Raw genomic sequence first — 144,179 nt, 5'->3', positions numbered from 1 at the left:
AGGGAGTGACGGACGAACGCCATCTGCCTGCAGCCTGCAGGCAGTGAAGAAAGGATGGATCAGGAATAGGAGGTAAGTGCTCGGGGGGGCTCACAGCTTTATATTATGCTCCATTATATATATGGGGGAGGGCTCACAGTACCCTTAGCCCGGGGCCTCCATTCCCTTATAATCCGGCCCTGATTATAAATTCGAATAAATATTATTAATGCAAGCTAAGAAGTGTTGATAAAAGTGATATAATGTGCAAAACATCACCTACATTTGTGAAGTGAAATGTATCTCATTTTACAGGGAAGTACATGGATTTGTGATAAAATATTGGGTGCAAAAGTTTTGGAAGTCATGGAGTGCACCTATTTTTAGAGTTTATTTTGTGGGAGATATGATATATTAGATATGTAAATGAAATAAAGGGTGCATGTACAGCAGCATACTCTTCTTTGTGGAAGTTATTTTCTCCCCAGTAAAAGTACTTGAATTCTCCACTCCATCTGATCTTGGATCTCATTACTGTACTGTTACAATTGCAGATAAAGCAAATACATCAGTATTTCTTTATATTGGGAGGCACCTTCTATTTGTACATTAAAACTAAAATATCTATTTTCCTTATTAGTTAAATTCTGTGATGACGATCCTATTATCTTATATTGGACAATACGTATTGCAAATGTAGGACTATTGCTTTTTATTGTAATATTTTAATGTTTATTATGATATGTTTTTACAGGACTATTAGACACTGTGCAATTTAAAATAACAATCTGTGTTCTTTAGCAGGTCAACTTGTGTCTCCGCAGCCTACTCCCTCTTGTAGTAGTGAACAAAAAACAGATGTCAGCCGAGAGAACAGTACTCTTGATGTTACCAAGGTGAGTGGTATGGAAGAAAAGAAACTAAATTACAGTAAGAAATTCCTTCATAAAAAGCAAGTCAAGTCACTATTTGATATTGGTGTGTATCCAAGGCTGTGTGTTACTGGGCTGAATAGTATACATAAAATAATGGGAGTGTTAATACTTAATTAAATATGGCCTTGGAAGAACCAGCACATGGACTGACAGCCCTAGACCACCTTCATTTTTTGATGTAAAGCTAATATATAGACACTTTTCTCATGTCAATGAAGGCAGAGTGGAAACACAAATGTGAGCCCAGAAGGAATTGTCTATCTTCTATTTTGGAAGCCGCTTATATTAAGTAATGATGGCTCCTGGAGACCAGACATTTTTCATTGATTCAAATATGTCACACAATCAAAGGAACATTGGAGAGCACGTGCAAACGTAACTTTGCATATTGGGGTGAAAACAGTTCTTGTTCGTTCTCTAGTAAAGTTTTTCAGAAACCAGAGCCCCTTGAATCCATAATGTTTTCTTCCAATGTCCTTGTAGGGTTTGCAGATCCATTTGAACTCTTCTCCTTGGATCAGATTTAGTTCTAAAAACATAATACTGTATTTTAACCATGACAGAGCTGGATACTTGTGACCCAGGTGCAAACTAAAGTAGATGGCACATGGTCCAACAATATCATCACATGTTTATGATGATCAACTCTTAATGGAAGAAATGCAGAGGTAGTAAATCAATATATGCATTGACAGCTATGTTTTTATAGGCTAGTAACACATGCAGTATGAATTTCAATTTCTGTTGAAAATCTGCTGATTGGAATAAAGGTAGTCAAATTCCTAGGAGATACTTTAAAAGATATTATTGCCCACAACATTTCCCACAACCTGTATATTATTTAGCCATATCTGTTGTTGCTTCTGGAATCCAGCTGGCATTTTAATATACATAAACATAACTGTTTGACATAAATACAAACCTCACGGAACCTTAGAAAATGTGGACATATTGGGCCTGATTCATTAAGGAAATTAAATTAAAAAAAAACTTTGCACCTTGGCAAAATCTTGTTGTATTTGGGGGAGGTACATCTAAAATGCAGGGACAGATTTTTAGTAGGGGTAGAGCATGTCCTAGGACAGCTTTAAATTTCAGTGTAAAAATAAAGCTATCAAGTATTTGTGTGCTACATGAAAACAGAGCCAGTATTTATCTTATGTGAAAAATAATAAACTAACTTGCACCCCTTACATTGTAACATGGTTTGTTCAGTACAAAATGTACTCCTTTTTTGCCTTACTTTCCTTAATGAATCAGACGCATTATGTCCCTATTAGATCTACTTTAAATAGTTATGGGTTAACTGTTTTGAGAGAGTTGCAAAAGTGTTTCAACAAAGTTTAAAACAGTAATCTTTGGGTGTCTGCTAAGGTCTCTGGTAGTGAAAAGGATTGATACAAATGTGAAAGCTCAGACAACTACATTTTCAAACTGAATTGATACATGCCAGATGAATTCTCTAGCTGACAAATAGATAAGTTGGAAACAATTTGAATATAGGCTAATGTATCTGTCAGAAGGCAACAGAAATAAATTATTATTTAATGACCATAAATTGCAAATTATATTTTATTAAATATGGGAAGATTTTTTTGTATCTATGTGGGATTTTCTTTTAAGTCCTCAAACCTATATCTATGATCATGTATTTACCTTGTGGAGAATCCATTCCACTGTGTGATGCACTGATTACCAGCAAGATCTAATTAAAGAATACAAATTATTGCCTATCTCAATTGTTAAGTGCGTATTGTCGCTAACCAATAACGATTGTCGTATCTCGATTTGTGTTTCCAACGCACAAAGATTTATTCTCAAAAAGTAGCAGTCGATATTCAAGCGAAAATTATAATATGTACAGCCGTTACTTATCGCAGGCGCTCTGGATCCAGTGTACAGTCATTCAATCCTGAAGTCTGGGGACAAGATGTCTGAACACTAGATGAGGAGCTGCTGCTTATATGCACACAGAAATACAGTAAAACAATGCAGATGGTATAGCTTGCTTCTATTGGTCCAGGTTTCAGGAAGGTCCAAAGGGTTGTCAATCATTGGCTAGTTTAAACTCAGGAATCCAAAGGAGGGGGTCATCTCTCCAGGGGATGAGCTCTGATCTTCCCGCCAAGATTACTCAGTCATAATAGTCCATAATTCCTTAACATTAATAACTTGTGTATGCACTCGGCGATTCCTTCGCAGAGTGAACCGGACAGTCGCAAATAAGAAGAGGAGTATTATGATACCACACATGATTAGATTCCTTCAATGTGTACCATATGTTTTACTGATATGCATATAACTTATAATATTACATATAAATACTACTATATTTTGACATAAATGACTATGTGTTGCAACTACCATTAATGTGTACTATTTTACAAGTGTGCGTGTTTGTGCGAATGTATGTAAAAGACTAAATACTGTTGTTGCCACGTGTTGCAGCTGCGTACGCCCTTCCACGCCGTAGCGTACCGTACGCATCTTTTCAGACAAAGACAACCACGTTTCCTCGATTTTAATTGAAATGACTTTTATCCAATATGCTGACTTTGACAGCTCCACCCTTTGATAGTATAATAAACTATCACCTAATCACCGTTTCAAGTTCAGGGTTATACAACACTTCTTCACAGACCATGATCTCGGTGTCTTGCACCACCCTTTCTGTCTCGTTCTCAGTGTTTGTCCTAGAAGACTGTTTCCCACACTTCAACACAGTAGGAACACATTTGGCAAATAAACCAATTGCTAATATGACACCCAGTATAAGGAGAAGGAGCTTACCTACACTAGCAACCATTTCCTGTACCCACTCCCCCAGACCAGAGAACCATTTCACAGGGTTCAACCATGAGAACCAACCTGCCACCTTTTCCCCGACCTCATATAACGAAGAATTATGGTTCTTTCGAAATTCCCATTTCAGTTGCAAAATTTCATCCATCTTCCGGTCTATAACCTCTTTAGGGTCATCCGTATTATTGGTGATGTACGTACAACATTTGACACCGAACTGGGTGGCCAGTGTTACACAGTACCCACCAGTAATAGAGGTGAGATAATTTAGTACCAGTCTATGTTGCACCAACTCCTTCCTGTACGCTTGTAGCTCCCTTCCAGTATACCTGAAAGTGTCATCATACATCTCGGTGATATTATCTATTAATTTAGCTAGGTCTTGGATATATTTAAAGTTTAATGTTCCCCGAGCGGTCCTGGTGAGATCTAGAGCAACCATAACTTGAAACCCAGCGGTTTCACTAATCAATTTTGTAGCTATGGGCTCCTCACCAGGAATCATATTTCTCTTTCCACGGTGTTCATACTGTGTGTGTATGTATGGTGGTGATGTAGTCTTGTGAATACCAACCATTTCTTCATGAGTAATAGTCATGATTTCAGGAACCAGTTTAGCTAAGAAACACAAGCCCTTGGAACTCGGAGTCACCCAGGAATAAGCTTTTCTTCCACAAACAAAATACACATCATCAGGGAGAACATAAGGAACAGTATGCCCATTAATTATATCACACAGAGTTTTGATAAAACTACCCATGCCCATTGTCTTCATTTGCTCAAGACACGTGTCTGCATGGATGACATTCATGCAATTATCTATAGAGACTTTTCCAATGGATACCTTCTTATGTTTGGTTATACGCCCTAATTTGTGACTTCCATCAACATTCCTGCTTATGGGTGATCTTGTAAGTCTCCCTCCAACATGAGCGTGGTGAGCCATTGTCTGATCTGATAGGTCAGCCTCCCAATTCTCCAGACGCTTTGCATGAGATATATTTAGGCACAGCAAAGATCTGCCTACGGAGTATTGTCGAAGCGTCAGACTAGGTAACCTAGTGTTATTGTACCTCCCGTCTATGGGCCTCCCACCCCTCAATTCGAGTACTTCGGAAATGTTTAGGGGGAATGGCACTAGTCCTATGTTATGCTGCCCCTGCGGCACATGAGAGCACACCCAGCACTCGGTTTGGTTTAGCACCTTACCCACCAGGGAGTGATAATCCTCCAAAGGATGCCTGCCCACATTCAGATTACCGGTGGACTGACATCGCTGGATGCATCTCTCTTCAACGAGGGAGTCACAGAACTTGCAGATGCAATACTCATCAGACAATAGCCCCTCACACTGTCTCCGAGTTCCTGAGCTAGCAGACCTTTTCATAACTCCCGGACCACGCTTGATAATGGGCTGCTCTGAGTATTCTAATAACTTTTCCTCTGCCTCCATCTCATCCGCACCACTACCAGAACCCTCCTCCGTCCTCCATCCTCCTTCACAAAAATTGAATGCCCTAGAAAAAGTAAAAACAAGGAAAATCCTGGAACAAAAGAAAAACAAAAACCGCCACTCCATCGCTGGACAGATAGTTCTGAGGCAACGTCTCTGGTTCAGGTGTCTCGACTGCAGGCTTTAGGTGTCCCGGACCAGACTCACAAGTGACAGATCTATGTCGTCGGTTTCAGTTTTATCTTGCACTTTCTCTGGGTTACGGACTCTCCTGCAGTGGGTGGAATGGACCCAAGTGTCTCTCTCTGCAACTTTCAGTGATGTAGTACTGGTCAGCAGCACTTGGTACGGGCTTTCCCAACGGTCTGTTAAACAACCTGAACGTAAAAAAATTGCGGATCATAACATAGTCAGGTTCAACATCATGACAGTTCGTTTCTGGCATACCAGGTGACAGCATTTTTAACTTTTGTTGTTGTTGCTTTAGCTGTCTACTCATTCTTATAAGATATTGTACAGTCACTTCATTATTACACTTCAAGTCGTCTTGTGGACTCACGATCAAATGAGGCTGTCGTCCGAACAGTATCTCAAGGGGGGACAGATTAAGAGGAGGTCTAGGAGTGGTCCGAATGCTATGGAGGACCAATGGCAAAGCCTTAGGCCATGCCAACCCAGTTTCAGCCATTACCTTACCAAGCTTGTTCTTTATAGTACCATTTACTCTCTCCACCTTACCACTGGCTTGTGGTCGGTAAGGGGTGTGAAGTCTGCTACCGATTCCCATGAGATTACACATATTTTGGAAGATATCACCAGTAAAGTGGGTACCCCTATCACTTTCAATGATTCTAGGGATACCGAACCTACATACAAAATCTTGTGCAATTTTCTTTGCAGTGAACACAGCAGTATTAGTGGCTGCTGGATATGCTTCTACCCAACCTGAAAACACATCGATACACACTAACACATACTTTAGATTCCTGCACGGTGTGTCACGGGCACTAGGAGTCTTTACCCAGGGATCACCAGGTGATAGGCTTACCAGAGCAGTATAGGTGGTAATATGGTACTCTGGTAGCAGGGTGATCACGGAACAGGAAATAGCAGATGATGAGATGCTCAGGAAAGTCTATGACTAGCAGCACTGGCAATATGGAGGTAGTAATACACGAGGAACTGTATGGACAAAGGACACGTGAAGGTAGTCAGTGGTCTGCGGTAGCAAGTTGTACCACTGCTATAGTGAGGAGGAATGTCCAACAGAAACGAGGAGGTGATGAGAGTCAGCGGTCTGCGGATAGCAAGTTGTACCGCTGTCTGAGTGAAGGAATGGAATCCAAGTGGAGGTATCCGGGGAGTCAGTGGTCTGCGTTAGCAAGTTGTACCACTGCTATGTGAGAGGATACTGGAACAGGTGAAACTGTAAACAGGAGTCAGTGGTCTGCCACTAGCAAGTTGTACTACTGAATATATATGTGAGGAGGTGCACGGGGAGAGACTGCAACACAATATATACACGGGCACCTTGACTTTGATCCACAGTAATATGCACAATATAAATGTATAAATGACTGAACAACACTGCCAATATAGAAAGTCTCTTGAAGTAATCCGGCATGAGATAACACAGTCAATGATGGCAGTAGAGTCAGCAGATAGTACACTCCAGAGGAGAACCAACACAGTCAATGATGGCAATAGACTCAGCGGATAGTACACTCCAGAGGAGAACCAACACAGTCCAGCAAGGTATGCAATACACAGCACAGTCAATGGGAAGTATGCATACCGTGGTTCAGGAGAAGGCAGTCAGACAGGAGTGCAGAGATACCTGAAGGGCAGGAGGCCAGCAGGATACAAGTCCCTGGATGGGTGAAGCAGGGGTCTAGCAGGTGCAGCGCACAGGTAGGTAGACCAGCAGGGAACACAGGAAGGCGTGGAGAGCGGATCAGCAGTAGATGGATGAGTAGCGCTGAGAAGTAACAGCAGCGGGTCTCTGCGGGAACACGGAGGTAACCAATAGCAACCAGCAGGTGCAGTAACGATGGGACACCGGAGCAGAGTTGAACTGGAACAGATGATCACGGAGAGTAGCGGGTAGCAATAGTGGCAGCAGACTCAAGGAAACACGGTAGAGTAGACAAGGACTGAAGACTGAAGCGCACAGAGGCAGCGGATAGGAATCAGCTAAACAGTCACGATGAAACACAGACGGGTTGCAGGTTGAAGACTGTAGTGCACGGAGGCAGCGGATAGGAATCAGCTAGCAGTCACGATGATGAAACACAGACGAGTTGCAGGTTGAAGCCTGTAGTGCACGGAGGCAGCGGATAGGAATCAGCTGGCAGTCACAATCATGAACAGGTGAGTGGATGTGGTTGAAGCCTGTAATGCACGGAGGCAGCGGATAGGCATCAGCTAACAGTCCCAATGATACATGGTAGAGTTGAAGTGATTAGAAGACTGTAGTGCACGGAGGCAGCGGATAGGAATCAGCTCACAGTCACGATGATATAGTAGATGGTAGAAGTGGTATGGGAACCACAGTAGCAGAAGTGGTTTGGAAACCACAGAGGTAGAAGTGGTTTGGAAACCACAGGAATCAGCAGGGCTGAATGAACAAGGAAACACAGGAACACCTTCAGAGACTCATGGGGAATGAGACTCCAAGATCAGGCAACGTGGTGTTGACCACAGGTGCTTAATATAGGGAGGTTGCCTGATCTGCCAATTAAGTTAAAGGAACATACACTGAAGGTTTGGAAAGGGCTGCGCATGCGCAGTCCCTCAGGATAGAGGACGTCCACGGTTCCTAATAGTCCGGGAAGAAGCACTCACAGTCCGGTGAGTGACAGTACCCCCCCTTTTAAAGGTGGGCACAGAACGCCTGGAACCGGGCTTGTCCGGATTTTTGGAATAAAACTTCTTCAGAAGGGCAGGAGCATTAAGATCTTCAGCTTTGATCCATGAACGCTCTTCAGGACCAAAGCCCTTCCAATGAACGAGGAAACGGAGGACTCCTCGCGAAATTTTTGCATCCAATACCTCAGTAATCTCGAAATCCTCCTCCTGATGAACTTGAACTGGCTGCGGTGCTGAGGGAGGAGTCGAGAAACGATTGATAATAAGAGGTTTGAGTAAGGACACATGGAAGGCATTGGAAATCCGAAGATTCTTAGGAAGAAGAAGTTTAACACATACTGGATTGATAACTTGAATGATCCTATATGGACCAATAAAACGAGGGGCGAATTTCATAGATGGAACCTTCAAACGAATATTTTTGGTAGATAACCAGACACGATCTCCAATTTTTAGTGGTGGAATAGCCCGCCTCTTCTTATCTGCGAAAGACTTATATTTGTTAGATGTCTTCTTTAAACAGGTTTTGACCTGAGACCAGATATTTTTGAAGGTCTGACAAGCAGTCTCCACAGCAGGAACTTGGGTGGGCGGGAGGGCAGGAAATTCCGGAAAAGACGGATGGTGACCGTAGACCACAAAGAATGGAGTTTTGGATGATGACTCATGGTACATGTTGTTATGGGCGAATTCAGCCCAAGGGAGCAATTCTACCCAGTTGTCTTGGTTGGCTGAAGAGAACATCCTAATAAAAGTCTCAAGATCTTGATTGACTCGTTCCGTTTGTCCGTTAGATTGCGGATGGTAAGACGATGAGAGTGCTAATCGTATGCCCAAGGTTTTACAAAGGGCCCGCCAGAATCTGGAAACGAATTGTACTCCTCTATCTGACACAATCTCAGACGGACATCCATGGATGCGGAAGATTTCTTTAATGAAATGTTCAGCCAGAGTAGACGAGGAAGGTAAACCGGACAGAGGGACGAAATGAGCCATCTTCGAAAATCTGTCTACCACTACCCAAATAGTATTGTGATTCTTACTTGGTGGCAAATCAGTAACGAAATCCATACTAATATGGGTCCAAGGCTTGGACGGAATGGGTAGTGGTCGCAGCAACCCTGCTGGAGTTCTGCGGGAGGATTTGAACTGAGAACATAAATCACAGGAAGCAATAAACTCTTTGACGTCTCTCCTCATTGAAGGCCACCAGTAACTACGAGAGAGAATCTCAAAGGTCTTATGTTCACCGGCGTGTCCAGAAAAACGAGAGGCATGGAACCACGAAAGGATTTTCCTCCTCAGAGTAGGAGGCACGAGGGTCTTCCCAAATGGTAGCATTTTGGTGGATGACGCAGCCAGAGAAATACATTTGGGGTCTAGAATAGCATGGTTGGGAACCTCTTCTACATCAGAGGACGTCACAAAAGCTCGAGATAGAGCGTCAGCTTTCTTGTTCTTAGCAGCTGGTTTGAAGGTTATAATTAATTCAAAACGGGAAAAGAAAAGAGACCATCTTGCTTGACGAGGGTTCAAGCATTGAGCAGATTGCAAATATGACAAGTTCTTATGATCCGTGAAGATCGTCACAGGATGGCGAGCTCCTTCCAACAAGTATCTCCATTCCTCTAATGCAGCTTTGATGGCCAGCAACTCCTTGTCCCCGATAGTATAGTTTTTCTCTGCGGGCAGAAGACCCCGAGAGTAGAAGGCACAAGGATGTAATTTTTGTTGCTCCGAGCGTTGGGAGAGAATAGCTCCTAAGCCCACATTAGAGGCATCTACTTCTAGGAAGAAGGGGAGTGTCACATCAGGTTGTCGCAGAATGGGAGCAGACGAGAAGGACTCTTTGAGGATTTGAAAGGCTTGGAGAGCCTCAGATGACCATTGCTTAGTATTAGCCCCTTTCCGAGTTAAGGCCACAATGGGAGATGCAATGGATGAGAAGTCTTGAATGAAGCGTCTATAGTAATTGGCAAAACCTAAAAAACGCTGGATGGCACGAAGAGTAGTTGGCTGAGGCCAATGTAGTACAGCATTTACTTTGTCTGGATCCATCTTCAGGCCAACTCCGGAAACTATATACCCCAAGAATGGAATCTGGGGTAACTCGAATGAACATTTTTCCAATTTACAGAACAATGAGTTTTTCCGTAGTCTGGAGAGGACCTCTGCCACATGTTGGTGATGAGAAGGCAGGTCCTGTGAGAAGATCAATATGTCGTCCAGGTAGACAACGACACATACATATAATAAGTCCCGAAAGATCTCATTGATGAAACCCTGGAAAACCGCGGGGGCATTACACAGCCCGAAGGGCATTACTAAATATTCGTAATGCCCATCTCTGGTGTTAAACGCGGTCTTCCATTCGTCACCGGAACGGATTCTAATTAAATTGTAGGCACCACGAAGATCCAACTTAGTAAATATCCGAGCTCCCTTGATGCGATCAAATAGCTCAGTGATCAGCGGAATGGGATACCGATTCTTGATAGTAATGGCGTTGAGTCCACGAAAATCTATACAAGGGCGTAATGATCCATCCTTCTTTTTGACGAAGAAGAACCCAGCTCCAGCGGGAGAGGTGGAAGGTCGAATGAACCCACGCTGGAGATTCTCCTGTATGTACTCAGATGTGGCTTGAGTTTCAGGTAACGAGAGAGGATAGACCCGACCCCTGGGAGGAGTCTTGCCAGGTAGAAGGTCGATCGGACAATCCCAAGAACGATGAGGAGGAAGACGTTCAGACTGAGCTTTATCAAACACATCGGCAAATGAAGCATACTGAGGAGGGAGTCCCGGGGAGGACGATGAGATGGAAGATTGCTGTACTTTAAGAGGAATAACTTGAGAGAGACAACGATGGTGACATTCAGGCCCCCAAGACGTAACTTGAGGGGTGCGCCAGTCAATCTGGGGAGAGTGACATTGAAGCCATGGAAGGCCTAAGACAATCGGACTTGTCGTAACAGGAAGAATTAAAAACGAAATTTCTTCATGGTGTAGTACACCAATCTGAAGGGTTACTGGAGACGTACTCTGGGTGATGAGACCATTGATGAGACGTGATCCATCTATAGCCGTCACAGTAATGGGTGTTTTTAAAGTGATCACTGGTAGGGACCATTGATTCACTAGTGATTTAGAAATGAAATTTCCTGCTGCTCCGGAATCAATCAATGCCTGTGACTCAAAGGATTTGGTAGCAAAGGAAATCGTAACATCGAAAGCGCAGACTTTAGATTTCATAGACAATGGAGAGGACTCCAGGGACCCTAACTTCACCTCTCCAGAACTAGTTAGGGCCTGGCATTTCCCGATTTCTTAGGGCAAGAACTGAGCATATGTGTGGAATCAGCACAATAGATACAGAGTCTATTCTTTACTCTTCGTTTCCTCTCTTCTAAAGATAATTTGGAACGTCCTATCTCCATGGGAATCACAGAAGGTGAAACTGGACGAAATTGAGGGTTTAAACGAAGAGGTGCTTTAGCAGAAGTTGTTTTCTCAGATTCTCTTTCACGAAATCTCATGTCTACACGATGGCAAAGAGAGATCAAATCTTCTAGTGACGAAGGAAGCTCTTGGGTAGTCAGTGCATCTTTAATTTTATCGGAGAGCCCCTGCCAGAAGGCGGCAACTAATGCTTCAGTGTTCCACTGAAGTTCAGAGGCTAAGATCCTAAATTGAATGACATACTGTCCTACTGTATGGGAGCCTTGTCGCAAACGAAGAATGCTGGAAGCAGCGGAGGTCACACGACCTGGTTCATCGAACACACTTCGGAACGTGGAAATGAATTTGGCACTATCTTGTAGAATTGGATCGTTTCTTTCCCACAGAGGGGAGGCCCAAGCCAGGGCTTGTCCAGAAAACAATGAGATAAGATAGGCCACTCTGGAACGATGGGTAGAAAAATTTTGAGGTTGGAGTTCAAAATGGACTGAACATTGGTTAAGGAAACCTCTACAAGTTTTGGGGTCCCCGTCATATTTTGACGGAGTAGGCAGGTGAAGCGTAGGAGCTGTAGACACCTGGGATGGCACTGGGGAAACGGAGGAAAGCACAGGAGCTTCAATACTAGCTGTAACAGTCTGTCCAGATGTTCCTTGGGAGGTTAACGATTGGTAACATTGAAGTAACAGCTGTTGGCGAGCATCCTGTTGCTCCACACGGCTGACCAGATGCTGCAGCATCTCTTTAGCAGTAGGTTCCGTATCTGGGTCTGTCATGGCCTGATCTTACTGTCACGGGCACTAGGAGTCTTTACCCAGGGATCACCAGGTGATAGGCTTACCAGAGCAGTATAGGTGGTAATATGGTACTCTGGTAGCAGGGTGATCACGGAACAGGAAATAGCAGATGATGAGATGCTCAGGAAAGTCTATGACTAGCAGCACTGGCAATATGGAGGTAGTAATACACGAGGAACTGTATGGACAAAGGACACGTGAAGGTAGTCAGTGGTCTGCGGTAGCAAGTTGTACCACTGCTATAGTGAGGAGGAATGTCCAACAGAAACGAGGAGGTGATGAGAGTCAGCGGTCTGCGGATAGCAAGTTGTACCGCTGTCTGAGTGAAGGAATGGAATCCAAGTGGAGGTATCCGGGGAGTCAGTGGTCTGCGTTAGCAAGTTGTACCACTGCTATGTGAGAGGATACTGGAACAGGTGAAACTGTAAACAGGAGTCAGTGGTCTGCCACTAGCAAGTTGTACTACTGAATATATATGTGAGGAGGTGCACGGGGAGAGACTGCAACACAATATATACACGGGCACCTTGACTTTGATCCACAGTAATATGCACAATATAAATGTATAAATGACTGAACAACACTGCCAATATAGAAAGTCTCTTGAAGTAATCCGGCATGAGATAACACAGTCAATGATGGCAGTAGAGTCAGCAGATAGTACACTCCAGAGGAGAACCAACACAGTCAATGATGGCAATAGACTCAGCGGATAGTACACTCCAGAGGAGAACCAACACAGTCCAGCAAGGTATGCAATACACAGCACAGTCAATGGGAAGTATGCATACCGTGGTTCAGGAGAAGGCAGTCAGACAGGAGTGCAGAGATACCTGAAGGGCAGGAGGCCAGCAGGATACAAGTCCCTGGATGGGTGAAGCAGGGGTCTAGCAGGTGCAGCGCACAGGTAGGTAGACCAGCAGGGAACACAGGAAGGCGTGGAGAGCGGATCAGCAGTAGATGGATGAGTAGCGCTGAGAAGTAACAGCAGCGGGTCTCTGCGGGAACACGGAGGTAACCAATAGCAACCAGCAGGTGCAGTAACGATGGGACACCGGAGCAGAGTTGAACTGGAACAGATGATCACGGAGAGTAGCGGGTAGCAATAGTGGCAGCAGACTCAAGGAAACACGGTAGAGTAGACAAGGACTGAAGACTGAAGCGCACAGAGGCAGCGGATAGGAATCAGCTAAACAGTCACGATGAAACACAGACGGGTTGCAGGTTGAAGACTGTAGTGCACGGAGGCAGCGGATAGGAATCAGCTAGCAGTCACGATGATGAAACACAGACGAGTTGCAGGTTGAAGCCTGTAGTGCACGGAGGCAGCGGATAGGAATCAGCTGGCAGTCACAATCATGAACAGGTGAGTGGATGTGGTTGAAGCCTGTAATGCACGGAGGCAGCGGATAGGCATCAGCTAACAGTCCCAATGATACATGGTAGAGTTGAAGTGATTAGAAGACTGTAGTGCACGGAGGCAGCGGATAGGAATCAGCTCACAGTCACGATGATATAGTAGATGGTAGAAGTGGTATGGGAACCACAGTAGCAGAAGTGGTTTGGAAACCACAGAGGTAGAAGTGGTTTGGAAACCACAGGAATCAGCAGGGCTGAATGAACAAGGAAACACAGGAACACCTTCAGAGACTCATGGGGAATGAGACTCCAAGATCAGGCAACGTGGTGTTGACCACAGGTGCTTAATATAGGGAGGTTGCCTGATCTGCCAATTAAGTTAAAGGAACATACACTGAAGGTTTGGAAAGGGCTGCGCATGCGCAGTCCCTCAGGATAGAGGACGTCCACGGTTCCTAATAGTCCGGGAAGAAGCACTCACAGTCCGGTGAGTGACACGGTGGTAATTGGATATAGTCAATTTGTATTACCTGAAAAGGTCCGTCTGTAGGAGGGATGTGGGATGGCTCCGTTGGAATAGTTTTCCCAACATTTTTCCTCAAACAAGTAAGACACGACATTGCCTTCTTACCAGCCTGAGAGGAAAATCCGGGAGCACATCAGTATGCTCTCACCAGTTTGCACATACCTTCTTTACCCAGGTGAGTCAGACCGTGTGCTGCTTCAGCCAGGCTTGGATAGTACGTTCGGGGAGCTACAGGCTTACCTTGTCCATCCCTCCAAAGTCCTGAGGACTCTTGACCACATCCCTTCGCCTTCCAGACCGCCTTTTCCTGCAGGGAACACAAATCTTGCATTTCAATTAATTTCTGCATGTCTAATGTCTGAAAAACCATCATAGTCTCGGTTGATACAGTCATAGGTTGCCCTGCTGCCCATTTAGCAGCTTTGTCTGCCCTGTTATTGCCCAGTGACACTGGGTCTTCTTCAAAGGTATGGGCTTTGCACTTTATGACGGCTACTGTTCTGGGCAACTGTATCGCTTTCAGAAGTCCTTTTATGTGTTGTGAGTGTGCCACTGGCGTACCTGCTGCTGTCGTAAAGTTTCTAAGACGCCAAAGGGCCCCAAAATCGTGCACTACCCCGAAGGCGTACTTAGAGTCAGTATATATATTGGCTGATTTACCCTCTGCCAATTCACACGCTCTCCTTAGTGCTACTAGTTCCGCCACCTGGGCTGAGTGAGGTGGGCCAAGGGGTTCAGCTTCTACCACATCCTGATCGTCTACAACAGCGTAACCAGTACATAGCTCTCCCGTCTCTGTCTGTCTATGACAACTCCCGTCTGTATAAAACCTAAAATCTACATTTTCTAAGGGGGTGTCACGTATGTCGGGCCCTGCAGTAAAGGTCTGATTCAGGTGTTCCATACAGTCATGCGTGTCAGTACTCTTGCCTAACTCATCATCGACCAGGGTCTCCTCACCTCCCACCCTTTGTGTCTCTAGAGACACATATGGAAGGTATGTAGCTGGATTTAAGGTGCTACATCGTTTGATGGTGATGTTTGAGGGTGCCATCAGGGCTAGTTCCCACTTTGTGAATCTAGCTGAGGAAACATGTCTGGTTTGGGCTGAATTTAACAGAGCTGATACAGCATGGGGTGTATAGACAGTTGAATTATGTCCTAATACTACGTCCTCGCTCTTACTTACCAGGAGAGCAGTTGCTGCTACACTTCTGAGACATGTTGGGAGTGATCTTGCCACATTGTCCAATTGTGCACTGTAGTATGCTACCGGTCTGCTAGCATCACCATGTTTCTGTGCGAGGACACCTGCTGCACAACCATCAGCTTCCGTACAGTATAGCTCAAAAGGCTTTTCATAATCAGGTATTCCCAATGCAGGTGCTCTAGTCAGACTATCTTTAAGATTAAAGAACGCTTGCTCCGACTCTTCTGTGTGTACGACACGTTCTGGTTTTGACGAAGAGACTAGCTCCTGCAATGGTAATGCCAGAATAGAAAAACCTGGGATCCAGGATCTACAGTATCCACACATCCCCAGGAAGGTACGAATCTGCTTCTGGCTCTGCGGCAGAGTCATGTGTTGTATAGCCTCAATCCTGTCGTTGTCAGGTGTCTTAGCCCCTTAGTGAGGCAGTGTCCTAAGTATTTGACCTTAGTCTGACATGGCTGTAATTTATCCTTTGCCACCTTGTGCCCTGTTTGTGAGAAATGAAGCAACAACAATTTAGTATCATGTAAACATGACATAAAAGAATCAGAGCACAGCAACAAATCATCCACATATTGAATTAGAACAGACCCATTGCAGGTTTGAAAGGATTGCAAACAGTCATGTAAGGCTTAGGAGAAAATACTGGGGCTGTCAATGAACCCCTGGGGCAGTCTGGTCCATGTGTATTGCACTCCCCGGTAGGAGAATGCAAAAAGGTATTGGCAGTCAGGGTGAAGAGGGACTGAGAAGAAAGCAGAACATAGATCAATGACAGTAAAGTGACTAGCAGACGGTGGAATCTGCATGAGGATGATAGCTGGATTCGGCACTACGGGGAATTGGCTCTCAACAACTTTATTAATTCCCCTTAAGTCCTGGACTAATCTATAGTCCCTCCCCCCACTCTTCTTCACAGGGAAAATGGGACTATTTGCTGTACTGGCTGTACGAATTAAAATCCCTTGTTGTAACAGCCTTTCAATAACAGGATATACCCCTAGTTCCACCTCCGGTTTTAATGGATACTGTGGGATTTTTGGAGCTATCCTACCACTTTTTAGATTGACCATGACAGGGGCTACGTTTGCCATCAGTCCTGTGTCCTGTCCATCTCTGGTCCATAGTGAACCTGGTATTTCCAGCAACATCCCCTTTACTTGAGATGGACTTTGTTCTATAACAGGAGAGTGTAAGATTAACCTTTCAGGGGTGTCCAATATATCCTGTACCTCATGTGCGACTTTCTCCGGTATATCTAAGAACACACCATCTGGAGTACAGTATATGACACATCCCATTTTACATAACAAGTCTCTTCCCAGCAAGTTAGTAGGAGCCGCCGCAGCCAAGAGAAATGAATGCTTGGTATGCAGGGGCCCGATAGTAACTTCAGCAGGTTTAGTTAGTTGATAATGCAACACTCTTCCCGTTACCCCCATAGCTGGAACAGTTTTACTGGTCACCTGTAGATTAAAAGGAGAGGTTATCACAGATCTGGCCGCCCCTGTATCTACAAGAAAAGTTTGTTTCCTACCAGCTATATCAACTATCATTGTTGGTTCTTCTCTCTGACTCTCAGTTAACCCCACTGGCTGAAGACTACAGGTATGACCTGACCCCTAGCGCTGACTATTGCTTTCCCGCACAGCATTTGCTGCTATGATATGTGCGGGTAGATGTGAATCTTCTAATCCATGAGAATTCCTCCTTGGAGGATATCTACGTGACCCACCCCTCTGTGCATTGAATCTCCCCTTTTTACAATCTCTCATGTAATGTCCTTCCTCATTACAGTTGAAACACCTGATCACTTTATGTTTCTTGTTATATGGGTTGTATGCGGGTGGTCATGTATGCACCCCCTCTAGAGCCTGTATACTTACCGTCATTAACCTATCACTTTTCTCTTCCTTTTTTCTAAAAAGGTTTTTGTAATGCTCCACAGCAGACTCCCTAAGAGAATCTACTGTGATGCCTCTCCAATTAGGCCATCCATTAATACTCCTACAGCTACCTCTCTGTGATGTGGGTCCTCACCTATGTTGGATATCCCAGTGAACCGTGTTATCGCTGCTATAGCTCTAGCAAAGTAATCTGAGGCCGTTTCACTATCCTTTTGTTTTATGGTGAAAATCTTACTCCAATTTACTACTACTGGAAAATAGATGGATAAGTGTTTGACAATTTGTTCTATATTTTCTTGGTTAATCTCATCAGTCAAGGTGTCATCTTCATCCAAAAAACAATCTTTAATAAATTTTTGTATGTCAGTATGGGAAGGAAGACACGTACTCAACACTACACGCCAATCCTTATTGGTTGGTTCGTGTGCATTTCCTAAGTCTTTAACAAATTTCTGACACTTTGCCAACTCTTTTCTAGGATCTGGGAATTCAGTCATAATGGAACGTAATTCTGATCTAGTCCAGAGACAATGCATTGTAACATTCTTTAAAGGAACTACACCATCCTTATCCGCCTTCCCATTGGGAACTGATATTGTGCGGACTGGGTATGCACCCACTGGTTCACTGTCTTCAGGAGACACTACAGGATTTGCTGTATCAATACTTAGACTGCTATCACTCCTAGTGATCACACTACTCTCACCTATCTCAGCCATTGCTCCTTTCCCATACTTACACTGAACCTCTAGCATATTAACAGCATGAGCAATGGCTGAAATCACAGTGGGTTCATCTTCCTCTTCTGATACACTGGTTTTAAACTGGCTTAAGACAGGATATAACTTGGCAATTTCTCTTTTTTCAGCTTTAATAACGGCTGTACTTACCGCTCCCGCCACATAAGGCTTATTAGGGCAGGAACGGGAGAAGTGGCCCTTAGTGCCACAATAGACATAGGCCTTGTGATCGCCTCCTGTCTCTTTCCTCAGGGGAGAGACTATACGCTCCAAGTTGCATAGGCTCCTCGTCATCCATGACAACAGGAATCAAGGCAGATGGAAGAGAAGATGCCTCCTTCTCAGACTTGCGTTCCTTAATTCTTCTGTCAATTTTAATGGCGAGGTGCATCAGATCCTCCAATGAGGTAGGAGTCGGGTATTGCACCAAAGAGTCATTAATCTGTTCCGACAGGCCTAGACGGAACTGACTACGTAAGGCGGGGTCATTCCATCCGCTATCAGATGATCATCTACGAAATTCAGCGCAGTATTCCTCTGCCGACCGCCGGCCTTGTTTCAAGGCCCGTAGATGACCTTCAATGGAGGCCATACGGTCCGGGTCATCATATAGTAGTTTTTTGGGAGTTGACCACTCCCTACAAAGGTGCTGCAGGCTTTATAAGATGGAGGTTCAGGGGAAGGTTTTAAATGGAACACCCTGAATGTAAATTTGTATCACTAGCTTAGGGACTCACCTACAGGAGATGCCTTGACGTCCGGCAGGTGAGCTCAACCCCAATATAGCTATATTGTGCACAAAATTCTCCTTTATGTTTATGCTGACACAGTGATTTTTAAATTCTGTTTGTTTCTGAGCGCCGGACAACATTTTTCTTTTATTTGCCCTTGCACATTGGTCCTATTTGTCCTTGGCTGCCGTTTCAAATGATTTTATACACTTGTACACATTTCATTAATTTAAAGAAGCGCCCTTTTTTTCTTTCACTGTTTTCTAGTTTTTTGGGAGTTGACCACTCCCTACAAAGGTGCTGCAGGCTTTATAAGATGGAGGTTCAGGGGAAGGTTTTAAATGGAACACCCTGAATGTAAATTTGTATCACTAGCTTAGGGACTCACCTACAGGAAATGCCTTGACGTCCGGCAGGTGAGCTTAACCCCAATATAGCTATATTGTGCACAAAATTCTCCTTTATGTTTATGCTGACACAGTGATTTTTAAATTCTGTTTGTTTCTGAGCGCCGGACAACATTTTTCTTTCATCATATAGTAGACCTAATGCCACAACACAACCCGGAGTCTACTCTGCCAATCAGGTGTTCACTTGAGCCCCTGGTGGTGGGAACAGACTGGGCTGCAGACTGACAGAGGGTCGTGAAGTGTGTACTGGCTGGGGAGAACCCAGGCAAGCGGAGTGAGGTCCACGCAGAGGTCAAGGGCCGGCAGCAGGTTGCAATTTTAGTTAACAAGTCGGGGTCAAGGGTCACAAGCAGACAGAAGAAACGGTAAACAGGCCAGAGGTCAGGGTCACGGGATACACAAGCGAAGTCCAAATCCAAGCCAAGGGTCAAACACGGGAGATCAGCAGAAGTTCAATAGACAGGAACAGGAACAAAGCAGGTCAGCAGACTGGGAAGCAGAAGCTATAACCGGCAATGAGGCAGCAGACCTCATTGCCTTAAATACCAGTGGCCACCAATCAGAGCCTAGCTCTGAATCAGACACAGCCCCCTGCATAATTAATGTACAGCATTAATCAGCCCGCAGGCTAGAGGATCCGGTGAGCGCATGCGCCCGGCTTCCTCTCATTGCCGGGACGCAGCGCTGAGGCGTCCGACCGTTGCCCTGGCCGGCATTGACGTCCCGGTCGCCATAGCGATGGCCGGGACGCAGGTGAGTGAGTCGCGGCGGCTGGGCACCGCCGCGGCTCGTAACATATATATATATATATATATATATATATATATATATAAAAAAAATTCTTTGCACATTTATTGAAAATGTAACATTGCATAGCCAGCAAAAGATATAATAATGTATAGTCATCTTGTGCAGTGGTGTATACCACAATGCCCTACGGCCGATACAGTGCTCCCCAAGCACCATTCAAGGGCTGCCAGACGATGCTCTTGGTGCTTTTTATAAAGATGCTTGGGGAGAAGAGGAGTGCTGGCTTCCTCGATTTTACAAGGGGTGAATCCTACATGACTTATATATTACCTGGCGACCACAATGATGACATGAAGTGTTGAGTGCATTTTTTCTTGAAGTACTTTAAGTGAGAATCCAGTGGTAAAAAATGTGCAGTTAGGGGAGGGTTCCCTTTTTGGTATTTTTCTCCCAATAAAAGTACTTGAGCTGTACACTTTGTCAGAGATGATGGAAACCAGACATCAGTCTATACTTACTCCTTTTGCACCTTCTGGGGACACACATTGGAAATCCCGTTTTTAGGAGCATTTTTGTAGATTACATTTAATGAGTTTTTCTTTAACTTACCTATTGTGGTAAAAATTTGGTGCCACAGCTCATTGAATAAAGGTCAAGCCCGCCGGTGCCCCTTTCTCACATACAACTGTAATCCACAATATTCCCTTACAATGCTTCTTCTCCCAGTTGTGCTCCAGTTGTTGTTGCCTGGATGCTGTGCACTGGAGGGTATGTGATCCACTAGACTTTGGTAATCGGATCGGATCTTTGGCTGCAGTCCCAGCTTGGCCTACTGCCTGTGGGCTTTCTGAGACCAGAGATCGTAAGGACTTATTCGTTACTCATTTTAGGAGGGACCCAGAGTTTTAGCCCCATGAGGAAGATAAACCTTCTCAGGGTCCCTGGTAATTGGTGATGTACGTTTTCCCTGTGTTTGTGTATTGTACCAGTTACACTTGTGTATTGTGTTGTACAGTCTGCCAGGAGCCTTGTTGGCCAAATAAGAAACATTTTTATTTCTCCAGTAACTGTGTTGGTTGTCATTACCGCAGCGGTACCCAATTCCTTTTTTCCCAGTTAAGACTCATATGAGGGGATGTTAGCTGATATAGGACCTTTGTAGAGACTATCGTGACACCTGAATGCAAAGAAAATTATATTACGCTGTAAAGAAGTCAGTGAAATTGGAGGATGAAAAACACAGAGCCCCATCAAGAAATGCAAAACGAACGTAATGTGAATTTATATTTATAAATGCACGTACATCGGGCATACGTACGTCTGTGTTCAACAAGGAGCGTATCTGAAGAAGCGTTTGTTGATGAATTCGAGTCTAGGTCCGCTCTGCTCTAACAGACAAGACACTTCAGCATACGTCCAATATGTGGAACATTAAGTCACAAAAGAACGACAGAGAAAAAGAAATCAATTAATGTCACCTGTTAATAATATAGTCATTCATAAATATTTTCCATTATATACATTTATTAGGATTTATTAGGATATTATTAATGTCTACTGTACATAAAATACATTTTTAAGGATGTTATTGATGCCTGCTGTACATAAAATACATTTGTACAGTTGCTCCTGATTACAAACACATGTTCTAGCATGCATACACAGCCGTCATGATAAATAATCGCCACTTATACCTGACCTGAAGCAGGTGCAAGTGATATGACCGAAAAACACATACCTAAGAGATGCTCAAAGCTTGAATCGAACGCTGGAGCTTGGCATGCCCTTACTGTACATTGACTATGTGCATATGTCCATTCTCCTGCCCGCTCCACCACTGAATCATAGGCTGTAGTAAGAGTCCTTTGCGCTTCAAGATTAATTGGACGTTGCTGTGCTCTCTGGCGTATGGTTTGTTTCTGGGCATACACTGAGAGATTTTACGCAAAATGCAGCACGTTTCGGCAGTTACGTTCCTTAATGTTTCAGGCCCCCACTGAGATGCACAGAAGTGTTTTCTATATATGAGTTTCTGACTGTTTATTTTATGGAAAACTTAAGCCATAATCACGGGATATGTTTGGTATGTATTTTGCTCTATTTATCTAGAGATCAAATCTGAGCATTCTTTAACACTTTGCTATACATGTGGCTACACAATGTTGTTTTTCTGCTCAGGAAAAGATTGAATAAATCACTAATCTTAAAATATATCTTGTTTGAACATACCACAATATGATATAGCTAAGTATGTCTGCAATTCGGTTACGTGACTCAATGAAAACTTTTTTCCACTGTATTTTTTTGGTTCTTCAATGAACTTACAGACATAAAGTGCAGTATACATAGAAATACTCTTTTCTCAGTTATCACAAACGTACTAAAAATATTAATTACTTTTATAGGGTTTTTTTCCCACATACATATTTAGCAATTTCCTGGAAGTGTTGTTTTGTATTATTTTAGCTGAAATAGTTAATGTATATAAAAAGCAACTTATATTTTAAGCTTTGTGTTTCAAAATAATATTTAAGATATAAGGCCTGAGTCATTAAGGACAGTAAGGCAAAAAAAGGAGTAAATATTCTCCGGGACAAACCCTGTTACAATGCAAGGGGTGCAAATTAGTTTATTATTTTGCACATAAGTTTAATACCGGCTGTTTTTTCATGTAGCACACATATACTTGATAGCTTTATTTTTAAACTGAAATTTAAAGTTGATCTAGGACATGCCTTACCCCCAACTCTAAACCTTCCGTCACATTTTAAATTTACCTCCCCCTCCAATGCAACATGGTTTTGCCCAGGTGTAAAGTTACCCTTTTGTATGCTTTGCTCTCCTTAAGGATTTAGGCCCGTAGTGTATTTAATATACAATCCACTACCACCTTGGAATAGGATAAAGTGTGTGTGAATGGCTGCGATAGAATAGACTGTTTGATCTTACAATACAGATAAAGTTACTAGTCTCTGGTCCAGGATTTTATTAGTTTAATTTACCATTTCTACATTTAAATGAAAAAACAAACAAACAATGATGAGTGTATTTCACAAAATATATTACGTGTATGTAAGTAGCAAAAACAAATAGTTTGTTTCTTTATGTTGTCTGTTTTTACTATAGCTTATAAAAATGAATACTGTACATAATGGGCCTGAGCCATTAAGGAGAGCAAAGCATATAAGAGGAGTAACTTTGCACCTTGGCAAAACCATGTTGCATTAGAGGCGGGGAAAAATTTTAAATGTGGGGACAGATTTATAGTTGGGGTAGGGCTTGTTCTAGATTCATTTTAAATTTCAGTGTAAAAATAAAGCTATACAATGAAAAAGCAGCCGGTATTTTCAGCAAAATAATAAACTAATTTGCACCCCTTGCATTGTAACATGGTTTGTCCAGGATCAAATTGACTCCTTTTTTTGCCTTGCTCTCCTTAATGATAAGGCCCCAACATGTTTAAACACAGTATGGTTGCCAATTGTCAGTAAGTTTACTGATGGTCACCAAGTGCGGGCTGTAGGGTCTGTGGGCGCTGTAGCATTGAGTCGACTAATGTCTGGAATTGTTCAGGAGGGATGCAGCACTATTATTAGTCAAGAAAGTCGCTTACCTGACGCCTGGATAATGGTTGTGGATAAGGCTGTCTCAGGCGTAGTTCTACAATAACCCATAACTGCTTGATCCCCATCTGCTCACTAACAATGCCATGACTACCATGAATGCAATGATCATTAAACCAATGGGTGAGCACACAGGCTCTGCGGATAGGGGCATTGTCATTCTGGAAGACATCCTTCCGTCAGAAAACATATGCTGCAACATGGGGTGAATATGATCACTCAGTACCTATATGCGGCATTAAGTAGCAACTGGCATCTAAGAGAATAACTCTAGCTAAGCATTGACAGGAAAATGTAACCCACAATATTATGGAGCCATCAGAACCCTTCACTGTTGGAAACAAGCACTCAGGACTTCACAGTTCTTTAGATTGACTAGAGTTCTACTTGAACACGTCACCATCCTCCACTGATAGCGTTTCCATTGCTTGTGCTCTTTGCACCACCAGGTGTGATATCTGCACAGCCCGTCTAATATATCCTGCTCTTCGGAGTTCTCATCATATCATTTTCGATGATCTGCTGGAACCAAAGGTTGAAATTTGCAGTCAGCTGACCTGCAATTGCTCTCCTGTTTTTCCTTGCACTTGAAATGAATACATGGATGCCATTGATCTTGGATCATGCCCTTTTGCCCACTGTTGCCCTTTGCTGTGTTATGAAGATCGCCAATGGGTTTGGGTCTCTATAGGTGTTGGGGTTAATATTTCAAATCCTGCCCTCGTTAGATGTTACTACTTTCATCTTTGGATACTTTTTGAATTATTTAAATAATGTGTCGTTAACAATTTTGACTGTCAATATTTTTCCTTTTAATTGTCAGCAAGATATTTTCAAGGGTTGGCAAACTTGAAACCTATATCAAACACACGAAAGTATTTTATATATTTTACAGATATTGTGGACTGCTTATGGTTAGTGGTACTGAAGGAGAACTGTAGCCACACATCAGATAGATTTAGTAAGTTTTAAATTATGAGTAGTTTTTTCTGATATTTATTTTCCATGTTCTCCCAATAAAACTTGTAAGAGGAGACTATTTTCTTAATTTAAATGGCTGATACAGCACAATATTTTTGTAATATCATTTTTTTGCTTTATGTTTTATAAATGGGAACATACATAGATCAACTTTTTCTTCTGTTTGAAATAATTTGTAACAGTAAATATGTATATTGTGATGTTAATGCATGCAAAATCATTTATCCCTAAGGATCTCCTTGTTGTTTTCACAAGAAAACGGTGTCTATATTTTAGGATAATCTCATTCAAAATACACATATTTAAAGTTCATTTAAAGGAGACTCAACCCAGATTTTCAACCAATTTTCAAACATTTTCAGTATAAAAACGTATTTTCCAATGTTGCCTACTTTTGCTCTAGCATTAAAATATGTAAAGACATAATGTTGATTTATCCTCTCTTAAAAGCCAGTGCTAGACATATATATTAAAATTTGTGTATTACTGAGTTGAATAACATGCATGAAATAACTGGATAATTAATAGTTATGTCCCTTATTCTCTCTTTCCTCTGCAACAAGCTGCCGTGAGGAGGGAGGAACTTCTCTAACCAAACAGAAAATGAATGACAGTTAGGCAGACTTGCTTTGCAAAAATGCACAATGTTGATTGTTTGGTTGGTTCAAACAAAGGGGCAGGGTCTGTGTCAGATCCAATCAGGAAACTGTCCTACAGTTGTGGGAGGAGCTTTTTCTGTGTATAATGAAGTGGGTGAGGCAATACTTTACTTTGTAACAGAATGGCAATAGAAGGACCACAAATAATTTTACCTCCACGGTACATATAAAAAAATGTCCGTTTCGTGGTTTAGTTGTTCTTCACACGACAGTGACTTTATGGCTACAATGTAGCTTGCTAATCTTAGCAACCACCGTTTTGCATGTATTTCCTGACCTCCAGATGCCTAGGTCAACAATATAACTAATACTGTAGATACGCAAATAAGATTATTAGCCCTAAAAAATGTGATACTTCTAAAACACTTCAGAAAAAGTAAGAGCAAGTATATGAAAATATGCTGGCAACATTTTAAATTTGATTGAAAATTTGTGTGGACACACCGTAAAGTCCAAAATATTTATTTTATTACTAAGAAATCATTATTTTTTTTCATAATAAACCTTACCTGCCAGTTTCAAATATTTGAATTAATTACAATGATATTTATTGTAGCCCGGTGACAAGGCGATTAAGTGCATTTAAATATAGACAGCTCCAGTAAATCAGTTTTTAGACTAATCTCATTTTTGTATAGTTTATAATATAAATGCAATGGCCATATGTTAACAGTGCTCATAGTTACAGTCACCTGGGGGTAAATGTATCAAGCTGAGAGTTTTCCTGCGGGAAAACCAATCAGATTCTAGCTATCATTTATTTAGTACATTCTACAAAATGACAGCTAGAATCTGATTGGTTGCTACAGGCAACATCTCCACTTTTCAAACCCGCTGGAAAACTCTCAGCTTGATACATTTACCCCATGATGTTTTATCCTTGATATTATAGTCTAAAAAGTTGTAACTATGAATTATTTATTTATAAACTGTTCTAATGAACAGCAAATAGCCTGGTCCTCCAATGTGACCCATTTCACCTGGTACAAAATGCTTTGCTTCTGATTTTCTCACTTGTTTTCTCATCACAGAAAAACAGGTTGAATCAATTGGTAAGAGGACAATTAATGGGAAATTTATGTAATCTTGGAGGATTAGAACAGCCTTTCCCTATATAAGGCTGGGAAGCCGGTGTGTGTGTGTGATTACAAATTTCCACTGAATGTTTTTTTATTTTCTTTAGCAGGATGTGAGTTTTAAGTACAGTTTCCCAGCCATGTAAAGCAGCAATGTAAAGTAAGGAGCAGCACCGTTACTTTTTAATCTTCCATTTTTGTTTTGTCGAAAGTATCCATGTTTAAATGTTATTTAATACAGATGTTTATGTATCTTGTGTCTTGTGACAATAAATATTTAGTACCACTCTCTATCCTGTGTCATTACATATTTTTGTCCACCTATCATCATGGTGTTTATGCCAGAGGTACAATCCAACGTTGATTTATTATTATTATAATGACTATTTATTATAAGGTGCCACAAAGGTCCGCAGTACTGTACAATGAGAGTACAAAGCAAGAATAGATTACCAAGTACAACAACCTGGGAGCAGAAGAGCGTGTGACAAGCCTGTGCGCAGGAACAGAGGTGCGACATACAGAGCATGGCACACAGAGGTGATTGACAGGGGTCGACAGGCAGGGGAGGGCTGGGAAACTTTAGCCTGGGGGGCAAGACTCAACTCAGCAGCTTATTAGGATTATTTTAAAGGAAAAAAGTACAGGTGGCCCAAAGACCCAGCCCAAGGTAGCCCACTATGGGACCAGCCCAGGGGGTAGATGCCCCCCAGCCCAGCCTGCCCCAGACCACAGGATAGGAGTAGGCAGGAAATCAAGTGAATAGAGGGCACTGCCCATAAGAGATTGCAATCTAATCAATTTAACATTGAATATGTAAAAGTAAAGCAAAAACAGGAGGACGATGCCCAACTAGTGTAACATTTCCAATGAAGGACCGCACATCAGATAAGAGGGATTTGAGAGAATTACTATGCCTCTCTCTCTAATTACCATACTAGCTCCCTCCTTTCCCTCCAAACTTCTCGAGCAGGGTTGCTTACAACCGTCTAACTTCCTTTTTGTTCTCTCCCTCCTTCCTTGATCCACTTCAATTTGACCTTCGCTCATACCACTCAACCGAAACAGCCCTCACTAAAGTTACTAAGGTAACCTTCTTACCGTTAAATCTAAGGAACACTTCTCATCCTTCTCTACCTCTCTGCTACCTTCAAGACTGTTGACCAAACTCTCCAATCTATAGGCCTCTGTAACACTGTTCTCTGGTTTTCCTCTTACCTCACCAACTGCTTCTTTTCGGTCTCCACACCCGACTCCTCCTCCACCTCCATCCCCTCTCTTTTGTTTATAACACTACGCTCTCTTCTGACCCTCAATTCTACTGTCTTATCCTCACATACAGTCCCTCTCCAAATCCTGCCGCTTCCACCTCTGTAAAATATTGAGGATCCGGCACTCTCTCATTATGGAAGCTACCAAAACGCTTATTCACTTTCTTGTAATCTCTCATTTTGATTACTGCAACCTCTTCTCTCTGACCTAGCCAAATCCTGCCACTTCCACCTTATTGAGGATCCAGCACTCTCTCATCATGGAAGCCACCAAACCCTTATTCACTTTCTTGTAATCTCTCATCCTGATTACTGTAGTCTTCTTCTATCTGACCTAGCCAAATCCTGCCTTGCCCCTCTTCTGTCTATACTCAGTGCTGCTGCCCGCCTTATTGTTCTCTCTGTCCACTCTATCTCTGCTGTCCTTCTCTCTCCATAGAATTAAATTTAAACTCTTCACCCTTACCTACAAAGCCCTCAATTAATCTTCCACCTACCTTCATCTCCAACATCATCTCTACCCACTCTCCCATCCGATCTGCCAATGACAGCTGCCACACTACCACACTGAATACCTTTTCCATCTCCTGCCTCCAGAACTTCTCCTGGGTTGCTCCTCACCTGTGAAATGATCTCCCACTCCCTATCAGACTAGCTTCTACTCTACAAGGCTTCAATAAAACCCTTAAAATTCATTTTGTTAATGAAGCCTATCAGCCCTCCACCCCTGTGCCTCCATTCCCCACTCGGTACCGCCCAATTTATGTCCTCCCCTTCCTTTTAGGTTGTAAGCTTTAATGAACATTCCTTATAATGCTGCATTCCCTGCTATTCCTGTAGGCTTTCTCCCTAGCCTTTTTTTCTTGAACTTAGGCCTACATCGTGTTGGACATTACCATTACTCTTACTCATTGTCCGATGAAAGAATTTGGCCAAATTGGGGTATTCCTTGTTCGGTGCAGATTATGTGGACAAATGCACCAAGTTTTGCACAGAAGTGGAGGAACAATATTTTATTTTTCAGGACTGGATTGTCAGAGTGAGCAGGTGGGGATGAGGAAGTGGATATTATGAGCTTCTCCCTTTTTACAGGTAGGTGCACAGTCTTTTCCTCCCCCAAAGGAGGACATGAATTATTTGACTCTTTAGAGGTGCGGGATACCAGACCTTATGCCTATATTTATAATGGGGGGATACATTTTGCATCTCCCAGTTGCACTTGCATGATAAGCTTGTGTCTAGACAGACATTTACCAATGTGATACAAACCTGTAGACACAGAAGCGACACATGTCATTTTCACATCTTACAATGGTGTTTTCAAAGTCTAGGAAATAGGCGTAAATACCTGGAAATGTGATGGTTGGACAAACAGCTGCACTTGCACATTTGTGGTCCCAACCAGTATAAGAGACATAAACATTGTGGTTTAGTAATATCATTAGTTACTGTTGAATAAATATGTGACATTCTCACAAATGAATTAGTTCAACCGGCAAAATGTCTCCATTATGTTTAGATGACTTGATAATCTCTGACAAAAACTAGGAACTTGATAATGTACTGCAGATCTTTAGAAGGATTATGACACTAATGATCTACAAATTAATATTACAATAAGGCATGTAGACACCTCTACATGTTTGTTTCTCACCTCTTTGTCTGTTTTACCCAGTTTGTTTATTAGTTTACTATGTTTGTCCCCAATTGTAAAGCACTACGGAATATGTTGGTGCTATATAAATAAATGATGATGATGATAGACACCCTCAAAGAAAACCCAAAGATCCTGGGCAGGGGAGGAGCAGTGCATCACTGGAAACTCATAGCAAAATTTGGGTAGATGCCATTCTCACCTCACAGGTTCCGCTCTTTGCTCTTTAAAGAGCAGTGGGGAAGCCTGAGTGGGTGCTGGACCTCCGAGGTGGGTGGGCGACCCGCTCTTATCTGGTCCTGTACCTGCTGCACTCATTGCACCTACTATAGTGAAGCTCCTGATGCTGGGGATAGTACAAATGTAGACGTTGATGCACTCAGTACATCTAAAAATGAAATTTGAAGTCTCTTTGGTCCTGGAGCAAAATCTCAATGAAGACACTGCTGACATCTCATTGCAGACAACGTATACCTCACATCTACCTTATCCAATATAGAAGAGAATGTTAGATCCCTGTATTTCACAATTAGCAGAGGTGCCAAGACTATAGCGATACAGATAGATGTCATGTAATCCAACATACGATGGAAAGATCTCTTGTCCCTATTATGCCTTTTCCACCTTCTCGTCTATCATGTCCGATTCCATGTTCACTTCCTACTCTCATGTGACTAGAGATAGGCAAATCAACTAGTCCAAATCTGATTATCAGAGGATCGCCACTGGCAAATTAATTTGTAAATTAATTGCAATTCGACAAAAATGTAATAAATAACTGAAGAATCGGATAAATCAATTAACTTTTACAAAACAGTGATAACCATCAATAATGTATCACTGGAAAATTGTTACTCTATTATTTCCAATGGCAGCTGTTCCCGCAGAGATGATGGGTCTGACTCATTAAGGAAAGTAAAGCAAAAAATTAGTTTTCTCCTGGACAAAGCCATGTTACAATGCAAGCGGTGCAAATTAGTTTATTATTTTGCACATAAGATAAATACTGACTGTTTTTTCACATAGCACACAAATACTTGATAGCTTTATTTTTACACTGAAATTTAAAGTTGATCTAGGACATGCCCTACCCCACTGTAAATCTGCCATCACATTTTAAATTTACCTCTCCCTCCAATGCAACATGGTTTTGCCAAGGTGCAAAGTTACTCATTTGTTTTGCTTTACTTTACTTAATGAATCAGGCCCAATTAGTCTAGTGCCCTCCCCTCAGGCTTTAGTATTTTTCCTGGCTTTAGAGGAACAGTGCTGTTTAAAATAAAATACATTAATAAATGCCTGTTTATTTTCAATTTGGACTACGCCAGATCAAGGAAAAATATTTTTTTTTATTTAATAAAGGGGTTATCATGGAGAATTTTTAAACGTTTAGGGGTCCCTTATAGTGGGAACACTGGTGTGGTACAGTTTCCTCTCAACGTGTATCGTCCCAACTCACTACAATTTCACCCTTTATTTTCTCCTTCCCCCTAAACTTACATAAAATTCATTAAAACAAAGTATAAGTGAGAACTCCAGTCAGAACAAAATAAGGATAATCCCTGAGGACCACTTAGGCCAAATTCCAAGAGAGAAACATGTAAAATTTCATGCCCAAATGTGGCTAATAATTTGAAGAACAATATTCAAGATTTCGCTTTTTGGCTCTTTTGGCATAACCAGATACAAAAGGGTTAAACCCTGTAAGTAATGTCCATATTGTATGTTATAAAGTTCTATAGTTCCTACACTTTAGTAACATTCATATAAGATGCAACACACGTGTGCACACATACAATTCTGGTAAAGTGTTTAGGACTGACTGTATTTACATCTGAAATACAATAAATATACAGTATATAGAGAGTGAATCAAAACCCCACCAATGTACATGTGAATGTCTATTACTTTGTTTAGCAGCGGACTTTACATAAGAAAATATTAAAAAGTGATGTAAACATTTTTAAATATCCATATCCATTGTAATATGACATAATATGAGCACAGTTCATACAAAATATTTATTTTCAGGTGATGATACATTGGTCAGGATATAATTGCACTTATTTTAATTTGATGTCTGTCAGCAACCATCAGTCTTCAATTAAAAAAAATAAAGTGAGTTTTACACAACGGCAGAAACTGTTCTGGGCTTATTAAAAGTTAAATTAGTGTATGAGAAGTGAATCTGTAGGTGATATATCCGAGATAGGCAACGTGCAATAGCTGGAGCCTTCAAAGGTGCCACACAGAGAAAGGATGCCCGCCCTCCTCCTCCATGTATGCCGTGTGACCTCCCTACACTGTTCAAACACACTTTTATTATGCGTTTTATCCACTGTCAACTGTTACTTTATCTTTACATTGTATGGGGGGGGATTCAATTGTGCACAAATTCTCATTAGATGTTACAGTACTAAAACATCCATGATTTTTCTGGCACCTCATACTGGAGGAGGTAAAAACGGGATACTAGTGGGTTCGGGCTGATCGGTTGATGGCTTTATGGTACACGACTGCTGATAATAGTTTCCCAGTATGTTTATAATATATTTATTACTATATAATGTCTTTCTATGAGCTCCTTTAGAGAGTCGTTTAACATATGTTTACTCTTATTTTTTTTAATTCATATCAATAATAAGATGATTTGCAAACTGTTCATTTTTCTATTGCCATATGTTTTATAGTAAGCAACATTACTCAGATATATGGGCTTCTCAACAGCACTAAGGGTTAACCATTTCTGCAAACAGTTGCTACATTTTTGCAACAAAGTTAAAAACAGTATTGGTAGCTGCTTGCTGGTTCTATAGTGATGAAGCAAAGTGTAAAAGACCAAATTACAATCTTTTCAATCTCTAATGACATGCTGATTTAAATTTCCAACAATTTTAATAAATGCTTATTTTTCCACCAGAAGGGTGGGATCATTAATAATAGAAAACTAAAAAATGTGAGTTTCTTTTAAGTTTAGTGAGAATGCTAACACACAGTGCACACTTACATTGAGTGCTATGTACATTCATGTACTAAATTATTACCAGCATTATTGCAGAATTTTCTATTGTCATTGCAATACTGAAAAGGTTTCAGAAGATATGATACATTAAGTAATTTTGTTGCTCTACATATTTGCACCAGTAGCTGTAAAGCTTTTGTTCTGATGAGAGTTTTCAAATGAACAGCTATTAAATATTGGATAGCGTGGACAGGAACTAATGACATCGCTAAGGTATGACACACATACTAGTGATCTCAATGATGTCACACGGCTATAGGGAACTGACAATCTGTATTTATATGAATATTAGCTCTAAATGTCTCCTGTCTTCAGGTGACAGATACAATATCAAACTGGACAACTCAATAATACAAAGCTTAAAATTACACATTCACAAAAGGCGTTATATAATTAGAACTGTCTATTGGTAATGAAAAGGCCACATTAAAAATAAAGCAATGATTGAGTGGTGCTCACTGTATGTAAAGAACACTGCTTTCCAGTCCATCGATACTACTGCACCGCTCACCGTCAGGGCCGGATTAAGGGAATGGAGGCCACCAGGCTATGGGTACTGTGAGGCTCACCCCTTCCCCCTTGTGAGCTACAAACAGCCCCCCCCCCCCGCTTACCTCCCATTCCTGATCCGTCCTGGCTGCAGGCATTCTTCCACTCCCTGTAGTGCTTCCGCGGCGCGCAGTAAATGCGTTACTATGACTCGTAGTCTCACTCTCACGAGGTTTCCTCAGTAAAGAGATTACTGCGCGCCGCAGAAGCACTACAGTGAAAGCAGGTAGCTAACAGCATAACATTTGCTGTTAGCTGCCTGCTATTCTCCGTGACCAGCTGACAGTCAGAGCCGAGGGCGGGGACGCCCCCGGACTGATGAATACTGACTTTCCTAGAGCACATTTTCATCAAAATTGTGAATGCCGATCTACTGTGTTAAGCAGTTCTCATCAGATGGGTAACTACACTTAGGCACCAAATTATCGACATGCCGCCATAAGGATGATTTTCTATTGTGGCAATTACAAAAATGACTTATGACGCAATTTATCAAATCTCCCCAAAGCATCGGAACCATACTGAGCTGCTCCACTTGTACTGGGCAGGGGTGGTAAGGTTTAATTTTCCTGCTGGCTAGTCTCGGAAGATAGGCGAATGTGTCACCTTGGTCACCGGTTCACATGTTAGCAGTGGAACTGAAAGCTCAAATTTGACTTTCACTAATAAAAAAAACACAAAAAAAAACAAACCCTATCTCCACTGAAAACACCTGTTTAATAAATAGAACTCTTAACAGTCTATTCCTAGAACTTAGTTCTATGAGCGGAATGTCCCTACATTCTACAGATAATTCTGGTAGGAACCTGATTATATTCTGCATCCATGAAAAGCAGCAATGGAGATGGGTCATGGACCAAATTAAAGAATTCACAGTTTGATTTTATTGTGCAACACAAACCTCCTAGTCATTACAGATATTATATCACTGAATAATCTTGCAAAGTTCATTATACAAAGAGTTCTTATTATGCACAGTACTTCTTAGTCATTATTGTGCTCATGTACTTTGGTTTGTAACGCATACCGGGCTCTATCTATTAAACTTCGGTTGTATTCGCTGCCTTGGCAATATTTTATTAGTAAATTATGGCGATAGAAATCCTCCTATTACTACTTATTGCAACTCTATCACCACTTTTTAATAAACAGGTCGATAGCAAGTTACATCGGTGTAGCACCTTTCCATACTGTACTTTTGATGAAATAGGGTTGTGTGGACCAAATCCCCCTGTTTCTATATAAATTAATTTGCAGACTGTGGATTTAAGGAAGAGCCACCAAGGTTATGGCTCATGGTAACAGTGTTGGTGAAGGCTTCAATCTGTCAGTGACTTATTCTCACAAACAGACTATAGTCTTCTGTGAGCCCAAACCAATCTTACTAGAAGGGACTTTGTCTTCCATGTGCCCAATATTTAAAGGGATTATCATCAAAGTTGTAGCATTTTAATTTGTAAATTTGCAAATTTTGCCTAGTTGATAGCTTTTTTGTGTGGATAACAGTTTATGCAGAAATCTCAATAGTAAATGCTTTATTGTTGGAGCTGCAGTTGAGGTTTTTTTGCTGTTGTTCCTTCTCTCCGTTCAATCACCTGTCACATCACTTTGCTAAAAACAACAATTACTTAGTATCACTACTAATTAAATGTGGAAATTCTCTCAAAAAGTTCAACAACCCCCCACCCTTCAGCTCCCTTGTTACAATATACTGCATATTACTGCCCTGTCAACACATGACTGCTGCATAACTACAAACATTGTCACTTATATATTTTCTGTTACTAAATAAAATTACGTTTGTTAGGTTGTGTTATATGGGTATGAAGGATTGACTACATTAGCTATATTAGGAATATTTTGTCTGTTTAACTGAGTAGAAATGGAATACAGCTCATAATTAATTAACACAAAAGGTAATGATGAGAGCCCTCCCACTTGGACATATATAGGAGGTGAAAACAAGACAATTTCATGGCTTTGATAAAGTTCATAGCTGAACGAAACGCGTCAGGTAGTGCAGAGACTGTCAACAAAAACAGGCTGATCTTCATTCTTTTATTATTATTAAACTTACTGACCTATACAGAGTGATTTGTGGCTTGGATTCAAGCTAATTTGGGATGAGAAGCGAGCTCTACAATGCTACATTTCCACGCGTTTTAAACTGGATATCGGTGGCCATTGGTTTAGGATCCCATCATGCAGATGGAGATTCCCGAGACAATGGAGGAGAGGATTGTATAACGTTCCACGGTGTGAGAAATTATCCTCCGTATAACAGGACATTACATCTTACACTTCTAATTTTAACAATCCATTGTGGAGCCATAAAATGAGAAATTACTATTAATCTAATTTACTGCCTGAGAAAAGCATTGCTGTGCATTGTGAGCCATTTACTGTATGTTCAGCCTGAATGACATTATGGTCATTACATTTAAAAAAAATGTTTATTATTAATAAATGTCTTAATTATTCATAAGCCAGACATTAATCTAGCTAAACTACGCCCAAATATTGTTTCTATTTATCTAAATATTGTTTAGTGTAGTCTTAAAGTGCTGAATTCCTTCCATTTATTTCTGCAAGTTATTGGCAGCACTATAACTGCAGCTGGAGACGTACACTTCTAAAACATTACTATTTACCTAATATATATCAACGAATACTATCAATAATGTTATCCCTGCCCCATCCACCTATGTTGTGCAAGGCTTCAATAAGAAAACCTACTGGAATAACATTTCTATTCTACAGCAACAATGGTCCCATCTTTGGGTAGACCTATGAGCCTGACCCTAGCCTACCAGACTGGGAGCCTATCCCTCTGGAAGTCTACCCCTATTCTGGTCTTTAGTAACGGGGAGGAAGGGGTCCAGATGTCTGCAGTGCAGGATCCTTCGAAAGGGTCCTTCAGTGTATAACAAGCTCCTCATGCCACTTAGACATTGAACCACCTATGTAGCCTCTAGTACCTTCAAGAAAGGGAAATCTTTTGGGGGGAGGGCTTGCGGATCCACCCAATGAATCTAAATGGATCGCATTAGTTATTGCTGCTCTCCCAATGTACAAAATAACTTGTCACCATAAATTTTACACAATCCGGTACACATAGTTAACTACTGGAAACTACTTTGACTAACACTCAATATAGTCTATAGTGTCCGTCCTGAATTGTTTAACCATATTTACTGTATATGAAGGTACCAAACATTCCTCCTTTGGGTAAATGAAGGACACCAAGCATATTGAAAGCAAGTGCATCCACACAGATGTGGCTCAGGCATTAATTGAATACATAACATCCCAGCATGGTCAGGGCCATGTGTTAAAGATGTTGGACCGTCCTTGTGGCCTATCATTACGGCTAGCATGGCTGCAAGAGGAGACCTCGATGACTGTGAAAGAGGAGTGATAATTGAGACACATTTACAGGAACTTCAGTGATCAAGACTGCGGAACTACTTATTGTTTCACAGCCAAAGGTGTCTAATGCAATGTCAGCATGGGGTTCAAACGGAACAAAGGACAAAAGTGTGAATAAGCACATAGTCTGTGCATTAGTTTGTGCTAGCAGAAAAACAGATGAGCAACTGTAATTCAGTTGACTCCAGATTTCAGCCCATGGCGCAAAGAGCGAGTTTCATACAAAATGGTCCAAAGAGAACTCCACAGAACAGGATATCCTAGTTAGGTTGCAGATGTTGTTCAGTGGTACAGAGCTCAGCCTGTGGACTAGTGAGCAGTTGAGAAAGCAGATGAATCATTCATCACAATGTTCTTGACAAAGAGATGAGTGCATCTGTGGTGCAACTTGAAGTACTCTATTTTGAGCGGAGTGTTCTGGGTGTTCAGTAATGTTGTGGCACATTTTCCTGGATTGGTTTGGGTACCGTCATTCCTTTAGAAGACAAGGTCAACGATAATTGCTACTTAATGGCACTGAGTGCTATTCATCAATCCATGTTGCAGTATTTGCTTCCTGATGGGAGAGGTGACTTTCAAGATGTCAATGCTCCAGCCCAGGGCTGTAACCAGGGCTCTGCGATAGGAATGACCACACAGAGTGCAACGCAGAAGGGAGGCGCAGTTTGTAAATATTTTAGGTACATATGGGTAAAATTTAGGGCTAGGGTGGATGACAGTCTTCCTTCTTACCCGAACTGCTACAATTTTAAGTTACGGCTCTGCTCCAGTACACTGAGCACAGAGCAATTGTTTGATGAACATGACACAGGTGCTATCTCTATTTCATGGCTTTCTCTGTCTCCAGACCTGAACTCAGTTATAATTGTCCTGCATTCCTCCTGTACAATACTAGACATTCATAGACTCAATGCCCTGGCTATATATATATATATATATATATATATATATATATATATATATAAATATATGTTGGAGGCCCTCGCTCTGTTCTTCCGTGCCCGTTTGGAGGTCAGCACTTGTGCAGTTTTGCCACTTTCGGCTTTCGCTTCCATTGCTATACTTCTAAGAACAATTATTGTCCCAAATTCCCATACAGGGCTACGTTGCATATGTGCCGGCTCCTGCTCTTGTTTAGAAGAGCAGGGCACTCCAATATAGTATGTAGATATGCAATTCCCCTTCTCCTAAAAAATTTTTTATACCTAGCAGATAGTTAAGGATTTTTATTTCTATAAAATTGTTAATATCTAGCATTATTTATAGTTAAAAACTGTTAATAGTTTAATATCTAGCAGTATTTATAGTTAATGATATTTCTATAAAACTGTTAATAGTTTAATATCTAGCAGTATTTATACTGCTAGGTAGTTAATTAATAATAATAATAATAATAGTTAATTAATACTTTAATTAATACTTAAATTTTTTTATTTTATTTTTTTATAAGAAATTTACAAAGGCATTAGTAATGGAGCCATTTTCAACAAACGTTTGGCAGTTTATGTATGCAGCATGTATTGATGAATGTGCACATGCTGGTTTGCTTGTTGGGGGAGAGGAAAGAAATACTTTGGAAATAGAGGAGAATGTAGATGTGCATGTGGCTGCAAGTCAGGGAGAGAATGCTGTGGCTCCATTACTTGATGCAAGGCGTCGGGTCCCACGGCCCCGTCTGTACCGCACACGTCGGTTACTTGATGGGGTCCCTGAGGTGGAGGTGATAAGATTATATCGCCTATCCTCAGTTGCAATTTATTCTTTATATGACCTCCTTAAAGAGGACCTGGAACCAACAGTCCCCACAAACCATGTTGTGCCTGGATTGGCAAAGCTGCTTGGGGCATTGCATTTTTAGCGTCGGGAACCTTTCAACCGACATTGTCCGTAATTGCGGGTTTCTCCCAACCCACATTTTCACAGAGTTTGTTCCAGGTCCTTAAAGCCATGAAAAAACATACTAGGGAATTTATTAAATTCCCACAGTCTGAATTAGAATGGCAGGAGGTCAAATCCAATTTTTATAGTGTGGCACGTATGCCAAATGTCCTGGGTGCAATAGATTGCACCCATGTGGCACTCACACCTCCGCACAGAATGGAAGAGAGCTTTTGAAACCGAAAGCACTTCCATTCCATGAATGTGCAGATGGTGTGTGATGTCAGAAAAAAAATCCTAAATGTTTGTGTTGGCTTCCCTGGTTCCTCTCATGATTCTTTTATTTTGCAGAATTCAGGAGTGTTCAAGAGGTTTGAGGAGGGAGATTTTCCTCATGGATGGCTCCTGGGTAAGTTATATCTAGGTAATCGCTATTAATAATTATTTCTAAAATGAGAAGAGCACTAATAAAAAAAAAAATATTTTTTATTAGGTGATGCAGGATATGGGAGCCAGCCCTGGTTGCTCACTCCAGTGTCCAATCCAATTTCTGATGCTGAAAAAAGGTACCAAGCGGCACATATAGCCACCAGAGGTGTAATTGAGCGTACTTTTGGGTTACTTAAGAGCCGGTTCTGCTGTTTGGACAGGTCCGGCGGTGCGCTTCTGTACTCACCATCAAAAGTTTGCCTTATTGTTATTGCTTGCAGCATTCTGCAAAATATCTGTTTGGCAAATAATTTGGAGGTAGAGATAGATCCTGCTGTTTTACAGAATCAAGACCTTTCTTCAGCCACAGCATTTGGTCGGGAAACAGGAACTCGTGAGCGCCAACGTTTAATTTTGGATTTTTTTTCATGTAAGTGTAAATTTTCTAATGTCATAATTTTTTTTTAGAAATATAAATTAATTAATAAGTAGTAGTTTATATTTTTTGGGTTTTTTTTTTCAGGACTTCAAATTATTTAGTGGGAGATAGCTCCAACAATCGTTGTTCGGCGTTCGATTAAAGGATTTTTTATATATATATATATATATATATATATATATATATATATATATGTTTTTATTTGAAAATATGTTTTAATGTTAATAACTGTTAGTTAAGATAAAAGGATCCAGCAACTGAATTTTAAAGACCAAGGCCATGAAGCTTTTCAAGAGCCAGCTTCTTGGACAGGTGGGTGTCATCACATGTAAACGGCACCATGCTATGTTCTGTGTGATGTAACCTTATGTAAAGTATCACTACTGACACATAATCACACTGAAATTACCTTTTTTCTCTTTTCCTTTCTCCAAAATGTACCTGTCACACCCATTTCACTGTGGATTGCAGACGGAACCAGCGACTGGATTTTAAAGACCGAGGCCATGACGCTTTTCAAGAGCCAGCTTCTTGGACAGGTGGGTGTCATCATATGTAAACTGCACCATGCTATGTTCTGTGTGATGTAACCTTATGTAAAGCATCACTACTGACACATAATCACACTGAAATTACCTTTTTTCTCTTTTCCTTTCTCCAAAATGTACCTGTCACACCCATTTCACTGTGGATTGCAGACTGGATTGGATGGAATTGGATTCTGGATTGCATGGAATATTGGCCCACTTCTATTGTTTGTTTTTGTTAAATATAATGTATACTATTTAATTACCACCAAAAACCTAAATTATAAGAGAAATGTTTGTTTGTATCCCAAAAAGTTAATCACTCTTTAAAATGTATTAATACATTTTTTGTAACCAAATTGATGTGTTGAACAAATATTTAGTTTTCTATTATATTGTACAACAATCTTTCTAGATTATAATAATGAAAGACACATGTTTTAAACCAAAACTATAACATCTTTTAATAATTTACATATTTTCTTTGTGCAATAATTTTTATATATCACAATTTAATTTTTCTGTGGCCTTTGCTTTTCTCCAATTTCTTGTATTTTTCATAGTAGTTTTTCTATCCTCCTCAGTTGGCTGTGAATTATTTAAAAAAGTGTTTAATTTTTAATTTTTTTTAAAAAAACAACATAATACAGTTGAAGAAAAATTGCAACATTAGCATCATTAACAATCAATCCTCTATTTTAATTTTCATTAGGATTAAGTATTATCTTAATATTTCTGGAACTTTTTTTTTTTTTTCCACTGTTATCAATAACATTTAACATTGGAATTTTTTTTACAATGAATGTTACAATTGTTAAAAACATTAACATATAAAAACAATTTAATATACATTTATATATCAACAACATACCGGGTTTAATTATAGGCAAAACTAAGTTCTTGTCGTTAGTTCTTCTTTGGGATAACTTCATGATTTGTAGCATAGACCATTAGATGATTATAAAATCTTTTGTCTAAGGGATTTAAACAGAAAAAATAAATATATAATACCTAATATAAAATGAAAAATAATCAGATTAATTTTAACACAAATATTACACTTACCATTGTTAAATATTCTTCCAGTAATTGAAGGATTACGTGCATTTTTCCATTGTAACTTTGTGTATTTTCAACTAAAAAAAAATGTGTTTTTTTTAACATACATACATATAGGCATTCATATATACATATATCTATATATCTATATACACACACATATATATATATATATGTATAAATGTGTGTGTATATATATGTATAAAAATAAAATAGAAGATACATAGTCGGATTCATCCAGAGATATATAATTCCCGTACCAGATATTCAAAGTAATCAAGCCAATGATTTATATGATGAATTCCTTCTGATGGCACCACGAATAACCTGGTAATCAAGGTAATCCTGGATAATAGATATAGCCTCCTGACATAGGGCAAGATGAACAGCTGCAAACTAAAATACAAGCCACAATGGTGTGATACCGTAAATGAGCCAGACCAATATGCTTAAAAAGACGTCTATCGCCGGCTGGTACCTTCCTCATCTGCAGACAGGTGTTGAATGACTGGGGAGCTGCCTACAGAATTTAAGTATTGGTCAGTTTTTAAATCTGCCCTTCACAAGTTTTGAGTATATATATATCTATGTCTCTCTCTCTCTCTATGTCTCTCTCTCTAACTCTCTATCTGTCTCTCTCTATGTCTCTCTCTATGTCTCTCTCTATGTCTCTCTCTATGTCTCTCTCTATATCTCTCTCTATGTCTCTCTCTCTCTCTCTATTTATGTATGTATGTATGTATGTATGTATGTATGTATGTATGTATATATATATATATGAAATGTATATCTTTATGAATTATTAAAAATATACAAATACATACCTTTTTACATGTAAGGTTCATTGTGATCATCAAAATGAAATATTCCAAAATGTTCAAATGTTGAAAACTTGTAAAAGTTGTTGCTCCATATTTATCAACAGATCAATTATATCTTCTATTTCTGAAAAAAAAAAAAGTACAGAAATATATTGTTACTAAAATGTTGTTATTTAATATTAAATATGACCATAGATTGGGTTAGTGAACGTACAAAATATTGAAGTATTAGATAATAAAAAAAATAGATAGACATTTGACTTACGTTGGGGGTAGATTGCATCACTGGATCCTCTGATGATGAAGATAATAGTAGTCTTCTTCGTGCAGATTGCAATTCTTCTGGGCTTGGCCTTGCAGACTGCACTGTCAAATCCAACGGTATCTCTGGGGTCCTTAAGCTGCTTATGGCACTTTGTGGTTGTCCTGTTTGAGGGATGGTTCCTGACACATTCCACTCTGGAAAATTAACCGAAAGGTTTTCCAAAAGCCTTCTTGAGCGCATTTCTTCATTTAAACTTTGAAGGTTGGTGGCTATGAGGATATTGGCTGCTGCAGTCTGTTGCTGGTTCTGCAAAATTTGGTCTAGAGTATTGGAAATTCTTCCAATGCTCACTTCGGTTCTTTCTTGGGAGGCTAAGATTCCGGAAAGAATAGTGGCAATGTCTCGATTGGTGTTTATCTGTAATTGCCTCTGTTTCGACATTTCCTCAGTAAGTCCAACAATGGCATCTTTAATTCCTCTCATGTTGTCTTCCATTGTTCTCCGAAACACTTCCTGGGAGTTTTCCATTTCTCTTGCAAGTGTTGTAAGTCTTGGAAAACTAGATGTTGAAGGTGCACTTTCCCCACGTTGTATTCTAGATTGTGAAGTGTCTTCCAAACGCTGAAATGTTTGCTGCAGGGCCTCAAAAGCTGTGGTTGTTGTTGTAGCTATTTTGAAAGAAAAAAAAAATATACACATACATACATATAGAAACTCACAACTATTTATTTAGAAACATGCTATATTGTTTGACATTATAAAAAATATAATTATGACTCAACACTTACGCTAAATCACAGGAATTTCTGGTGAAAATGATAAAGAACTAGACTGATGGGAGTCTTCTGATTCTGGAAAAATAAGACATTATTACATTTTTTAATGACGTTAGTTACATTAGTCAGTATAATAAGGTCAGTATGAACTTGGCACTTTGTATTAATGATGGAAATTTACTGGTAGATACTCAAAACGTTTGATTTATATCCTAAATGACCAGGGCCCTCATACCAACTATTTGGGCCCCCGGGTAAAGCCATGCACCTGGGCCCATATACGTCTGAGGCAGCGCAAGACATAAAAAAAAAAAACAGAGAAAAAAACCCCACAAACTTACCTTTAGGACAGCTGGTGATCCGGCTACCTCCCTGTTCTCCTCCTCCTTCACATTCCGCAATGCTTGACTGGCGGGCGTTATGACGTGTCACCCAAAATGCACTGCCAGCACCACACGGAGGAGGACAACAGGGAGGGAGCCAGATCGCCAGCTGTCCTAAAGTAAAAATTTTATTTTTTCTTGCACTGCTTCGGAAAGACTTAACTGGCCTGCAGGGCTGCCGGGCACCTGCCCATTGGGCCCAATGCGAAAGAAGTCCCTGTAAACAACTAACCTAAATACCTTTAATCAGTGGCCTATGATGAAATTTATAAATAGCTGCTAAGTTGAAATTTTTGGCCAAAGAAAATTTTTACTTACCATTTCTAGCAAAATTACATGTTTCTGTATCCTCAATAGGGGTTACATCACTGTCTGCAGCTCTTGCCTCTTGTTGCTTCTCTCTCAGGTTTTCTAAGGATAAACAATAAAACATGTTGCTATTATTATCTAATTGTAAATGATTTATTTCCTCATCAACAGATTATTTTAACCTAATGACAATTTGAAATATTTAACAAATAAAGCAAAAAAAAGGCTTTGCAATGTTTAATGTAGAATGTATATTGGACTATCATTCACCTGTAAGGGATTCCGCAATGTTCTGCAATGATGCCAATTCTGTCCTTGAACTACATGGTTGCTCTTCAAATGCAGTCTCTGAAACATAAGCAATGTTAAAAATTTGCCAAAAATCCGATTTTAATAAATTTAAGAATTTTTTTTTTTTTTAAAACCAACCTCTTCTTCTTTTTTCAGTGATGTTAGTCACCGTAGAAACTGATGATACACTCATTCGTTTTCTTGGCATTTCTGTTTGAAATTGCTTTGTTTTAGATTATTACAAGACATAGATATATTTTTTTTAAAAATAATTAAAAAAAAAATTTCATACATACCTGTTGTCGCACACGCTCCTTTTTTCTTAGAGAGTAGGATGTCTTTGTGTGTTTGAACTACCCAAAAAACAAAATTTAAATGGTTTTTAGATATTGATTGATGACACACATATTTTTAAAACAAAAATTGCCTCTGACACTCAAAATTGCCCCTGACTAATGTTTGCCCAAAAAAAAATAATGCCTGATTCATTAAGCATTTAACTATATAAACTGCTAATTTTGGTCACTTGGCCAAAATGATGTTACAATGAAAGGGCTGCAAAATATTAATATGTTTTTTAAAAAAAAACAATACTGACTGTTTTTTCACGTAACACACAAATATCATATGTGTACAAATAAGCTCTCAAAGATTAGTGCAACAGGAAAAAACAGGCAGTATTTAACTTATGTGCAAAACAGAATACTAACTTGCACACCTTGCATTGTTGCATGTTTTTGTCCAGGATACCTAAATAACTTTTCTAAACTTACGATCCTTAATGAATCATGGGCCATGTCATTAAATAGATTAGAATTAAATTATAAAAAAAAAATATGGTTCAAGACCAAACTCCTCCTTTATATGCCTTCTTTCACAGGATCATATATATATATATATATATATATATATACACACACAACTGACCTAACACATACACATCGATACACACACACATATGTGTGTGTACATATATTAAAATATATACACATACATACTATGGTGTAAGAGACAAGAAAACAAACACACACATACACAAAAACATGTGTACGTTTTAGACCATAAGAACAGTATATTAAAGGTAGACGTGTACATATAAGAGTGTTTATTGCGATAAAAATGGATCAATATCTACAATTTAACCGCTATAGCTATATTTATCCATTTATATGTTAATAAACACGCTTATATATACATGTCTAGCTTTAATATACTTTTTTTATGTTCTAAAACGTTCACATGTTTTGGTGTATGTGTGTGTTTGTTTTCTTGTCTCTTACACCATAGTATGTATGTGTATATATTTTAATATATGTACACACACACCTAAAAAATAAAGATATATCTATATATAATCATATGCACACATTCACAACCACCTGTTTAATTTTTATTCATTCATCTATATCAAAAATATAACTAAAATGGGTATATTTTAGATAAAGAGAAATGAGTATACATAAAACAGTGGTGATTGAGAATGTGTGCATATAAAATATATACATATATTTAATTTACATTGAAAAAAACTTTTGGCTGCATGATATACACACACCAAAATCCTATGTTATTATTGTCAAGGTGGGGTTCATCTACATATTGGTTTGTATGTATACAGATTTCAATCCACAGCTGTGTGTACATTGTAAAATAAATTTTGTATACAAACAACACAAATGTACAGTAACAATAACCATGGGCAATGATAACATATGATTTTCGTTTGAGAATATATTTTAGACATGAGATATGTGTGTGTGTGTGTTTGTATGTGTGTGTGTGTGTGTGTGTGTGTGTGTGTGTACATGTGTGTGTGACTGGTAAAATATATATATAAGTATCAATATAGTCAAACAAAAAACACTTACCAACTTGGCTGGCAGCTGTGTCAGGACGTCCTTTTGAGCTTTTCTTAGATGGCCGCTTGGAAGTTGGCTCTACAATTAAATTTTAACAGTGTTAAAATTAAAATTATTTTAAAAAATAATAAAAAATAAAAAAAAATTAATTAACACATCATCATAGATATAAACATATATACATACCTTCTGATAAATATGTTGAAGGTTCCTTTGTGTCCACAGCACCTTCCACACCTTCCACGAGTACAGGATCTAGGACCTCAGACAGCCTCACTTCCCAGGGTTTCATGCTGATATTTGCAGGTTTCCCACCACCAGTTCCTTTTGCATGCCTCTTGGACGCAGCCATCTTCTTCTTTACAATCCGCTTACAGTCCCGGAAACGTTTCCTGCAATGCTCAATAGATTTTGGAACTTGCCCACAAGAAGTCACTTTGTCAGAGATCTGACGCCAGATCTGGTTCCTCTGCTGATGACTTGTGACATGTGCCCGTTTACCATAAAGTACATCATAGTTTGTTACTATCGTGTCCACCAGGATGTTGTTCTGCTGCTCAGAGAAACGAGGTGCTCTGGTGATGTTACTACCACCTTCCTCAGGATCATCACCATCATCTTCTTCAGCCACTGTAGATTGCTGCTAGGGTCTGGAAGCCACTTTTTTTAAGGAATCTCTGTCTTCTTCTTTCTTGTGCTCGCTCTCTTTCTTCTGTTTCATGCTGCCGCTCTTCTCCACTGCTGATATCTTCTTCATCCAGGTGTACCTGTTCAGAAAGATTTTCCCTATGCTCCCTAGACATACTGATATATGTATGCTATGTAGCTGCTATGTAGCTGAAATAAATAAAAGTAATGCTGGAGCTAAAAAGTAACTAAACTTTTATTTAATTGTGATTATTGCACACTTTTTCTGTATGCAGTATATTGATGTCTGCTATTAAATAAAATGTGTGGTGTTGTGTAGTGTTTGATGTAGTGTGTGGTGTTAGTACTGTGTAAAAATATAACTTACTATAATGTAATGCAAAATAAAATGTAATGCAAAATAAAATTTAATGCAATGTATGTAAATAATGTGAAAATAATGAATAAAGGTATATAAAGATGCAAAAAGTACAATCTAGAATCTCACAAAACCAGAGGGTCTCAGGAATCAGCCATCAGCATCGAAATCTCTGCAAAATGGCACTTTGCAAAACAAAGTTGTTGTTTTTTATAGAAATGTGGGCGGGAAATCGCGAACGGCGGGAAAAGGGTAAAAAAAAAAAGCACTTCGTACTAGTCGGATATTACGCGATAAGGGGCTGGGTTAGGTATTACAATTGAATACCGTCATTTCCGGGAAGTTGATTTTTTGCGATGTCCGCGGTTCCGCTTATTCGCAATATATTACGCGAATACGCGGACAATTGAATACCCCCCTAGATGTCCTTATATAGCTAATGGTGCTCCGTATCGGTAACAATTAAACATGGCGATTTATTATGGCAGAATCTTTAAAAGGCAAACATTTATGAACTGGATCATGTTAAAATAACAGACATTAGATACTAGTAGGCATTGAATTGTTACATAGATACATGTAATTGACAAATGAACATATCGATTTTATTGCAAAGTTATTAAGGGGCAAGCAATGATTGCTAATATAATATTTACAGAATATATCATATCAAAGATAGTGGCATAATATTTACTGATTGGTGCATTGTGTACCATTCATAGTACATAGTCAAAATTAAACATAACTGATTGACTGAAAAAAATTCCAAGAGATTCATAGATAGTGTCTGGTATGTGTCCATAATCTTACAGAATAGTGCGGAGGCATGCATAATGGATGTGTCACATCATGTTCAGTAGTACACATATTTACCATTGACCAGTCCTCCCCAAATTGGGATAGTTATTCTCAGACATGTATACCTACTACACCAGATATTCCCAAGCGGTCTCCCTTCTTGGTACTAGTCTGGCACACTCTGCTTGGCTTCCAAGTTCTTCTCTGATTGGCTGCTTGAACTATTTAAGGCAGTGAGGACTAAGCCTCACTGCCGGTTATAGCGTCCTGTTTACAGTTCTGCTTGCAACTTTATCTCTGTGCTTGGTGTTTAACCTATGATAGATTTCCCGTGTATGACCCTTGCTTGTTCCTGGACTTTGAACCTGACCCTGACCAATTGCCTGAACCCGGATTTTGCTTCTCTGCTAGTGCCCCTGATCTTTCACTTGTCCCTGGATTCCGAACCTGTGCCTGTGACCTCTGACCTTGGTGTGTTCTGTGGATACGCAGTCTGCTGCCTTCACCAACCCTGCCTGAACCCCACGCTGCTGTCCGCCATAACACCCTATCCCTGGGTTCTCCTTGGCCGGTACACAACTCTCGACCCTCTGTTAGCCTGCGGCCAAGTCTGTCCCTACCACTAGGGGCTCCAGTGAACACCTGGCTTTCGCGGTAGACTCCGGGTTTTGTTGTACCAGCTGGAGGAGTTCCTAACAATCTTGAGTCATCTTAATATAATAAACACATGCAGAGATGGATACTTAGCCCCAGTCATACATTTTGCACAACTGACTCCTACTGTAGATTTGGAGTAATGATTCAGAATAAAGAATCCTTATTTCAACTCAATTAGCAATTAGTCAATACAGCTATTTGAAGGAAAATGCTATTTACACAATGCATTTCCTTATTTTCCTAGTGTATAAAATTGATCTTCTGCGGCAACATAACATTTCTCCCATGTAGATGATGAATGATGGGGGAAGGGAACACAAAGGAGGAGAAATAACAAGAAGGTCTCTAAATAATAATAATAAGGGATGTGTATATACGTGGGTGGGGAAATAAGAAATAAACGGAAAAAGAAGACTATGGTAACATGACGGCAAACACTTAAGGAAAGTGGTGAGTAGCCAGTAAACAAAAAGGAGATTTAATCAAAAAAAATATTAAAAGGGAGAAATTGGATTAAAAAATGAAGGGTGGTGGAGAGGAGGATGTAAAATTGAATGGATTGCATATGAAGGTAATAACTTGGTGATGCTATCATTTTGCTAATAAAGTTTGCTTTAATTTGATTAGAGAAGTGAATGCAACAAAGGCACTCTAAATGTTGCTTATATATTCTATAGGTATTATATACCTCCCTAGAGGTGGATTATACCTTCTATAACAAGATCCATTTTCATGGTTTAGCTTCAGGTGCTTTAAAAAAATAATAACTAGGAAAGACCTTTAGGGACCTACTGGTAAGTACAATAGAAGTTATTACAGATCTATGTCAGCATGAATCTGATAGGAATGATTCAGTTATATTGTCCAAAGACACTGCAAAAACCTTAATTCATGCACTTATCATCTCCCTCATTGACTATTGCAATTCCCTCCTTACTGGCCTTCCCAAAAACAGACTCAACCCCCTACAATCTATTTTGCACGCTGCTGCAAGATTGATTTTCCTTGCAAATCGTTATTCCTCTGTTGAATCACTCTGTATGTCTCTACACTGGTTGCCTGTTTTCTACCGAATCCAATCTAAAATACTCTTACTAACCTACAAGGCCATCAACAAAGCTGCACCAACATACATCTCCTGTCTTGTCCCAACTCTGCAACTCCGTTCTGCACATTACCCTATTACCACCCGTTATACAACTACCCGTTGACCAACATTGTTGTGTGACAGGATCATTTAGCTTATGAGTCACTTTTACCTTTTACCTTGCAGTCTGGCTGGGCCGACTGCAAATGAAGACTTAACCTCATGTGTCAAACTCCCATTTTCCAATAGATTGTAAGCTTGCGAGCAGGGCCTTCTCACCTCTTTGTCTGTTTTACCCAGTTTGTTTATTACTTTACTATGTTTGTCCTCAATTTTAAATCGCTACGGAATATGTTGGCGCTATATAAGTAAATGATGATGATGATGGAAAAAGAGGTATGGTGGCGGAAACAGGGATCTACAGAGAGTGAGCAGAATTATTGCTTCTTTGTTTTGGCTTTTGTTTTTGCAACATTTGTTGCAGTCACGCAAATCACTTGTTATTGGGCAACATTATGTCAACTACAGTGAACCTTGATGGGCAATTCTATCGTAACAGCATATGCTAAATTTTTTGGGGGTTCTTGGAAGGGCTGGTGCATTTTCCATCTCAAATGTTTGTCGGTGGAGATATCTATTGCTTGTGCTTAGTCCACGACATTTTCGTGGTATGGCTGTTGCCGCTTTCTTGTTTGCAGTATACCTGGTTCCATTATTCAAAATAGTGATTTCCATCATCTATAGGCTGCTAAAAGTTTCTGATGAGTGGGCTTTTGACTGCAACAGTGTCTTTTGTGACATTTTGCGTAGCCCATCTTCTCTATTATAAGTTGTTAAAACCAAGAAACAAATTAAGGTATGCGTTGATGAACACAACTTTTATCTTTAAGCCAGCTATCTAGCAATGTACACCATTTTTTGCCCTACTCCTATTATTCTCATTTTACGTACCCATCTGCTTTGTGGAACAGTATCAAATATATAACATCCGTTGTGCTACCAAGTTCTACTTTACAGCCCACCTGCTCATAATAATAAAACAGATTAGTTCAAAATAACCCCTTAGAATTCCAAGTTGACATTGCCCTAGCAATGGATTATCTTTCACATATTTCTGAATAGTATTGTCATGAACTTACCTGTTCCCCGCTCCGCTGCGCTGTCCTCCGATGGCGCCCCCGCACTTCCAGGTTCTCCCAGCGTCAGGTCATGTGACTTCTGGGCGGGGAATTCAAATCTCTATATCTACTCTGCTCTGACACGCTACCTGTGTCAGAGCAATGTGTTTCCTGTTCCTGGCTTCCTTTCCCTGTGTACCTGACTCCTGTGATCCTGCTCCCCGTGTACTTCTATATTTCCTCAGACTCCTGTGTACCAACCTGGCTGTGACCTGACTACTCTTTGGCTTAATCCCTGGCACCGCGAATTGGACTGACCATCCCGTGTACCGACTCAGCTGTGTTCTTGACTACTCTCTGGATTTCCCTCTGGCACTGTATATCTGATTACCTCCTGTGTACCGACTTGGCTGTGTTTCTACTCCTCTGGATTCATCTCCTACGGCATACAACTGATACCGTGACTCTAGCCGGCTTCCGCGTCAGACCTCCAGACACCGGTATTCACGGTTAGTGCCTGTATTTGCATCACCTTGTCATATTGCCTGTTTGACTATCCATCACTTAGAGCCTTCTCCCTTACGTCAGTAGGCTAACCTGGGGGCCGCGACCTGCGGTTCAGCAAAACCCATACTACCTTGCGGTGGTTCTTGGTGAAGACCGGAAGGCCGTTAGACTCCGCGCCCTAGGTAAGTCTGTGCAAATACTGACTAAGGCATCTGAACCGTAACAAGTATCCCTTAGAATTCCTTCTTGTCATTCTAGATTTCCTGTCTCAGATTTTCATCCCGTCAAAATATGGATAACTGCTTATATCTGCTTTACTCCAGGCATACGATGCTACCCCATTATAAAGGAATCCATAAGTATAAGAAATAATAGTCCATCTACTAGTGAACTTAATACCTTTATAACACCTGGGTGTATGCAATCTTGGCCAGTAAAAATAATAATTGTGTTTAGACATTTTACCACTTCCTCAGAGACAGAAAGTAATATCAAGCGGTGTGCGTACTTTAAACTTCACAACCTATAAGCCAGTATATTTTCTTCCTTTGTGAACACTATTGACGAAAATAGATTTAGGAAGTCAGTTTTAATTTATATCTTCCCATACCAATCTGCCATAGCATTCTTGGGGTAGCCCAATATTATGAGGTTTTTAATTGCATTTTCTTGCTATTTATGCTCTTGGAATTTTTTTTTTAAATTCTTTAGCATTATTTTTTTTTTTTTATTATTATTATTGAAAGCCTGAAAAACGTGCTTTGTTCCCAAGTGCTCAAAAAAATAAGTGAAAACTTAAAAAACGTGCTCAAGGGTACAGTTTCAGACCCTCCTCAAAAGAAGAAGGGTCCCTTTATTCCTGAAGGCTCCTTAGGGAAGCAAGGGTCCTCAGGCCCCCTTCTCCGCAAGACCAGGGGGCCACCTTTGGCAACGGCTCTGCCGAAGCTTCCCCCATGGCATCAAATCTTCTGCTTCCCCCAGGAAGGGGAGACCTCAGTGGGTTCAGGGAAGTGGATTCCACTAGGACCACACCACCTCCCCTAGATCTTCAGGGATCGGACCCATAAGGGCTGCCACACCTCCTCCAATCCATGGAATAAAACGTAGGAATAAGTGCAGTGACAATCAGTGAGAAAAAATAAATAGTACCGTGCAAAACTGCCACAGCCATGCTCTCGAGATGTTAAAAGTTATTCCTGCCTAACTAGAAGGCCGAGGAAAGGAATTGTGTGTAGCTGAAAGTGAGGTTCGTGCTCTGTGCCATACTATCAAATGAGGGTGACCAGTCCCCAAGCGATTTCAGGCACCCCTGGGTCACTACTCCAGGGGCACTAGTTCTCAGGCTTTCAAGGTACCGGCCTTCTGGCCAAACCAAGCTTTCCCATTGCCCTTTCAGGGTGGACAGATCCCCAACTTGGACAGGTACATGCTTGATCTTAGCCAAAAGGCCGAGAACCCAATTCTTTAGCAATCAATATTTCACATAAGCTTTTATGCTTCTCCAAGGTGATTAAATTCTGCCTTTGTGAATACATGATTTTTGTAGCCACAAACTATCTTCTTAAATAAATTGGTGAAATGTTATTGTATTATGATCACCATTAAGTAAATATCCCCTTACCTGAAGGTTAGATATTATAAAGAGAGAGACATATTTTTATATATGTTTATTTAATATCAAGTTCACTAGTGCTATTAGTCTTGTTGCTTCATCCACCATCAGGGGGGGGTAGTTGCTTTTAATATGGTTAAGAATCAGCTTACCTTGCCAGAAGTGCAAGATTCAATGTACCATTTTATTTTTCACATAGGTAATTAAATTAATTAAAATGGGGGCGGACCGATGCAGGGTTTGTTAGATTGCTGTTGGGAGCAGTCACCATACTGTAGAATGGTGACTGCTCCCAAAAACAAGAAGGAATGCAAAACAGCAGATATCCACGATATCTGCTTCGATGCACCCTTCATAAATATGCAGGACACACTCTGGGACCTGGATTTCACGGTAAGTGCACATCACAATTTTTTAAATATGCCCCCATATCAGAAAGTATTAGAGAGAACTGTTAGAAAGTGGGGGGGCATCACTTGCAATATCACTACTTACTGTTGCAGCAATATAGTAAAATTACAAGCATATTCTTATATTTAACATATATAGGGATCGGATAAATCACTGTACCTGGAGGTCTCGCAAAGTAGGCAAATCCTCCATGGGGTAACCTAAACCCGTTTAAAAAATTCTTCTCACATGAGTAGTGAGGAACCAGGCATCACCCCAGCTCAATATTTTCCTTACTCATTAGTTTAAGGCATACTTTGACTGTGCAGTGTGTGTCATATAGCCCTGTGGTTCAACCCTAAACATATAAGGGAGATTTGACTTGCATGCTACCAGCAGTTCTTTCAAGCATATTATTAATAGGCATTTGGTCAGCCTATTTATTTCTGTCTGTTATTGCTGAAAATGAGGTTTATTCCTTGAAACAGATGTTGTCTACAAGATATGCAAATTATTTAATCTGGTGAAATGCATGATGGCAGCAACCAAACGTGATAGTGGTTAGATGTTATAGCATCATTAGCATTTATCCACACACTTTGTTACAGTTGCTGTGGTGGAAGCAAATAGAAATATGGCTAATGCATCATTGATGGAAAAAGAGGTGTGGCAGAAACAGGGATCTACAGAGAGTGAGCAGAATTATTGCTTCTTTGTTTTGGCTTTTGTTTTGCCAACATTTGTTGCAGTCACGCAAATCACTTGTTATTGGGCAACATTATTTCAACTACAGTGGACCTTGATGTGCAATTATATCGCAACAGCATATGCTAACTTTTCTATGGGGTTCTTGGAAGGGCTGGTGCATTTTGCATCTCAAATGTTTGTCGGTGGAGATATCTGTTGCTTGTGCTTAGTCCACGACATTTTCATGGTATGGCTGTTGCCACTTTCTTGTTTGCAGTATACCTGATTCCATTATTCAAAATAGTGATTTCCATCATCTATAGGCAGCTAAAATTTCTGATGAGTGGGCTTTTGACTGCAACGGTGTCTTTTGTGACATTTTGAGTAGCCCATCTTCTCTATTATAAGTTGTTAAAACCAAGAAACAAATTAAGGTATGCGTTGATGAACACAACTTTTATCCTTAAGCCAGTTATCTACCCATGTACACCATTTTTTGCCCTACTCCTATTATTCTCATTTTACGTACCAATCTGCTTTGTGGAACAGTATCAAATATTTAACATCCGTTGCACTACCAAGTTCTACTTTACAGCCCACCTGCTCATAATATTAAAACAGATTAGTTCAAAATAACCTCTTAGAATTCCAAGTTGACATTGCCCTAGCAATGGATTATCTTTCACATATTTCTGAATAGTATCCCTTAGAATTCCTTCTTATCATTCTAGATTTCCTGTCTCACATTTTCATCCCGTCTCAAAATATGGATAACTGCTTATATCTGCTTTACTCCAGGCATGCGATGCTACCCCATTATAAAGGAATCCATAAATATAAGAAATAATAGTCCATCTACTAGTGAACTTAATACCTTTATAACACCTGGGTGTATGCAATCTTGGCCAGAAAAGCTAATAATTGTGTTTAGACATTTTACCACTTCCTCAGAGACAGAAAGTAATATCAAGCGGTGTGCGTACTTTAAACTTCACAACCTATTAGCCAGTATATTTTCTTGCTTTGTGAACACTATTGACGAAAATAGATTTAGGAAGTCAGTTTTATTTATATCTTCCCATACCAATCTGCCATAGCATTCTTGGGGTAGCCCAATATTATGAGGTTTTTAATTGTATTCATTTTCTTGCTATTTATGCTCTTGGAATTTTTTTTTAGAATTCTTTAGCATTATTTTTTTTTTTTATTGAAAGCCTGAAAAACGTGCTTTGTTCCCAAGTGCTCGAAAAAATAAGTGAAAACTTAAAAAACGTGCTCAAGGGTACAGTTTCAGACCCTCCTCAAAAGAAGAAGGGTCCCTTTATTCCTGAAGGCTCCTTAGGGAAGCAAGGGTCCTCAGGCCCCCTTCTCCGCAAGACCAGGGGGCCACCTTTGGCAACGGCTCTGCCGAAGCTTCCCCCATGGCATCAAATCTTCTGCTTCCCCCAGGAAGGGGAGACCTCAGTGGGTTCAGGGAAGTGGGATCCACTAGGACCACACCACCTCCCCTAGATCTTCAGGGATCGGACCCATAAGGGCTGCCACACCTCCTCCAATCCGTGAAATAAAACGTAAGAATAAGTGCAGTGACAATCAGTGAGAAAAAAGAAATAGTACCGTGCAAAACGGCCACAGCCATGCTCTCGAGATGTTAAAAGTTATTCCTGCCTAACTAGAAGGCCGAGGAAAGGAATTGTGTGTAGCTGAAAGTGAGGTTCGTGCTCTGTGCCATACTATCAAATGAGGGTGACCAGTCCCCAAGCGAGTTCAGGCACCCCTGGGTCACTACTCCAGGGGCACTAGTTCTCAGGCTTTCAAGGTACCGGCCTTCTGGCCAAACCAAGCTTTCCCATTGCCCTTTCAGGGTGGACAGATCCCCAACTTGGACAGGTACATGCTTGTTCTTAGCCAAAAGGCCGAGAACCCAATTCTTTAGCAATCAATATTTCACATAAGCTTTTATGCTTCTCCAAGGTGATTAAATTCTGCCTTTGTGAATACATGATTTTTGTAGCCACAAACTATCTTCTTAAATAAATTGGTGAAATGTTATTGTATTATGATCACCATTAAGTAAATATCTCCTTACCTGAAGGTTAGATATTATAAAGAGAGAGACATATTTTTATATATGTTTATTTAATATCAAGTTCACTAGTGCTATTAGTCTTGTTGCTTCATCCACCATCAGGGGAGGGTAGTTGCTTTTAATATGGTTAAGAATCAGCTTACCTTGCCAGAAGTGCAAGATTCAATGTACCATTTTATTTTTCACATAGGTAATTAAATTAATTAAAATGGGGGCGGACCGATGCAGGGTTTGTTAGATTGCTGTTGGGAGCAGTCACCATACTGTAGAATGGTGACTGCTCCCAAAAACAAGAAGGAATGCAAAACAGCAGATATCCACGATATCTGCTGCGATGCACCCTTCATAAATATGCAGGACACACTCTGGGACCTGGATTGCACGGTAAGTGCACCATCACTATTTTTTAAATATGCCCCCATATCAGAAAGTATTAGAGAGAACTGTTAGAAAGTGGGGGGACATCACTTGCAATATCACTACTTACTGTTGCAGCAATATAGTAAAATTACAAGCATATTCTTATATTTAACATATATAGGGATCGGATAGATCACTGCACCTGGAGGTCTCGCAAAGTAGGCAAATCCTCCATGGGGTAACCTATACCCGTTCAAAAATTCTTCTCACATGAGTAGTGAGGAACCAGGCATCACCCCAGCTCAATATTTTCCTTACTCATTAGTTTAAGGCATACTTTGACTGTGCAGTGTGTGTCATATAGCCCTGTGGTTCAACCCTAAACATATAAGGGAGATTTGACTTGCATGCTACCAGCAGTTCTTTCAAGCATATTATTAATAGGCATTTGGTCAGCCTATTTATTTCTGTCTGTTATTGCTGAAAATGAGGTTTATTCCTTGAAACAGATGTTGTCTACAAGATATGCAAATTATTTAATCTGGTGAAATGCATGATGGCAGCAACCAAACGTGATAGTGGTTAGATGTTATAGCATCATTAGCATTTATCCACACACTTTGTTACAGTTGCTGTGGTGGAAGCAAATAGAAATATGGCTAATGCATCATTGATGGAAAAAGAGGTGTGGCAGAAACAGGGATCTACAGAGAGTGAGCAGAATTATTGCTTCTTTGTTTTGGCTTTTGTTTTGCCAACATTTGTTGCAGTCACGCAAATCACTTGTTATTGGGCAACATTATTTCAACTACAGTGGACCTTGATGTGCAATTATATCGCAACAGCATATGCTAACTTTTCTATGGGGTTCTTGGAAGGGCTGGTGCATTTTTCATCTCAAATGTTTGTCGGTGGAGATATCTGTTGCTTGTGCTTAGTCCACGACATTTTCGTGGTATGGCTGTTGCCACTTTCTTGTTTGCAGTATACCTGATTCCATTATTCAAAATAGTGATTTCCATCATCTATAGGCTGCTAAAATTTCTGATGAGTGGGCTTTTGACTGCAACGGTGTCTTTTGTGACATTTTGAGTAGCCCATCTTCTCTATTATAAGTTGTTAAAACCAAGAAACAAATTAAGGTATGCGTTGATGAACACAACTTTTATCCTTAAGCCAGTTATCTACCCATGTACACCATTTTTTGCCCTACTCCTATTATTCTCATTTTACGTACCAATCTGCTTTGTGGAACAGTATCAAATATTTAACATCCGTTGCACTACCAAGTTCTACTTTACAGCCCACCTGCTCATAATATTAAAACAGATTAGTTCAAAATAACCTCTTAGAATTCCAAGTTGACATTGCCCTAACAATGGATTATCTTTCACATATTTCTGAATAGTATCCCTTAGAATTCCTTCTTATCATTCTAGATTTCCTGTCTCACATTTTCATCCCGTCTCAAAATATGGATAACTGCTTATATCTGCTTTACTCCAGGCATGCGATGCTACCCCATTATAAAGGAATCCATAAATATAAGAAATAATAGTCCATCTACTAGTGAACTTAATACCTTTATAACACCTGGGTGTATGCAATCTTGGCCAGAAAAGCTAATAATTGTGTTTAGACATTTTACCACTTCCTCAGAGACAGAAAGTAATATCAAGCGGTGTGCGTACTTTAAACTTCACAACCTATTAGCCAGTATATTTTCTTGCTTTGTGAACACTATTGACGAAAATAGATTTAGGAAGTCAGTTTTATTTATATCTTCCCATACCAATCTGCGATAGCATTCTTGGGGTAGCCCAATATTATGAGGTTTTTAATTGTATTCATTTTCTTGCTATTTATGCTCTTGGAATTTTTTTTTAGAATTCTTTAGCATTATTTTTTTTTTTTATTGAAAGCCTGAAAAACGTGCTTTGTTCCCAAGTGCTCGAAAAAATAAGTGAAAACTTAAAAAACGTGCTCAAGGGTACAGTTTCAGACCCTCCTCAAAAGAAGAAGGGTCCCTTTATTCCTGAAAGCTCCTTAGGGAAGCAAGGGTCCTCAGGCCCCCTTCTCCGCAAGACCAGGGGGCCACCTTTGGCAACGGCTCTGCCGAAGCTTCCCCCATGGCATCAAATCTTCTGCTTCCCCCAGGAAGGGGAGACCTCAGTGGGTTCAGGGAAGTGGGATCCACTAGGACCACACCACCTCCCCTAGATCTTCAGGGATCGGACCCATAAGGGCTGCCACACCTCCTCCAATCCGTGGAATAAAACGTAAGAATAAGTGCAGTGACAATCAGTGAGAAAAAAGAAATAGTATCGTGCAAAACGGCCACAGCCATGCTCTCGAGATGTTAAAAGTTATTCCTGCCTAACTAGAAGGCCGAGGAAAGGAATTGTGTGTAGCTGAAAGTGAGGTTCGTGCTCTGTGCCATACTATCAAATGAGGGTGACCAGTCCCCAAGCGAGTTCAGGCACCCCTGGGTCACTACTCCAGGGGCACTAGTTCTCAGGCTTTCAAGGTACCGGCCTTCTGGCCAAACCAAGCTTTCCCATTGCCCTTTCAGGGTGGACAGATCCCCAACTTGGACAGGTACATGCTTGTTCTTAGCCAAAAGGCCGAGAACCCAATTCTTTAGCAATCAATATTTCACATAAGCTTTTATGCTTCTCCAAGGTGATTAAATTCTGCCTTTGTGAATACATGATTTTTGTAGCCACAAACTATCTTCTTAAATAAATTGGTGAAATGTTATTGTATTATGATCACCATTAAGTAAATATCTCCTTACCTGAAGGTTAGATATTATAAAGAGAGAGACATATTTTTATATATGTTTATTTAATATCAAGTTCACTAGTGCTATTAGTCTTGTTGCTTCATCCACCATCAGGGGAGGGTAGTTGCTTTTAATATGGTTAAGAATCAGCTTACCTTGCCAGAAGTGCAAGATTCAATGTACCATTTTATTTTTCACATAGGTAATTAAATTAATTAAAATGGGGGCGAACCGATGCAGGGTTTGTTAGATTGCTGTTGGGAGCAGTCACCATACTGTAGAATGGTGACTGCTCCCAAAAACAAGAAGGAATGCAAAACAGCAGATATCCACGATATCTGCTGCGATGCACCCTTCATAAATATGCAGGACACACTCTGGGACCTGGATTGCACGGTAAGTGCACCATCACTATTTTTTAAATATGCCCCCATATCAGAAAGTATTAGAGAGAACTGTTAGAAAGTGGGGGGACATCACTTGCAATATCACTACTTACTGTTGCAGCAATATAGTAAAATTACAAGCATATTCTTATATTTAACATATATAGGGATCGGATAGATCACTGCACCTGGAGGTCTCGCAAAGTAGGCAAATCCTCCATGGGGTAACCTATACCCGTTCAAAAATTCTTCTCACATGAGTAGTGAGGAACCAGGCATCACCCCAGCTCATTATTTTCCTTACTCATTAGTTTAAGGCATACCTTGATTGTGCAGTGTGTGTCATATAGCCCTGTGGTTCAACCCTAAACATATAAGGGAGATTTGACTTGCATGCTACCAGCGATTCTTTCAAGCATATTATTAATAGGCATTTGGTCAGCCTATTTATTTCTGTCTGTTATTGCTGAAAATGAGGTTTATTCCTTGAAACAGATGTTGTCTACAAGATATGCAAATTATTTAATCTGGTGAAATGCATGATGGCAGCAACCAAACGTGATAGTGGTTGGATGTTATAGGATCATTAGCATTTATCCACACACTTTGTTACAGTTGCTGTGGTGGAAGCGAATATAAATATGGCTAATGCATCATTGATGGAAAAAGAGGTATGGTGGCAGAAACAGGGCTCTACAGAGAGTGAGCAGAATTATTGCTTCTTTGTTTTGGCTTTTGTTTTGCCAACATTTGTTGCAGTCACGCAAATCACTTGTTATTGGGCAACATTATTTCAACTACAGTGGACCTTGATGTGCAATTATATCGCAACAGCATATGCTAACTTTTCTATGGGGTTCTTGGAAGGGCTGGTGCATTTTTCATCTCAAATGTTTGTCGGTGGAGATATCTGTTGCTTGTGCTTAGTCCACGACATTTTCGTGGTATGGCTGTTGCCACTTTCTTGTTTGCAGTATACCTGATTCCATTATTCAAAATAGTGATTTCCATCATCTATAGGCTGCTAAAATTTCTGATGAGTGGGCTTTTGACTGCAACGGTGTCTTTTGTGACATTTTGAGTAGCCCATCTTCTCTATTATAAGTTGTTAAAACCAAGAAACAAATTAAGGTATGCGTTGATGAACACAACTTTTATCCTTAAGCCAGTTATCTACCCATGTACACCATTTTTTGCCCTACTCCTATTATTCTCATTTTACGTACCAATCTGCTTTGTGGAACAGTATCAAATATTTAACATCCGTTGCACTACCAAGTTCTACTTTACAGCCCACCTGCTCATAATATTAAAACAGATTAGTTCAAAATAACCTCTTAGAATTCCAAGTTGACATTGCCCTAACAATGGATTATCTTTCACATATTTCTGAATAGTATCCCTTAGAATTCCTTCTTATCATTCTAGATTTCCTGTCTCACATTTTCATCCCGTCTCAAAATATGGATAACTGCTTATATCTGCTTTACTCCAGGCATGCGATGCTACCCCATTATAAAGGAATCCATAAATATAAGAAATAATAGTCCATCTACTAGTGAACTTAATACCTTTATAACACCTGGGTGTATGCAATCTTGGCCAGAAAAGCTAATAATTGTGTTTAGACATTTTACCACTTCCTCAGAGACAGAAAGTAATATCAAGCGGTGTGCGTACTTTAAACTTCACAACCTATTAGCCAGTATATTTTCTTGCTTTGTGAACACTATTGACGAAAATAGATTTAGGAAGTCAGTTTTATTTATATCTTCCCATACCAATCTGCCATAGCATTCTTGGGGTAGCCCAATATTATGAGGTTTTTAATTGTATTCATTTTCTTGCTATTTATGCTCTTGGAATTTTTTTTTAGAATTCTTTAGCATTATTTTTTTTTTTTATTGAAAGCCTGAAAAACGTGCTTTGTTCCCAAGTGCTCGAAAAAATAAGTGAAAACTTAAAAAACGTGCTCAAGGGTACAGTTTCAGACCCTCCTCAAAAGAAGAAGGGTCCCTTTATTCCTGAAAGCTCCTTAGGGAAGCAAGGGTCCTCAGGCCCCCTTCTCCGCAAGACCAGGGGGCCACCTTTGGCAACGGCTCTGCCGAAGCTTCCCCCATGGCATCAAATCTTCTGCTTCCCCCAGGAAGGGGAGACCTCAGTGGGTTCAGGGAAGTGGGATCCACTAGGACCACACCACCTCCCCTAGATCTTCAGGGATCGGACCCATAAGGGCTGCCACACCTCCTCCAATCCGTGGAATAAAACGTAAGAATAAGTGCAGTGACAATCAGTGAGAAAAAAGAAATAGTATCGTGCAAAACGGCCACAGCCATGCTCTCGAGATGTTAAAAGTTATTCCTGCCTAACTAGAAGGCGGAGGAAAGGAATTGTGTGTAGCTGAAAGTGAGGTTCATGCTCTGTGCCATACTATCAAATGAGGGTGACCAGTCCCCAAGTGAGTTCAGGCACCCCTGGGTCACTACTCCAGGGGCACTAGTTCTCAGGCTTTCAAGGTACCGGCCTTCTGGCCAAACCAAGCTTTCCCATTGCCCTTTCAGGGTGGACAGATCCCCAACTTGGACAGGTACATGCTTGATCTTAGCCAAAAGGCCGAGAACCCAATTCTTTAGCAATCAATATTTCACATAAGCTTTTATGCTTCTCCAAGGTGATTAAATTCTGCCTTTGTGAATACATGATTTTTGTAGCCACAAACTATCTTCTTAAATAAATTGGTGAAATGTTATTGTATCATGATCACCATTAAGTAAATATCTCCTTACCTGAAGGTTAGATATTATAAAGCGAGAGACATATTTTTATATATGTTTATTTAATATCAAGTTCACTAGTGCTATTAGTCTTGTTGCTTCATCCACCATCAGGGGAGGATAGTTGCTTTTAATATGGTTAAGAATCAGCTTACCTTGCCAGAAGTGCAAGATTCAATGTACCATTTTATTTTTCACATAGGTAATTAAATTAATTAAAATGGGGGCGGACCGATGCAGGGTTTGTTAGATTGCTGTTGGGAGCAGTCACCATACTGTAGAATGGTGACTGCTCCCAAAAACAAGAAGGAATGCAAAACAGCAGATATGCACGATATCTGCTGCGATGCACCCTTCATAAATATGCAGGACACACTCTGGGACCTGGATTGCACGGTAAGTGCACCATCACTATTTTTTAAATATGCCCCCATATCAGAAAGTATTAGAGAGAACTGTTAGAAAGTGGGGGGGGGGGGGCATCACTTGCAATATCACTACTTACTGTTGCAGCAATATAATAAAATTACAAGCATATTCTTATATTTAACATATATAGGGATCGGATAGATCACTGCACCTGGAGGTCTCGCAAAGTAGGCAAATCCTCCATGGGGTAACCTATACCCGTTCAAAAATTCTTCTCACATGAGTAGTGAGGAACCAGGCATCACCCCAGCTCATTATTTTCCTTACTCATTAGTTTAAGGCATACCTTGATTATGCAGTGTGTGTCATATAGCCCTGTGGTTCAACCCTAAACATATAAGGGAGAGTTGACTTGCATGCTACCAGCAGTTCTTTCAAGCATATTATTAATAGGCATTTGGTCAGCCTATTTATTTCTGTCTGTTATTGCTGAAAATGAGGTTTATTCCTTGAAACAGATGTTGTCTACAAGATATGCAAATTATTTAATCTGGTGAAATGCATGATGGCAGCAACCAAATGTGATAGTGGTTGGATGTTATAGCATCATTAGCATTTATCCACACACTTTGTTACAGTTGCTGTGGTGGAAGCAAATAGAAATATGGCTAATCCATCATTGATGGAAAAAGAGGTATGGTGGCAGAAACAGGGATCTACAGAGAGTGAGCAGAATTATTGCTTCTTTGTTTTGGCTTTTGTTTTGCCAACATTTGTTGCAGTCACGCAAATCACTTGTTATTGGGCAACATTATTTCAACTACAGTGGACCTTGATGTGCAATTATATCGCAACAGCATATGCTAACTTTTCTATGGGGTTCTTGGAAGGGCTGGTGCATTTTTCATCTCAAATGTTTGTCGGTGGAGATATCTGTTGCTTGTGCTTAGTCCACGACATTTTCGTGGTATGGCTGTTGCCACTTTCTTGTTTGCAGTATACCTGATTCCATTATTCAAAATAGTGATTTCCATCATCTATAGGCTGCTAAAATTTCTGATGAGTGGGCTTTTGACTGCAACGGTGTCTTTTGTGACATTTTGAGTAGCCCATCTTCTCTATTATAAGTTGTTAAAACCAAGAAACAAATTAAGGTATGCGTTGATGAACACAACTTTTATCCTTAAGCCAGTTATCTACCCATGTGCACCATTTTTTGCCCTACTCCTATTATTCTCATTTTACATACCAATCTGCTTTGTGGAACAGTATCAAATATTTAACATCCGTTGCACTACCAAGTTCTACTTTACAGCCCACCTGCTCATAATATTAAAACAGATTAGTTCAAAATAACCTCTTAGAATTCCAAGTTGACATTGCCCTAGCAATGGATTATCTTTCACATATTTCTGAATAGTATCCCTTAGAATTCCTTCTTATCATTCTAGATTTCCTGTCTCACATTTTCATCCCGTCTCAAAATATGGATAACTGCTTATATCTGCTTTACTCCAGGCATGCGATGCTACCCCATTATAAAGGAATCCATAAATATAAGAAATAATAGTCCATCTACTAGTGAACTTAATACCTTTATAACACCTGGGTGTATGCAATCTTGGCCAGAAAAGCTAATAATTGTGTTTAGACATTTTACCACTTCCTCAGAGACAGAAAGTAATATCAAGCGGTGTGCGTACTTTAAACTTCACAACCTATTAGCCAGTATATTTTCTTTCTTTGTGAACACTATTGACGAAAATAGATTTAGGAAGTCAGTTTTATTTATATCTTCCCATACCAATCTGCCATAGCATTCTTGGGGTAGCCCAATATTATGAGGTTTTTAATTGTATTCATTTTCTTGCTATTTATGCTCTTGGAATTTTTTTTTAGAATTCTTTAGCATTATTTTTTTTTTTATTATTGAAAGCCTGAAAAACGTGCTTTGTTCCCAAGTCCTCGAAAAAATAAGTGAAAACTTAAAAAACGTGCTCAAGGGTACAGTTTCAGACCCTCCTCAAAAGAAGAAGGGTCCCTTTATTCCTGAAGGCTCCTTAGGGAAGTAAGGGTCCTCAGGCCCCCTTCTCCGCAAGACCAGGGGGCCACCTTTGGCAACGGCTCTGCCGAAGCTTCCCCCATGGCATCAAATCTTCTGCTTCCCCCAGGAAGGGGAGTCCTCAGTGGGTTCAGGGAAGTGGGATCCACTAGGACCACACCACCTCCCCTAGATCTTCAGGGATCGGACCCATAAGGGCTGCCACACCTCCTCCAATCCGTGGAATAAAACGTAAGAATAAGTGCAGTGACAATCAGTGAGAAAAAAGAAATAGTACCGTGCAAAACGGCCACAGCCATGCTCTCGAGATGTTAAAAGTTATTCCTGTCTAACTAGAAGGCCGAGGAAAGGAATTGTGTGTAGCTGAAAGTGAGGTTCGTGCTCTGTGCCATGCTATCAAATGAGGGTGACCAGTCCGCAAGTGAGTTCAGGCACCCCTGGGTCACTACTCCAGGGGCACTAGTTCTCAGGCTTTCAAGGTACTGGCCTTCTGGCCAAACCAAGCTTTCCCATTGCCTTTTCAGGGTGGACAGATCCCCAACTTGGACAGGTACATGCTTGATCTTAGCCAAAAGGCCGAGAACCCAATTCTTTAGCCATCAATATTTCACATAAGCTTTTATGCTTCTCCAAGGTGATTAAATTCTGCCTTTGTGAATACATGATTTTTGTAGCCACAAACTATCTTCTTAAATAAATTGGTGAAATGTTATTGTATTATGATCACCATTAAGTAAATATCCCCTTACCTGAAGGTTAGATATTATAAAGAGAGAGACATATTTTTATATATGTTTATTTAATATCAAGTTCACTAGTGCTATTAGTCTTGTTGCTTCATCCACCATCAGGGGAGGATAGTTGCTTTTAATATGGTTAAGAATCAGCTTACCTTGCCAGAAGTGCAAGATTCAATGTACCATTTTATTTTTCACATAGGTAATTAAATTAATTAAAATGGGGGCGGACCGATGCAGGGTTTGTTAGATTGCTGTTGGGAGCAGTCACCATACTGTAGAATGGTGACTGCTCCCAAAAACAAGAAGAAATGCAAAACAGCAGATATCCACGATATCTGCTGCGATGCACCCTTCATAAATATGCAGGACACACTCTGGGACCTGGATTGCATGGTAAGTGCACCATCACTATTTTTTAAATATGCCCCCATATCAGAAAGTATTAGAGAGAACTGTTAGAAAGTGGGGGGGGGGGGGCATCACTTGCAATATCACTACTTACTGTTGCAGCAATATAATAAAATTACAAGCATATTCTTATATTTAACATATATAGGGATCGGATAGATCACTGCACCTGGAGGTCTCGCAAAGTAGGCAAATCCTCCATGGGGTAACCTATACCCGTTCAAAAATTCTTCTCACATGAGTAGTGAGGAACCAGGCATCACCCCAGCTCATTATTTTCCTTACTCATTAGTTTAAGGCATACCTTGATTATGCAGTGTGTGTCATATAGCCCTGTGGTTCAACCCTAAACATATAAGGGAGAGTTGACTTGCATGCTACCAGCAGTTCTTTCAAGCATATTATTAATAGGCATTTGGTCAGCCTATTTATTTCTGTCTGTTATTGCTGAAAATGAGGTTTATTCCTTGAAACAGATGTTGTCTACAAGATATGCAAATTATTTAATCTGGTGAAATGCATGATGGCAGCAACCAAATGTGATAGTGGTTGGATGTTATAGCATCATTAGCATTTATCCACACACTTTGTTACAGTTGCTGTGGTGGAAGCAAATAGAAATATGGCTAATCCATCATTGATGGAAAAAGAGGTATGGTGGCAGAAACAGGGATCTACAGAGAGTGAGCAGAATTATTGCTTCTTTGTTTTGGCTTTTGTTTTGCCAACATTTGTTGCAGTCACGCAAATCACTTGTTATTGGGCAACATTATTTCAACTACAGTGGACCTTGATGTGCAATTATATCGCAACAGCATATGCTAACTTTTCTATGGGGTTCTTGGAAGGGCTGGTGTATTTTTCATCTCAAATGTTTGTCGGTGGAGATATCTGTTGCTTGTGCTTAGTCCACGACATTTTCGTGGTATGGCTGTTGCCACTTTCTTGTTTGCAGTATACCTGATTCCATTATTCAAAATAGTGATTTCCATCATCTATAGGCTGCTAAAATTTCTGATGAGTGGGCTTTTGACTGCAACGGTGTCTTTTGTGACATTTTGAGTAGCCCATCTTCTCTATTATAAGTTGTTAAAACCAAGAAACAAATTAAGGTATGCGTTGATGAACACAACTTTTATCCTTAAGCCAGTTATCTACCCATGTGCACCATTTTTTGCCCTACTCCTATTATTCTCATTTTACATACCAATCTGCTTTGTGGAACAGTATCAAATATTTAACATCCGTTGCACTACCAAGTTCTACTTTACAGCCCACCTGCTCATAATATTAAAACAGATTAGTTCAAAATAACCTCTTAGAATTCCAAGTTGACATTGCCCTAGCAATGGATTATCTTTCACATATTTCTGAATAGTATCCCTTAGAATTCCTTCTTATCATTCTAGATTTCCTGTCTCACATTTTCATCCCGTCTCAAAATATGGATAACTGCTTATATCTGCTTTACTCCAGGCATGCGATGCTACCCCATTATAAAGGAATCCATAAATATAAGAAATAATAGTCCATCTACTAGTGAACTTAATACCTTTATAACACCTGGGTGTATGCAATCTTGGCCAGAAAAGCTAATAATTGTGTTTAGACATTTTACCACTTCCTCAGAGACAGAAAGTAATATCAAGCGGTGTGCGTACTTTAAACTTCACAACCTATTAGCCAGTATATTTTCTTTCTTTGTGAACACTATTGACGAAAATAGATTTAGGAAGTCAGTTTTATTTATATCTTCCCATACCAATCTGCCATAGCATTCTTGGGGTAGCCCAATATTATGAGGTTTTTAATTGTATTCATTTTCTTGCTATTTATGCTCTTGGAATTTTTTTTTAGAATTCTTTAGCATTATTTTTTTTTTTATTATTGAAAGCCTGAAAAACGTGCTTTGTTCCCAAGTCCTCGAAAAAATAAGTGAAAACTTAAAAAACGTGCTCAAGGGTACAGTTTCAGACCCTCCTCAAAAGAAGAAGGGTCCCTTTATTCCTGAAGGCTCCTTAGGGAAGTAAGGGTCCTCAGGCCCCCTTCTCCGCAAGACCAGGGGGCCACCTTTGGCAACGGCTCTGCCGAAGCTTCCCCCATGGCATCAAATCTTCTGCTTCCCCCAGGAAGGGGAGTCCTCAGTGGGTTCAGGGAAGTGGGATCCACTAGGACCACACCACCTCCCCTAGATCTTCAGGGATCGGACCCATAAGGGCTGCCACACCTCCTCCAATCCGTGGAATAAAACGTAAGAATAAGTGCAGTGACAATCAGTGAGAAAAAAGAAATAGTACCGTGCAAAACGGCCACAGCCATGCTCTCGAGATGTTAAAAGTTATTCCTGTCTAACTAGAAGGCCGAGGAAAGGAATTGTGTGTAGCTGAAAGTGAGGTTCGTGCTCTGTGCCATGCTATCAAATGAGGGTGACCAGTCCGCAAGTGAGTTCAGGCACCCCTGGGTCACTACTCCAGGGGCACTAGTTCTCAGGCTTTCAAGGTACTGGCCTTCTGGCCAAACCAAGCTTTCCCATTGCCTTTTCAGGGTGGACAGATCCCCAACTTGGACAGGTACATGCTTGATCTTAGCCAAAAGGCCGAGAACCCAATTCTTTAGCCATCAATATTTCACATAAGCTTTTATGCTTCTCCAAGGTGATTAAATTCTGCCTTTGTGAATACATGATTTTTGTAGCCACAAACTATCTTCTTAAATAAATTGGTGAAATGTTATTGTATTATGATCACCATTAAGTAAATATCCCCTTACCTGAAGGTTAGATATTATAAAGAGAGAGACATATTTTTATATATGTTTATTTAATATCAAGTTCACTAGTGCTATTAGTCTTGTTGCTTCATCCACCATCAGGGGAGGATAGTTGCTTTTAATATGGTTAAGAATCAGCTTACCTTGCCAGAAGTGCAAGATTCAATGTACCATTTTATTTTTCACATAGGTAATTAAATTAATTAAAATGGGGGCGGACCGATGCAGGGTTTGTTAGATTGCTGTTGGGAGCAGTCACCATACTGTAGAATGGTGACTGCTCCCAAAAACAAGAAGAAATGCAAAACAGCAGATATCCACGATATCTGCTGCGATGCACCCTTCATAAATATGCAGGACACACTCTGGGACCTGGATTGCATGGTAAGTGCACCATCACTATTTTTTAAATATGCCCCCATATCAGAAAGTATTAGAGAGAACTGTTAGAAAGTGGGGGGGGGCATCACTTGCAATATCACTACTTACTGTTACAGCAATATAGTAAAATTACAAGCATATTCTTATATTTAAACATATATAGGGATCGGATAGATCACTGCACCTGGAGGTCTCGCAAAGTAGGCAAATCCTCCATGGGGTAACCTATACCCGTTCAAAAATTCTTCTCACATGAGTAGTGAGGAACCAGGCACCACCCCAGCTCATTATTTTTCTTACTCATTAGTTTAAGGCATACTTTGCCTGTGCAGTGTGTCATATAGCCCTGTGGTTCAACCCTAAACATATAAGGGAGAGTTGACTTGCATGCTACCAGCAGTTCTTTCAAGCATATTATTAATAGGCATTTGGTCAGCCTATTTATTTCTGTCTGTTATTGCTGAAAATGAGGTTTATTCCTTGAAACAGATGTTGTCTACAAGATATGCAAATTATTTAATCTGGTGAAATGCATGATGGCAGCAACCAAATGTGATAGTGGTTGGATGTTATAGCATCATTAGCATTTATCCACACACTTTGTTACAGTTGCTGTGGTGGAAGCAAATAGAAATATGGCTAATCCATCATTGATGGAAAAAGAGGTATGGTGGCAAAAACAGGGATCTACAGAGAGTGAGCAGAATTATTGCTTCTTTGTTTTGGCTTTTGTTTTGCCAACATTTGTTGCAGTCACGCAAATCACTTGTTATTGGGCAACATTATTTCAACTACAGTGGACCTTGATGTGCAATTATATCGCAACAGCATATGCTAACTTTTCTATGGGGTTCTTGGAAGGGCTGGTGCATTTTTCATCTCAAATGTTTGTCGGTGGAGATATCTGTTGCTTGTGCTTAGTCCACGACATTTTCGTGGTATGGCTGTTGCCACTTTCTTGTTTGCAGTATACCTGATTCCATTATTCAAAATAGGGATTTCCATCATCTATAGGCTGCTAAAATTTCTGATGAGTGGGCTTTTGACTGCAACGGTGTCTTTTGTGACATTTTGAGTAGCCCATCTTCTCTATTATAAGTTGTTAAAACCAAGAAACAAATTAAGGTATGCGTTGATGAACACAACTTTTATCCTTAAGCCAGTTATCTACCCATGTGCACCATTTTTTGCCCTACTCCTATTATTCTCATTTTACATACCAATCTGCTTTGTGGAACAGTATCAAATATTTAACATCCGTTGCACTACCAAGTTCTACTTTACAGCCCACCTGCTCATAATATTAAAACAGATTAGTTCAAAATAACCTCTTAGAATTCCAAGTTGACATTGCCCTAGCAATGGATTATCTTTCACATATTTCTGAATAGTATCCCTTAGAATTCCTTCTTATCATTCTAGATTTCCTGTCTCACATTTTCATCCCGTCTCAAAATATGGATAACTGTTTATATCTGCTTTACTCCAGGCATGCGATGCTACCCCATTATAAAGGAATCCATAAATATAAGAACCAATAGTCCATCTACTAGTGAACTTAATACCTTTATAACACCTGGGTGTATGCAATCTTGGCCAGAAAAGCTAATAATTGTGTTTAGACATTTTACCACTTCCTCAGAGACAGAAAGTAATATCAAGCGGTGTGCGTACTTTAAACTTCACAACCTATTAGCCAGTATATTTTCTTTCTTTGTGAACACTATTGACGAAAATAGATTTAGGAAGTCAGTTTTATTTATATCTTCCCATACCAATCTGCCATAGCATTCTTGGGGTAGCCCAATATTATGAGGTTTTTAATTGTATTCATTTTCTTGCTATTTATGCTCTTGGAATTTTTTTTTAGAATTCTTTAGCATTATTTTTTTTTTTTTATTATTGAAAGCCTGAAAAACGTGCTTTGTTCCCAAGTCCTCGAAAAAATAAGTGAAAACTTAAAAAACGTGCTCAAGGGTACAGTTTCAGACCCTCCTCAAAAGAAGAAGGGTCCCTTTATTCCTGAAGGCTCCTTAGGGAAGTAAGGGTCCTCAGGCCCCCTTCTCCGCAAGACCAGGGGGCCACCTTTGGCAACGGCTCTGCCGAAGCTTCCCCCATGGCATCAAATCTTCTGCTTCCCCCAGGAAGGGGAGTCCTCAGTGGGTTCAGGGAAGTGGGATCCACTAGGACCACACCACCTCCCCTAGATCTTCAGGGATCGGACCCATAAGGGCTGCCACACCTCCTCCAATCCGTGGAATAAAACGTAAGAATAAGTGCAGTGACAATCAGTGAGAAAAAAGAAATAGTACCGTGCAAAACGGCCACAGCCATGCTCTCGAGATGTTAAAAGTTATTCCTGCCTAACTAGAAGGCCGAGGAAAGGAATTGTGTGTAGCTGAAAGTGAGGTTCGTGCTCTGTGCCATACTATCAAATGAGGGTGACCAGTCCGCAAGTGAGTTCAGGCACCCCTGGGTCACTACTCCAGGGGCACTAGTTCTCAGGCTTTCAAGGTACCGGCCTTCTGGCCAAACCAAGCTTTCCCATTGCCCTTTCAGGGTGGACAGATCCCCAACTTGGACAGGTACATGCTTGATCTTAGCCAAAAGGCCGAGAACCCAATTCTTTAGCCATCAATATTTCACATAAGCTTTTATGCTTCTCCAAGGTGATTAAATTCTGCCTTTGTGAATACATGATTTTTGTAGCCACAAACTATCTTCTTAAATAAATTGGTGAAATGTTATTGTATTATGATCACCATTAAGTAAATATCCCCTTACCTGAAGGTTAGATATTATAAAGAGAGAGACATATTTTTATATATGTTTATTTAATATCAAGTTCACTAGTGCTATTAGTCTTGTTGCTTCATCCACCATCAGGGGAGGATAGTTGCTTTTAATATGGTTAAGAATCAGCTTACCTTGCCAGAAGTGCAAGATTCAATGTACTATTTTATTTTTCACATAGGTAATTAAATTAATTAAAATGGGGGCGGACCGATGCAGCGTTTGTTAGATTGCTGTTGGGAGCAGTCACCATACTGTAGAATGGTGACTGCTCCCAAAAACAAGAAGAAATGCAAAACAGCAGATATCCACGATATCTGCTGCGATGCACCCTTCATAAATATGCAGGACACACTCTGGGACCTGGATTGCACGGTAAGTGCACCATCACTATTTTTTAAATATGCCCCCATATCAGAAAGTATTAGAGAGAACTGTTAGAAAGTGGGGGGGGGGCATCACTTGCAATATCACTACTTACTGTTACAGCAATATAGTAAAATTACAAGCATATTCTTATATATAAACATATATAGGGATCGGATAGATCACTGCACCTGGAGGTCTCGCAAAGTAGGCAAATCCTCCATGGGGTAACCTATACCCATTCAAAAATTCTTCTCACATGAGTAGTGAGGAACCAGGCATCACCCCAGCTCATTATTTTCCTTACTCATTAGTTTAAGGCATACATTGATTGTGCAGGGTGTGTCATATAGCCCTGTGGTTCAACCCTAAACATTTAAGGGAGAGTTGACTTGCATGCTACCAGCAGTTCTTTCAAGCATATTATTAATAGGCATTTGGTCAGCCTATTTATTTCTGTCTGTTATTGCTGAAAATGAGGTTTATTCCTTGAAACAGATGTTGTCTACAAGATATGCAAATTATTTAATCTGGTGAAATGCATGATGGCAGCAACCAAATGTGATAGTGGTTGGATGTTATAGCATCATTAGCATTTATCCACACAGTTTGTTACAGTTGCTGTGGTGGAAGCAAATAGAAATATGGCTAATCCATTATTGATGGAAAAAGAGGTATGGTGGCAGAAACAGGGATCTACAGAGAGTGAGCAGAATTATTGCTTCTTTGTTTTGGCTTTTGTTTTGCCAACATTTGTTGCAGTCACGCAAATCACTTGTTATTGGGCAACATTATTTCAACTACAGTGGACCTTGATGTGCAATTATATCGCAACAGCATATGCTAACTTTTCTATGGGGTTCTTGGAAGGGCTGGTGCATTTTTCATCTCAAATGTTTGTCGGTGGAGATATCTGTTGCTTGTGCTTAGTCCACGACATTTTCGTGGTATGGCTGTTGCCACTTTCTTGTTTGCAGTATACCTGATTCCATTATTCAAAATAGGGATTTCCATCATCTATAGGCTGCTAAAATTTCTGATGAGTGGGCTTTTGACTGCAACGGTGTCTTTTGTGACATTTTGAGTAGCCCATCTTCTCTATTATAAGTTGTTAAAACCAAGAAACAAATTAAGGTATGCGTTGATGAACACAACTTTTATCCTTAAGCCAGTTATCTACCCATGTGCACCATTTTTTGCCCTACTCCTATTATTCTCATTTTACATACCAATCTGCTTTGTGGAACAGTATCAAATATTTAACATCCGTTGCACTACCAAGTTCTACTTTACAGCCCACCTGCTCATAATATTAAAACAGATTAGTTCAAAATAACCTCTTAGAATTCCAAGTTGACATTGCCCTAGCAATGGATTATCTTTCACATATTTCTGAATAGTATCCCTTAGAATTCCTTCTTATCATTCTAGATTTCCTGTCTCACATTTTCATCCCGTCTCAAAATATGGATAACTGCTTATATCTGCTTTACTCCAGGCATGCGATGCTACCCCATTATAAAGGAATCCATAAATATAAGAAATAATAGTCCATCTACTAGTGAACTTAATACCTTTATAACACCTGGGTGTATGCAATCTTGGCCAGAAAAGCTAATAATTGTGTTTAGACATTTTACCACTTCCTCAGAGACAGAAAGTAATATCAAGCGGTGTGCGTACTTTAAACTTCACAACCTATTAGCCAGTATATTTTCTTTCTTTGTGAACACTATTGACGAAAATAGATTTAGGAAGTCAGTTTTATTTATATCTTCCCATACCAATCTGCCATAGCATTCTTGGGGTAGCCCAATATTATGAGGTTTTTAATTGTATTCATTTTCTTGCTATTTATGCTCTTGGAATTTTTTTTTAGAATTCTTTAGCATTATTTTTTTTTTTTTATTATTGAAAGCCTGAAAAACGTGCTTTGTTCCCAAGTCCTCGAAAAAATAAGTGAAAACTTAAAAAACGTGCTCAAGGGTACAGTTTCAGACCCTCCTCAAAAGAAGAAGGGTCCCTTTATTCCTGAAGGCTCCTTAGGGAAGTAAGGGTCCTCAGGCCCCCTTCTCCGCAAGACCAGGGGGCCACCTTTGGCAACGGCTCTGCCGAAGCTTCCCCCATGGCATCAAATCTTCTGCTTCCCCCAGGAAGGGGAGTCCTCAGTGGGTTCAGGGAAGTGGGATCCACTAGGACCACACCACCTCCCCTAGATCTTCAGGGATCGGACCCATAAGGGCTGCCACACCTCCTCCAATCCGTGGAATAAAACGTAAGAATAAGTGCAGTGACAATCAGTGAGAAAAAAGAAATAGTACCGTGCAAAACGGCCACAGCCATGCTCTCGAGATGTTAAAAGTTATTCCTGCCTAACTAGAAGGCCGAGGAAAGGAATTGTGTGTAGCTGAAAGTGAGGTTCGTGCTCTGTGCCATACTATCAAATGAGGGTGACCAGTCCGCAAGTGAGTTCAGGCACCCCTGGGTCACTACTCCAGGGGCACTAGTTCTCAGGCTTTCAAGGTACCGGCCTTCTGGCCAAACCAAGCTTTCCCATTGCCCTTTCAGGGTGGACAGATCCCCAACTTGGACAGGTACATGCTTGATCTTAGCCAAAAGGCCGAGAACCCAATTCTTTAGCCATCAATATTTCACATAAGCTTTTATGCTTCTCCAAGGTGATTAAATTCTGCCTTTGTGAATACATGATTTTTGTAGCCACAAACTATCTTCTTAAATAAATTGGTGAAATGTTATTGTATTATGATCACCATTAAGTAAATATCCCCTTACCTGAAGGTTAGATATTATAAAGAGAGAGACATATTTTTATATATGTTTATTTAATATCAAGTTCACTAGTGCTATTAGTCTTGTTGCTTCATTCACCATCAGGGGAGGATAGTTGCTTTTAATATGGTTAAGAATCAGCTTACCTTGCCAGAAGTGCAAGATTCAATGTACTATTTTATTTTTCACATAGGTAATTAAATTAATTAAAATGGGGGCGGACCGATGCAGCGTTTGTTAGATTGCTGTTGGGAGCAGTCACCATACTGTAGAATGGTGACTGCTCCCAAAAACAAGAAGAAATGCAAAACAGCAGATATCCACGATATCTGCTGCGATGCACCCTTCATAAATATGCAGGACACACTCTGGGACCTGGATTGCACGGTAAGTGCACCATCACTATTTTTTAAATATGCCCCCATATCAGAAAGTATTAGAGAGAACTGTTAGAAAGTGGGGGGGGGGCATCACTTGCAATATCACTACTTACTGTTACAGCAATATAGTAAAATTACAAGCATATTCTTATATATAAACATATATAGGGATCGGATAGATCACTGCACCTGGAGGTCTCGCAAAGTAGGCAAATCCTCCATGGGGTAACCTATACCCATTCAAAAATTCTTCTCACATGAGTAGTGAGGAACCAGGCATCACCCCAGCTCATTATTTTCCTTACTCATTAGTTTAAGGCATACATTGATTGTGCAGGGTGTGTCATATAGCCCTGTGGTTCAACCCTAAACATTTAAGGGAGAGTTGACTTGCATGCTACCAGCAGTTCTTTCAAGCATATTATTAATAGGCATTTGGTCAGCCTATTTATTTCTGTCTGTTATTGCTGAAAATGAGGTTTATTCCTTGAAACAGATGTTGTCTACAAGATATGCAAATTATTTAATCTGGTGAAATGCATGATGGCAGCAACCAAATGTGATAGTGGTTGGATGTTATAGCATCATTAGCATTTATCCACACAGTTTGTTACAGTTGCTGTGGTGGAAGCAAATAGAAATATGGCTAATCCATTATTGATGGAAAAAGAGGTATGGTGGCAGAAACAGGGATCTACAGAGAGTGAGCAGAATTATTGCTTCTTTGTTTTGGCTTTTGTTTTGCCAACATTTGTTGCAGTCACGCAAATCACTTGTTATTGGGCAACATTATTTCAACTACAGTGGACCTTGATGTGCAATTATATCGCAACAGCATATGCTAACTTTTCTATGGGGTTCTTGGAAGGGCTGGTGCATTTTTCATCTCAAATGTTTGTCGGTGGAGATATCTGTTGCTTGTGCTTAGTCCACGACATTTTCGTGGTATGGCTGTTGCCACTTTCTTGTTTGCAGTATACCTGATTCCATTATTCAAAATAGGGATTTCCATCATCTATAGGCTGCTAAAATTTCTGATGAGTGGGCTTTTGACTGCAACGGTGTCTTTTGTGACATTTTGAGTAGCCCATCTTCTCTATTATAAGTTGTTAAAACCAAGAAACAAATTAAGGTATGCGTTGATGAACACAACTTTTATCTTTAAGCCAGTTATCTACCCATGTGCACCATTTTTTGCCCTACTCCTATTATTCTCATTTTACATACCAATCTGCTTTGTGGAACAGTATCAAATATTTAACATCCGTTGCACTACCAAGTTCTACTTTACAGCCCACCTGCTCATAATATTAAAACAGATTAGTTCAAAATAACCTCTTAGAATTCCAAGTTGACATTGCCCTAGCAATGGATTATCTTTCACATATTTCTGAATAGTATCCCTTAGAATTCCTTCTTATCATTCTAGATTTCCTGTCTCACATTTTCATCCCGTCTCAAAATATGGATAACTGCTTATATCTGCTTTACTCCAGGCATGCGATGCTACCCCATTATAAAGGAATCCATAAATATAAGAAATAATAGTCCATCTACTAGTGAACTTAATACCTTTATAACACCTGGGTGTATGCAATCTTGGCCAGAAAAGCTAATAATTGTGTTTAGACATTTTACCACTTCCTCAGAGACAGAAAGTAATATCAAGCGGTGTGCGTACTTTAAACTTCACAACCTATTAGCCAGTATAATTTCTTTCTTTGTGAACACTATTGACGAAAATAGATTTAGGAAGTCAGTTTTATTTATATCTTCCCATACCAATCTGCCATAGCATTCTTGGGGTAGCCCAATATTATGAGGTTTTTAATTGTATTCATTTTCTTGCTATTTATGCTCTTGGAATTTTTTTTTAGAATTCTTTAGCATTATTTTTTTTTTTTTATTATTGAAAGCCTGAAAAACGTGCTTTGTTCCCAAGTCCTCGAAAAAATAAGTGAAAACTTAAAAAACGTGCTCAAGGGTACAGTTTCAGACCCTCCTCAAAAGAAGAAGGGTCCCTTTATTCCTGAAGGCTCCTTAGGGAAGTAAGGGTCCTCAGGCCCCCTTCTCCGCAAGACCAGGGGGCCACCTTTGGCAACGGCTCTGCCGAAGCTTCCCCCATGGCATCAAATCTTCTGCTTCCCCCAGGAAGGGGAGTCCTCAGTGGGTTCAGGGAAGTGGGATCCACTAGGACCACACCACCTCCCCTAGATCTTCAGGGATCGGACCCATAATGGCTGCCACACCTCCTCCAATCCGTGGAATAAAACGTAAGAATAAGTGCAGTGACAATCAGTGAGAAAAAAGAAATAGTACCGTGCAAAACGGCCACAGCCATGCTCTCGAGATGTTAAAAGTTATTCCTGCCTAACTAGAAGGCCGAGGAAAGGAATTGTGTGTAGCTGAAAGTGAGGTTCGTGCTCTGTGCCATACTATCAAATGAGGGTGACCAGTCCGCAAGTGAGTTCAGGCACCCCTGGGTCACTACTCCAGGGGCACTAGTTCTCAGGCTTTCAAGGTACCGGCCTTCTGGCCAAACCAAGCTTTCCCATTGCCCTTTCAGGGTGGACAGATCCCCAACTTGGACAGGTACATGCTTGATCTTAGCCAAAAGGCCGAGAACCCAATTCTTTAGCCATCAATATTTCACATAAGCTTTTATGCTTCTCCAAGGTGATTAAATTCTGCCTTTGTGAATACATGATTTTTGTAGCCACAAACTATCTTCTTAAATAAATTGGTGAAATGTTATTGTATTATGATCACCATTAAGTAAATATCCCCTTACCTGAAGGTTAGATATTATAAAGAGAGAGACATATTTTTATATATGTTTATTTAATATCAAGTTCACTAGTGCTATTAGTCTTGTTGCTTCATCCACCATCAGGGGAGGATAGTTGCTTTTAATATGGTTAAGAATCAGCTTACCTTGCCAGAAGTGCAAGATTCAATGTACTATTTTATTTTTCACATAGGTAATTAAATTAATTAAAATGGGGGCGGACCGATGCAGCGTTTGTTAGATTGCTGTTGGGAGCAGTCACCATACTGTAGAATGGTGACTGCTCCCAAAAACAAGAAGAAATGCAAAACAGCAGATATCCACGATATCTGCTGCGATGCACCCTTCATAAATATGCAGGACACACTCTGGGACCTGGATTGCACGGTAAGTGCACCATCACTATTTTTTAAATATGCCCCCATATCAGAAAGTATTAGAGAGAACTGTTAGAAAGTGGGGGGGGGGGCATCACTTGCAATATCACTACTTACTGTTACAGCAATATAGTAAAATTACAAGCATATTCTTATATATAAACATATATAGGGATCGGATAGATCACTGCACCTGGAGGTCTCGCAAAGTAGGCAAATCCTCCATGGGGTAACCTATACCCATTCAAAAATTCATCTCACATGAGTAGTGAGGAACCAGGCATCACCCCAGCTCATTATTTTCCTTACTCATTAGTTTAAGGCATACATTGATTGTGCAGGGTGTGTCATATAGCCCTGTGGTTCAACCCTAAACATTTAAGGGAGAGTTGACTTGCATGCTACCAGCAGTTCTTTCAAGCATATTATTAATAGGCATTTGGTCAGCCTATTTATTTCTGTCTGTTATTGCTGAAAATGAGGTTTATTCCTTGAAACAGATGTTGTCTACAAGATATGCAAATTATTTAATCTGGTGAAATGCATGATGGCAGCAACCAAATGTGATAGTGGTTGGATGTTATAGCATCATTAGCATTTATCCACACAGTTTGTTACAGTTGCTGTGGTGGAAGCAAATAGAAATATGGCTAATCCATTATTGATGGAAAAAGAGGTATGGTGGCAGAAACAGGGATCTACAGAGAGTGAGCAGAATTATTGCTTCTTTGTTTTGGCTTTTGTTTTGCCAACATTTGTTGCAGTCACGCAAATCACTTGTTATTGGGCAACATTATTTCAACTACAGTGGACCTTGATGTGCAATTATATCGCAACAGCATATGCTAACTTTTCTATGGGGTTCTTGGAAGGGCTGGTGCATTTTTCATCTCAAATGTTTGTCGGTGGAGATATCTGTTGCTTGTGCTTAGTCCACGACATTTTCGTGGTATGGCTGTTGCCACTTTCTTGTTTGCAGTATACCTGATTCCATTATTCAAAATAGTGATTTCCATCATCTATAGGCTGCTAAAATTTCTGATGAGTGGGCTTTTGACTGCAACGGTGTCTTTTGTGACATTTTGAGTAGCCCATCTTCTCTATTATAAGTTGTTAAAACCAAGAAACAAATTAAGGTATGCGTTGATGAACACAACTTTTATCCTTAAGCCAGTTATCTACCCATGTGCACCATTTTTTGCCCTACTCCTATTATTCTCATTTTACATACCAATCTGCTTTGTGGAACAGTATCAAATATTTAACATCTGTTGCACTACCAAGTTCTACTTTACAGCCCACCTGCTCATAATATTAAAACAGATTAGTTCAAAATAACCTCTTAGAATTCCAAGTTGACATTGCCCTAGCAATGGATTATCTTTCACATATTTCTGAATAGTATCCCTTAGAATTCCTTCTTATCATTCTAGATTTCCTGTCTCACATTTTCATCCCGTCTCAAAATATGGATAACTGCTTATATCTGCTTTACTCCAGGCATGCGATGCTACCCCATTATAAAGGAATCCATAAATATAAGAAATAATAGTCCATCTACTAGTGAACTTAATACCTTTATAACACCTGGGTGTATGCAATCTTGGCCAGAAAAGCTAATAATTGTGTTTAGACATTTTACCACTTCCTCAGAGACAGAAAGTAATATCAAGCGGTGTGCGTACTTTAAACTTCACAACCTATTAGCCAGTATATTTTCTTTCTTTGTGAACACTATTGACGAAAATAGATTTAGGAAGTCAGTTTTATTTATATCTTCCCATACCAATCTGCCATAGCATTCTTGGGGTAGCCCAATATTATGAGGTTTTTAATTGTATTCATTTTCTTGCTATTTATGCTCTTGGAATTTTTTTTAGAATTCTTTAGCATTATTTTTTTTTTTTTATTATTGAAAGCCTGAAAAATGTGCTTTGTTCCCAAGTCCTCGAAAAAATAAGTGAAAACTTAAAAAACGTGCTCAAGGGTACAGTTTCAGACCCTCCTCAAAAGAAGAAGGGTCCCTTTATTCCTGAAGGCTCCTTAGGGAAGCAAGGGTCCTCAGGCCCCCTTCTCCGCAAGACCAGGGGGCCACCTTTGGCAATGGCTCTGCCGAAGCTTCCCCCATGGCATCAAATCTTCTGCTTCCCCCAGGAAGGGGAGTCCTCAGTGGGTTCAGGGAAGTGGGATCCACTAGGACCACACCACCTCCACTAGATCTTCAGGGATCGGACCCATAAGGGCTGCCACACCTCCTCCAATCCGTGGAATAAAACATAAGAATAAGTGCAGTGACAATCAGTGAGAAAAAAGAAATAGTACCGTGCAAAACGGCCACAGCCATGCTCTCGAGATGTTAAGTTATTCCTGCCTAACTAGAAGGCCGAGGAAAGGAATTGTGTGTAGCTGAAAGTGAGGTTCATGCTCTGTGCCATGCTATCAAATGAGGGTGACCAGTCCGCAAGTGAGTTTAGGCACCCCTGGGTCACTACTCCAGGGGCACTAGTTCTCAGGCTTTCAAGGTACCGGTCTTCTGGCCAAACCAAGCTTTCCCATTGCCCTTTCAGGGTGGACAGATCCCCAACTTGGACAGGTACATGCTTGATCTTAGCCAAAAGGCCGAGAACCCAATTCTTTAGCCATCAATATTTCACATAAGCTTTTATGCTTCTCCAAGGTGATTAAATTCTGCCTTTGTGAATACATGATTTTTGTAGCCACAAACTATCTTCTTAAATAAATTGGTGAAATGTTATTGTATTATGATCACCATTAAGTAAATATCGCCTTACCTGAAGGTTAGATATTATAAAGAGAGAGACATATTTTTATATATGTTTATTTAATATCAAGTTCACTAGTGCTATTAGTCTTGTTGCTTCATCCACCATCAGGGGAGGGTAGTTGCTTTTAATATGGTTAAGAATCAGCTTACCTTGCCAGAAGTGCAAGATTCAATGTACCATTTTATTTTTCACATAGGTAATTAAATTAATTAAAATGGGGGCGGACCGATGCAGCGTTTGTTAGATTGCGGTTGGGAGCAGTCACCATACTGTAGAATGGTGAATGCTCCCAAAAACAAGAAGGAATGCAAAGCAGCAGATATCCACGATATCTGCTGCGATGCACCCTTCATAAATATGCAGGACACACTCTGGGACCTGGATTGCACGGTAAGTGCACCATCACTATTTTTTAAATATGCCCCCATATCAGAAAGTATTAGAGAGAACTGTTAGAAAGTGGGGGGGCATCACTTGCAATATCACTACTTACTGTTACAGCAATATAGTAAAATACAAGCATATTCTTATATTTAACATATATAGGGATCGGATAGATCACTGCACCTGGAGGTCTCGCAAAGTAGGCAAATCCTCCATGGGGTAACCTATACCCGTTCAAAAATTCTTCTCACATGAGTAGTGAGGAACCAGGCATCACCCCAGCTCATTATTTTCCTTACTCATTAGTTTAAGGCATACCTTGATTGCGCAGTGTGTGTCATATAGCCCTGTGGTTCAACCCTAAACATATAAGGGAGAGTTGCCTTGCATGCTACCAGCAGTTCTTTCAAGCATATTATTAATAGGCATTTGGTCAGCCTATTTATTTCTGTCTGTTATTGCTGAAAATGAGGTTTATTCCTTGAAACAGATGTTGTCTACAAGATATGCAAATTATTTAATCTGGTGAAATGCATGATGGCAGCAACCAAATGTGATAGTGGTTGGATGTTATAGCATCATTAGCATTTATCCACACACTTTGTTACAGTTGCTGTGGTGGAAGCAAATAGAAATATGGCTAATCCATCATTGATGGAAAAAGAGGTATGGTGGCAGAAACAGGGATCTACAGAGAGTGAGCAGAATTATTGCTTCTTTGTTTTGGCTTTTGTTTTGCCAACATTTGTTGCAGTCACGCAAATCACTTGTTATTGGGCAACATTATTTCAACTACAGTGGACCTTGATGTGCAATTATATCGCAACAGCATATGCTAACTTTTCTATGGGGTTCTTGGAAGGGCTGGTGCATTTTTCATCTCAAATGTTTGTCGGTGGAGATATCTGTTGCTTGTGCTTAGTCCACGACATTTTCGTGGTATGGCTGTTGCCACTTTCTTGTTTGCAGTATACCTGATTCCATTATTCAAAATAGGGATTTCCATCATCTATAGGCTGCTAAAATTTCTGATGAGTGGGCTTTTGACTGCAACGGTGTCTTTTGTGACATTTTGAGTAGCCCATCTTCTCTATTATAAGTTGTTAAAACCAAGAAACAAATTAAGGTATGCGTTGATGAACACAACTTTTATCCTTAAGCCAGTTATCTACCCATGTACACCATTTTTTGCCCTACTCCTATTATTCTCATTTTACATACCAATCTGCTTTGTGGAACAGTATCAAATATTTAACATCCGTTGCACTACCAAGTTCTACTTTACAGCCCACCTGCTCATAATATTAAAACAGATTAGTTCAAAATAACCTTTTAGAATTCCAAGTTGACATTGCCCTAGCAATGGATTATCTTTCACATATTTCTGAATAGTATCCCTTAGAATTCCTTCTTATCATTCTAGATTTCCTGTCTCAGATTTTCATCCCGTCTCAAAATATGGATAACTGCTTATATCTGCTTTACTCCAGGCATGCGATGCTACCCCATTATAAAGGAATCCATAAATATAAGAAATAATAGTCCATCTACTAGTGAACTTAATACCTTTATAACACCTGGGTGTATGCAATCTTGGCCAGAAAAGCTAATAATTGTGTTTAGACATTTTACCACTTCCTCAGAGACAGAAAGTAATATCAAGCGGTGTGCGTACTTTAAACTTCACAACCTATTAGCCAGTATATTTTCTTTCTTTGTGAACACTATTGACGAAAATAGATTTAGGAAGTCAGTTTTATTTATATCTTCCCATACCAATCTGCCATAGCATTCTTGGGGTAGCCCAATATTATGAGGTTTTTAATTGTATTCATTTTCTTGCTATTTATGCTCTTGGAATTTTTTTTAGAATTCTTTAGCATTATTTTTTTTTTTTTTATTATTGAAAGCCTGAAAAATGTGCTTTGTTCCCAAGTCCTCGAAAAAATAAGTGAAAACTTAAAAAACGTGCTCAAGGGTACAGTTTCAGACCCTCCTCAAAAGAAGAAGGGTCCCTTTATTCCTGAAGGCTCCTTAGGGAAGCAAGGGTCCTCAGGCCCCCTTCTCCGCAAGACCAGGGGGCCACCTTTGGCAATGGCTCTGCCGAAGCTTCCCCCATGGCATCAAATCTTCTGCTTCCCCCAGGAAGGGGAGTCCTCAGTGGGTTCAGGGAAGTGGGATCCACTAGGACCACACCACCTCCACTAGATCTTCAGGGATCGGACCCATAAGGGCTGCCACACCTCCTCCAATCCGTGGAATAAAATGTAAGAATAAGTGCAGTGACAATCAGTGAGAAAAAAGAAATAGTACCGTGCAAAACGGCCACAGCCATGCTCTCGAGATGTTAAGTTATTCCTGCCTAACTAGAAGGCCGAGGAAAGGAATTGTTTGTAGCTGAAAGTGAGGTTCATGCTCTGTGCCATGCTATCAAATGAGGGTGACCAGTCCGCAAGTGAGTTTAGGCACCCCTGGGTCACTACTCCAGGGGCACTAGTTCTCAGGCTTTCAAGGTACCGGTCTTCTGGCCAAACCAAGCTTTCCCATTGCCCTTTCAGGGTGGACAGATCCCCAACTTGGACAGGTACATGCTTGATCTTAGCCAAAAGGCCGAGAACCCAATTCTTTAGCCATCAATATTTCACATAAGCTTTTATGCTTCTCCAAGGTGATTAAATTCTGCCTTTGTGAATACATGATTTTTGTAGCCACAAACTATCTTCTTAAATAAATTGGTGAAATGTTATTGTATTATGATCACCATTAAGTAAATATCGCCTTACCTGAAGGTTAGATATTATAAAGAGAGAGACATATTTTTATATATGTTTATTTAATATCAAGTTCACTAGTGCTATTAGTCTTGTTGCTTCATCCACCATCAGGGGAGGGTAGTTGCTTTTAATATGGTTAAGAATCAGCTTACCTTGCCAGAAGTGCAAGATTCAATGTACCATTTTATTTTTCACATAGGTAATTAAATTAATTAAAATGGGGGCGGACCGATGCAGCGTTTGTTAGATTGCGGTTGGGAGCAGTCACCATACTGTAGAATGGTGAATGCTCCCAAAAACAAGAAGGAATGCAAAGCAGCAGATATCCACGATATCTGCTGCGATGCACCCTTCATAAATATGCAGGACACACTCTGGGACCTGGATTGCACGGTAAGTGCACCATCACTATTTTTTAAATATGCCCCCATATCAGAAAGTATTAGAGAGAACTGTTAGAAAGTGGGGGGGCATCACTTGCAATATCACTACTTACTGTTACAGCAATATAGTAAAATACAAGCATATTCTTATATTTAACATATATAGGGATCGGATAGATCACTGCACCTGGAGGTCTCGCAAAGTAGGCAAATCCTCCATGGGGTAACCTATACCCGTTCAAAAATTCTTCTCACATGAGTAGTGAGGAACCAGGCATCACCCCAGCTCATTATTTTCCTTACTCATTAGTTTAAGGCATACCTTGATTGCGCAGTGTGTGTCATATAGCCCTGTGGTTCAACCCTAAACATATAAGGGAGAGTTGCCTTGCATGCTACCAGCAGTTCTTTCAAGCATATTATTAATAGGCATTTGGTCAGCCTATTTATTTCTGTCTGTTATTGCTGAAAATGAGGTTTATTCCTTGAAACAGATGTTGTCTACAAGATATGCAAATTATTTAATCTGGTGAAATGCATGATGGCAGCAACCAAATGTGATAGTGGTTGGATGTTATAGCATCATTAGCATTTATCCACACACTTTGTTACAGTTGCTGTGGTGGAAGCAAATAGAAATATGGCTAATCCATCATTGATGGAAAAAGAGGTATGGTGGCAGAAACAGGGATCTACAGAGAGTGAGCAGAATTATTGCTTCTTTGTTTTGGCTTTTGTTTTGCCAACATTTGTTGCAGTCACGCAAATCACTTGTTATTGGGCAACATTATTTCAACTACAGTGGACCTTGATGTGCAATTATATCGCAACAGCATATGCTAACTTTTCTATGGGGTTCTTGGAAGGGCTGGTGCATTTTTCATCTCAAATGTTTGTCGGTGGAGATATCTGTTGCTTGTGCTTAGTCCACGACATTTTCGTGGTATGGCTGTTGCCACTTTCTTGTTTGCAGTATACCTGATTCCATTATTCAAAATAGGGATTTCCATCATCTATAGGCTGCTAAAATTTCTGATGAGTGGGCTTTTGACTGCAACGGTGTCTTTTGTGACATTTTGAGTAGCCCATCTTCTCTATTATAAGTTGTTAAAACCAAGAAACAAATTAAGGTATGCGTTGATGAACACAACTTTTATCCTTAAGCCAGTTATCTACCCATGTACACCATTTTTTGCCCTACTCCTATTATTCTCATTTTACATACCAATCTGCTTTGTGGAACAGTATCAAATATTTAACATCCGTTGCACTACCAAGTTCTACTTTACAGCCCACCTGCTCATAATATTAAAACAGATTAGTTCAAAATAACCTTTTAGAATTCCAAGTTGACATTGCCCTAGCAATGGATTATCTTTCACATATTTCTGAATAGTATCCCTTAGAATTCCTTCTTATCATTCTAGATTTCCTGTCTCAGATTTTCATCCCGTCTCAAAATATGGATAACTGCTTATATCTGCTTTACTCCAGGCATGCGATGCTACCCCATTATAAAGGAATCCATAAATATAAGAAATAATAGTCCATCTACTAGTGAACTTAATACCTTTATAACACCTGGGTGTATGCAATCTTGGCCAGAAAAGCTAATAATTGTGTTTAGACATTTTACCACTTCCTCAGAGACAGAAAGTAATATCAAGCGGTGTGCGTACTTTAAACTTCACAACCTATTAGCCAGTATATTTTCTTTCTTTGTGAACACTATTGACGAAAATAGATTTAGGAAGTCAGTTTTATTTATATCTTCCCATACCAATCTGCCATAGCATTCTTGGGGTAGCCCAATATTATGAGGTTTTTAATTGTATTCATTTTCTTGCTATTTATGCTCTTGGAATTTTTTTTTAGAATTCTTTAGCATTATTTTTTTTTTTAATATTGAAAGCCTGAAAAACGTGCTTTGTTCCCAAGTCCTCGAAAAAATAAGTGAAAACTTAAAAAACGTGCTCAAGGGTACAGTTTCAGACCCTCCTCAAAAGAAGAAGGGTCCCTTTATTCCTGAAGGCTCCTTAGGGAAGCAAGGGTCCTCAGGCCCCCTTCTCCGCAAGACCAGGGGGCCACCTTTGGCAACGGCTCTGCCGAAGCTTCCCCCATGGCATCAAATCTTCTGCTTCCCCCAGGAAGGGGAGTCCTCAGTGGGTTCAGGGAAGTGGGATCCACTAGGACCACACCACCTCCCCTAGATCTTCAGGGATCGGACCCATAAGGGCTGCCACACCTCCTCCAATCCGTGGAATAAAACGTAAGAATAAGTGCAGTGACAATCAGTGAGAAAAAAGAAATAGTACCGTGCAAAACGGCCACAGCCATGCTCTCGAGATGTTAAAAGTTATTCCTGCCTAACTAGAAGGCCGAGGAAAGGAATTGTGTGTAGCTGAAAGTGAGGTTCATGCTCTGTGCCATGCTATCAAATGAGGGTGACCAGTCCGCAAGTGAGTTCAGGCACCCCTGGGTCACTACTCCAGGGGCACTAGTTCTCAGGCTTTCAAGGTACCGGCCTTCTGGCCAAACCAAGCTTTCCCATTGCCCTTTCAGGGTGGACAGATCCCCAACTTGGACAGGTACATGCTTGATCTTAGCCAAAAGGCCGAGAACCCAATTCTTTAGCCATCAATATTTCACATAAGCTTTTATGCTTCTCCAAGGTGATTAAATTCTGCCTTTGTGAATACATGATTTTTGTAGCCACAAACTATCTTCTTAAATAAATTGGTGAAATGTTATTGTATTATGATCACCATTAAGTAAATATCGCCTTACCTGAAGGTTAGATATTATAAAGAGAGAGACATATTTTTATATATGTTTATTTAATATCAAGTTCACTAGTGCTATTAGTCTTGTTGCTTCATCCACCATCAGGGGAGGGTAGTTGCTTTTAATATGGTTAAGAATCAGCTTACCTTGCCAGAAGTGCAAGATTCAATGTACCATTTTATTTTTCACATAGGTAATTAAATTAATTAAAATGGGGGCGGACCGATGCAGCGTTTGTTAGATTGCGGTTGGGAGCAGTCACCATACTGTAGAATGGTGAATGCTCCCAAAAACAAGAAGGAATGCAAAGCAGCAGATATCCACGATATCTGCTGCGATGCACCCTTCATAAATATGCAGGACACACTCTGGGACCTGGATTGCACGGTAAGTGCACCATCACTATTTTTTAAATATGCCCCCATATCAGAAAGTATTAGAGAGAACTAGTGATGGGTAGTTCACGAATGATTAGATCAAATGAACTAATCTTCTAAGTGAACTAAATCATTTAGTTCACAGCTCTGGCAAATATTAGTTCACCAGGAACTAAAACAAGTGGGAGGAGTTAGAGATAAAGCGCGAGCAGCTCCAGCAGCCTCACTCACTGTCTCATTCACACCGTCTCTTTTGTTTCTATTCAGCTCTCATTTAATACTCATGACTCAGTACCTCTAAACTACCAAAGGGGGCACTGCTGTGTTCAGACATTCTGTGAGACTGGAGCTGATCACTGAGCTATGAGTCATGAGTCATTCTCCTCACTCAGGAGTTCAATAGTTCATCTAGTTCATTTCACTCAGTAACTCATACGAGTCTTCAAATCATTCCACTCTTCTCAATATTTTCAATCATTTAGATCATTTAGCTCATGTGTCACAGGATACATTCCCTTCCCTGTCAGCTCCAGACACACTGCACTGCTGAGTGCTGCATGTTATATACTGTAGTTCTATTTACTGCACCATATATACAGGGGAGATGTATTAAACCTTCAAGAGAGATAAAGTGGAAGCGTTGCCCATAGCAACCAATCATTTTTTGACATTTTATAGACTCTGCTAGATAAATGACAGATGCTGATTAGTGATAATTGCCAACATTATGTTGGTTACATCTGGGAGTTCCTGGAGCAGGGTATGGGCGTAGGTGGCTTGGCTTCATGAATTGCGCCATTTTGGCCTTGCCCCACAGTGACGCGATGCCTATTTGGGGTTTTTTACAGCTGTAAAAGTTCACCCCTAAGATTTGATACATCTCCCCTATATCCTGATTGCACTGATCTCAATTTTATAGGGGTGATGCATTAAACTTTCGAAAGGGGATAGATAAAGGAGTTACTCTCAGCAACCAATCCACTTCTGCATATCATTTTATAGAATGTACTTCATAAGTTATAGATAGAAGCTTATTGGTTGCTATGGGCAACTTCTCCAACTATCCTCTTTGGAAATGTTTTATGTGCTTCCACCTTGCTTTTGCAGTGGCATATTATTATACTTTCTCTCACCAAATAGATTAGTTGCTGGACTGTCATTTGTACCTAGTAGTGATTTAAACAACTATGAGTCATTAAGGAGAGCAATGTAAACAAAGCAGTAAATTAGAACCTTGGCAAAACCATGTTACATTAGAGGGGGATTTATATATATTTAAAATATGTGGTCAGTTTTCTAGTTGGGGTAGGGCATCTCCTAGCTAAACTTTCAACTTCATTGTAAAAATAAAGCTATCAAGTATTTGTGTGTTAGATGAAAAAAACAGCCAGTATTTATCTTATGGGCAAAATAATAAACACATTTGCACTCCTGCATTATAACATGGTTTATCCAGAATCAGAAAACTCTATTTTTTATCTTTGCTCTCCATAATGCCTCAGACCCTATAAGACCCTCAGACCCTTTTTCATTTGCATATTATGGAAGTAAAAAAAATATGAAAATGTGATTAACTCTGCAGAGCTCAACGTGTCACTACTAGTTTTTGTATAAGTGATTGCCCTTTTTAAAATATTAAAAATGATCTGACATATTAAACTTATCTGATCATTTTAACAGGACTATAACTCATCTAATGAGGTATTAGATATGCCTGCAGTATGTGTAATATACTAGATCTATGTCTCCAATCACTTCTCTAAGCAGTGTTCCAGAGCCAGTGATCTAACTGAACTAACTGAGTGAAATGAACTAATCTTCCAAATGAACTAGACTTCCCATCACTAGAGAGAACTGTTAGAAAGTAGGGGAGTCATTTGCTGTATCACTACTTACTGTTACAACAATATAGTAAAATTAGAAGCATATTCTTATATTTAACATATATAGGGATCGGGTAGATCACTGCACCTGGAGGTCTCGCAAAGTAGGCAAATCCTCCACGGGGTAACCTATACCCGTTCAAAAATTCTTCTCACATGAGTAGTGAGGAACCAGGCACCACCCCAGCTCATTATTTTCCTTACTCATTAGTTTAAGGCATACTTTGACTGTGCAGTGTGTGTCATATAGCCCTGTGGTTCAACCCTAAACATATAAGGGAGAGTTGACTTGCATGCTACCAGCGGTTCTTTCAAGCATATTATTAATAGGCATTTGGTCAGCATATTTATTTCTGTCTGTTATTGCTGAAAATGAGGTTTATTCCTTGAAACAGATGTTGTCTACAAGATATGCAAATTATTTAATCTGGTGAAATGCATGATGGCAGCAACCAAATGTGATAGTGGTTGGATGGTATAGCATCATTAGCATTTATCCACACACTTTGTTACAGTTGCTGTGGTGGAAGCAAATAGAAATATGGCTAATCCATCATTGATGGAAAAAGAGGTATGGTGGCAGAAACAGGGATCTACAGAGAGTGAGCAGAATTATTGCTTCTTTGTTTTGGCTTTTGTTTTGCCAACATTTGTTGCAGTCACGCAAATCACTTGTTATTGGGCAACATTATTTCAACTACAGTGGACCTTGATGTGCAATTATATCGCAACAGCATATGCTAACTTTTCTATGGGGTTCTTGGAAGGGCTGGTGCATTTTTCATCTCAAATGTTTGTCGGTGGAGATATCTGTTGCTTGTGCTTAGTCCACAACATTTTCGTGGTATGGCTGTTGCCACTTTCTTGTTTGCAGTATACCTGATTCCATTATTCAAAATAGGGATTTCCATCATCTATAGGCTGCTAAAATTTCTGATGAGTGGGCTTTTGACTGCAACGGTGTCTTTTGTGACATTTTGAGTAGCCCATCTTCTCTATTATAAGTTGTTAAAACCAAGAAACAAATTAAGGTATGCGTTGATGAACACAACTTTTATCCTTAAGCCAGTTATCTACCCATGTACACCATTTTTTGCCCTACTCCTATTATTCTCATTTTACATACCAATCTGCTTTGTGGAACAGTATCAAATATTTAACATCCGTTGCACTACCAAGTTCTACTTTACAGCCCACCTGCTCATAATATTAAAACAGATTAGTTCAAAATAACCTCTTAGAATTCCAAGTTGACATTGCCCTAGCAATGGATTATCTTTCACATATTTCTGAATAGTATTCCTTAGAATTCCTTCTTATCATTCTAGATTTCCTGTCTCAGATTTTCATCCCGTCTCAAAATATGGATAACTGCTTATATCTGCTTTACTCCAGGCATGCGATGCTACCCCATTATAAAGGAATCCATAAATATAAGAAATAATAGTCCATCTACTAGTGAACTTAATACCTTTATAACACCTGGGTGTATGCAATCTTGGCCAGAAAAGCTAATAATTGTGTTTAGACATTTTACCACTTCCTCAGAGACAGAAAGTAATATCAAGCGGTGTGCGTACTTTAAACTTCACAACCTATTAGCCAGTATATTTTCTTTCTTTGTGAACACTATTGACGAAAATAGATTTAGGAAGTCAGTTTTATTTATATCTTCCCATACCAATCTGCCATAGCATTCTTGGGGTAGCCCAATATTATGAGGTTTTTAATTGTATTCATTTTCTTGCTATTTATGCTCTTGGAATTTTTTTTTAGAATTCTTTAGCATTATTTTTTTTTTTATTATTGAAAGCCTGAAAAACGTGCTTTGTTCCCAAGTCCTCGAAAAAATAAGTGAAAACTTAAAAAACGTGCTCAAGGGTACAGTTTCAGACCCTCCTCAAAAGAAGAAGGGTCCCTTTATTCCTGAAGGCTCCTTAGGGAAGCAAGGGTCCTCAGGCCCCCTTCTCCGCAAGACCAGGGGGCCACCTTTGGCAACGGCTCTGCCGAAGCTTCCCCCATGGCATCAAATCTTCTGCTTCCCCCAGGAAGGGGAGTCCTCAGTGGGTTCAGGGAAGTGGGATCCACTAGGACCACACCACCTCCCCTAGATCTTCAGGGATCGGACCCATAAGGGCTGCCACACCTCCTCCAATCCGTGGAATAAAACGTAAGAATAAGTGCAGTGACAATCAGTGAGAAAAAAGAAATAGTACCGTGCAAAACGGCCACAGCCATGCTCTCGAGATGTTAAAAGTTATTCCTGCCTAACTAGAAGGCCGAGGAAAGGAATTGTGTGTAGCTGAAAGTGAGGTTCGTGCTCTGTGCCATACTATCAAATGAGGGTGACCAGTCCGCAAGTGAGTTCAGGCACCCCTGGGTCACTACTCCAGGGGCACTAGTTCTCAGGCTTTCAAGGTACCGGCCTTCTGGCCAAACCAAGCTTTCCCATTGCCCTTTCAGGGTGGACAGATCCCCAACTTGGACAGGTACATGCTTGATCTTAGCCAAAAGGCCGAGAACCCAATTCTTTAGCCATCAATATTTCACATAAGCTTTTATGCTTCTCCAAGGTGATTAAATTCTGCCTTTGTGAATACATGATTTTTGTAGCCACAAACTATCTTCTTAAATAAATTGGTGAAATGCTATTGTATTATGATCACCATTAAGTAAATATCCCCTTACCTGAAGGTTAGATATTATAAAGAGAGAGACATATTTTTATATATGTTTATTTAATATCAAGTTCACTAGTGCTATTAGTCTTGTTGCTTCATCCACCATCAGGGGAGGGTAGTTGCTTTTAATATGGTTAAGAATCAGCTTACCTTGCCAGAAGTGCAAGATTCAATGTACCATTTTATTTTTCACATAGGTAATTAAATTAATTAAAATGGGGGCGGACCGATGCAGCGTTTGTTAGATTGCTGTTGGGAGCAGTCACCATACTGTAGAATGGTGAATGCTCCCAAAAACAAGAAGGAATGCAAAACAGCAGATATCCACGATATCTGCTGCGATGCACCCTTCATAAATATGCAGAACACACTCTGGGACCTGGATTGCACGGTAAGTGCACCATCACTATTTTTTAAATATGCCCCCATATCAGAAAGTATTAGAGAGAACTGTTAGAAAGTGGGGGGGCATCACTTGCAATATCACTACTTACTGTTACAGCAATATAGTAAAATACAAGCATATTCTTATATTTAACATATATAGGGATCGGATAGATCACTGCACCTGGAGGTCTCGCAAAGTAGGCAAATCCTCCATGGGGTAACCTATACCCGTTCAAAAATTCTTCTCACATGAGTAGTGAGGAACCAGGCATCACCCCAGCTCATTATTTTCCTTACTCATTAGTTTAAGGCATACCTTGATTGCGCAGTGTGTGTCATATAGCCCTGTGGTTCAACCCTAAACATATAAGGGAGAGTTGCCTTGCATGCTACCAGCAGTTCTTTCAAGCATATTATTAATAGGCATTTGGTCAGCCTATTTATTTCTGTCTGTTATTGCTGAAAATGAGGTTTATTCCTTGAAACAGATGTTGTCTACAAGATATGCAAATTATTTAATCTGGTGAAATGCATGATGGCAGCAACCAAATGTGATAGTGGTTGGATGTTATAGCATCATTAGCATTTATCCACACACTTTGTTACAGTTGCTGTGGTGGAAGCAAATAGAAATATGGCTAATCCATCATTGATGGAAAAAGAGGTATGGTGGCAGAAACAGGGATCTACAGAGAGTGAGCAGAATTATTGCTTCTTTGTTTTGGCTTTTGTTTTGCCAACATTTGTTGCAGTCACGCAAATCACTTGTTATTGGGCAACATTATTTCAACTACAGTGGACCTTGATGTGCAATTATATCGCAACAGCATATGCTAACTTTTCTATGGGGTTCTTGGAAGGGCTGGTGCATTTTTCATCTCAAATGTTTGTCGGTGGAGATATCTGTTGCTTGTGCTTAGTCCACGACATTTTCGTGGTATGGCTGTTGCCACTTTCTTGTTTGCAGTATACCTGATTCCATTATTCAAAATAGGGATTTCCATCATCTATAGGCTGCTAAAATTTCTGATGAGTGGGCTTTTGACTGCAACGGTGTCTTTTGTGACATTTTGAGTAGCCCATCTTCTCTATTATAAGTTGTTAAAACCAAGAAACAAATTAAGGTATGCGTTGATGAACACAACTTTTATCCTTAAGCCAGTTATCTACCCATGTACACCATTTTTTGCCCTACTCCTATTATTCTCATTTTACATACCAATCTGCTTTGTGGAACAGTATCAAATATTTAACATCCGTTGCACTACCAAGTTCTACTTTACAGCCCACCTGCTCATAATATTAAAACAGATTAGTTCAAAATAACCTTTTAGAATTCCAAGTTGACATTGCCCTAGCAATGGATTATCTTTCACATATTTCTGAATAGTATCCCTTAGAATTCCTTCTTATCATTCTAGATTTCCTGTCTCAGATTTTCATCCCGTCTCAAAATATGGATAACTGCTTATATCTGCTTTACTCCAGGCATGCGATGCTACCCCATTATAAAGGAATCCATAAATATAAGAAATAATAGTCCATCTACTAGTGAACTTAATACCTTTATAACACCTGGGTGTATGCAATCTTGGCCAGAAAAGCTAATAATTGTGTTTAGACATTTTACCACTTCCTCAGAGACAGAAAGTAATATCAAGCGGTGTGCGTACTTTAAACTTCACAACCTATTAGCCAGTATATTTTCTTTCTTTGTGAACACTATTGACGAAAATAGATTTAGGAAGTCAGTTTTATTTATATCTTCCCATACCAATCTGCCATAGCATTCTTGGGGTAGCCCAATATTATGAGGTTTTTAATTGTATTCATTTTCTTGCTATTTATGCTCTTGGAATTTTTTTTTAGAATTCTTTAGCATTATTTTTTTTTTTAATATTGAAAGCCTGAAAAACGTGCTTTGTTCCCAAGTCCTCGAAAAAATAAGTGAAAACTTAAAAAACGTGCTCAAGGGTACAGTTTCAGACCCTCCTCAAAAGAAGAAGGGTCCCTTTATTCCTGAAGGCTCCTTAGGGAAGCAAGGGTCCTCAGGCCCCCTTCTCCGCAAGACCAGGGGGCCACCTTTGGCAACGGCTCTGCCGAAGCTTCCCCCATGGCATCAAATCTTCTGCTTCCCCCAGGAAGGGGAGTCCTCAGTGGGTTCAGGGAAGTGGGATCCACTAGGACCACACCACCTCCCCTAGATCTTCAGGGATCGGACCCATAAGGGCTGCCACACCTCCTCCAATCCGTGGAATAAAACGTAAGAATAAGTGCAGTGACAATCAGTGAGAAAAAAGAAATAGTACCGTGCAAAACGGCCACAGCCATGCTCTCGAGATGTTAAAAGTTATTCCTGCCTAACTAGAAGGCCGAGGAAAGGAATTGTGTGTAGCTGAAAGTGAGGTTCATGCTCTGTGCCATGCTATCAAATGAGGGTGACCAGTCCGCAAGTGAGTTCAGGCACCCCTGGGTCACTACTCCAGGGGCACTAGTTCTCAGGCTTTCAAGGTACCGGCCTTCTGGCCAAACCAAGCTTTCCCATTGCCCTTTCAGGGTGGACAGATCCCCAACTTGGACAGGTACATGCTTGATCTTAGCCAAAAGGCCGAGAACCCAATTCTTTAGCCATCAATATTTCACATAAGCTTTTATGCTTCTCCAAGGTGATTAAATTCTGCCTTTGTGAATACATGATTTTTGTAGCCACAAACTATCTTCTTAAATAAATTGGTGAAATGTTATTGTATTATGATCACCATTAAGTAAATATCGCCTTACCTGAAGGTTAGATATTATAAAGAGAGAGACATATTTTTATATATGTTTATTTAATATCAAGTTCACTAGTGCTATTAGTCTTGTTGCTTCATCCACCATCAGGGGAGGGTAGTTGCTTTTAATATGGTTAAGAATCAGCTTACCTTGCCAGAAGTGCAAGATTCAATGTACCATTTTATTTTTCACATAGGTAATTAAATTAATTAAAATGGGGGCGGACCGATGCAGCGTTTGTTAGATTGCGGTTGGGAGCAGTCACCATACTGTAGAATGGTGAATGCTCCCAAAAACAAGAAGGAATGCAAAGCAGCAGATATCCACGATATCTGCTGCGATGCACCCTTCATAAATATGCAGGACACACTCTGGGACCTGGATTGCACGGTAAGTGCACCATCACTATTTTTTAAATATGCCCCCATATCAGAAAGTATTAGAGAGAACTAGTGATGGGTAGTTCACGAATGATTAGATCAAATGAACTAATCTTCTAAGTGAACTAAATCATTTAGTTCACAGCTCTGGCAAATATTAGTTCACCAGGAACTAAAACAAGTGGGAGGAGTTAGAGATAAAGCGCGAGCAGCTCCAGCAGCCTCACTCACTGTCTCATTCACACCGTCTCTTTTGTTTCTATTCAGCTCTCATTTAATACTCATGACTCAGTACCTCTAAACTACCAAAGGGGGCACTGCTGTGTTCAGACATTCTGTGAGACTGGAGCTGATCACTGAGCTATGAGTCATGAGTCATTCTCCTCACTCAGGAGTTCAATAGTTCATCTAGTTCATTTCACTCAGTAACTCATACGAGTCTTCAAATCATTCCACTCTTCTCAATATTTTCAATCATTTAGATCATTTAGCTCATGTGTCACAGGATACATTCCCTTCCCTGTCAGCTCCAGACACACTGCACTGCTGAGTGCTGCATGTTATATACTGTAGTTCTATTTACTGCACCATATATACAGGGGAGATGTATTAAACCTTCAAGAGAGATAAAGTGGAAGCGTTGCCCATAGCAACCAATCATTTTTTGACATTTTATAGACTCTGCTAGATAAATGACAGATGCTGATTAGTGATAATTGCCAACATTATGTTGGTTACATCTGGGAGTTCCTGGAGCAGGGTATGGGCGTAGGTGGCTTGGCTTCATGAATTGCGCCATTTTGGCCTTGCCCCACAGTGACGCGATGCCTATTTGGGGTTTTTTACAGCTGTAAAAGTTCACCCCTAAGATTTGATACATCTCCCCTATATCCTGATTGCACTGATCTCAATTTTATAGGGGTGATGCATTAAACTTTCGAAAGGGGATAGATAAAGGAGTTACTCTCAGCAACCAATCCACTTCTGCATATCATTTTATAGAATGTACTTCATAAGTTATAGATAGAAGCTTATTGGTTGCTATGGGCAACTTCTCCAACTATCCTCTTTGGAAATGTTTTATGTGCTTCCACCTTGCTTTTGCAGTGGCATATTATTATACTTTCTCTCACCAAATAGATTAGTTGCTGGCCTGTCATTTGTACCTAGTAGTGATTTAAACAACTATGAGTCATTAAGGAGAGCAATGTAAACAAAGCAGTAAATTAGAACCTTGGCAAAACCATGTTACATTAGAGGGGGATTTATATATATTTAAAATATGTGGTCAGTTTTCTAGTTGGGGTAGGGCATCTCCTAGCTAAACTTTCAACTTCATTGTAAAAATAAAGCTATCAAGTATTTGTGTGTTAGATGAAAAAAACAGCCAGTATTTATCTTATGGGCAAAATAATAAACACATTTGCACTCCTGCATTATAACATGGTTTATCCAGAATCAGAAAACTCTATTTTTTATCTTTGCTCTCCATAATGCCTCAGACCCTATAAGACCCTCAGACCCTTTTTCATTTGCATATTATGGAAGTAAAAAAAATATGAAAATGTGATTAACTCTGCAGAGCTCAACGTGTCACTACTAGTTTTTGTATAAGTGATTGCCCTTTTTAAAATATTAAAAATGATCTGACATATTAAACTTATCTGATCATTTTAACAGGACTATAACTCATCTAATGAGGTATTAGATATGCCTGCAGTATGTGTAATATACTAGATCTATGTCTCCAATCACTTCTCTAAGCAGTGTTCCAGAGCCAGTGATCTAACTGAACTAACTGAGTGAAATGAACTAATCTTCCAAATGAACTAGACTTCCCATCACTAGAGAGAACTGTTAGAAAGTAGGGGAGTCATTTGCTGTATCACTACTTACTGTTACAACAATATAGTAAAATTAGAAGCATATTCTTATATTTAACATATATAGGGATCGGGTAGATCACTGCACCTGGAGGTCTCGCAAAGTAGGCAAATCCTCCACGGGGTAACCTATACCCGTTCAAAAATTCTTCTCACATGAGTAGTGAGGAACCAGGCACCACCCCAGCTCATTATTTTCCTTACTCATTAGTTTAAGGCATACTTTGACTGTGCAGTGTGTGTCATATAGCCCTGTGGTTCAACCCTAAACATATAAGGGAGAGTTGACTTGCATGCTACCAGCGGTTCTTTCAAGCATATTATTAATAGGCATTTGGTCAGCATATTTATTTCTGTCTGTTATTGCTGAAAATGAGGTTTATTCCTTGAAACAGATGTTGTCTACAAGATATGCAAATTATTTAATCTGGTGAAATGCATGATGGCAGCAACCAAATGTGATAGTGGTTGGATGGTATAGCATCATTAGCATTTATCCACACACTTTGTTACAGTTGCTGTGGTGGAAGCAAATAGAAATATGGCTAATCCATCATTGATGGAAAAAGAGGTATGGTGGCAGAAACAGGGATCTACAGAGAGTGAGCAGAATTATTGCTTCTTTGTTTTGGCTTTTGTTTTGCCAACATTTGTTGCAGTCACGCAAATCACTTGTTATTGGGCAACATTATTTCAACTACAGTGGACCTTGATGTGCAATTATATCGCAACAGCATATGCTAACTTTTCTATGGGGTTCTTGGAAGGGCTGGTGCATTTTTCATCTCAAATGTTTGTCGGTGGAGATATCTGTTGCTTGTGCTTAGTCCACAACATTTTCGTGGTATGGCTGTTGCCACTTTCTTGTTTGCAGTATACCTGATTCCATTATTCAAAATAGGGATTTCCATCATCTATAGGCTGCTAAAATTTCTGATGAGTGGGCTTTTGACTGCAACGGTGTCTTTTGTGACATTTTGAGTAGCCCATCTTCTCTATTATAAGTTGTTAAAACCAAGAAACAAATTAAGGTATGCGTTGATGAACACAACTTTTATCCTTAAGCCAGTTATCTACCCATGTACACCATTTTTTGCCCTACTCCTATTATTCTCATTTTACATACCAATCTGCTTTGTGGAACAGTATCAAATATTTAACATCCGTTGCACTACCAAGTTCTACTTTACAGCCCACCTGCTCATAATATTAAAACAGATTAGTTCAAAATAACCTCTTAGAATTCCAAGTTGACATTGCCCTAGCAATGGATTATCTTTCACATATTTCTGAATAGTATTCCTTAGAATTCCTTCTTATCATTCTAGATTTCCTGTCTCAGATTTTCATCCCGTCTCAAAATATGGATAACTGCTTATATCTGCTTTACTCCAGGCATGCGATGCTACCCCATTATAAAGGAATCCATAAATATAAGAAATAATAGTCCATCTACTAGTGAACTTAATACCTTTATAACACCTGGGTGTATGCAATCTTGGCCAGAAAAGCTAATAATTGTGTTTAGACATTTTACCACTTCCTCAGAGACAGAAAGTAATATCAAGCGGTGTGCGTACTTTAAACTTCACAACCTATTAGCCAGTATATTTTCTTTCTTTGTGAACACTATTGACGAAAATAGATTTAGGAAGTCAGTTTTATTTATATCTTCCCATACCAATCTGCCATAGCATTCTTGGGGTAGCCCAATATTATGAGGTTTTTAATTGTATTCATTTTCTTGCTATTTATGCTCTTGGAATTTTTTTTTAGAATTCTTTAGCATTATTTTTTTTTTTATTATTGAAAGCCTGAAAAACGTGCTTTGTTCCCAAGTCCTCGAAAAAATAAGTGAAAACTTAAAAAACGTGCTCAAGGGTACAGTTTCAGACCCTCCTCAAAAGAAGAAGGGTCCCTTTATTCCTGAAGGCTCCTTAGGGAAGCAAGGGTCCTCAGGCCCCCTTCTCCGCAAGACCAGGGGGCCACCTTTGGCAACGGCTCTGCCGAAGCTTCCCCCATGGCATCAAATCTTCTGCTTCCCCCAGGAAGGGGAGTCCTCAGTGGGTTCAGGGAAGTGGGATCCACTAGGACCACACCACCTCCCCTAGATCTTCAGGGATCGGACCCATAAGGGCTGCCACACCTCCTCCAATCCGTGGAATAAAACGTAAGAATAAGTGCAGTGACAATCAGTGAGAAAAAAGAAATAGTACCGTGCAAAACGGCCACAGCCATGCTCTCGAGATGTTAAAAGTTATTCCTGCCTAACTAGAAGGCCGAGGAAAGGAATTGTGTGTAGCTGAAAGTGAGGTTCGTGCTCTGTGCCATACTATCAAATGAGGGTGACCAGTCCGCAAGTGAGTTCAGGCACCCCTGGGTCACTACTCCAGGGGCACTAGTTCTCAGGCTTTCAAGGTACCGGCCTTCTGGCCAAACCAAGCTTTCCCATTGCCCTTTCAGGGTGGACAGATCCCCAACTTGGACAGGTACATGCTTGATCTTAGCCAAAAGGCCGAGAACCCAATTCTTTAGCCATCAATATTTCACATAAGCTTTTATGCTTCTCCAAGGTGATTAAATTCTGCCTTTGTGAATACATGATTTTTGTAGCCACAAACTATCTTCTTAAATAAATTGGTGAAATGCTATTGTATTATGATCACCATTAAGTAAATATCCCCTTACCTGAAGGTTAGATATTATAAAGAGAGAGACATATTTTTATATATGTTTATTTAATATCAAGTTCACTAGTGCTATTAGTCTTGTTGCTTCATCCACCATCAGGGGAGGGTAGTTGCTTTTAATATGGTTAAGAATCAGCTTACCTTGCCAGAAGTGCAAGATTCAATGTACCATTTTATTTTTCACATAGGTAATTAAATTAATTAAAATGGGGGCGGACCGATGCAGCGTTTGTTAGATTGCTGTTGGGAGCAGTCACCATACTGTAGAATGGTGAATGCTCCCAAAAACAAGAAGGAATGCAAAACAGCAGATATCCACGATATCTGCTGCGATGCACCCTTCATAAATATGCAGAACACACTCTGGGACCTGGATTGCACGGTAAGTGCACCATCACTATTTTTTAAATATGCCCCCATATCAGAAAGTATTAGAGAGAACTGTTAGAAAGTGGGGGGGCATCACTTGCAATATCACTACTTACTGTTACAGCAATATAGTAAAATACAAGCATATTCTTATATTTAACATATATAGGGATCGGATAGATCACTGCACCTGGAGGTCTCGCAAAGTAGGCAAATCCTCCATGGGGTAACCTATACCCGTTCAAAAATTCTTCTCACATGAGTAGTGAGGAACCAGGCATCACCCCAGCTCATTATTTTCCTTACTCATTAGTTTAAGGCATACCTTGATTGCGCAGTGTGTGTCATATAGCCCTGTGGTTCAACCCTAAACATATAAGGGAGAGTTGCCTTGCATGCTACCAGCAGTTCTTTCAAGCATATTATTAATAGGCATTTGGTCAGCCTATTTATTTCTGTCTGTTATTGCTGAAAATGAGGTTTATTCCTTGAAACAGATGTTGTCTACAAGATATGCAAATTATTTAATCTGGTGAAATGCATGATGGCAGCAACCAAATGTGATAGTGGTTGGATGTTATAGCATCATTAGCATTTATCCACACACTTTGTTACAGTTGCTGTGGTGGAAGCAAATAGAAATATGGCTAATCCATCATTGATGGAAAAAGAGGTATGGTGGCAGAAACAGGGATCTACAGAGAGTGAGCAGAATTATTGCTTCTTTGTTTTGGCTTTTGTTTTGCCAACATTTGTTGCAGTCACGCAAATCACTTGTTATTGGGCAACATTATTTCAACTACAGTGGACCTTGATGTGCAATTATATCGCAACAGCATATGCTAACTTTTCTATGGGGTTCTTGGAAGGGCTGGTGCATTTTTCATCTCAAATGTTTGTCGGTGGAGATATCTGTTGCTTGTGCTTAGTCCACGACATTTTCGTGGTATGGCTGTTGCCACTTTCTTGTTTGCAGTATACCTGATTCCATTATTCAAAATAGGGATTTCCATCATCTATAGGCTGCTAAAATTTCTGATGAGTGGGCTTTTGACTGCAACGGTGTCTTTTGTGACATTTTGAGTAGCCCATCTTCTCTATTATAAGTTGTTAAAACCAAGAAACAAATTAAGGTATGCGTTGATGAACACATCTTTTATCCTTAAGCCAGTTATCTACCCATGTACACCATTTTTTGCCCTACTCCTATTATTCTCATTTTACATACCAATCTGCTTTGTGGAACAGTATCAAATATTTAACATCCGTTGCACTACCAAGTTCTACTTTACAGCCCACCTGCTCATAATATTAAAACAGATTAGTTCAAAATAACCTCTTAGAATTCCAAGTTGACATTGCCCTAGCAATGGATTATCTTTCACATATTTCTGAATAGTATCCCTTAGAATTCCTTCTTATCATTCTAGATTTCCTGTCTCAGATTTTCATCCCGTCTCAAAATATGGATAACTGCTTATATCTGCTTTACTCCAGGCATGCGATGCTACCCCATTATAAAGGAATCCATAAATATAAGAAATAATAGTCCATCTACTAGTGAACTTAATACCTTTATAACACCTGGGTGTATGCAATCTTGGCCAGAAAAGCTAATAATTGTGTTTAGACATTTTACCACTTCCTCAGAGACAGAAAGTAATATCAAGCGGTGTGCGTACTTTAAACTTCACAACCTATTAGCCAGTATATTTTCTTTCTTTGTGAACACTATTGACGAAAATAGATTTAGGAAGTCAGTTTTATTTATATCTTCCCATACCAATCTGCCATAGCATTCTTGGGGTAGCCCAATATTATGAGGTTTTTAATTGTATTCATTTTCTTGCTATTTATGCTCTTGGAATTTTTTTTTAGAATTCTTTAGCATTATTTTTTTTTTTATTATTGAAAGCCTGAAAAACGTGCTTTGTTCCCAAGTCCTCGAAAAAATAAGTGAAAACTTAAAAAACGTGCTCAATGGTACAGTTTCAGACCCTCCTCAAAAGAAGAAGGGTCCCTTTATTCCTGAAGGCTCCTTAGGGAAGCAAGGGTCCTCAGGCCCCCTTCTCCGCAAGACCAGGGGGCCACCTTTGGCAACGGCTCTGCCGAAGCTTCCCCCATGGCATCAAATCTTCTGCTTCCCCCAGGAAGGGGAGTCCTCAGTGGGTTCAGGGAAGTGGGATCCACTAGGACCACACCACCTCCCCTAGATCTTCAGGGATCGGACCCATAAGGGCTGCCACACCTCCTCCAATCCGTGGAATAAAACGTAAGAATAAGTGCAGTGACAATCAGTGAGAAAAAAGAAATAGTACCGTGCAAAACGGCCACAGCCATGCTCTCGAGATGTTAAAAGTTATTCCTGCCTAACTAGAAGGCCGAGGAAAGGAATTGTGTGTAGCTGAAAGTGAGGTTCATGCTCTGTGCCATACTATCAAATGAGGGTGACCAGTCCGCAAGTGAGTTCAGGCACCCCTGGGTCACTACTCCAGGGGCACTAGTTCTCAGGCTTTCAAGGTACCGGCCTTCTGGCCAAACCAAGCTTTCCCATTGCCCTTTCAGGGTGGACAGATCCCCAACTTGGACAGGTACATGCTTGATCTTAGCCAAAAGGCCGAGAACCCAATTCTTTAGCCATCAATATTTCACATAAGCTTTTATGCTTCTCCAAGGTGATTAAATTCTGCCTTTGTGAATACATGATTTTTGTAGCCACAAACTATCTTCTTAAATAAATTGGTGAAATGTTATTGTATTATGATCACCATTAAGTAAATATCCCCTTACCTGAAGGTTAGATATTATAAAGAGAGAGACATATTTTTATATATGTTTATTTAATATCAAGTTCACTAGTGCTATTAGTCTTGTTGCTTCATCCACCATCAGGGGAGGATAGTTGCTTTTAATATGGTTAAGAATCAGCTTACCTTGCCAGAAGTGCAAGATTCAATGTACCATTTTATTTTTCACATAGGTAATTAAATTAATTAAAATGGGGGCGAACCGATGCAGGGTTTGTTAGATTGCTGTTGGGAGCAGTCACCATACTGTAGAATGGTGACTGCTCCCAAAAACAAGAAGGAATGCAAAGCAGCAGATATCCACGATATCTGCTGCGATGCACCCTTCATAAATATGCAGGACACACTCTGGGACCTGGATTGCACGGTAAGTGCACCATCACTATTTTTTAAATATGCCCCCATATCAGAAAGTATTAGAGAGAACTGTTAGAAAGTGGGGGGCATCACTTACAATATCACTACTTACTGTTACAGCAATATAGTAAAATTACAAGCATATTCTTATATTTAAACATATATAGGGATCGGATAGATCACTGCACCTGGAGGTGTCACAAAGTAGGCAAATCCTCCATGGGGTAACCTATACCCGTTCAAAAATTCTTCTCACATGAGTAGTGAGGAACCAGACATCACCCCAGCTCATTATTTTCCTTACTCATTAGTTTAAGGCATACTTTGACTGTGCAGTGTGTGTCATATAGCCCTGTGGTTCAACCCTAAACATATAAGGGAGAGTTGACTTGCATGCTACCAGCGGTTCTTTCAAGCATATTATTAATAGGCATTTGGTCAGCCTATTTATTTCTGTCTGTTATTGCTGAAAATGAGGTTTATTCCTTGAAACAGATGTTGTCTACAAGATATGCAAATTATTTAATCTGGTGAAATGCACGATGGCAGCAACCAAACGTGATAGTGGTTGGATGTTATAGCATCATTAGCATTTATCCACACACTTTGTTACAGTTGCTGTGGTGGAAGCGAATAGAAATATGGCTAATGCATCATTGATGGAAAAAGAGGTATGGTGGCAGAAACAGGGATCTACAGAGAGTGAGCAGAATTATTGCTTCTTTGTTTTGGCTTTTGTTTTGCCAACAGTTGTTGCAGTCACGCAAATCACTTGTTATTGGGCAACATTATTTCAACTACAGTGGACCTTGATGTGCAATTATATCGCAACAGCATATGCTAACTTTTCTATGGGGTTCTTGGAAGGGCTGGTGCATTTTTCATCTCAAATTATGTCGGTGGAGATATCTGTTGCTTGTGCTTAGTCCACGACATTTTCGTGGTATGGCTGTTGCCACTTTCTTGTTTGCAGTATACCTGATTCCATTATTCAAAATAGGGATTTCCATCATCTATAGGCTGCTAAAATTTCTGATGAGTGGGCTTTTGACTGCAACGGTGTCTTTTGTGACATTTTGAGTAGCCCATCTTCTCTATTATAAGTTGTTAAAACCAAGAAACAAATTAAGGTATGTGTTGATGAACACAACTTTTATCCTTAAGCCAGTTATTTACCAATGTACACCATTTTTTGCCCTACTCCTATTATTCTCATTTTACGTACCAATCTGCTTTGTGGAACAGTATCAAATATTTAACATCCGTTGCACTACCAAGTTCTACTTTACAGCCCACCTGCTCATAATATTAAAACAGATTAGTTCAAAATAACCTCTTAGAATTCCAAGTTGACATTGCCCTAGCAATGGATTATCTTTCAAATATTTCTGAATAGTATCCCTTAGAATTCCTTCTTATCATTCTAGATTTCCTGTCTCACATTTTCATCCCGTCTCAAAATATGGATAACTGCTTATATCTGCTTTACTCCAGGCATGCGATGCTACCCCATTATAAAGGAATCCATAAATATAAGAAATAATAGTCCATCTACTAGTGAACTTAATACCTTTATAACACCTGGGTGTATGCAATCTTGGCCAGAAAAGCTAATAATTGTGTTTAGACATTTTACCACTTCTTCAGAGACAGAAAGTAATATCAAGCGGTGTGCGTACTTTAAACTTCACAACCTATTAGCCAGTATATTTTCTTTCTTTGTGAACACTATTGACGAAAATAGATTTAGGAAGTCAGTTTTATTTATATCTTCCCATACCAATCTGCCATAGCATTCTTGGAGTTGCCCAATATTATGAGGTTTTTAATTGTATTCATTTTCTTGCTATTTATGCTCTTGGAATTTTTTTTTAGAATTCTTTAGCATTATTTTTTTTTTTTATTGAAAGCCTGAAAAACGTGCTTTGTTCCCAAGTGTCCGAAAAAATAAGTGAAAACATAAAAAACGTGCTCAAGGGTACAGTTTCAGACCCTCCTCAAAAGAAGAAGGGTCCCTTTATTCCTGAAGGCTCCTTAGGGAAGCAAGGGTCCTCAGGCCCCCTTCTCCGCAAGACCAGGGGGCCACCTTTGGCAACGGCTCTGCCGAAGCTTCCCCCATGGCATCAAATCTTCTGCTTCCCCCAGGAAGGGGAGACCTCAGTGGTTTCAGGGAAGTGGGATCCACTAGGACCACACCACCTCCCCTAGATCTTCAGGGATCGGACCCATAAGGGCTGCCACACCTCCTCCAATCCGTGGAATAAAACGTAAGAATAAGTGCAGTGACAATCAGTGAGAAAAAAGAAATAGTACCGTGCAAAACGGCCACAGCCATGCTCTCGAGATGTTAAAAGTTATTCCTGCCTAACTAGAAGGCCGAGGAAAGGAATTGTGTGTAGCTGAAAGTGAGGTTTGTGCTCTGTGCCATACTATCAAATGAGGGTGACCAGTCCCCAAGTGAGTTCAGGCACCCCTGGGTCATTACTCCAGGGGCACTAGTTCTCAGGCTTTCAAGGTATCGGCCTTCTCACCAAACCAAGCTTTCCCATTGCCCTTTCAGGGTGGACAGATCCCCAACTTGGACAGGTACATGCTTGATCTTAGCCAAAAGGCCGAGAACCCAATTCTTTAGCCATCAATATTTCACATAAGCTTTAATGCTTCTCCAAGGTGATTAAATTCTGCCTTTGTGAATACATGATTTTTGTAGCCACAAACTATCTTCTTAAATAAATTGGTGAAATGTTATTGTATTATGATCACCATTAAGTATATATCCCCTTACCTGAAGGTTAGATATTATAAAGAGAGAGATATATTTTTATATATGTTTATTTAATATCAAGTTCACTAGTGCTATTAGTCTTGTTGCTTCATCCACCATCAGGGGAGGGTAGTTGCTTTTAATATGGTTAAGAATCAGCTTACCTTGCCAGAAGTACAAGATTCAATGTACCATTTTATTTTTCACATAGGTAATTAAATTAATTAAAATGGGGGCGGACCGATGCGGGGTTTGTTAGATTGCGGTTGGGAGCAGTCACCATACTGTAGAATGGTGACTGCTCCCAAAAGCAAGAAGGAATGCAAAGCAGCAGATATCCACGATATCTGCTGCAATGCACCCTTCATAAATATGCAGGACACACTCTGGGACCTGGATTGCACGGTAAGTGCACCATCACTATTTTTTAAATATGCCCCCATATCAGAAAGTATTAGAGAGAACTAGTGATGGGTAGTTCACGAATGATTAGATCAAATGAACTAATCTTCTAAGTGAACTAAATCATTTAGTTCACAGCTCTGGCAAATATTAGTTCACCAGGAACTAAAACAAGTGGGAGGAGTTAGAGATAAAGCGCGAGCAGCTCCAGCAGCCTCACTCACTGTCTCATTCACACCGTCTCTTTTGTTTCTATTCAGCTCTCATTTAATACTCATGACTCAGTACCTCTAAACTACCAAAGGGGGCACTGCTGTGTTCAGACATTCTGTGAGACTGGAGCTGATCACTGAGCTATGAGTCATGAGTCATTCTCCTCACTCAGGAGTTCAATAGTTCATCTAGTTCATTTCACTCAGTAACTCATACGAGTCTTCAAATCATTCCACTCTTCTCAATATTTTCAATCATTTAGATCATTTAGCTCATGTGTCACAGGATACATTCCCTTCCCTGTCAGCTCCAGACACACTGCACTGCTGAGTGCTGCATGTTATATACTGTAGTTCTATTTACTGCACCATATATACAGGGGAGATGTATTAAACCTTCAAGAGAGATAAAGTGGAAGCGTTGCCCATAGCAACCAATCATTTTTTGACATTTTATAGACTCTGCTAGATAAATGACAGATGCTGATTAGTGATAATTGCCAACATTATGTTGGTTACATCTGGGAGTTCCTGGAGCAGGGTATGGGCGTAGGTGGCTTGGCTTCATGAATTGCGCCATTTTGGCCTTGCCCCACAGTGACGCGATGCCTATTTGGGGTTTTTTACAGCTGTAAAAGTTCACCCCTAAGATTTGATACATCTCCCCTATATCCTGATTGCACTGATCTCAATTTTATAGGGGTGATGCATTAAACTTTCGAAAGGGGATAGATAAAGGAGTTACTCTCAGCAACCAATCCACTTCTGCATATCATTTTATAGAATGTACTTCATAAGTTATAGATAGAAGCTTATTGGTTGCTATGGGCAACTTCTCCAACTATCCTCTTTGGAAATGTTTTATGTGCTTCCACCTTGCTTTTGCAGTGGCATATTATTATACTTTCTCTCACCAAATAGATTAGTTGCTGGACTGTCATTTGTACCTAGTAGTGATTTAAACAACTATGAGTCATTAAGGAGAGCAATGTAAACAAAGCAGTAAATTAGAACCTTGGCAAAACCATGTTACATTAGAGGGGGATTTATATATATTTAAAATATGTGGTCAGTTTTCTAGTTGGGGTAGGGCATCTCCTAGCTAAACTTTCAACTTCATTGTAAAAATAAAGCTATCAAGTATTTGTGTGTTAGATGAAAAAAACAGCCAGTATTTATCTTATGGGCAAAATAATAAACACATTTGCACTCCTGCATTATAACATGGTTTATCCAGAATCAGAAAACTCTATTTTTTATCTTTGCTCTCCATAATGCCTCAGACCCTATAAGACCCTCAGACCCTTTTTCATTTGCATATTATGGAAGTAAAAAAAATATGAAAATGTAATTAACTCTGCAGAGCTCAACGTATCACTACTAGTTTTTGTATAAGTGATTGCCCTTTTTAAAATATTAAAAATGATCTGACATATTAAACTTATCTGATCATTTTAACAGGACTATAACTCATCTAATGAGGTATTAGATATGCCTGCAGTATGTGTAATATACTAGATCTATGTCTCCAATCACTTCTCTAAGCAGTGTTCCAGAGCCAGTGATCTAACTGAACTAACTGAGTGAAATGAACTAATCTTCCAAATGAACTAGATTTCCCATCACTAGAGAGAACTGTTAGAAAGTAGGGGAGTCATTTGCTGTATCACTACTTACTGTTACAGCAATATAGTAAAATTAGAAGCATATTCTTATATTTAACATATATAGGGATCGGGTAGATCACTGCACCTGGAGGTCTCACAAAGTAGGCAAATCCTCCACGGGGTAACCTATACCCGTTCAAAAATTCTTCTCACATGAGTAGTGAGGAACCAGGCGTCACCCCAGCTCGTTATTTTCCTTACTCATTAGTTTAAGGCATAGTTCGTTATTTCTGTATGTGTCGTTTCACTCTGTCGTTTAACCTTAAACATATATTGGAGACTTTAAATAAATTATGCTATGAACATTGTTAATCAAAATTCTATTATGCAGTTCAGCAGATTAGACATATTTTTCGGATTTCCTTTGAAATAAAGCTTAATCTATGGAATTAAATTGACCACATCATATGCAAATTAGATGTTTTGTCGAAATGTATGATGGTAGCAACAGCGTGCTTCTTCGTACGGACGTCGTGGCGTCATCTTTTTTCGTTCGGGTATCCGCCCACTTTTCTACAGTTGTTGCGGTGCTGGTGCGGGTTTGTGTTCGTAATATGGCCGACGTGTCGTTGGATGAACTGATCAGAAAAAGAGGAATGGCGACGGGAACTGGGATGCCGAGCAGGTAAGCGTGGTATTTGTTAGTTTACACTTTCGGATAATATTTTTTTGTATATGCCAATTGCAGCATTTTCTAATGCCGTCCCAAACACTTGCAATAGGCGGCACGGTCCCAATCGCTGCCTGCTCAGTGGACAGTTTAGCGTGGCCTTGAGCGATGATTGGTGGCAATATCTTGCCACTCAGTGGTAGTTATTAGGCCTATCTAATATTTTATGGTTATTAGTGAATATTTGCAGTGTATGGGCTGTGGAAAATCAAAGCAAACAAGCGATCTGTAGACGGGGATTGGATATATGTATGATATGTTTCAGCTACGTGTGGATCAGTACTACAAGTCCCAAAATGCAAACCGGAAGAGCATTCTGGTGACTGATTTTACAACAACTATAATTCCACAAATTTTCTATTAATGTTTTCTTCTGTTTGGGGTTTGTGTGTAATGATACTTAAAACTTGTTTGTGCTGTTTGTGGTATACACGTTCTATGAATCAATTTTGAATATGCAGTCTATATGTCCAAGGGTTCTATGTGGCTAATAACTATTTATTTTTTGCATGATTGTATTCGTTCTTAATCTCCAGGTTCTATTAAACAGATGTTGAACCCTTATAAACATGTTTAAGAGTTTTTTTATAGTAATTATATACTTGTATGGTGTGCATGCTTTGCAACAAATCGTCATCATCATCAGTTATTTATATAGCTTCACTGATTACGTAGCGCTGTACAGAGAACAAATTCAAATCAGCCCCTACCCCATTGGAGCTCACAGTCTAAATTCCACACACACACACACACACTAGGGTCAATTTTTTGATAGCAGCCAATTAACCCACCAGTATGTTTTTGGAATGTGGGATGAAACCGGAGCACCCGGAGGAAACCCACACAAACACAGGGAGAACATATAAACTCCACACAGATAAGGCCATGGTCGAGAATAGAACTCATGACCCCAGTGCTGTGAGGCCGAAGTGCTAACCACTAGGCCACTGTGCTGAAATTGGCAACATTTATAAGTTGATAACATATTTAAGGATACTTGTTATGTGTTAAAAATAATCTGGTTGATAATATGTGGCTATGTATTGGGATACTTCTTAGTATTCACTTATGTTTTGTTAATGATCTTACGAAATCCCAGGTATTTATAATGGAATTATATTTCCTTAAAACTGCAGCTCTTGGCTTTAAAAATGATTAACATATTATTCATTTAACATGTTTTGATACAGTTTTTGGAAATGAAAGACACACTTTCATGCATTAGTTAACCTCACTGAACTGTATGTAGATTTCTAAAATGCATGTCTTGTTTTCTTTGCTTGTGGAAGCCCTACCTGGCTCCAGTTCCTTAAGATACACATTACATATTAATGCATCTAAGAACACCTAACGCATCATTATTATTTTTTGGGTTTGCCAGTGTAATTTAAAATTTTGTCAAACATTGTCTGTGGACTGACTCTTTCAGCTGCATCATGCACTTAGAAAACTATTTGTTCGTAAAATATGGATTTAGCCTTCAGTTGCTGATGGGCATGTTATGGCTGTGGTAGGAACCCAGCCTTCTGTTTCACAACTCAGCCAGATTATTTTTCCCATCACAGATTCCCACTGATGCCCTTAGTAAATTTTGTAATGAAGTTTTGTCACAATATTTTTGACAAAGTTACAACAAGTTGCAGGAGACATTTTTGTTCAGGTATAGGATTTATTAGCCGCATAATAGGTTTTGCTTTAATTTAGAGCCCTGATATTTAAGTTGTTTAGCAGTACTCCTTACAGTGACTGTAGGGGGGGAAAAAGCGATGTTGTTTGTGCGTATAACATTTTCTCCAAATAGCATTTTTATTCTCTCTCCTTTTTGATGTTTTGAACTTTCTGTACACTGGACTCCTGTTTTGTGCACGCAATGTATTAATAGCTTTACAAAGTACCAATGCGTCAGTGGTTCTTAAGACTTTTTTAGGTCTCCATTAAAAATAAATAATTTGCCATGTTTGATGCAGAATTTGACTATTACCTGCTTTATGTCCGATTTTAATTGTAATTTCCATTAAATCTTTAAAACTGAAACATTGATATTTGCACATTCAAAATAGTACCCGCAAGCTTTAGTTTAGAAGAGACAACACTGCCTGTGAAGTAATCCTGTTTAGTTTGGTGGATCTGCATAATGGCAAATGCTGTATAACCTTAGGATTGTGTTATGTGCGTCTCTCGTGCTTCAGTCTCTTACTATCTCTGCAGTTATTTCCATGCAGGTGGGATTCAAAAGTTAGCTGCTTTAGCCAGGCTATATGCAATTAACGATGAGATGTAGTTTACTACAAAAACCATTACAGTGCAGGCTGACCTTACCACTTTTAAAAAGATACAAATGTAATCAACTGATACTGAGATTTACAGAGGTTTCTCCAAATAGGTTAATGTTGTTACACAAATAAACTTAAAACATGCCCTGTCTATTAGCATATTTTAGCTTTATTACAAATTTAATTTTAAGATGGAGTTACAGGGGAAATCTAATAATGGACTAATTGCGCTAATATATGTATTAAAGGAAAGGTGGTGTTCATACAGGAATGGGACACCTTTCGTTAGATTGCAGCTTAAACCAATTCTCATGCAATTATTCAAATAAATATGATTGTTCTTATTTGTCTTCCTATCTAGGGTCAGTAACAGGGGAGGTTTAGGAGGCATGAGATCCAGGCTCCACCCATCTGTAAGCAATCGCCCGCTTGCCACCAGTTTCCAGAGAACATTTGACGCTCGTCAGAAAATTGGTGTGACAGATGCACGCCTAAAACTAGGGATAAAGGATGCACGTGAAAAACTGGCCGCTAAAGATGCTCGCTTCCGCATAAAGGGTAAAGTGCAGGATGCCCGTGAAACGCTGAATTCTAGAAAGCAGCAGATCACAGCTGCCAAAGTGAGGGATGCTCGTGAAAAGATCAGTTTAAAGAGGAATGCACCAGTAGTAGCTATTAACCCACCTGCTGCACAAGGTTCTTCAACAATAAATATCACTAAGACCATCCAGGCAAGTGGTGCATCATCATACAAGTTAAAATTTTTGCTTACATTGCTATCACTTGACATATGCAACATGTTTTTTCACATTGTATGTTAATGCATGACATCACATACTCCATTTTGTTTGTCTGTATATTCATCTTTAGGTGTATTTTTCTCAAAGCAATAACCACTTGAATTGCTTTACTAATTCTGTGTTTTGGTCTCTAGAAGAATTCCTTGATCACTGTTACATCACGTATTCGAAAATATGTTAATTTATAAAATGCAAAACACATTTTTATATAACCAACTTTTTCAACCACTTAATTGAACAGAGGTTTCTTAGCTTCATGACTAGAACAATTTTTCCACTCTTGGAAGTGTTTTGTATATATGTTTGTTTCAAAGTCTCTCTAAGGGGGGGGAATTCAGTTCTCCCGGAATAACACTGTGTTAAACGTATTACCGTTAATATAGTAAATTTATCCTGGATTTCTGCTCTGGCTGCCGGAGCCGCAAGCAAAAGCCAGTATTAAAGTTGACTAATGGTAATTATGCGCACTATTACTAGTAATAGTGCGCAGGTCACGTTACTTTCGGCAGTAATGCAGCCAATTGAATTCACCCACTAAGAGTATGCTTGTTTTCTGGGAATGATGGGAATTTTTTGGTAGCTTATTAAAATAAATGTTACTTTGTTTTATGAATCCTCTATAGGTAATAAGAGAATAAAATAGGAAAAATATAGAAAGTTTGACATATTTAATAGTCCAGAGTGTTACTTTGCTAAAAATTAATGTATTAAATTGAATACAGTTACCTGGAACTCCCTCACATTCAGCTGCCATTTAGGGTCTCCCACCATCACTCAAAAACTGGTTAAAGAATTAACCAGGGAGATGGGGGTCAGTTGCTGAGTGTGGGAAAGTTATGCAACTATGTCTTTGATAATGTACTTAGCATGGAGAGAGAGAAGAAGCTATGCCTGAGATATTTCTGAAATATTAAGATGAACTACGCTGCACTGCTGCCCCAGAGAAGTACTACTGCCACCTAGACTACAGTGCTCCCGAAAATACTGACCCACCCACACAGTGCTACAATGAGCACTAGACTTCATCTCACATTATAATGACAAACACATTATTTTGCAGAGTGCGTTAAACTGTGACCCTACACAATATGGATGCTCCCTTTATGCTGTAACACTACTTGCAATCACAACAATGGCACATACTCTGTGTTGCTGTCCCACATAATGCAAACCTCCACACTACATTGCCACCCCACATAGTACGGACACAAATTCATTGTCTTTTGTCCACAAACAGTGCTAGTGCCACTTACACTATACTGTCCAGTATAGAGTGGTCTGGTTGTGGGAAAAGATTTTCTCAAGTGTGCAGTAGTTTGAGACCGTTTTCATTTTTACTGTAATGTATCTGATTTGTTCCAGTTTTTAAATTTTGCCACTGTGTAATTCATAGTTGTCCCTTCTGGTGAAGGCATAACAGCTCTTGAAAAGTATTTCTTAAAAATTAAAATGCTACCCTCAAAACAATTATTATTACCAAATACTACAGTACTAATGTGACTAAAGCCTAGAAACTAGTTTTTGTTTTGTTTTTATAATTAAAATGATTACATGCCAGACTGTGCCTCTCAAAAAGCACTACATGCTGCACATCCCATTATAAAAATGACCACATTGTAACCACTGAATACTTCCCCCACCTCCAGTAAACCTGCAGGGAATTATGAAAATGGGCTTCTGGTGTTTGCTAAGCATAGTATTCCACTATTACTCCTACCTCTCTTTTTCATATAGGAAGCCCTGGTTATAATGTTACTGGAGTTTCATGTGCAAATGACTACATTTGCAGAAATAGTAATAGCATAGCAATAACTAGTAGTAGCATAGCACTAAACGTTCTGACTATCAGGAGTAAATGCCGTTAGAATTGGTTCTCAACCTTTTCTGTAATGTTCAGATGCAGTAATCCACAGCCTCCAGTGCAGGAAATGTGGGGAGCAAAAAGAACCTGCATTTTTTAGTTTGTATGGAGACTTGGTGACTAGGATATATCCGGGTTTGCTTGAGAGCTTTGTAGTGCCGTCTCCAACTTTCCATCAGTCTTTTTCTGGTTGTGGTGTATTCATGTATTTCAGTGGTTAAGACCTAAATTGGTTGGTTCCTGCTAATTGGACTTGCAATCTCTCATTGATTGCTTATTTCACATGGAACTTCTTAATCCGAAATTTGACTGTAATTTTTTTTCTTTAAATCTGATTGACTACAAAGCAAATAGTAGCAATTCTATTCCAATAGGTAGTCTACCCTTTTCACTGTAGACTGTTGCTGTATGAAATGTGACTGCATTTTGCCTATCTTGTGTTTTCTTCTCTTTCAGATTCAACAGCACAAGACCTCTTCAGGTCTAAATAACACTGCTAAAAGAATGCGAATAAATGTTGTCAACCACCAGCCTGTAAAACAGGTATTTTATCACTGTTTCTAATTGTTTGTGGACTCAGTCTAGTAATTGAAAGCAATTTCTGATTTAAGTTTCCTACGGTTTTATTTAGAATATATTAAACCCACTGTAATTAAAAAAAAAAAATTCCTGCTACTCATATTTGTCAAAAGTAGGAAAAATATAAACTTGTCCATGATCGTTCCCTAAGCAACGTTCAAGCAGTTAGAAGAACTAGCCAGTTTTATGCGTAACATTCCTGTATAAACATTTCTGAGGTTGCTCTAAGTACAGATGTAGTATAAGTGTATATATACCAAATATATATGTACTGTTGCCTGATGCAGCTATAGTGCCTAGAAACAAAGGTATAAGATTTAGAAGCCTTTTTCTTCCGTCTTGAAGGTACATCATGCTGCGCATTGGATACAAAGCACTGATAAAAATCGGGGTTATGGTGTCTGTCATAGTTTTGGAACGGTATATGTTTCTATGAGTGTGTGGTACTTGTTCAATTTATGGGGGGGGGAGGGAAGCTCAGACCTCTGCATTTCTGGAACAATGGATCACTGGTAATTTTAAGCTGACGTGCAAAACTGGTGCAGTCAAAAGTGTATTATTTTGAATCTACCTAAGCACATTTTTATATTTCGGGTCTTTTTGGGAGTTTAATTAATGGGCTTTATATGGAGGGAAAAACCGGGAAACAAATTTAAAAAGCAACTTTTGCCCTTTGCTATTTTCACAAAATTTACTCCACCCACAACATATGCCCCCCAAGATTATTATATAGTTTTATAACTGTTACAGGTATTCCAAGAATGTGCAATTTATTGGAGATTTGGGGCTAGATTTACTAAGCTGCGGGTTTGAAAAAGTGGGAATGTTGCCTATAACAACCAATCAGATTCTAGCTGTCATTTTGTAGAAGGTACTTAATAAATGAAAGCTAGAATCTGATTGGTTGCTATAGGCAACATCCCCATTTTTTCAAACACGCAGCTTAGTAAATCTAGCCCTTGGTCTGTGTTTTGGCCTTTCATAAAGTTTGTATGTATAAACTGTATGCATGGTGTTTCCCCTCTCATTGATGGTGATGTCCTCTGAAATGTTGGGCAGCCTTGGCCAATCCTACGGCAACAGCATTTTAAGGGTTAATGTAGAGCTGCAGAATGGTCTGAGATCTATGAGAAGCCAAGGACTTGAGAAAGATAAGCTGTCAATATTGAAATGCTGAGTATTCTGCATTTGAGTGCCCAGGTGTCAAGTCATCATCATCAACATTTATTTATAAATTCAAATGTTTCTTGGGAACAACATTGGAACTGTAGGTTGCAATATTTTACTGCTTTTCATTAAGTAGTGTTCATATGTGATTCTTTGTATTGTTCACACTATACAAGTCAGATCAAATTTTTGTAAATTTTTGCAAATGTTGAATGCTTTACCTACACTAAAGGTCAGAACTGTGATGTTTTGTGCACCAAGGTTTCATGTTTTAGCTACATGTCCTAAAGGAATCTTGTGATAAGTTTACCTTTACTGTTGTATAGTCTTGCCTTTACTGTTTATACAGTCTAAATCAGCTTTGGCTATGTTATGCAGACTGATTTTGGATTCCATATTGACTATATGGATTGTAAAAATAGTATTCTTTCTCCTGCTGTAACATAAATATTTAATTGAAGTACAGGTTAATGAAGCTGCTACTATTATGAGGAACATATTGCATAACAAAAATCCTAATATTCTGTACATAAAAAAGGCAAGTTCATCCTTTAGGAATTCAAGCTGTGTAGTATTCAGTTCACACTGTAAAAAAAAAATTCAGTTTTGGGCTCTACCCTTCGGCTCGTCAGCAGCACCAATGGTGTTCACAAATTATGTCAATGATGGCTGCCCTTCTGAGATTGAGAGGGGAGGCTCATTATCTACCATGATGATTTACTGATTAAGGTGGGCTCCTCGACCTTGATGCAAGTGCATGTGTTAGAGAGATGGCCCTGACCTTAGAGTATCATGATTGACTCATCAATTGCAAGAAATGCAACCTGACCTTTCCAGCTAATGGACTTCCTGGGACTTCTGTTTGACACAAGCCCACAGAGGGTGTATTTGCTACAAAATCTTTTGTGGCAAATTTGTGAAGTCCTTTTTAGTTGGCAGACTGGGTCTTCACTTTTGCTTCAGTGTCTTAGGCAAGGCGGTCCCCACCGTTTTGGTAGTGCGATTTGCATGGCTTCAGTCGAGGGAGTTTCAAATAGAACTTATTTTGAAATGGAACAAATCACTGACCAGCCAGTACATAAAACTTTTCAGTTGCTTTTCTGATAACTGAGACATGGCATCCTCATCAAGCGGCACCTCTTCACCATTTCGGAATGGACACTAGTAACTGTGGATTGCACCCTTTGGGGCTGGGGGATTTCTTTTTTTTTTTTTTTTTAAAGCGGTTTCCATGTTCTTTGGAATCCAGAGGAGTTAAAGCTCCTGAAAGATCTGTGTCATAGTCAGTGCACGCCCATTCTTGCGAGGAAGGGCCAAAAATATCCAGTTTCGACAAATTGTAGAGGGTGGGGGACAAATGGGGTACATAGTGTTGGTGCTTTGTGACGAGGTTGGTAGCTGGTGCTCAAATTGATCTAAAATATATAGGGCAGTATAAGGAAGAGATTCATTCAAATACAGTCATGGCCAAAAGTTTTGAGAATGACACAAGTATTAGTTTTCACAAAGTTTGCTGCTTCAGTGTTTTTTGAACTTTTTGTCAATGTTGCTATGGTATACTGAAGTAATATTACAATCATTTCATAAGTGTCAAAGGCTTTTATTGGCAATTACATTAAGTTTATACAAAGAGTCAATATTTGCAGTGTTGACCCTTCTTTTTGAAGACCTCTGCGTGTCACCCTGGCATGTTGTCAATCAACTTCTGGGCCACATCCTATCTAATTAAAATGGTTGTCGCAACACACTGAGGAATGTCAAAATGCGCCCGTGCGAGCAGCACAAGTAAGGGGTCCCCCCCCCCCCTGCCGACACAAGCTGCAAACTATGTATGTATATATATGTATGTATGTATATATATATATATATATATATATATATATATATATATATATATGTGTGTATATATATATATATATTGGTGCTCAACACAGATAGCAATAAAGATGATCAACAAAAACCAGTCCCGACCTAAATGCAGGGAAAACCCCCCTAGGTATCCATTCTGTGATAGGCAGGAGTATCTGAAATCGACGTAGTCGGAAACAAAGGGGTGATGGTGATCCATTGTGGTTGTCTAATTACCCTAAGGAAAAAATAATGCGCGTGGTCACTCTATCTGGAAGTGCTGCAGCTCTCCGAATCGAACAATCTCCAATCTCCCATCTGCGGCTCTCGCTGTCCAACCGTCCCTCCGTGTATGTAAGTCAGCTGACCCAGTGTCTCATTACAGCCGGGCCTTCGTGTGTGCTGGTCAGCTGACTCTATGTTCCAATGAGTGAATACCCGGAATGGATGTAACTCCGTAAGGGTGTATACATTAGGGGAAAAATGAAAGAAATATCGTATAAAATACTTTTTTTTTACATTTTTTTTTTTTATTAATGGTTAAAAATGCACTTGCATAAATGCTGTAAAAAAAAAATGCTTGTAAAAACTATGATTGACATGCAGTACCAACGTGTTTCATCCATATAGCTGGACTTTTTCAAGGAAGAACCGGGGCCAGATATTGACTGATGGCCGCCCATTCTTGCCCAATCAATGCTTGGAGTTTGTCAGAATTTGTGGGTTTTTGTTTGTCCCTCGCCTCTTGAGAATTGACCACAAGTTTTCAATGGGATTAAGGTCTTGGAGTTTCCTGGTCATGGACCCAAAATTTTGATGTTTTGATCCCTGAGCCACTTATATATATCACTTTTGCCCTTATGGCAATGTGCTCCATCATGCTGGAAAAGGCATTGTTTGTCACCAAACTTTTCTTAGATGGTTGGGAGAAGTTGCTCTTGGAGGATGTTTTGGTACAATTCTTTATTCATGGCTGGGTTCTTAGGCAAAATTGTGTGAGCCCACTCCCTTGGCTGAGTAGCAACCCCACACATGAATGGTCTCTGGATGCTTTACTTTTGGCATGACACAGGGCTGATGGTGGCGCTCACCTTTCCATCTCTGGGCAAGCGTTTTTTCAGATGCCCCAAACAATCTAAAGGGGATTCATCAGAGAAAATGACTTTACCCCAGTTCTCAGCAGTCCAATCCCTATACCTTTTGCAGAATATCAGTCGGTCCCTGATTTTTTTCCTGGTGAGAAGTTGCTGGCCTTCTTGACACCAGGCCATCCGCCAAAAGTCTTTGCCTCACTGTGCGAGCATATGCACTCACCTGCCTGCTGCCATTCCTGAGCAAGCTCTGCACTGGTGGTGTCGCGATCCCGCAGATGAATCAACTTTAGGAGACGGACCTGGTGTTTGCTGGACGTCCTTGGGCGCCCTGAAGCCTTCACAACTATTGAACCTTTCTCCTTGAAGATCTTGATGATCCGATAAATGGTTGCTTTAGGTGCAATCTTACTAGCAGCAATATCCTTGCCTGTGAATCCCTTTTTGTGCACAGCAATGATGACTGGGTGTGTTTCCTTGCAGATAACCATGGTTAACAGAGGAAGAACATTGATTTCAAGCACCACCCTCCTTTAAAACTTCGTCTGTTATTCTAACTCAATCAGCATGACAGAGTGATCTCCAGCCTTGTCCTCATCAATACTCTTGCATGTGTTAACAAGAGAATCACTGATCTGATGTCAGCAGGTCTTTTTGTGGCAGGGCTGAAATGTTTTTGGGATAAAGTCCATTGTCATGGCAAAGTGGGACATTGAAATGTAATTGCAATTCATCTGATCTCTCTTCATGACATTCTGGAGTATATGCAAATTGCCATCATAAAAACTGAGGTAACAGACTTTGAAAAATATTTGTCATTCTCAAAACTTTTGGCCATGACTGTACACGTTTGATGATCTATCCCGGGCTGCAGTAAATTGACTACCTTCTACACATAGGTCCAGAAGAGGTGGGGTGTGGTAACTTCCAAATTGCAGAGGTTGTGTGTATTCATTCTCTCAATCTGAGGGAAGTTTTATATGCATTTGTGTTACCGTCATATCTCCACAGCAATAACCATTTTTTTGTGTACGGATTGAAAAAGACTACGCAAAATTCCTGGCTTGAGTAAATGCACAGGTCATGTTACAAGGTGTTTGTCTCTATTAGCAGATTTTGTCTCAAGATGTGGATGATGATGATGATGATGATATGGAACTTGCTCACATCCCCACCAAACAGATGAAGATCACAGCTGCAAACACTGTGCAGAAACGGGTAAGGTAGACGCTACCAATGCTTTGTGTGAATTTACAAGCAGGGGCAACTGATGTTGCTCCCCATGTCTTCTTTATATTGGAGTATTGTGTGAAATTGATAGGAGGTCTGGTGATGTGACTTAGGTTACGTTCTGAACACTGTATTTAAACAAAAAAATTTATATAGTTAATAATAAATGCTTTTGAGTCTGAAATGTATATGCAATATTTTTGTAGCCTCTAAGGCCTACTGTTATGACTAAACTGGGACTTAAAGGTGTGTGTCTTATGGTCAAAGGGAGGAAGCAGACACTGAATTTTTGCTATAGCAGCATATTGAGGCGGCAGAGCGCTGAAACAAAAAGATATCCCAATAAATGATGTGTTCACATTGTATTAAAAGTAAAAATATAAATTGCGCTTACAATGAGCAAGCATTTAGTGGGTTAACCCTCTGTGTCCTCCTGCTAAGCCTTACAGAGATGATCTCCTTCAATAGTCAAATAGAGAACACTTTTGGCCAGTTGTACAAGGACAATTTAAATAAATACACACAGATGATTCAATTAGCATAATGAGGTACAAGTATAAAACTGATAAAATGTGCACACAAACTGTTCCTAGTGCGGTACATAAATATTTTGCAAAGGTTAATAGAAAGCCAGGAATATTTCTAAAAAAGGGAAATTTTTTTTTTTTATAACTCCTATATCTTTTTAGAGGGATGTTTAACGTTATCATTAAACCCATTGGGTAGAAGGGTATCAAGTTTAGGTTCCCTTTTTATATGAGTAACAACCTCTACTATGGGCAGGGCCGGATTAACCCTAGGGCTAACTGGGCTACAGCCCAGGGGCCTCGGGCATCCAGGGGGCCCTTGAAAGTGCTGAGCAGCATTATTGATCGGGCGGGGGCGGAGGCGCCCCCGTCATGATCAATGCTGCTGAGCACTTTCACTACGGTCCTTCCCTGACGCGCTGTATTCTCCTTACTGAGGAGATCTCATGAGTCTCACTCTCACGAGATCTCCTCAGTAAAGAGCGTACAGCACGCTGGGGAAAGAAGTAAGTCGCTTGGGGGCGGCTCGGATCACAGGGGGAAGGGGGGCCTCACGGGGGAATGGAGGCCCCCTTAGCCCAGGGGCCTCCATCCCCTTAATCCAGCCCTGACTATGGGACATAAAATTGTCCAGTTTATTACATACATGCACATTTTAAAATTTCCACAGGCCACCCAACCATTTGGTATATTAGTGGTCTGTTTTCCTCCTGCAGGAGATGGAGCCACTGTTGGCTTAAGACTTAGGACATTAGTATATATATAAATGTGTGATTCTTTGTTAATGTAGACTCAAGAAGGTGATCTAGTTTTAATATCCACCATTTGTTCTTGATTGATTCCATTTTTAATACTCTTTTTATTAAATCCAGAAATAAAGCTAAGTGTATATTGTGAATTAGATTTTTATTTTTTTTCCTCTGGTGTTTTCAATGTAGAACCCCTGTCCACTTTATCAACCTCCTACTTATGATAAAAAGGGTACCATATCCTTTTCGTCATCCCTATTCATAAGACAGAGGGATTCCTTTTGGTACTTCTTATTAAGAGTACAATTATTTTTAAACCGCCAAAGCTGACTGTTTGGGATTGTGCCAATTTGTGCATTCAAGTAAATGTTGTCATTTTCTATAGCGGCAACACTGACTCCTCGTCTTCCTCTTGTTTTCTATTTTTGCCTTGCCTCCATTGATTCCTCTGCTAAAGATAGGTAGCCTGTAAGTGGAGAAGGAAGCACTGAAACTGCTATAGTTATTATGTATGCAGCTTCCCCTTCAACTTCTATCACGCTTAGGTAATGCAGGGATATTATGTCTAGCTTCCATATGTTCTAAGCATTGATCCCAGATGCTTGGGCTTATAAAGATATGAAGATCAAAATCAAGAGGTAGTTTATTGCATATATTGCCTGTATTATATTATATACATTTTACCAATGTCCTTCATGTATTTTGAGTTTTTGTTCGGTTTTCTGTCTGCTGCAATATATTTTGTGTGTTAGGATAGATACATTCAGTTCAGTTAGCATATTGATGAAAAGACAGATATATGATGATGTCTGAAAACTGACTTTTATCTCTCCTATAGCCAGGACTGTTGGGGAGTCCATTTTCGCTGGGCCAAACATTACCCCTCACTAAGGTGGTGCAAAATGATACATACACAGCACCCACTGCTAACCAGCCTGCCCCCGCAGCACCTTTACTACACACTAAAACCCTGACCAATATGTCACGGACTCTTGTCACAAAGGAGGCAGTGTCTCCAGTGCCAGCTCCAACAGAGGTAAGAATGACCTGTGTCTGTGTCCATAATCAATGCATTCTCACAGGATATGGGGTAGAAATATGCCTGTATTTATATTTTCAAAATAAGCTATTCTGTGAAATGTGCCAGAATTATTCTTCATAATGCCAAGGTTCTGCACCCAAAAGCAAGAAACAAATCGTTCTATGCATACCCTTATGCAGTTGGCCCAATCCTCCACAAATTCAATGGTTCATGATTATTGTTCAGTTATTACCCAGTGTTCTCTCCAGCACCTATTTCCGGGTGCTCCACCCGGCTATTTTTACTTGCCACCCAGCTCTTGGAGTCCAACAGAGTCCTATTATGATACAATAAACCATTGTTTCTCCTGTGAACACTACAGCCAGCAGTGTGCGTTAGACCACTGACCACTAGTCCTTGCAGGCGTAAACAATAACCTCTTACATTTTTTTAATATTATTGTAAAGCAGTACATCGCCCCCACCCGGCTGCTGCTTAATGAATTTTCTGGGGAGAACACTGTTACAATAACCTAAATCACACATGATAGTACCTCTCATTTATGCTGCATATTCAGTTAGGATTGGAGATCGCAGTTACGCTTCAAAACGGCCAGCAACTGTACTACGCGGTATCGCAACAACATCAATTTCCTTTCACTCTCCCATAGGGAGTTCCATATTGTTGCTGTACTGTATTACCTTATGTAATCCGCAGCCGCTGCGCAATCACGATCTCCGGACCTAATTGAATATGCCCCCTTATTGCTGATTCATGGGTTCTTGTGGAAGCACTTGTTGGAAAAACTTGTTGTTGTGGTTAGCACTTTTGCCTTACAGCACTGGTGTCATGAGTTCAATTCCCGGCCATGGTCTTATCTGTGAGGAGTTTGTATGTTCTCCCCGTGTTTGCGTGGGTTTCCTCCGGGTGCTCCGGTTTCCTCCCACATTTCAAAAACATACTGGCAGGTTAATTGGCTGCTAACAAAATTGACCCTAGTCTATATGTCTGTCTGTGTATATGTGTGTGTGTGTGTGTTAGGGAATTTAGACTGTAAGCCTCAATGGGGCAGGCACTGATGTGAGCGAGTTCTCTGTACAGCGCTGCGGAATTAGTGGCGCTATATAAATAAATGGTGGTGATGATGATGAATAACCGACAAACTATTTATCCATAATGTATCAGTAACTGTAGTTGTGAATTTTCTTTTTTTTTTTTTTTTTTTTGTGCCTTGTTGTAGATACACGCTGTTCTTGTTCAACATATTTCTTAGCTTTGTATCTTAAATGCACCCAGATGTATATATTTAAAAATTATTAGTATTCTAAATTGGAGATCAAATTAGGTTCTTGAGTTGCTACACGAATATATTTTACAACATTCATTTTTAAACTGTTTCAGGTCAAATGTTCTAAAACTAAACGTTTTGTACCAGGCGCCAGGTTCATGTTGTATCTGTGAAATGTTCCAGCCAACCACATTATTTTGCTACAGCAAACCAATTACCCAAAATAAGGGCACATGTTACAAACTACAAATACTCAGTTTGGACTTCTTTGAATTATGTGTTTTTGAGTTAAATGCATACTCTGCTGTGTAGAATGTACTCATTCATTTTATAAATGATTCCTTTTTAACATCCATTTTATTTTGTAGTCTGTTTTCAGCCCCCTTGAAGGCACGAAAATGACGGTAAATAATTTGCACCCAAGGGTGACAGAGGAAGATATAGTGGTATGTAAAACTACATTGCAATATTTTCACTTTTTCAAGAATTTCTGTTCACTTTATAATTAAGGCAGTATTTTATAAAATAACCAAATGTACCTTTTTTTCAAAAAAAATAACATTATAAAACCAAAAGTTAGTTCATCAGGTATAGAAAAAGAAACCCTTTCAGTTTCTGTAATAATTGTATGCTTGATTGCTTAATGGCGACATGTAAAACTCCGTAATAGTTTGTAATAAACATAAACTATGGTGCTTAAAGCAAGTCCATTATCTACACTCTTGCAGTCCCTGTCTGCAGTAAAAGGTTCTATAAATGGCCCTTCTCTGATCAAATATTATAGTTTTAATTTATAATAAGCACGGACCTCATATGCCGCCCTGTCATGTTGCGGGAGACCAGTGGGCCTGACTTGTGATCGTCCCGTTTCTTTATCCCAAATGTGTCCCCATAACGCTCTGCTGCTTCCATTAGACTCCTGCACTAACACCTGGAACCGTTTCCTTCTGGGTAACTTGCTGTTAGTGGCAGGAATTAATCCTTTCGGCGCCATAGCCCCCATACATTAAGTATAATCATTTATTCATTTAAAGTAATACGTTTTTACACTCCCACAGAGGTTATCCCCTTCACTGCTGCGGGCCGGATATTACTCTCCCGACGCCACAGCGCACAGTTACAATTTTTTTTTCATTTATTAAATACATTATTAACATTATTAATATTTGTACATGCAGCGAGTAACTATACCCTTCTGGGTATTAACCCAGCGCCAGAGCACATTTCAAGATGCTGGTCAAAACTTCGGACCTGGCCACAATCCCTATAACAGAAAAAGAGGCAATCACTTTAAATTTAGTCCATGAAAATATTTTGTGGACAATAAAAGTAAAACCACACACGTATGTTTAGCGCCAGTTCATAGAGGATCCTGTTAGCTCTATGAGATTATGCACAGTCCATTTCAATATATAAAGTTCGGGATAGGTGGTAGAAATCTTATGATAGACCCTCACTGGTGAGAAGTAGCTCTGTCTTAAATTCATGCAGGTTGAGCTCCACACCTTGTCTGGTCTCCTGGTGTGGGTATAGTAACTGTAGTTTTCAAGTTCTAGTATTCCAAGATTCCTCTAAATTTACTTTGAGGAGTGAGCTGCATGTCCTCCTGGTTTATTGTCCTTCCAGGACCTGGGACTGCTCTCTCCCTGATCATTTTTAGCAGTTCATGTGCAGATATCTATTCAGGGTATGCCGCTTGGCTTTTACATGGTCTGCAGTGCTGAGATGCAGTGCAATAAACAATGTCTTTACAAATACAGAACTGAGGCTTGTCTTTAAGAATGAAAGTGTAAAAGTTGTCCTTTTTTACAACATGTTTAGCTTGCACATATTGTGGGCTTTCTCAGGAAGATGTAACCCTTGTTCATAGTAAAGAGGGGTTTAAATTCCCAGCTGACAGTGTAGACCAATTACAAAAAAAAACCCTAAGTATAAGAATACCAGAAGTACTATGTTGATATAATTGCTGGTGCATTTTGTCACCAAAAAATATATTGACAAAGTGTGCTTTTGTCACTACCCATATTCTCACCATCTTTCTCACCAGCTACACTGTGTCCTGTAACATTCATGGCACTTCCATTCCATGGCCACCAAACTGTCAAGTCATGGGCATCGACCAGGTCATCTTTCCTAGTTTTTTTTATATCCCATTATAAATTAATAGTATAGTTAAATTGTAAGTAGAAACCGTATGTATTGCAAAGTATAGTTAAATATAGCAAGGCATAGATTGGTAGAACAGTAGTTGTGTAGTAGGAAGTAGGTATAGGGAGGGTAAATGCTTGTGTCCAGGTGTGTAGAAGTGCACAGTCATATCCTTTCACAGGCAAAGCTTTGACGAGAGAGTGGAGTGCTGAGCCTGGGCATTGCCAGTGCTCCTTGCATCGATGTGTGATGTCATTGTCTACATGTGGGCACGCTCTGCACATTGGGCATATTGAATGACGTCATCACACGTGGCCAAGTACCTCCATTGTGCATGTGACGTTCTAGATGGTGGAACTGCACGTGTCTCACAATTATATCATCATGGGGTGATGGGGGTGGGGTTGCCATATCAGAGCAGTTGCTCTTTTACACCACTAAGCCCCAAAATTAAAACTTTCATATGGATTTTAAGAGTAAAATGTGTTAGAGTGTTAAGCAGATTTTCCACTGCAGCTCTTAAGTGTTATTCCTGCCGCGTTTAAAAGCATTTTTGCTGTCGAGTTGAAGATCCCTACGTATATTTATAATTCCATTTGATTAGACAAATAGCATGTGCAGCCTATTAATGATTTTTGCTTATAATTGTACAGGAGTTATTCTGTGTATGTGGAGCCCTGAAGCGTGCCCGCTTGCTGAGCCCAGGTGTTGCGGAAGTAGTGTTTGTCAGAAAGGAAGATGCTGTTGGTGCCTACAAAAAATACAACAACAGATATTTAGATGGTATGTTGGGTAGAAACCTCTGAGGCCAGCTAAGGTGTCTATTCAGGTACCATTTTCTGCCTCGTGCCTCGAGTTTATAATGAATTAATACACTTCATTGTTACGAGTATTGGTTCAGTCTGCACAATAACTGCCTCTACTATACGACAGACTCGCTACTATGAGAAGCAAGGTATAGAACTCTGGGGGAAAATAAATATATCTTTGCATTTCTACTGCATATTTAGTGTTTTAGTGTTTTACTTAGATTTTGAAGCTTACATTTTGCAAAGTCTTCTGCAAAATGTTCCACAATATGCACCATTTTATTCTGTTTTGTTGAACATAATTTCGATATGTACTTATTGCTCAATTATGGCACTTTTTTGGGCTATAGGACAGTTATATGTAATCATCTACAGTTGCGGTATTTCACAGAAATGCTAAGCAAATTAGTTTTAAAGCATGCACCTTTTAATGGGCTGCAAGTCTGCACATTTTATATAGGAACAGAAACTGATGGCAGGCAAACTATTGTTTCCATCGATAACAATTTATAAGAGTAAGTAAGCATAAAAAAAGAAAACCTAACTTATCTGACTGCCTTGTTTTCTTTTCAGGACAACCAATGAAATGTAATCTTCATTTGAATGGCAGTGTGATAACTTCAGACCAGCCCATTCTGTTGTAAGTATTGTGATTTTTCTTTGATTAAGGAGATTAGAAAATAAATAACTTCATATGTGAAAAGATAAATATCAATCTAAAATTGTATAATTGTGTGTGTGCATATGTATGTATATGTGTAATTTTACAATTAAGTATTTAGGGTTATTTCTTTTTAGGCGATTAAGTGATACGCCATTAACAGCAAAGAAAGAAGGGGAACTACGGAGAAATAACACATCCGCCAATGCTGCTCCCAACCCACCAGCTGAAGTTGATCCAGACACCATCCTAAAAGCACTCTTTAAATCTTCAGGGTCATCAGCCGTAGTCCAGCCAACTGCTTTCAAGATCAAACTCTGATAAGACCAACACTAATGCAGATGGCAACAGAAGAGCTTATTCTGTCTTTGACCAATCCATTGATGGACCATGAGACTCTAGGACAAAATGACTATTTTGTTTCCGTGAGATTTTGTTTAGTGCTGCTCACCAGCTGATTAGTTAATGTTGAAAAGAATTAGACGGTAGGTATTGGACAATCAAGCCTCTTCACAGCATAATAGTGTAATTCATCTGTGGTCTTTAGCCACGTTTCACTTTTCCCTTCCCCCTCGCCCAAGTATTCTGAAACCGCACGGTGTGGTTACTTTTCCTATCATGGGCAACTAAATGTACAGTAAGTCGCATACCTTGTTTAAAGTTCTTCAATAATCTTTCTACTAAAAAGAAAAAACTTTTTTGTTGTTCTGAAATTATTGTAATATATGTTGAGCTCCCGCAAAATATTTAAATGAGTAACTGGGTACACCAAAGAGGTGGGTTTCTTAAGAAAAGACTACATTTTTACAATTTATACATTTCATATTGATGCTGTTATTATACATTAAAGAGGATATCCAACTTCATTTTATTGATAAAATGTTTTGAAATGTGCATTACAAGTGTTTGGCAACTCCTGTGCTGTGTGCCCGCAGTCACCCATGTAACCTCTAATTGGGCACTAGATGTAGTTTAGGAGGGGTGGGAATGGATGCACTCTACCTGACTACACAGCATTGTGCCCTGGCAACCCTTATGGAATAGATTGGAATACATTAAAGGACCAATAAACATAAAATGCAAGTTGCCGTGTATAAAAATCTACTAATAATATTCATAAATAAATGTGTACAATTACCATACACTGGCACATCTTGAAATATTTGCACTCAGTTGAACAGGAAATGCAAAGAATATGCCAATGCAATTGGTGTAAATCACATTCTGCAGAAAGTGCCTGGCTGCAGTGTTTTTTATTGAGATTACTGACTCTTAGTCTGCTGTTCAAAGGAAAATAAATCCCACGCTCCATCATTATAGTGTTGTCTCCTGGAAAAAAGTAACATGGATATAATGTTTGTGAGTATGTATAGAATATATTTTCTAGTAACTGCCTTTATAAAAGCCTACTTCGATTTTATGTTAAGTGGTCCTTTAAGAGTTATCCCTAGGTAGGCACTGTGTATCCATGTATAAGAAGAGTAGTATATTTGTATATGTGGTGTAGTAGTTTTGTTGATGCAATCACATCAAAAAATAAAATAAAGATGGACATCCTCTGTTATCAATGAAGTGTAAATAATGGGATATGATCTCATAGATGCCTTACAATCCAGAGTATTTAAACATCTTGGATTTAGAATGCCACTGAGCTGATATTGAGTGCAACAGCAATGTTTGCAGGGTCTTCTGTTTGTAGTATACAATATTTAATACTTTATCCTTGAAAATATGCATATACATCGTGTTACAGACTACAATTACAATCCATGGAAAATAACAAAAATCTTTCAAATAATATACCAGAATTTTTTTTTTCAGTGAGGGGCAGATATGTTATGCATTCCTGCTTGTAGATTTAAAGCTGTAATACTTATCAATGAAGAACAGATTTGGTGTTTAGAGGGTTTTTATTTTAAGTTTAGGTTTTAGGGGTCAAGCTGGCCAGTCATGTAATAAACATTTTATAATGGATCAATGTAAGCATATTAAAACAGCAAGAGCCAGGTCTTACCAGCTAGACAAACAGTTTTTTGTTTTTCTTCACATCTACAGTTGATTAAACAGCACAATTGTAAAATTTAAAATTTTATGAAACAATGGAAAATATGACGTATAAAAAAGTGTTTAGATATGTGGCTTTCTGGTGCAAGCAGCGTATCTTCCAAAAGTAAAAAAAAAAAAAAAAGTTATTGGTTTGTAATTTTTTTTTTTATTTTTTTATTTTTTTGTTTAGCTCCTTCTGGATTTTGTTGTGCTATAGTGCAGTGAATATAATTTTAAAACCTTTGGGAGCATAGCTAGAGTGGTTACAAAGTACCATGTCTAGTCACACCTCAAGCCAACATACACTTGCTCTGTCCAAACAGAGGGAAGGCAGTTGTCTGTTCTTTACAAGCCTACTTTAATCACTTGGTACAGTTATATCAAGCTGGTTCTTTTGAAAATTGCATGCATCCATTTTCTACTTATTTTGTGGACTTTAATTTGAATGAAATGTGGTTCCCATCCTTTTTAACTGTTCTGTATGGTCAGTTTAGTCTGGCAATATTACGTGGTTAGATTAGTAATCAAGGTCACGGTTTCTGTGGATTTTGTTTAAAAGTAGAGTTCGAAATGTACCAGATTCAACTAATCTAAACTACAAATGCATGAAATGTAAAATAAATCTAAAATTGCATGCAAAGAAACCCAGCACTACATTTCGGTACTCTGTTCTGTTTATACATCAGTTATGCATCATGAACAGTGAATGAGATTATAATCTGCAAACAATGAGGTCAAACCTTGTTCATATGGTGCAATCAAGATGTTCATATACACATATCATAAACCACTTCATGGTATAATATCATTTACCCCAATAAAGAGTAAGTCCCAATATAGAGTCCCGTGTTGCAAATGTCCTCTGTCTTATTTGTGGAACTCCTTGTAAGTGTCTTAGGTAGCGCAAATATCTTAAATTCCTTGCAGGGTCCACCTCGTAGCTCTATATACTCTTGTTCCTAATTCCATCAGATAGGAATGCGGGTGCAAAAGTAAAAATGGGCCAGAGCCATACTTTGCACAGAACTTATCTGAATTCATACCACTATCTAAGATGCTTACAATAGTTCCACCTATATTTGCATGCAAATTTTGGATTGATTTAGTAACCAGGATGGGCACGGTCTTACTTGTAGCTTTAGTATGGTATTAAAATCAACACATGGAAGAGATTTGTTGAATCCAGTTCAACAAATGGATATAAATGTAAATCAAAACCTCTAACGAAGTAAAAGTCTGTAAAGAGATATGAATTCCGTCCCTCCAATTAAAGGAAGCACCCCATGCTATTTAACATTTTCTATAGAATAGAGTCTCACTATGCAATGCTAGCCTTAGTGTGTAATAGCAGGGGAGAGCTTATGATGTCTGTCTGTCTCTTCTGGTTAACAGTATGATGGATCTGGCCATGGCTGTTGCTGGTCCAGTATTATGTGCAATATGAGTTAGCACACTAGAGTATAGTACTATAAAGTTAAATTGCACATAGCACATCATTCTGGCGATACAAGCCTCCCCATCCTTTAATGGTTTGTTTTTGAATTTCTGTGCTCTAGTTAAACAATACAACCTGAGTTGTATAGGGAAAATAAGCAAATATGGGAAGACTATTCAATAGCGATCTCTGAAAAGTATTGCAAATGTAGAAATTTTAATAGTGTAGTATTTATTCCTACTGAGCGTGTGCTGTTCTTGTAAGAATGAATGTAGCCATGAAATAGTTTTGCCCATATAAATTGATCCTTAGGGGCCAATGAAATTAGTGCAAGCTTCATACAGTACCGCATGACTGTCATCAATATTTATTTATATAGCACCAGCATATTACGTAGAGCTTTACAATTGTGAACAAACACAGTAATTAAACAATACTGCATATTCTACACAGAGAGGTAAGGGGGCCCTGCTAGCAATGCTTACAATTTAGAGGACGAAGGGAGTTTGATTCATGAAGTGAAGTGCTACATATCGCATATTGGTCCAGCCAGCTTACAAAGGTAAAAAGTGCTTTGTGGGCTGTATTGTCCAGGAACACAGCAATGTTAGTCAGGGGGTCAGAGAGTTATTGTACTGTGTAAAATGTGTTAATAGTTCTCCTAGTTTGCCTCCCACCTCTCTGGCTGCTTTCTTAGTGTCTCTGGTTTTGACTCTTTGTTTCTATTGGCCTTTACTTCTGATCTGATCTGCTCTATCTACGCCACTTCTCTCTGCAAACTTATTCAATCATTTGGCCTCCAATACTAACTTTTATGTCTCAGTGCTTCCTCAAACTCAGCATCTCCAAATCCAAGCTCATCATCTTTCCTCCTGCCAATGTTGCTATACCTCCCAATATTTACCTGTTGATTGACTCTCTCCTGTCATCCAAGCCTGTTGCCTTGGAGTCACCCTTGACTCTGCCCTCGGCTTTATCCCTCATATCCAGTCCCTCACCAAATGCTTCCACTTCTTCTCACTAGCATGAAAATACGCCCCTTCCTCTCTCAGGAAGCGACCAAAATTTTAGTCTATTCACTCATCATTTCTCGTCTTGCCTATTGCAACCACCTCCTCACTGGCCTTCCTGCCTCTTACTCTTCTGACTTTTTTCTCCCATCGCTCATCTTCCCATACTGCTCTTCGTAAATCCCTTCATTGGCTCCTTATCAGTTTCAGAATGCCATTCAAGCTCCTTACTCTTACTTGCAAAGCCCTCATCAACACTTCTCTCCCTTACATCTCTAACCTGGTCTCGAGGTACATACCCACATGGCCGCTCCGCTCTCATCATTATTTATATACGTAAATAGCACCACAAATTCTGCAGTGCTATACAGAGAACGTGCATCGGTTCAGGCCCCATTGGAGCTTACAGTGTAAATTCCCAAACATACACAAAGACCGAGAGAGACTAAGGTCAGTTTTAATAGAAGCCAATTAAACTACTAGTATGTTTTTGGTTTGTGGGAAGAAACCCACGCAAACACAGGGAGAACATACAAACTCCACACAGATAAGGCCATGGTGGGAATAAAAAAAAAATTACCCCAGTGCTGTGAGGCAGAAGGGCTAACCACTAAAACACTGTGCTGACTTTCGCCTCAACTCACCTCTCATTACCTCCTCCCATGCTTGCCTCCAAAACTTCTGCTGTGCTGCCCCCCAAACTTTGGAATGCCCTACCCCGACTCGTCCCCCCAACCTGCAATTCTTCAAACGCTCACTCAAAACTCACCTTTTCAAGCTTGCCTATCCTGCCACCTCCTGACCATCTTACCCATCACCTTCTGTTCCTTCGGCTGCCATCTACATTTTCTTCCTGTTGGTCCTACTGTATCTTATCACCCCTTCCTCTAGAATGTAAGCAGTCTCAGGCAGGGGCCTCTCTACCTATTGTCCCATGTCTGTATACTGTCTGACTCCATTGTATGTCCTGTTGTGTCTTTTGATGCACTCTGTACGAGTCCCCATAGCATTACTCACACATCTGTACTAATTATGTGCATTACCTCATCTGTTTACTTGCTCCTGTATGTGGCGCTACAGAATCGGTGTAAAAAATAATAGGTAATAGGGTGGTTAAGAGGGTGGTTGAGGAATTTTTTTAAGCTCTGTATATCTCCACTGGATGTTTCTGGTAATCTTTGCTTGTAGGCCATTCTTTCTGTACCATAACACCTGGTTTTGTGAGCAGAAACACATTGCACAAGGTTTGTACGGGACCTTGCGGCTAATTGGGTCTGTCCCTTTAGTAGTTGGGTATCTCAAACTCAAATGACACTAATGTAAATCTACTTAAATAATGCATTAGCAAGTAAAGCTTAAACATCTGTTACATATGGAGCAATGTGCTGCTAAGACCTTGTGCACACTGTTGATAAATAACACAAGTGAAGAGTAGACAAAACTTTGTACATTGTTTCATTTTGAAGCACAGTCATGAACATGGATGAAAGCAGCACTGCATCATAATGTGGTATGTACTTATTAAGCATTCAAATTAACGCTTGGCAGAAAGGCCATCTGCTTGTATAATTTTTTTAACTACCTGCGTCAAAGTGCATTTCAAGAGATATTAAGAAAGTGTGTTAAACACCTAAATTCCTCCTGTATTTACAAGGCCTAAAACTGATTTAGGTAATCAAACAGAACACATGAAACAACATATTTTGAAGTATAATTCCTTGATAACATGTTATATGGCTCTTATTGAATAAAACAAAAATTGTCCTATGTCAGAAAGGCCTTGTTTTAATGTGTTACTTTGTAATTATCCAACTCGGTGAGTGGACACACCTTTTGGGTAGTCATGAAACTTGTTTGACGTACCAAGTATTAACTTTTGAAGAAAATATTGCACAGATATATTATCCCTTATTTTGCTTAGCAAGAAGAGTCAAAAAATGTAAGATTTATAAAATAAGTACTTTAATGACGAGGTGTTTTGTACCCTAATAACGAGACCAATTTTTTGCTGTGTGTATAGGGATTAAAAAAAAAATGTACTGTGTGTGTATGTATGTGTATATATAATATATATTATATATCCACAGAGGTGAACAGATTTACCACAAGCTGGTTTGCCACGGTGGGTTGATGTAATGACATCGCAGGAAACAACAATTGGGGATCATAGAATTTAACAAACTAGCTCCTGGATGAAATGCCTGACCTTTCACAACAAGTATTCAGTAATGGTGGTAATCTTGATTTGTCATCTTTTAACAGATTTTTATAAATCTTTGTTTGGAAGTGTTGCATCTGTACAGTGGTAAAATGTTAATTTAATGTTCTCAGTTATTTTTAACTGTTGCAGTGGAATTGCAGCCTGGGGCTTGTTGAGATGTTTGTGCACACACAACATTTATGTAACTGACTCCCAGCTTCTTCATGTATTTAGGTGTTTTAAATAAACCAAACATACTTTTTTATTTCCATCCTCCATGGCAGCCATTGCAATGGGTTAGTCCCTTTTAAGCCTTAGCTAGAGACATAAAATTAGAAATGACTCCACTTAGTATATAGTGCAGCTCCACCCCTTCCCCTGTGCCTTTTCCCATTTCTAGCAGAAGTTAGGACAGCAGTTTATTATTTTTAATGTAAACCTCTTATCTGCTTTAAATGGTTGCACTGCTGGCGGTGCAAACCAAGGAAGAGGGCTGCATTGTTTTTAAGTTAGTTGTTTATTAATAAGCTTTCAGTATCCGTACTCTGGTAGAGGCGGTAGAGAGAAAGAAAGTAAAGCTCCCGCTCTTCCGTAGTTCCCCCACCAGTGTAATTAAGACCAGGCCCCAGGGAAGGTAAGTGAATTGAAATTGTTGTCCCAGGACACAGAACCTGTGAAATCTGAGGATGAACTGCAACAGCCATATGGAAGTAGGTATCCTGAAGATCTATGGATGTGGAAAAATTCCCTTCACTTATAGCAGTGAGAATTGAATTTACAAGCCCCATAAGCAGATATCTTGCATGGAGGAAGTTGAGTTTCTTAAATCTAGAACAGTACGGAATGGCCCAGAAGCTATGACCAGAACTTATAAAAGCCTGTGCCCATATAAGCTGGAGGAACAAGAGCTACCACAAGCTTCTTGCAATGTTTGCAGACTGGTGAGTAAAGCTTCCATTTCTGCTGGATCTGAATCGTTATCCCCGGGAACATAAAACTCTTCTAACCCTTTCTAACAATGTCCAGTACCAACTTATCTTGAACATTGTGTCAATTTCTCAGCATTCTCTGTGATCTTGCTGCCCACAGGTGTTAGTGGGGACTGAGCCAGACAAGAGTCCGTGTTATGAACCCCACAATTGGCAACCAATAACATCTATACAAAACCTATGGTACGCGGGATGTTTGTTACCATTAGCAGCCGCCATTCCCAGAACCACACTATTGACTTGTACTCGAATGACCCTTGGACTTGAGGAGAGGTACATGAAGTTAATAAACAGGCTAGGAGTTCAAGGGCAGGCAGAGATCAAACGGCATGGTCAAGTAAACAAAGCCAAGGTCAAACACAGAAATTCAGCAGCAGAGGATAAAATCTTAAGCTAAAGCTACAGGAACTAGTCTAGGTAAACCTATCACTAGCATTCTGCCCAATATAAGGGGCAGGTCAACACTGTGTACTCTATATACACACTGCATTCTTTATCTACTACACTATGGTGCTAGCTGTCCTTCATGGGCTGACCACTCCTCTAGTGTTTGGCCTTGCCTCTATGATGGCTAGCTCCACCCCCTCTGGTGGGCCCCTAGCGTTGCAGTCCCCCGTTGGGCCCTTCATGCCCCAGTCCGACACTGCCTGGAGTAGATAGTGGATGAGCTGCGGGCTGGTCAGGAAACAGAACTGAGGAGGTATTGGAGGATTATGAGCTCCGTGTGAGGATCATTAAGGGTCAGTTTAAGCGACAGACTTTTATTTTTTTTACTTTTGTTGACAGAAATGTGAAGTTTTATATTCTGCAGGCATGTTGTCCTATATACATCTGGGCAGGCAGTGGTCTCATGGAACCTCAAATTAGTCTGGTGGTGGTGACTAAGTCTGCAGACAGGGTCCAATTAAGAGTTATGGCCACCCTAGGCTATTACAGCCGTAGCGCCCTCCCTCCTTCCCCCCAATATAGGCATGGGAATAGGAGTATTCTCCAGCATTCAAATTTAGACAGATTGTGCATTCTATTTTACCAGTTTGTGCTCTTCTCTCTTGCCTGTTGTTGCAGCTTTGTTGTTGTCTAACTGGCTGGTTGGAAAGTTAGGATCCTGTTTTGAAATTATGTAGCAATTGTATTATAATGCAAAATGTTAATAAACCCTGAATGATTAGACTCTTTAGTCCAAACATAATAGTTAATTATAAAGATAAAACTACACCATAGCACAGGCACTTGTAGGCAATAAAATATATGAAAATTGTTGTCAAAGAGCTATAATCAAATACCTCTATCAGCTCCACCTGACTAATGTTTAAGACTAGTGACCCTAGAGACCACAGAGAGCACCCTCATAACTGCCACACAATAATAGGATCATGTCCTCTCAAAGCTGCTCTTTATTTGTTAAATACCCCCTCAGTCATTTCATCTACCCCTTTAGGCATTTCAGCTGCCCCCTTCCGCCACCCCCCTCAGCAATTTCATCAGCCCCCTTCTTCTGCCCCCTTAGCGTTATCACCAGCCCCCTTAGTGTTTTCACCTACCCAGTTAGCATTAGCACGTCTCCTTCAGCGTTCTCTCCTGCACAGACCCCCCCCCCTCCCCCTTAACCCTACCCTCCAGACATTACCTGTTGTTGTTCTGTTGCTGTCTTCTATTCAACGCTATACATGAAAGGCAGCCTGGCAGCGATTGCTGCTAGCTGCCTGTCAGTGTGACTGCAGGCGCTTCTTAATCATGTGTTATGTGGAAGTCCTGATCTCATGTGAACAGAGTAAGAAGCGAAGTGCTCGCGGCCACACTGACAGGCAGCTAGCAGCAATCCAGCTGCCAGACTGCCTGTCATGTAATAGTGACAGTCTGGGCTGCCCCGATGATTCCAGCTCCATCACTGGCAGTATTAAAAGAAAGGATAGGAAAAAAAATGTAATTCCCGGCGACGCTGCGACCCCCAGCCTCCAGAGCCCTAGGCAGCCTATTGGTTGATCAGACCCTGTCTGCAGGGATCACCATTCTTATTAGGTGAAGCCTCTTTAGATTAGATTCTGTTCAGAAGTTTGCGGCAGATTGTTTATCACAGTTGGCTCCTGGGCAGGTTAGCCTATTGGGCTAATCTGTGTGTATGCATCCCACCTTAAGAATGAGCTTTTCCAGACCTTGTAGGACCAGCTTGAAACCATAAGAGACATAGTGATTGCAGGAGATTTCAACTGCCCCATAGAGGAGGCTTAGCAGCACTGCTAAACTATGTTACATCCAGGCTGCTCCAGGAGATGGTAATCAAAGCATCCTTGCAGTATGTACGGCAATCCATGGGGACTGGCTCTGTTAATAATACATGCAGCCACCCTGATAGCTCAGTGTGTTTCCATACTGACATTGTGTTTACCTCTAGAGCAGTGAAGCAGGATAGTCATCTCTTGTAGGTGAGTCGCTAGCATGTGAAACAAATGTATATTAAGGGTGTCACATTTAAAACCTTCCCTGAGCCTCTATATTTCAAAATATGCAGCACCTGAAGATTTAGTGGCTGATATATTGTTTGCTTTAGAGTGCCAAACAAAATGTTCTTTTCATCTCACATACACAGTGGTCTTAATTGTCCTGGCTCTACTTTTTCAAATTATTTTATTCACTTGTACATTTCATTAATTTAAAGAAAGGAACCTTCTTCTTTTTCACTATTTTCTAGTTTGTTTTTTGGTAGTTGGACCACTCCCTTCAGGTGCTGCATGCTTTGGAAAATGTAGTCTCAGGGAAGGTTTTAAATGTGACACCCTGTATATACAGGCCCGGCGCTCCAATTAGGCAAGGTTAGGCACTTGCCTAGGGCGCCGGGCTCTGGAGGGCGCCACAGAATTCTAAAATACTTTAAAACTGTGCGGCGACCGCTGACCATACCTGTCACGGCCGCCGCACAGCATTCAGATGGACAGGGAGGGGGGGAAGAGGCTATTTTGTCACCACCGCCGCCTCTCTGCTCCGTCTCCTCCCCTCCACTTACTAGTGTCAGTTGATTTTTGCGGGGGGGGGGGGGGGGGGCGCCGCCGCTTTTTTAAAAATGCCTAGGGCGCCGTGGACCCTAGCACCGGCCCTGTGTATATACACTATATTACAAAAGTATTTGGCCACACCTGTTAACTATTAACATAGTAACATAGTTGATGAGGTTGAAAAAAGACACCAGTCCATCAAGTTCAACCTATTTTGGATCTCCTGCGATCCTGCACTTATATTTGAAATTGATCCAGAGTAAGCAACCGCCAATCTGTTTCAATTGTGAAGATCCCCCCAGACTCAATATTGCAGTCCTATTTTTAAAGGGGTGGAGATTTGCGCTCACCTCCTGATGGATGCAGGAGCTGCAAACAGGACCAGGGATCCCTCCCTAGTGATACAATGGCAAACAAAATTATCCTGTGAGGTCACTGGCTGAATAATTATGATACTAATATATATTGTATAGTGTGTCAGATATATATTAGTTGGTAACCTCTAATGATTGAATAATACTCGATAGTGTATAAGGTCTCTTTATTGATCCCTATCCATATATTAGCTAAGAACAGGCAAAAAGCATTTAATAAAACAAATGTGGATCATATTATTACATGTAGTTATGCTATGTTAAAAATTCAATTCAGGATAGAGCAGATAAATAAACAGTACTAGGCCTGGTAAAACATATAGCGAGTCCACTAATGGACAAGCTATTTGGAAAAAATGTGACCTTTCAATTGCCTATATATTGAAACTAAAATAAAAAAAAATATATAGATATCTTAGGTATACAGTGCTAGACAAACGGAGTTCAAAACAATTGAGACATTCATAATGATGTTGCCTGAAATCCCCAGGCTGGGATGATATGATGTTGATAATATAGTGTAACCAGATATCTCAATCCAATCATGCAGTGGTAGTTATGTCCATTAAATGAAAGTTCAGATTATGATGAATAATCACATATAAATGGATGAAGCAGTGGTATCAGTTGTTGCAGGAATGTAGCAATCCGGACCCCAAGGTCACTGCAGTATTTGTCGTGGATGATTAATTATGATGAATAAAGTCTTGGCTGGATTAATGCTTAGATATTGCTGGGTACTAAACAAATATGAATGGTGAACAGATCATCCTGTGTTCAATAATAAGGTTCCCCATACAATTAGGGCTATACTTGCAATTGGAGATGTATTGCCAGGCTTGGATATCCCGCTCTGGAGTGGGCGCGAGTGAGCTTGTGTCAGTGTCCAAGTAGAATCCACATAAGCGGGTGATCAGTCCCGCTAATGTGGAGATGGAGCAGCGGTCCACGAGCAGCGTGCGGCACGCTTCCGGTTCTAACTTCCGCGTCTGAAGTCACTTCCGGTCGGGTTGCTATTGGCCAATAGACGGATGAAGGCGGAGTCCCAACGCGTTTCGTCTTAAAAGACTTTCTCAAGGGAAAGTCTTCGAAGACGAAACGCGTTGGGACCCCGCCTTCATCCGCTTATGTGGATTCTACTTGAACACTGACACAAGTTCACCCACGCCCACTCCAGAGCGGGATATCCAAGCCTGGCAATACATCTCCAATCGCAAGTATAGCCCTAATTGTATGGGGAACCTTATTATTGAACACAGGATGATCAGGATGAAACATTTGTTTTATTAAATGCTTTTTGCCTGTTCTTAGCTAATATATGGATAGGGATCAATAAAGAGACCTTATACACTATTGAGTATTATTCAATCATTAGAGGTTACCAACTAATATATATCTGACACACTATACAATATATATTAGTATCATAATTATTCAGCCAGTCAGCTCACAGGATAATTTTGTTTGCCAGTCCTATTTTTACCCTATATCCACTACTATCTTTCATTTTAATTTACGGTCGTATCCCTGGATACACCTTTCCGTTAAAAATTTGTCTAACCCTTTCTTAAACATATCTATTGAATCTGCCATCACAACCTTCCCTGGCAATGAATTCCATATCTTGACTGCCCTTACTGTAAAGAACCCCTTCCTTTGTGAAATTTCCTCTCCTCTAACCTTAGGGGGGGACCACGTGTCCTGTGTATTGTCCTTGGGGTAAAAAGTTCCCATGCAAGTTCACTGTATTGACCCCTAATGTATTTGTACATAGTAATCATATCTCCCCTTAGACGCCTCTTTTCTTAAGTAAACATGCCTAAACTGGCTAACCTTTCCTCATAACTTAATGACTCCATACCCTTTATTAATTTTGTTGCCCTTCTCTGAACCCTTTCTAGTTCCAAATTATCTTTTTTATAGAGTGGTGCCCAGAACTGTACTACATATTCAAGATGAGGTCTTACCAACGATTTATACAGTGGTAAAATTACACTGTTTTTCCTTGCATCTATGCCCCTTTTTATGCATGCCAATACTTTATTTTCCCTTGCAGCTGCTGCTTGACATTGAGCACTATTGCTAAGTCTACTGTCTACGAGCACTCCCAAATCCTTTTCCATTATAGATTCTCCTAAATTAATTCTATTTAATTTATAGATTGCGTTCTTGTTTTTGATCCCTGAATGCATAACCTTACATTTATCTGTGTTAAACCTCATGTTCCATTTGGCCGCCCAATCCTCCAGTTTATTTAAGTCCCTCTGTAGAGAAGCTACATCTTGCTCTGATTTTATTACCTTACAGAGTTTAGTGTCATCTGCAAAAATAGAAACTTTACTTTCTAAACCATCACCAAGGTCATTAATAAATATATTAAAAAGGAGTGGCCCCAGCATGGAACCTTGAGGTACTCCACTTAAGACCTTTGACCAATTAGAAAATGTTCCATTTATCACAACTCTCTGTTCCCTATTCTCTAACCAGTTTTCGATCCAAGTACAAAGGTTGATCCCTAGACCCAGTTCCCTTATTTTGTAAACCAACCTTTTGTGTGGCACTGTATCAAAGGCCTTTGCAAAATCTAAGTAGACCACATCTACTGTTCTGCCCTGGTCTAAGTTCCCACTAACTTCCTCATAGAAACTAATTAGATTAGTTTGACATGACCTATCCCTCACAAATCCATGTTGATTCCCACTAATAATTTTATTGCGTACCAAGTAATCCTGAATACTGTCCCTTAAAATACCTTCCAGTAGTTTCCCCACTATTGATGTCAGGCTTACATGTCTATAATTCCCTGGTTGTGATCTCGACCCCTTTTTAAACAATAGCACCACATCTCCTTTTCGCCAATCCCTTGCTACTGAGCCTGATGAGATTGAATCTTTGAAAATTAAGAATAGCGGTCTAGCTATTTCCGAGTTTAACTCCATAAGGACCCTTTGGGTGTACGCTATCTGGACCTGAAGCTTTATTTATCTTAATATTCTTCAGTCGCCTTTGGACTTCTTCCTCTGACAACCAAGTATTAATTAATGATATAGTTTCATTTCCATTTTTATGTATTATGTCTACCATTTGTTCCTCTCTGGTAAATACTGAAGAAAAGAAAGTGTTTAATACCTCTGCTTTTTCCTTAGTATCATTTATCAATTCACCCATCTCACTTCTTAGGGTTCCTATATTATCTTTTTTAATCCTTTTGCCATTTATATACTTAAAAAACGTTTTGGGGTTTGTCTTACTTTTTTTTGCAACGTGCCTTTCATTTTCTAATTTAGCCAATCTAATTTCCTTTTTGCATGTTTTATTACATTCCTTGTACCTACGTAAGGACTCCTCTGACCCTTCAGACTTAAACAATTGAATTGAGGTGTTTCAATCAGACCTGTTGTCAAAGGTGTATAAAATCAAGCACCCAGCCATGCAGTCTCCATTTGCAAACATTTGTGATACAAAATGGGTCACTCTGAAGAGCTCAGTGACTTTAACCATGATACTGTGATAGGATGCCAACCTTTGCAATAATAAGTTTGTGAAGTTTTATCCCTGCTGGATATTCTACGGACAGCTGTAAGTGATATTATTAGAGAGGGAAAGAGTTTAGGAATAACAGCAACTCAGCCACGAAGGACAAGACCATGTAAAATCACAGAGCGGGGTCAATGACTGCTAAGGCGCATGGTGCGTAAAAGTCGCCAACGCACTGCTGATTCCATAGCTGAAGAGTTCCGAACTTCCACTGACATTAATGTAAGCACAAAAACTGTGTGACGGGTGCTTAATGGAATGGGTTTACATGGCCAAGCAGCTGCACGCAAGCCTCACATCACCAAGACCAATGCCAGGTGTTGGATAGAGTGGTTTAAAGGACCTTTGTGCCTGAGGTCTTCTTCCTTGTTCAGTATTGCAGTGACAATTGACCCTTTTTTTTTTCTCAGTACACTGCAGAGGATCTGATTTTACCCACTCTCCTCCAACTTAATTGACATAACATGTATGTAAATATATATATATGGAGGACTGTTTTATTTTATTGGTCTTGTGGTTTACTGTACCATAATTTTCTGTGTGTATATATAATAGTTTACAATTGGTCCAGACCATATATGGACTACATGTTTGAGTTTTCCTTTTCTTTCTATTATGAACAATACATTTTGTATTTATTTATAGCGTTGGTACACATATTCCCTGTCTGAGTGTTAGGAACCCCCACAGCCAGCAACACAAAACCCGGAGTCTGCTCAGAAGTCCGGTTTTCACTGGAGCCCCTAGTGGTGGGGACAGACTTGGCAGACAGCTGAGGGTCGTGAATTGTGTGCGGACTGGGGAGAACCCAGCGATAGAAGGTAGGAGCAATAGCAGAGTGAGGTCCAGGCAAGGGTCGAGGGTGGCAGCAGACAGAATATCTAGTACACAAACCAGGGTCAGGGGTCACAGGCAAATCGGCAGCGAAGGAATCCAGGCAGAAAGGTCCAAAGGGCGCAGGCAAACAAACGAGGTCAGTAGACAGGCAAAAGGTCGGCAACAAGAATCTATCCAAAGGTAACAGCAACCAGGAACACAGCAGGCTAGACAGCAACTAAGCAGGAACTATAACCGGCAGTAAGGGCTTGTCCCTTGCTGCCTAATAAACAAGCAAGAGCCAATGAACGGTGCCCTGCACAGCAGGGAGAACTTAGCCCAGCTGGCTATAATTAAATGAGGAATGCGCACGTGCCCGGCTGCCCTAGATGCCGGGACGCGGCGCAGGAGACAGAGAGCGTCCCGATCGTTGCCTAGGCGACGGTCGGGTCCTGGAGGAAATGACATCTCGGTCGTCATAACGACGGCCGGGACGCCTAGCCAGACCCGGAAGTGAGTCGTGGCGGTGCCCAGAGCCGCCGCGGCTCGTAACACTGAGGCTTTTGAACTTCTAATGCGCCAGGTAATACACTATCTTTATTTCCTTTGCTGGTTATAACTGTATGCTGGGGGATTTTTCTTTGTGTTTGTTCCTTTCAGGACAGCCCGGCCCTTTCAAGCACCTGCTATGAACCTATAAATTGATTGAACAACTTCCACTTTTGTTTGATCTTAATTGTCCTGGCTGCACTTTTTCAAACTATTTTATTCACTTGTACACATTTCATTAATTTAAAGAAGCACACCTTTTTCTCATTCTATAATTTCAAGCAGCATAGGCACCCTGCTTCACTGGTTCCATGCTTCTCAAATCACAGGGACATTCTCTTTCAGAGGGTCCTGAGCCATGGATTTCCTCCTTGTCCAGGCTTCTGGAAGCAGAAGTGTGCTCTGTTGAAAAGGGAGGATGTGTTTGAGCTGAGGGATGCCTACATCACATGAAAGAACAACAAATGTTATTTTGATTATATATCTGACAAGTGGGAATATGTCAAAGTCAAAATTTGCAGTTTCTTTCAGGCTAAAGGAAGATAGCAGTCATGTGCATGGAATAGGGAAATTCAGGAGGCTGCAAAGACAACTGCAATCCCTGCAGGACCTTCAACTGTGTGGCTGGTATGTGAGAGATGATCTGGAGGAGACCAAGTAGAGCCTAAAGAGGCATTTTGAGGAGCAATCCAGATACATCATCTTCTGTTAAAAGGGGGAGAATCTGGAGAAGGATGAGAAATTAAAGTTTCTCTTTCAGGAAACTCCACTTAGGTCACATGATGAACTGTGAAATGAGACCGGTATTCCCAGAAAGGGGTAAAGGCCATCATGGGAGTCATCAGCAGGGGCAGGCTGGGCTGGGGTGTTTTAAGGGCTCTATATGGCATGTCGGGAATCGTCTCATTTTGAAAAAAGAGAAGATTACCATCCAGAACTATTGAAGGCTGATTCACAGCCTACTAAAATACTGAAACACCATTGACAGTCCTGAGTAAGAGGAAGATAATTGGTTTTGTCTTCCTCTTCCTCCCTATTTTCATTAACAAATAGTAAAC

The 144,179-nt window shown here is 39.8% G+C and overlaps 2 protein-coding genes, 1 long non-coding RNA gene and 17 other non-coding genes across 21 annotated transcripts; 1 reads left to right on the top strand and 19 right to left on the bottom strand.

Annotated features, from left to right (window-relative positions):
- Nucleotides 1-40,342: 40,342 nt before the first annotated feature.
- On the bottom strand, nucleotides 40,343-40,917 carry LOC142100134 (uncharacterized). The gene is made up of 3 exons (XR_012678728.1): nucleotides 40,786-40,917; nucleotides 40,532-40,602; nucleotides 40,343-40,440 (listed from the first exon to the last, which is right to left on the bottom strand). It is a non-coding gene; the product is annotated as an uncharacterized LOC142100134 (long non-coding RNA).
- Nucleotides 40,918-43,054: 2,137 nt separating this feature from the next.
- LOC142100253 (uncharacterized) lies at nucleotides 43,055-45,986 on the bottom strand. The gene is made up of 7 exons (XM_075184184.1): nucleotides 45,891-45,986; nucleotides 45,416-45,782; nucleotides 45,239-45,307; nucleotides 43,667-43,723; nucleotides 43,509-43,580; nucleotides 43,350-43,427; nucleotides 43,055-43,181 (listed from the first exon to the last, which is right to left on the bottom strand). Exons 1-7 carry the CDS (start codon nucleotides 45,984-45,986, stop codon nucleotides 43,081-43,083), a joined length of 840 nt encoding a protein of 279 aa, XP_075040285.1. The 3' UTR covers nucleotides 43,055-43,080.
- Nucleotides 45,987-52,567: 6,581 nt separating this feature from the next.
- On the bottom strand, nucleotides 52,568-52,718 carry LOC142100510 (U12 minor spliceosomal RNA). Its single transcript, XR_012678814.1, has one exon. It is a non-coding gene; the product is annotated as a U12 minor spliceosomal RNA (small nuclear RNA).
- Nucleotides 52,719-55,725: 3,007 nt separating this feature from the next.
- Nucleotides 55,726-55,875, bottom strand: LOC142100506 (U12 minor spliceosomal RNA). Its single transcript, XR_012678811.1, has one exon. It is a non-coding gene; the product is annotated as a U12 minor spliceosomal RNA (small nuclear RNA).
- A 3,007-nt stretch (nucleotides 55,876-58,882) lies between these two features.
- Nucleotides 58,883-59,032, bottom strand: LOC142100502 (U12 minor spliceosomal RNA). Its single transcript, XR_012678807.1, has one exon. It is a non-coding gene; the product is annotated as a U12 minor spliceosomal RNA (small nuclear RNA).
- Nucleotides 59,033-62,048: 3,016 nt separating this feature from the next.
- LOC142100501 (U12 minor spliceosomal RNA) lies at nucleotides 62,049-62,198 on the bottom strand. Its single transcript, XR_012678806.1, has one exon. It is a non-coding gene; the product is annotated as a U12 minor spliceosomal RNA (small nuclear RNA).
- A 3,018-nt stretch (nucleotides 62,199-65,216) lies between these two features.
- LOC142100500 (U12 minor spliceosomal RNA) lies at nucleotides 65,217-65,366 on the bottom strand. The gene has a single exon (XR_012678805.1). It is a non-coding gene; the product is annotated as a U12 minor spliceosomal RNA (small nuclear RNA).
- Nucleotides 65,367-68,381: 3,015 nt separating this feature from the next.
- Nucleotides 68,382-68,531, bottom strand: LOC142100509 (U12 minor spliceosomal RNA). Its single transcript, XR_012678813.1, has one exon. It is a non-coding gene; the product is annotated as a U12 minor spliceosomal RNA (small nuclear RNA).
- A 3,016-nt stretch (nucleotides 68,532-71,547) lies between these two features.
- Nucleotides 71,548-71,697, bottom strand: LOC142100505 (U12 minor spliceosomal RNA). The gene has a single exon (XR_012678810.1). It is a non-coding gene; the product is annotated as a U12 minor spliceosomal RNA (small nuclear RNA).
- A 3,018-nt stretch (nucleotides 71,698-74,715) lies between these two features.
- LOC142100504 (U12 minor spliceosomal RNA) lies at nucleotides 74,716-74,865 on the bottom strand. The gene has a single exon (XR_012678809.1). It is a non-coding gene; the product is annotated as a U12 minor spliceosomal RNA (small nuclear RNA).
- A 3,019-nt stretch (nucleotides 74,866-77,884) lies between these two features.
- On the bottom strand, nucleotides 77,885-78,034 carry LOC142100503 (U12 minor spliceosomal RNA). The gene has a single exon (XR_012678808.1). It is a non-coding gene; the product is annotated as a U12 minor spliceosomal RNA (small nuclear RNA).
- A 3,010-nt stretch (nucleotides 78,035-81,044) lies between these two features.
- LOC142100499 (U12 minor spliceosomal RNA) lies at nucleotides 81,045-81,194 on the bottom strand. Its single transcript, XR_012678804.1, has one exon. It is a non-coding gene; the product is annotated as a U12 minor spliceosomal RNA (small nuclear RNA).
- Nucleotides 81,195-84,205: 3,011 nt separating this feature from the next.
- LOC142100498 (U12 minor spliceosomal RNA) lies at nucleotides 84,206-84,355 on the bottom strand. Its single transcript, XR_012678803.1, has one exon. It is a non-coding gene; the product is annotated as a U12 minor spliceosomal RNA (small nuclear RNA).
- Nucleotides 84,356-89,150: 4,795 nt separating this feature from the next.
- Nucleotides 89,151-89,300, bottom strand: LOC142100494 (U12 minor spliceosomal RNA). Its single transcript, XR_012678800.1, has one exon. It is a non-coding gene; the product is annotated as a U12 minor spliceosomal RNA (small nuclear RNA).
- Nucleotides 89,301-92,311: 3,011 nt separating this feature from the next.
- LOC142100497 (U12 minor spliceosomal RNA) lies at nucleotides 92,312-92,461 on the bottom strand. Its single transcript, XR_012678802.1, has one exon. It is a non-coding gene; the product is annotated as a U12 minor spliceosomal RNA (small nuclear RNA).
- A 4,795-nt stretch (nucleotides 92,462-97,256) lies between these two features.
- On the bottom strand, nucleotides 97,257-97,406 carry LOC142100493 (U12 minor spliceosomal RNA). The gene has a single exon (XR_012678799.1). It is a non-coding gene; the product is annotated as a U12 minor spliceosomal RNA (small nuclear RNA).
- Nucleotides 97,407-100,417: 3,011 nt separating this feature from the next.
- On the bottom strand, nucleotides 100,418-100,567 carry LOC142100495 (U12 minor spliceosomal RNA). Its single transcript, XR_012678801.1, has one exon. It is a non-coding gene; the product is annotated as a U12 minor spliceosomal RNA (small nuclear RNA).
- Nucleotides 100,568-103,579: 3,012 nt separating this feature from the next.
- LOC142100508 (U12 minor spliceosomal RNA) lies at nucleotides 103,580-103,729 on the bottom strand. The gene has a single exon (XR_012678812.1). It is a non-coding gene; the product is annotated as a U12 minor spliceosomal RNA (small nuclear RNA).
- A 4,792-nt stretch (nucleotides 103,730-108,521) lies between these two features.
- On the bottom strand, nucleotides 108,522-108,671 carry LOC142100492 (U12 minor spliceosomal RNA). The gene has a single exon (XR_012678798.1). It is a non-coding gene; the product is annotated as a U12 minor spliceosomal RNA (small nuclear RNA).
- Nucleotides 108,672-108,935: 264 nt separating this feature from the next.
- On the top strand, nucleotides 108,936-129,313 carry POLDIP3 (DNA polymerase delta interacting protein 3). 2 transcript variants are annotated; one of them, XM_075182903.1, is made up of 9 exons: nucleotides 108,936-109,078; nucleotides 111,758-112,127; nucleotides 114,514-114,600; nucleotides 119,853-119,960; nucleotides 122,087-122,284; nucleotides 123,926-124,003; nucleotides 126,359-126,488; nucleotides 127,088-127,154; nucleotides 127,313-129,313. In XM_075182903.1, the coding sequence occupies exons 1-9, from the start codon at nucleotides 109,008-109,010 to the stop codon at nucleotides 127,494-127,496; spliced, it is 1,293 nt and encodes a 430-aa protein (XP_075039004.1). In that variant the 5' UTR covers nucleotides 108,936-109,007; the 3' UTR covers nucleotides 127,497-129,313. The 2 variants fall into 2 exon arrangements, with proteins under 2 accessions (XP_075039004.1, XP_075039005.1); XM_075182904.1 differs by having other exon boundaries at nucleotides 108,937-109,078; nucleotides 119,856-119,960.
- The last annotated feature ends 14,866 nt before the right edge of the window (nucleotides 129,314-144,179 follow it).

Source organism: Mixophyes fleayi, chromosome 8, assembly GCF_038048845.1.
Source record: "Mixophyes fleayi isolate aMixFle1 chromosome 8, aMixFle1.hap1, whole genome shotgun sequence".
NCBI classification, from domain to species: Eukaryota; Metazoa; Chordata; class Amphibia; order Anura; family Limnodynastidae; genus Mixophyes; species Mixophyes fleayi.
This window is presented reverse-complemented; position numbering and strand designations above follow the sequence as displayed.

Excerpts from the sequence above, each read along its gene's own strand:
- LOC142100253 (XM_075184184.1), bottom strand. The coding sequence starts at position 45,986 with ATGAAGAAGATATCAGCAGTGGAGAAGAGCGGCAGCATGAAACAGAAG. Across the intron at positions 43,581-43,666 it reads AGGAGCGTGTGCGACAACAG|AAATGCCAAGAAAACGAATG; the intron begins GTATGTATGAAA and ends AATTTCAAACAG. Across the intron at positions 43,182-43,349 it reads CATTGCGGAATCCCTTACAG|AAAACCTGAGAGAGAAGCAA; the intron begins GTGAATGATAGT and ends GTTTATCCTTAG.
- POLDIP3 (XM_075182903.1), top strand. The coding sequence starts at position 109,008 with ATGGCCGACGTGTCGTTGGATGAACTGATCAGAAAAAGAGGAATGGCG. Across the intron at positions 109,079-111,757 it reads GGAACTGGGATGCCGAGCAG|GGTCAGTAACAGGGGAGGTT; the intron begins GTAAGCGTGGTA and ends CTTCCTATCTAG. Across the intron at positions 112,128-114,513 it reads ATATCACTAAGACCATCCAG|ATTCAACAGCACAAGACCTC; the intron begins GCAAGTGGTGCA and ends CTTCTCTTTCAG.